Consider the following 117,761-nt stretch of genomic DNA (forward strand, 5'->3'; position numbering starts at 1 on the left):
ATTAAGTTTAGAGGGTAAACGCTACACGCTACGCACTATTATGTCGCTTGGAAAGGATTATATTGTACTGATCAAACCAATTGTCGAAACTGGCAGTGGATTGGTATTTAAAACATTGGTTTGAAATTACATGCCTAGATTCCGAATTCAGAGGTTGATTAAGGATTTCTGCATCCCACAACATAGGCTTCAACATTGATACTACGAGATCATCTTAAACTCCTGCATGTGGGATTCAACAAAGAGCCCTTGTGTGAACACCACCACAAAGAAGGCTAAAAGATTCTAAGGGTTCCTTTTTGGGTGCACAACATAATTATTGCAATGGAAAGATGATCACGATTTAGATATTACATCAGTTAATCAGCGAAATATGTTCTCATCACAATAGCCAACAATGGCCAGATTGTAGATCACAAACTTACACATCTCGGACAAACTGGTACAAGCATGGAACAACCAGAGCAGTGCATGTTTTTTTGCTGCAGTGATATTATGATCGGACGAACTCATTGCCCTCTTTGGTGGCTGTTGTACTGCATCTGGGGGATGACAACTTACCGTTCATATGGGTTTCTGAAGTTTCTTAGTAGTTCCGGGATGTCATATGCCAGCATATCGTCAACAGCCTGTATCATTTTTGGCTTCAGTTTCTCGAACTTGTCGATGCTGTAACCACCTAGGATTTCTCTGAAGTGCTCGACATTGGGGAAATCTCCAGCTGGTAAATGGTATTCCCGTTGAACCTGCTTTAAAAATACATGTGAGTCTTTAGGCATTATGAAATGGCCATAATTCAAAAAGAACAGATGGTGTAGCTATAGTCTGCAATTAAATGTTGAGAAGCTTCAAACGGAAAAGAAAAACCAAAAAAATATAGAAACTATTACTTAGAGAGGGGGAGATTTCTGAAGAACTAACTGAATAGGCAATAGAAAATTAAATGATCAATATATTCTGCGCTCTATCACATCCATAATAAGAGCAAAGGAAGCAAACAATTGCTGGCATATATCTGTGAAAATGATTAAATTGCACTTCATATTAAAGATACAGAAGTTTACCTGACAAGCATGCAGTGCATAAATGTGTATAAAATGTGCTAATAAATTGGCAGAAAGAGAGAAACTCCAGTTTCAAGGTCAATGAAATAAACAGAAGAAATAAGGTGTGAAAAACAAGAATTAATTTGTTTATATCCACCCATTAGATCCATGATTAGAAGCAACAGGTCAACAATCCAATATTTGAAAGAATTATCAAATTAAAGATCAAGTATGGTAAGTTCATCAAGCAAGATTCCCAGTTGACCCACAGTGCGTTGACATGAAGCAATAAAGATTAAGTCAAAAATTTAATACTCAAGAAAAGAAATGTGCTGGATGTGCACAGGTACAAAGGAAAGGACCCCTTACATGTTCTGTCACAGCCTCAAAAAATCAAGGTTGGCGAGATTTATTTAATGAAAAGAAGGGCTATGAACCATACTGACTCTTCATTTGACAATTTCCTATACTGAATTTGATATTATCAAATGGACATTTTTCAGTCATTTTTCCATCTCTCACTATAGCCTATGTACACATGTTGACAAAACATATATCCACACACATCTAAACATACACATGCAAAATGTATAGGTAATATTCTCAAACTTTCAACAACCCAAGGGTGAACTGAAAATATTGAAATTCAGGAGGTTAGATCATTATAATATTCATTCAACAGCATAAAAAATGAACAAGTGTTTGATTTTTTAAACATAGTTTATGTGGCATGTGCCTACTGCATGCTACTAATTCATATGCAGAATATCCAGCAGCATGTACCTAAGGCTATGGCCAATGATAATAGAAGTCTAATAACATGCATTTTTAGCTATTCCACTGTTTCCACAAGTTCTTGACTTGACAGCAACATACATTTACCTATTTATTATTTAATTACATATTTTAAGATTGTACATCCATTGTGTGGCAACTTCACTGCTTGCATACCATGGTTGCTTGAACATTGCATCACTTTGAGATGCTTGATATCATGCTTTCTACATTATAGAAAGAGAGACTGGTTAAAACAGAAATGATCCTTTCATTTCTCAAACACACCGGTGTATGCATCACTTTGAGATGCTTACTGTCATGCTATAGAAACTGACTAGTTTAAACAAGAAATGATCCTCTCATTTCTCAAACATGTATGTGTATCTGCTTGCACAAGCATCGCCAACAACTACATCACGTGTAAATGGAGCGATATTTACATATGGTCCTCATTAAACATTAAAACATTTTTATGCACTTTAAACAGAAAAAGAAACATTACCTTTGCAAACTCATCCTCCAGGTTATCAATGAGCCGTTGTTGAGCCTTTGCCTTGCCTAGCATGGCTGGCATCTCGTTTCTCAGGTGGCTAATAATGTAAGAATGAATCTTTGCCGCTCGAGCCCTCTTAACAAATTCGTTGATCTGAAACCAAATGAAGATTAGACTGAACAGATTATAGGATCCACATAAAAACAGAAAAAGGAAAGGAGTTGTCACAAGATTACCCTGCGATCACACGCCTTCTTAGGAATATCTTTCAGATCAGAAAGGAGGTCATCTTGTTCTCTTTCAAACAGTTCCTTTCCAAGTGGACCAACAGCTGCTTCATTAATTGGCTTGTCATTGAATGAACTGTAAATTATAATTAGAATAGTCTTAAACAAGAAAATTACAAAATGAACTCATTAACCCATAAGAGTTCTAATCCTAGTGATTATTGTATAGTAAGAATAAGTCAAAACTCCAGCTCATGCTCCTAGGAACATGTAATTTCTTAAGGATAAAAAATGTTTTATACGATAAGCTAGGAAAAAAATTAAACTTATGCAAGAAATCAAACTATTCAAAGTACAACCATAAGTATTGCGAACACACCCAATATAGACACGCATTACTTCAGGAGTATTCAGAACCTTCCCAAGTGACCACATCAATGCACCATAAACTCTCATTAGCTGCAAAGAAAAGGCAACTCAACCAGGTTAAAAATATGCTGCGGTTTAAAAATTGGCAAAAGCAACCTAAGCGACTGCATAAGATAATATAAGTGATGATCTCATGGCAATCCAAAGAATTTAATTTTTTAAGTGTTTCACCTGCTGCGTGTCAACTTGGTCTGACTTATTTAGAACCACACGTATTTTGTCATCATGACCACGCAGAGATCCAATAACACGCTTGAACTCATCACTGATGTCAAGCTTATGGGGATCAAATAGAAGAAGTATAAGGTCGCATTTTGCTGCAAACCATGATGTCACACCGGTAAAGTCATAACTGCGTTGAGTACGTTGTTTTTCTCCAGAAAGAACCCCAGGAGAGTCAACAAATGTGATATGTTCCAGAAGCTGCACAAATACAGAGTAGTTAGCTTCTAAATATAATATACACGCCTTCCAAAGAAGCTAAGATTAGACCATACCGGATTTGGCATTTGTGAGCACTCAAATTTTGACAAAAATGCAGTTCCAAACATTGTAAGACCACTGAAAGCCATATCCGCTTGAACAGCTATGGTATTCCCAGGAATAGTCCTTTCATCAGGTCCCGACTGAAGAAGTGAAACTAGTGAGAACATACTCTAGTGGTAATATTGGTACCATTTGTTAGCTACACAAGCTACATCTCTAGAAAAGGCACTTAAACTACATCAGATAACTTTTATCCTACTAATATTACCAAAATTTCTGCAAAATTCATGTAAGCCACAAATGAAAAATGGCAATGCATCAAAGTGCACAGTTCCATGCATGCAAGCTGGTGAAAGTCAGTCCATGCTACCATATGACCGTTCAACATCAAACAGAATGAAACATTTAACAGCATTGCACGATGACAAGGTCTTAGACATGTTTTATCTAAAAAATGTGGAACACAGCATGAGTAAGAAATCATCTCAGTACATGGCTGGCATAGATGTAGCATATGATTCTTCAGTCCTTGTTTAGTAAGTTACTACTCCTGGCAATTAACCACAACTCCAAGCCACATGAACTACTACCATGAGAATATTGTGAGATTGACATAAAGGGCACTTATTTGACAGAATCTCTTACCAAAACAGTAATCATAAGTAAATAGTGAATCAAAAATAAACTACATCAAAATTATTCAACAAAAAGTGATATTAAAGATAACAGAAACTATAATCATATAATGAATGGTTCATCAGATTGCTCAATCTTGACATCATCTAGCTTATCTGAATAGGGGCATCAATCAAGGACAAAACAATTTTTGCCCGATTCGTCTATATTACCAAAAAATCAGCCAGACTAAGCCTTGATCAGTTGAACCTACTGATATAGGCCAAAATCAAATGAATCGGACTCATCCTTGAGAAGAGAGGTAAAGGAGTAAGAAAAGCAACTATTAAAATAGCACAAGAACAGGGAAAGAAGTCGAGAGAGAAAAGCCCTAATTATATCCTAGTACACAATCAAAGGTTACTCATGGTTTGCAGCCACTCATCATTTGTGCCACTTGCTATAGGGATGGAAAGGGGGAGGGAGGGAGGAAAGAAGGGAAGAAGAGAGAGATGTTGGGTGTGTCAGAAGTTCAGACAGACCTTCTGCGATAATCTAAAGCGGCAGTTTCAAGTTTCAACAATTCAGTGGCATTCTTAGGTCTCTTCTGTAGGCATACAGCCTACAAGTCGCTTCTGTCGGGCATATTCATGAGACCTTGTTGTGAATGTCAATAATGGGTCCTCTGGATTCATCACTAGAACAAACTTGTTGAAACATAAGAACAAACTTCTTTAGATAATATCTTCTCACTCTTGCAGACTTCCAACATTTGATGCCGAGCCATAGCAAAGATCCCAAGGATATCTTGCATAACACACAATCAAATAACAATCAGTTTAGAATCAAGGCTTGTATCTAAAGGAGTTAATTAGTTTACTCAAGATAATATGAACAAAGCTAGATATGGAGTTATGAACTAATCCCTAGTGCCCTAGAATGTTTATCAAAAGCCATTGCATCAGCTATCCTTCAAAGCCACTAGACACTTCACTCTTCTGACAACCCATGTGTGTGATGTGTTTATCAAAGTCATTTTTATACTTGCACGGTTGATCATCTCTCATCATTTAAAAATTTGGCATTGGTGAGTTACATTGTAGCTTAGGTTGACAATACTATGCTTGAATAATTTTATGACTAAAAATACAAGTGATAAAAAAGGTCTCAAGTCAAATAGTCAACAACTTACATAGCAGTGATCAATTGTTAATATGACTAGCTTGCACAAAAAAGAACCAAACAAAAAAACAAACAAATACATATAAAAAAGTAGACAAAAAGCATCTCCAGGTTTTCGCATACCATAACAACAACAAATCGGTCAGTTGTAGGCTCTGGTCCAATATGAGCACCTGCATAAACGTCAAAGACAATAGCATATTACAGAATTCTTGCTTCTTTGACAAACAATAGAAATATTAGGAAACACCGATAAAAACCTGGGTAGCTAGTTTTGAGTAAATGTTTTATGAATGTCGTTTTTCCAGTAGAATATTGACCCAAGAGCATAACCATGGGCTTAGCATCAAAATCACTGTTTGTCTGCAAAAACAACCAGGATGGACAATGACATCAAATTTTAATGAGGATATCTAGGTGGTGCAAAAAATGTGTTGACATTACATTCTTAATTAACAGTCTTATACACAAAATGCAACAACTTTAAATGCAATTGCAAACAAAGAATAACTCAATACAGCCAGACACACCAGAAGGGGTGAAACAAAATCGTTGAACCGGTAAGTAACTTCCAAGGGCTTCAGCTTTTCAACGTATAATCTCTTCAAACCATCTATGATTGAAGTAACTTGGCTCAGAGGTATCTGACATCAAAAGAATAACCAAAACTATAGAAAAGAAGAAAATGCTAGCATAATGCAGAACTAAAACAATGTATAAAGGTTCTTTGTAAAATATCTCAAAGAAGTACCTTTGAGATGAAACATTAGTACGCTACTAAAAATGATATGATATAAACTGCTAAAGTGGTTAATCTAAAACAAAAGTACCAAAACCAGTATGAAAAAAAGATAAACAAGGAAATGCAAGCAGTAACTTCAGTGAGACTTTTTCTGATGACCAAATGGTTCCTTTGAACACCTACCATATCACAAGTTCAAATAACCCAGAATGCACCCTAAATACACATTTTCAGAAGCTAGCAAATGGGCCCCAAATACTGATAACAAATATTTCCTTGCATTTTAGAGTTCCCAGTCAAATTACTATATTAATACTGTTCATTGTTATCAAACATGGGTAAACCCAATTTGATCTGGGATGTGATATGCAGTTCCTGACCCTGATGTGGATGTTTTATCACCCCAGTGGTTTTGCTGGACAAACTGATCAAAAGAAAAGACAGAAGAATTGGAGAAGAATAAAAAAAAAGCTTCAAGAATTGTGGCAGTCGAATAACTAAAAGAAGTAACGACCTTGTCAACAAGTTCCACCTTCATCTAAAAGTAGAAGGTAATGGTAATGAATAAAAAAAAGAAAGAAAAGAGGATGAATTGCTTTTGCTTTAAGAAGCAATTGGAAATGGCAATGGCAATAGCCATGGTAATGGTATATCGTTCGTTATTTTCCGCTTTTGATTTCTTGTCCAGCTGCTTGACTTCGTAATTTACTTGGCTTTTGTATGTTTTCCCCTAGTTTTAAGCCAAGCCAGTCCGCAAAGCTACGCAGCCTGTGGGCTGATTTCTTTGAGGCAGCTGTGCTGTCACGGACAAATCTGTACATGGGGAATTCGATGTAATGTTTGTGTATGTCTATGTCTTTCAGTTATATTCATACTTTGCATAGCAGGCAGAGGGCTTACAGTAAGCTTGGCAGCCCCATTTTAGTTGGATTTTATGGCCGTTTTAGTCATATAACACAGGTTGTGTGCAACCATCGCACAAAGGCAAAATTGCCGAAGAACAAACCATCAAGTGGGCCATTTTTGGGATTTTCTAACTCCGTAAAGTAGTGTGAAGTGTTAGTCAATACAAAACCCTAGAGCTACTCGGGTGGCACATGGCTGGATGAGCCTTTGGGGTATATTATCTAGGACTAGTTCGCTACCTTATTCTGTAGCAATATCATGTGGGCACTTATGAGGACTTTTGCCACAGTGGACCATCTTGGACCCTTTGTCACGTGATCGTTGGGAGCTTCCAAAGTCTATGTTTATAATTTGTATTGCCTATCAAGTGTTTGCTAAAATGTTTACTTGTGGGATCCCGAGTTAAACACTTTCTCTAACCTATTTTCTCTTTTACAAGTCCTTAAGGGACCATAAAAAACTTCATGGAGGCTAACATATTGCGGACGAACACATAAGGGTATCGCATGACTTAGGAAAAACCAACTAAGTCCATAACATATGGTATCAAAGCGAAACAAGCACATTGACAAACACTTGGCATATAAACGTGGAGGACCTAGCGGGGCTACGTTGATAGCAGACAATGAGCGTGATCATTTGAGGGAAACGAGCGTAGAGACACAGGGAAAGAAGTCGCTCAAAGGAGCAGGCATCCGAGATTAGCATTCTACGGAATGGCCAATCCTTCGCGCAAGAGGCACCATGAAGACAAACAAGTTAGGAAGAACGTATAGCGCACAAAGGTTGAGATAGTTGAGTTCAAGCTACAACTCGACATTGACAACCAAACTTGACAGTGCTCAAGGCAAGCGAGAGCACTTGACAATGGATGAGACTATGCAAAGAGAGATGTGTTGTTTACTGTTTAGCGACTAAAAGAGTTGTGCAAAACTCACAGAGGTGAAGGTAATTGCTAACTCGAAGAACTCGGTACTTATGCAAGAGCTTGTATGCAGACGATGGACTATCCGTGGCCATCCCAAGGCGATCAAAACTTGACACCATAGAGCATGAAAATTTTATCTTCGACATAGGAAGGACACGTAAGTAGGAGGTTGAACTGTGCAGTAGGTTAAGCATATTGTTATGTCCTTAGGGGCACAACGGGAGCTATATTGGCGATGAGTCGCAATCTAACAAGCGTATTCACGGTGGTAGAACAGTGCGCAGTTTATTCAACAAGGCGGAGTAGTCCAAGAAGATGGTGATCTCCGAAACTTCCAAAGGGAAGGATGCGAAGAGGAAAGTTGTCCAACAGGATAAATATCCAAGAGGGATAAATTTCAATTCTTTAAAAGGAGAATCATGTGCAACGGACTGCACATGTTGAGGGAGGGTCTCTCAAGACAATAGCTCCATAAAACTTAATGGACCGAGCAAGCAACGAGAAGTCGTCGCATAATCTCAAACGAGATAATGCGTTGGTGGACGCATTATGAGATCAAGTACGAGAGCAACCCAAGACAATACCAAACGAAAGCACACTCAAAGCCAATGCAGAGAATGGACTTAACGATGGGCTGACCAGTGAAATGGGGGGCGCAAGGGCCACCATCAACTCAATGCAAATCGAGGAGCAGAGCAACTCGGGTAGAACTTGGTGAAAAGCCCAAGTCACATGAAGGAAGTTGACATAGAAGACGAGACATGGAGTGAAGGCACGAAGCTTTTCCTGGACAAAGATCAAGGACAAGAACTCTTACAGAGGCAAGAGCGAGATCATGTCATTCTATAGGTTCCTCATTCCGATGGAGCGAACTCATCTTGCATACTATTAGTCGAAGGGAGCTTCAAGGCACATGCATTTTATCTTGACGAAGCAATTAACGAAGGGACTAAAGCGACTCAACTTGTGATGGCAAAATTAAGGTTAAAAGACCTTGGCACGAGGAAAGAGAACACATAGGCGAGTACTCTTGAAGAATATATCGTAATGTTGTCATTCAAGTTACCGCAAAGGAAGCTGTGCATAGCGGAGATTATGATGGGGGCAGCCCAGGATCTAGATAATAGCACACCAATTTCAGCAAAGTCGATGTACTTCGAGAGCTGTTGGGCAACGACTATCCTAGAGTTGCGCTTCGTTTGTGTGACCCAAGGGCAGGTGGACAAAGGTTGATTGCCAAAATAAAGAACACAATCAGAGGTGTCAGAGGCCTTGTGATGTGATGGTAGAGGCTACACATGGAGAGATCACAATCCGAGTTCATCCACAAAGATTATAATGCGATAGAGATGTCACCATGAGACAAAATGGTGCAACGGATCAAGGTAGAACAGTTCAAGGCAATGCGACACACGAGAGAAGGCCCGTGAGGCACTTGATCATACAGAGGTATGATCATGAGCTACTAGGAGCTCCATTTCGGTGACAGGACAGCAAAGAAGGGTAATGGATTCAATGAGTGAATATCATGATACCACAGAGGCAAGTCTTTCATGCGTGTACCGAATTTTGGATCGGATAAAAGCCTTGGTCATTAACATATGAAGGGTTGTGTACCATCGAAGGAGATTTCGAGTGCAAGTATCAATGAGTCCCATGAGGGGACTTGATCATACAGAGGTATGATCGAAGCAACTGAAAAGTCGGACTGCTCCAGAGCTCATATTCGCTTAAGGATGTTCGACAAGTTGAAGGACAAGGTCGAGCGAGCGAACGTTGCTACCAAAGATGCAAATGAGAACAAAATCGACGCAAACCCTATAACATGATGGCGAAGGCCATGAATAGGAGTTGAAGTATATCGTTTCATCAACCAAGAGGAACTGCTCGAAGAATACGAAGGTGTTGAAATAGATAGTCGAAAGGGGTGAGGAAGCGACGACAAGTCTATAGGAACTTAGCTACCCAAAACCACACGTCGATTAGGATGGAGGTGGCCTCGAAGGAGTGCCACAGTACCGTAGAGGTTGATATACCAATCGTGAAAAAGGAAGCAGATACGAGGCGACGGATAGTAAGGCCATTAGCAAGGTAATGGAGTCATCAAACCCTTACTCTCATGGAGGGGGATGAGGAGATGGAGAATGCAGATGCAAACTCCAAATACCAAGACAAGGCCAAGGAACTTCATAAGGCTGATGTCGATAGGCTTTTCATCAAGATAACTGAAAGTAGGGGACTTAGAGTCAATGTAGGAGTGTTCAACCAAAGAACAGAGTAGGCAGTACGCGGTGCTATACCTTTTCTACTTAGAGTGGACGGTGGTAATGATGAAGATGACGGTACAATCCTAGAGGCGACCAAAACTATCAGAGGCTTGCTCCAATTGGGGTAAAATTTTACTCTTTTCAAGCAAAACTTGTTACATCCTAAAAGTTTGATGGCAATAAGAAAAAGAATTGCAGTAGCTAACTCAATGCAAAGAGTGCAAACACTTTAGGTGCTTTAGAAATGTGAGCAAAGATAAGGCAAAGGCTAGTAACCAGCTTGATGCATGAAATCCAACCTTTAAGGAGGCAGGTAAATTCAAGTAACATTTGTCTTCTCAACTATTAAGAGAACGGAAAAAATCGAGTACCCCAGTTCTCCTATTTATCAAACAAAAGAGATCTGTATATGTTCAAAAACCCTTCGAAAAGACTTAGTGAAAAATAACAGTTGTCAAATCCTTACCAATGATGATTGATTCTACCGACAGTACATTGTCCGCTTCATTTGCCAATAGAATGTCAATCGAAAATGGCAGTGATGCAAACCTACTTGAAGGCGACAACAAGTTATAGAAGAATCGATGAAAAAATTTACAGAAGAAAGACCTCAAAAACTTCAAAGTCTGCGAGGCGATGCTCGTAAAAGCTCCAACAGGCATCCACCTAGTTCAAGCGGCACAAGACGTTTGAGAGACTGACGCACAAAGTCTCGAAGAAATAAATGGGGGAGAATGTCACAAACAAATAAATGGGGGAGAATGTCACAAACAAATCTGTACACATGGTGTTCGATATAATATTTGTATATATTCGTGTTTTTTTGTTTTGTTCATATTTTACATAGCATATAGGGGGCTTACAATAAGCTTGGCAGCCCATTTTAGTTGGCTTTTGTTGCCATTTCAATCCTGTAAACGCAAGTTGTGTGCAATCATCGCGCAAAGTCAAAATTGCCCAAGAACATGCCATCAAGACAACCATTTTTGGGTTTTTCTAGCTCCGCGGAGTGTGGTAGAGTGTCAGCCAATACAGCACCCTAGAGCTACTCGAGCGGCACATGACTAGATGGGACTTTGGGGTTCCGCAGCAATATCATATGGGGACTTTTGGCCACGGCGAACCAACTTAGACCCTTTGTCACGCGACCATTCAAAACTTACGAAGTCTATATTTATAATTTGCATTGTCTATCAAGTGTTTGTTGAAATATCTGCTTGTGAGATCCCAAGTTAAACGCTTCCTCTAACCTGTTTTCTTTTTTGTAGGTACTTAAGAGACTATAAGAGGTTTCAAGGAAGTTAATCCTTTGCAGACAAACACGTAAATGTGCCACACGACTTAGGCAAAATTAGTTAAGCCCGTGACAGTGCGACATGAAATATCAATTATCTCAATCAAAGTTCGTAATTTCATATTGCACCGAAATATCGAGTTCAACTTGGTATGGTATGATACGAGTATACCGAGCGGTACGCTCTGGTGTACCGCTCGATATATATGTATATATATATACATATATATATACATATATATATATATATGTATGTATATATATATACATACATATATATGTGTGTATATATATATATAAAGTTAAAAAATAAAAAAAGGGCGACGTCGCGTCATTTCTTCTCCCAACGTGGGGAGAAGAAAACCTCGAAGCCTCGATGACGTCATCGAGGTTTCTTTGCATGAAGTTTCTTCTCCCCGCGAAGCCTCGGTGACATCACCGAGGTTTCTTTGCGGGAAGTTTCTTCTCCCCGCGAAGCCTCGATGACGTCACCGAGGTTTCTTCTCCCCACACCAAGGCTTCTTCTCCCTGTGCGGATTAGGAGAAGTCACCGACGACATCGAGGTCTCCACGCGAATACTCAGTGACGTCGCCAAGGTTTCTTCTCCCCACGCCGAGGCTTCTTCTCCCCGTACAGATTAGGAGAAGTCGCTGACAACACCAAGGCCTCGTCACCTCAAACGTGAAGGAGGCAACATCATATCATCTACGACATCCGACGAGGGAGGGCGACGACGGATCGGGATCGTCGACGGAGAGCGGCGCCGAATCTCCAGGTTCTCCCTTTCTTCTCCCTCTTCTTCCTTCTCCCTCAGCTAATACCGCTTAGTAGCGGACGACGACGACCGAAATCGATCGTCACCGACCGATTTCGAGTGGTAACGGGGTGAAAACAGCCCCAATCAACGGTACTGCCTGGTAGCGAGCGGTTCGCATACCGGTCTGCTGGCGGACCGGTACGTACCACCCGATACGGGTAGTATCATTCGAAATTAAAAACCCTAATCGGGTGGTATCATTCGAAATTAAAAACCCTAATCTCAACGCCCTTGAACATCTCAACACCCTTGAACCCCGAGTGGGTCGTATGGGGCTTTAGGTAGTGTCAATGATTGGTTTGAATGAAAACTAAGCACCCTTGAACCCTAGAGTTTGTACGTAAATCATGTGTGGGCTTGCTAAGCAATTCGATGATTGTTTGGTTAAGTGACATCATTTTAGTGTTTAAAGTCCTATTTTCTTTTGCCTTTCGAGTGTTTGTTGAATTGTTTGAGTGATACGCTTTTGTTCAAGACATCAAGACTTGATTATCCTTGCTTTCAAAATGATAAATTTTCTCTTTTATAGGTCCTTTGGAACTTGCACAAGGTTGGTCTAAGACTGACCCTTTACGAATGGCCATCATAAGGGTGCCTCATGATAGGAGAATTCAAGAGTCTATAACAAAGCGATACCTATTAGTCAACCCGGTTTATTAATCTATAATCATATGCAACATTCACTAGAGATCATAGAAAAGCGAACATATACAATATGTAGAAACTTTATTATTCAATAACTGACCAAAAAATAACATTATGATCAATAAGAAAAACACCAAAAGTAACAAAATTTCCATTTGAAGTAATGACTTGATTATAAGATAATAGCACAATGAGAGAAACATCAGCAACTTAAAATTACACCTACTAAGAAATACCAAATGTTCAAATACAAAGCTAAATCACATAAAAACCAACAAAAACAAAAGGGTTTTTACTTTTTCGTTTGTGCCATCAAATATTCCAAAATACGATATTTTTCCATTACAATATTTGAAAACACATAAATGCCATTAGAAAATCAAGATATGGTCATACCAAAAAGTTGATATTTGTTATTATGTACAATTAAAAATTAAAAGGGTCTACATTTGCAGTATTCGACTCAAATGGATGTAGTGTTACCAGATAATCTAAATTAGGTCAGCTTGGAAATGATAACATACTCAGACCAAGTATTTTACATTTGTAAAATTGATGTTTTAACTATATTTTCATACAAGTCAGAGGAAAATAAAAGTTAAAGGGTATTAAATGTAGTGTATATTCAATTAATAGCCATTGTTTGTTAAATAATATAGACAAAACCTAACAGAGTGACATATCTGAGTAAATATTAGTTTTCTAGTAGCATAATATATTTCATAGAATAAAATTGCAAATATGGTATGTTGAATTTTGAGTAGCATATTTTGTTAAAATTCCAGTAGTTTTGTTCAGTAATATTTAATTTTGGCCAACAATACTACTTATTGGTGAAGATTTTTCGGCTAGAAAAAGGGCATAGAATGACATCAACAAAAAGAAATAGCGGCAAGGAGTACCTTCTTCGCTGATTTTGAACTAAACCACTGAACGGTTGATGGAGGATTTTGTGGCTTAGAGTTCACTGCAGAAGACATAAATAATAAGATCTTGTTCAAGTAGGCAAGCAGCTATAATTTGTATGCAACATAAATCAAGTCATATACCATCTATCTCAGGATCAATTTTCTTTGTTGACGCCTTATTTCTCTAGCAAACAATTGAGAGCAAGTTAGAATAGGTAGAAAGTTTACTTGATTTTATTAATCTGGAAATTTTCATCAGACTTACAGAGAGCAGAGTATCTAAACCTTCCATCACTGGTGGATTCAATTTCTCCAAGTCTGCAGGTGTGACAATATAGATATGTTGATGCATCTTATTTCAAACTCTGTAAATAATAAGATTTTAATTCATAGTTTACCTGCATTAGCAAGTGTATCTTGGGTAATCTCATTCCCTGCTTGTGCTAGAGCCACAAGCTGCACAAATCAAAACTTAAACAATGATTAAATAGTACAATTCTACATTATTTCCAATAATAATATTTAACAAAATGAAAGGGAAAAGAGAATGTAGCATGTAGACCTGCATTGCTGTAACAAACTCTCCAAACCCAAGAAAGCCTTGTCGTTTAGAGTCTGCAATCGCCCATATCTTCATGCAAAATTTGGTAAGGAGAATCAATTAACAAATATATAATTGTGTGTTCAGAAAACAAAAGCCTAGATGTTTGCTTCACTAACAATCATCAATAATGCAGCAGATATCTAGCTAAATCTGAAGACAAGCGCACACCGAAAATGCCCGATAGTTTAACCCAATCATCAACCCAGATGATCAAAAAAGAAAGTTAGTCATCCTGGATTTTAAATTAAAAATTATTTGGTAAGTGCCAATGAATAAACATGTTCTCAAATATTAGTATTTGGAATTTAGTAGCAGTGACTTCTGTAGCAGCAAAAGCAATACAAAATTATATTCAACTCGTGTTTTAAGGGCAAACAACATTGAAATAAAGCTTAGCAGATTGAAAACAAATCAATTACCGATCTGGGCTAATTAGTTATATAATTCTTCCGAATTCAATAATAAAGTTTTCCAGAATATGTAAGTTTGGCCACCATCAACTTTTTATCCCCATTTTCGAGATCTTGCGTATAGCCCCTTGTGACGGAAAACTTAGGTTAAGTTTATCATGATATCATAATCCTAATTTTGTCTAAAATGGTCAATCTTTTGTGTTAGTTTTCTTCCTACTAAAATAAGTAGTAAGAATGCATGCCAAACCACAGCCCACAGGACTACTTATATTAACACCAAAGAAAGCACAACTGTTAATTCTTAGCATCTTTAGTTTTGGAGGCATATAAAGGTACTTCTTTCCCAATATGATTTTTCTAAGAGAAAGAAAAATTATTGAAAAAATGAAAATTGTTTCAGCAAAAGAGGAAAAGGTATCCAGCTGCAAATATTTCCTAGCACCTAACTAATATATAAGGAGTTAAAGCTACAACAAATTATGTACGTTTCCATTTAAAACAAAACAAAGTTTTTCATGTTTTGAGTCATTTTCACAACATGTTCAAGAGTAGAGGATTCAGCATGCAATTACTGGCACTGATTAAGAAACCTATTCTGATTAATAGCCACAGGCAAGGTTATCAACATAGCAAATGTTTGCCCAAACTCAAGCTCATCTATCACTTTTAATATATTATCAGTCTTTTGCACACACACAATAAGACTCCATCTGTAAGTTAAATTGTTTGACTACCAAATGAGTCAGCAACATATTCCACTCTTTTTGAGAGCCCCATACTGAACTTTTTAGAATGATCAATCCCCGTGATTCTTTACAATTAGAAGGTTGCTACCATGTTTTTACATTATACTAGCTTGTTTTCACTATTCCCGGTCCAGCCTCTCAACCATTTCATGCAGGACGAATGGATGTTCCTTCAGTTCAGAGTCGTTAGGGGTAAAATGTATCTCCTTTCAAAAAAGGAAAAAAAACCTTTAAGGTGTAACTTTGCAGGATAATTGTGGATTATCCAGAACCTTATTCATCACATAGCATCCATTCAACCATTTCTCCATGCTCTTTCTATGATATTAATTCATTCCACCAGCTGATTCTACTTTTTGTACCTTCTCTTCCTTCTATTGCAACACCACCTTTGATTAGTAGCTCGTTTTCACTATTAACCGTCCAGCCTCTCAACCACTTCATGCAGGACGAATGGATGTCCCTGTAGTTAGGGGTAAAATATGTCAAAATAGAAACTTTCACGTGTAAATTTGCAGGATCATTGTGAATTATCCAGAACCTTAACATCACATAGCATCCATTCAAACATTTTTCCATGTTCTTTCTATGATATTAATTCATTCAGCCAACTGATTCCACCTTTTGTACCTTCTCTCCCATCTATTGCAACAACACCTTTGGTAATTACATATATGCACTTCTACTCCTGCATTGCCTAAATACCTTAGTTTCTAAATTCAATTTTCATAGCTAAAACTTAGATTTTAGCCCCACACAGCCATATCAATCAATATAAAGCTATTAATGATGCACGTACCATAAACATCATCTTCAGTATGCCTGGTAAGCTTATCTGTTGGGTGTCAATGGATAAAAACTTAGAGATGATCTTTGATACTCTAACCAATAGGTACCCTATCATGCATATTTATAATTGCACCAATGTGTTTACTAAAGCTTCCTATTAGGTTAAAATCCATGGTGTTACATCTGTAGAAACTCTATCAAAATCTTTTAAGAGAAAAATCATGTGCAACAGTTCAATTATATCTCTTTTCTCTATATATCCCAAGATATTTTTACGTTTATTATCAGGACTTCATTTTCTCCATAACGACATCATCAATTACGAAAGGAAAGAAAAAGGTCCAGAATCAAAATATAATCCATCCTAATAGGTGATACTCCTACATTCGAAATCCACGGCAGCATGTCATGACACAGACAATAACTACAACAGAGATAAATGGGAACATCAAAAGAAAAGAGGACGATCTAGTCATTAGCGTATTGCAAAGTAGAAACAAAAGTGGGATATAATAGCGAGGAAACGGAAAGAATAGCAAGAATGGTTATACAAAGCATTACACTCGATAAAAGTATATCAACAACAGTGGTACCAACGAATTTAGAACAGTTTCACCTGTTTGAGATCGGGGCGAGATAGATTCGACAAGGAGAAGAACTTGATGGCATCGTTCCCCGTGATCCGGCCATCTCCATCTAATACAATCAGGAAAAAAACCTCAAAAACCTCGTGAGCATAGCCGAGACAAGAGGGATGCGGAAGCGAACCTGAATCGGCGAAAGAAAACCACTCATTGTAGATCCTCGCTTGCTCTTTACTGGTCGAATAGGAAGGGAAGTCCATAAGGCGACGATCGCGAAAGAACAACGGCGAGGGATCGGGTGGATCGCACGCCGGCGGACGAAGGAAGAGGGAGGAGTAAGCCGCGAGAGGAGCCCTCGGAATATGGAAGGGCAAATGTTAACAGTTCTCGCGCTTTGGGAAGAGGAGCGTTCGATTTGACTTGATTCTTATTTGTGTTTCGATTTGTTACTTTTGAGGCAGCGGATCCTGTCCAACTGGGATTTCTTAATGGATAGAGAGCAATCATAATGCTGAAAACGTGGCTGGCTTTCTATTGTTAGAATAGAGCAGTAGGTAGAATGATGGTTGGAGAGGATCCGAAGACCATATTGTAACGGGTCGGCGTCAGGTCTTTCTTACACGGAGGTGAGTCCAAAGAAGTGCAAGGCTTATGGCCTAATCGCGACACGTTCTCCGTTAGGCAGAGACCCCAACGGGTAGAAATTGTGTTTCTTTTAATTGAGTCAAAAACTTCTTCTGAGGGTTGAGATAGAGACAGATGCCTATTGTTAAAATCGGAAAAACACTGCTTGTGAAAGGATTCTATCTTTAGAGAAGCTAACAGTTGTAATCATTCGTTAACAAACTTTGTGAAGTATTTAGAGGTCAACCTAACCACCTAATGAAAAGTTTGAGTTATTATATAAGCTTCTTTCTTAATATATGAATTTTATTTTTCAGAAAAACAATAATATCTATATCCCTTCGAAGTTAATATTTACAATAGAAAGTTGAAAAAACCGGAATTCAAAATTGATATTAATACCTCTTCTGAAACATTAAGGAATGTAATGGGCCAAATTAATTGGTAAGAGTAATAAAGGATTTTTTTATTTTTTATTTTAAAATTTTACGATAATCATAATTGATAAATAATTCATTCAAATTTTATAGACAAATGTTAATAAAATGACAGAAAAGAGAGATTTAAATATTTGAAGGGATATATATATATATATATATATATATATATATATATATATATATATATATATATGTGTGTGTGTGTGTGTGTGTATAGTTTTTAATTTTTAAGGAATATGCATGCAAAAACAGAACTTATAGGAGCAAACATGTAATTTCAAAAAAATTTGAAATGTTGGATATGTAAAACCTCCTCCAATAAAGTTTGGCCGTATCTGCACAATATGATATTTTATACTGTCAGGGAGGGCTTGCCTTTTCATTAACGAGTCTTCCTTGGTTGAACACTTGTCGGTAAACGACTCCTGAGTAGTGGTCGGCTGCCAATAACATGATCTCATGATCTGAAGAAAAAAGCACAAATAGTCAACCATGGTCAGTGCTCCTCAACCAAACAATTATACTCAAACTTAAAGTATGCAAGAAGAGAGAGAAAGAGTCAAGTTCGTACCAGTGCACTTAGGATTGAAGACCATGAAAAACTTTCGGCCAAACAAGAAAAGAACCTGTATCAAGCACATTGCAAAAGCTTTTTCCTTCGTCTCCTTAAGTCAGATCACATCAAGACCTTTAACCCATTAGACTCGACGGAAATCACCCTTGTAGAGTCCCATTAACATACTCATAAAAGAAAATGGAGCAAAATGAACAAGTATGATTACCACATCTCGAAATATGACAACATTTTACAAGTCTATCAAGGTGCAAACCATGGACTGTAAAGTCATTCCTAAGGTTGAAGACCAAGAAAAGCCTCGAGAGAAAAGAGTAGGAAGAGTAGAGTAGTTACTGAATGAAAAAATATGGACACACCTAAGCGATAAATACACGGACAACTACCGGGCTCATCTAAAAGCTTTCCTTGCCTTTTATCGTCTTCTGCTAAGCTGCGAGTACCAGAACTTTGATAGTCCCCTGGCTGTTGGCTGCCAACATTGTAGGACTGTCACTCTTCCAGCAAACAGCGCTAATAAAATATGACCCAGCATCATCTTCTGCATCATCAAGATCTGAGGATCCGAATTTGTGCCATGCAGCTGGCTTCGAGATTGCCTGCAATTACAGTTGCTGGTTTTTGAGATCAACTAATGAAGTACAAAAGCTACAGAGTGAAAAGACAATTTTGCAGGCAGACCGAACTAACAACAGGAGGCAAATTTTGGCAATTAATCCAGCATAGTAAGTCTGGCTCACCTTATGGTACACGAAAACCTCGTTTGTCTCGCTGCCACAAGCAATGTACTCATTGTTTACTGTTAAACCCACAAAATTTTTCTCATTTGTGTGTCCCTTGAAGGTGCGCACCTGAATAAATAATCCAACATAAAAAGAAGTCATTAAGTAGGTACGGAATCCTTTTCCACTCCAAAAAGGATTTAGAGGTGCATGGGAAGTATATGGTCAAGGAAATTAAACAAAAGGTATGTATATATACATCTCAAAAGAGGTGGAAGATGTCAGAGAGATAGGTAATAGAACATGTACGAAAGATGATTTATCAATAAGATGCATGAATGGCAATCAAGAAGATATTAATGATCGTAAGGATTTTCAAGTCCTATGGTTTTCTAATCGGTTAACAAAACCATCACAGCATTCAGTTCTTAATGTATGACATGGGTGTCAAATCATCTGCTAAATCAGGCATAACTGCGATATCATACATAATGCATAATATGAGCTAAATGATTGTCAATGCTGAGTTTCAAACTTTGTATACAAAAAATAGTCATGCAGGAGTAGTAGAAAAAGGTAACAGAAAGTAAGAAAAACATCAAAACAAGTATGGTAAAAACACCAGAGTTACATGATTCAGTCAACATGGCTATTCTGGTGTGGAAGTGAGAGGTTTACTATAATTAATGAAAGAGCTTCTTGCAAAGTTAATGAGATCCACTTGACCAGTTCTGATGAGACAATTAACACCAACAGTCCAACATGAAGGAAATTCTACGACAAAATGGAAGCCATTATGAGAGACCCTTAAAAGCCAACTAAAAGCAAACAGGAACCACTTATAAGAAAGAATTCTTCTCTTCATTTTATTCACTATCCTCTCCTGACACTTTCTTCTCTCATTTTCTCCAACTTTATTCACTATTTGGCAACACAAAGGCGCAATGTTTGTGCCCTTTTTTAATAGGGAAGGCACTGCTTCTATCTTACTCCTGATGAATAAGAAAGTATTACTCTTTAAAATTCAAACTCATAACAGAGCTAACAAAGGAGTCTGGTTGAGCTCTCTTCCTCGTGGAACACGACCCGTCAAGCAACCTTATAGTGGAACATGGACAGGTCCATTTCTTTAATTGAGATCTTGTACCTTGAGCAATGTTTTCAACACAAACTACGTTGGAGCTATGCCTCAGTGAATAAAATCTGTCATACCCTCCCATTTATAAAATCATTTTAAATAAATTTTAGGAAACTAAGTCAAGCTTTCAAGATATAACTATAGGGATGAAACCTAGGTGGATCGGATTGGGCTTGGACTCAACCCATGTACAATTCCTGCCATCCCAGCCTCTAACACAAGATTCCTAGCTTGAAACCAACTCGAACACAAATTTCTGAGCTCCGCTTGGAATTTGGGTTAATCTGGCTCAGGGTTTGTTTGGATTGGGTCCTTTTGAAGAATGCATTCCTCACATAAAAAAAAACACAAAACAAAACAAAAAGATAGCAACAAAGAAACAGAGATTGAAACAAAAAAAAAAAGAATATTGTAACTCTGGAATCATTGTCTTCTGAGATATAACTATGGGGAAAAAAATTAACAAGAAATCTGATTGTAAAATATTATCCATACATGAAAGATATGCATAGTGGATACATGTATACATATCAAACCTTGAGAATCATTGAACACATTCCTCATCAAGTTGGAAAAGACAAGTACACAGGAGAGAAGTCACAGTATAATAAAAAATTTTAATGCCAATTGGTTTGATCCAATATTTACGGTCTAATGTCTAACTGATATGCAAATTGAGCAATTTGTATCCTACAATTCCATATCAAGCATATAGCTTCATATTTTTTTATCATACCAAGTGTATCATCAGTAAACATATTGGTAGCAATCTGTTATCCTGATCTAATCATGCCCTTCATCCAACTGCTTGTGATATCTGAGCCCAACAAGGTTTCCTCGATATGTACTGTCTCCTCCTCGTTCCATACAGGCAGACACAAATAGGCCTATATTCTAAATTCTGGCATAATGCCATACAGTTCCTATCTGAATTTAGGTGCCTACATATCAACAAAAAGAATGAAAATTCCAAGCTCCACCACCCACTCAAACTCCTCCCTACAGTAATCAAGCAAAAGATCTCTATACACCTTAACTTTGCACTCAAAAGAAAGCTAGCAAATAGCGCTGCATAGGAGCAAATGAGAAATTGTTACTACAGTAGGAGTATTAAACTAACAAATAGCTCTATATTGGAGAAAATTTGTTGTTGCTGGAGCAAAGCTGACTTCTGTAGCATTATAAGCTATTGCATAGGAGCAAAGCTGCTGTTGTTGCTATGAGAGTGGTACTATGGTAGCAAATAGCTCCTCCATATAGGAAAAAAAGGTTTGACATTTTTTTCAAACTAGCAAATTGCACTATATAGGAGTAATACTGTTAATGTTGTAGTAATAGTTCTAAACTAGCCAATGGCACTATATAGGAGCAACTGCTACTGCTGCAGCAGTAGTATTCAAACTTCTCTTTCTCCATTTCAGATGTTATGTTTGTGAAGGAATCAACACAGAATGACATAACTCCGGCACTGTAACAGCATCAGACTCCACTTAGATTCCTCTTCCTGCCCAACAACCCCCAAAACAAAAGGTAAAAAGAATGATTCCTAAGGGTAGTTAGGCTTGATCCTGATCAACAAAATAACCCCCATAATTTTAAACAACACAAACCTCAGCATATGCTTTCTCTAAAAGAATTCAACTCAAAGATTAACTTGCAAAAAATTAAATCTGACCAACCACAAATATAGTTTGGCTTGTTGACATTGTGCTTAGACATCTCCTTCCTATTTTAACTAATATTAAAACAACTACCGATTACATATATGACCTAGGAGTTCATGTATACAAAAGAGATCCAATAATTTTCATTGAATTTTTTGATGGCAGGAAGAGTGTAACTTTGCCCCTTGGAGGATGAAAAGTGGTTAATAAAAGGTTACAATTTTTAATAAGCTATGAGATAAAAAAATAAAGCCAGTAAAACATACTGGGCATGTGTCCTTTACATCCCACAATCGCAATGTACTGTCTGTTGATGCAGATGCAAGCTCATTTGTGGACAGGAATTTCACGTATGAAACTGCTTTCCAGTGTCCCTTAAAAATACGGAGTGGAGTACTTGTGTTTCTCAAATCAAAATAGTGAATGTGATGATCAGCAGAACCAACCTGGAAAACGATGAGTATTCATAAACTGAAATAACAACAAACTGAAAAGGTAAAAACGGAAATGATGAAAACATACTGCAACATGAACACTGGATCCAGGATTATATTTGACACAACAAATATTTGCTTTCATGTCAATATTGATAACACTGGCTTCTTGCTTTGTGCACCACACTTTGACCTACTTGTCATGAGATAAATGAAAATTGTCATCAAGAGTTCAAGACAATATAAGGCTATTTTAGTAATGCTTGCTTTAAGAATCATAAAATAACTAATGAAGTTTCAACTTCCAGTTAATACTCTTAACAATTAATCATGATAAGGAGCTTTTACATAACTTCGTATATATGACCATAAGATTCATAAACTCAGATAATCAAAATCAGGAATGCAACACAGAACATAGTTATGATGAGAAAATGTATATAATTCAACCCCACAGTTGCCCTTCATTTTTCGTCAAGCTCATGTTGAATCAATCATCTTCATTTACTTGGTAAACCCAATGACATCTTTTAAGATATCATGTAAAGTTCTATAGTTCAGATACTTGTATGTGAGAACAAAAAATAATTGTTGATACAGATCACCATTATTATCATCCTTGTTATCATTGCCATCATCATCTCATCAAGGCCTCTTGGCATCAATTTCAGCTGGCTAAAATAAAACTAATTACCTAAGAAAAGCTTCCATGGTAACTTCATGGAATCTTATGACAAGAACATCAAACTCAGGTCAAACCTCGAAGATAGAGAACAAAGTTCCAAGCCAAAGCAAATTTAAGAAATAACTGAAAATCAATACAAAAAACCAAATTAAATGGACCAAGTAACAATACAAAAAAACAAAACATGCATACAAATGAAATCAAATTCAAATATCCTCTCCAAATTTCCTATTAATTTTCTTCCATGCATTTGCAATCAATGATCACATGAATATTCATCCCAGTTACCAATCCAGCTGATATGGATCAAGATGTGCAAGGTCAACTTATTTGGACTAATTTCTTGACTTTGTTGCCAAAAAACAGCCTGATCATTTATCCAAAAATCTACCTATTCAAACGAATTTGGTGACTCACAAAGCTTATATCACCAATGAGGAAGAAAGTGGAGGCACAATAATGAAAAGAAGAGAAGAAGATCATTGAATGGATTGCAACACTTGCTGGAAATCATCATGGAGTGAGTGCTATAAAGGATGGAGGGAGGTAAGGTAGTGAGTGTAGGGGACAGAAATAAAAATAGAGAGAGGAGAGGGAAGGGAAGAAAAGGGTGAAACCTTCTACAGAGAGAGAGGAGAGGGTGTGAGAGACCACACAATCCTATTATTGCATGCCATGACATTTTTTTATACAAACTAGATAAAAAGAATAATCATAACTAATTATTTATTTCAAAAGTAATGAATTTATCCATTTTTAACTTTGAAATTTTATTTTTACTTTAAAATTACATTTTTTCTGATCCTAATAATTATTCCAAGGCGACCTTTCAAACATTGATGAACAGGAGGTAAATCCTTCTGTCAATTTTCAACCGTAAGTTCAGACACACCAAAAAACAATTGATTCATGCAACATAATGTAATGTCTGGTAGAGAATCCAAGCATCTGATAAAGCATGCAATATCATGAACATGAAGATTGCAAAAAATTTTAAGCAGATTAATGGCTTTCAACATCAGTGGACATCACAAACAGAGTCCAGTTAATACGCATTAGATCTTTATAAGTTCCAAAGTAAAGGTTAGATACATGGATCATCCCATGAAAAAGTAAATATTACCTAAAAGGTTATATTTTGTTGAGAACAAGTGCAAGCATAAAAAACAAGAGAAAAAAATAAAAGAAACTATTAACAGGTAAAAGATCCTCTGTTGGAAATTATTTTAAGGCAATTCTGTTGGAAAATTGCTCTTGCTGAATTTGATGGTACCTTGCAATCATCACTACCAGAAACTAACATTGTTGGTTCCGTCCGTGAAAAATCAACACTCCATGCTCTTTTTTCATGTTCTTCATATTCCATCATACTCTGAAAAAAGAAAGCTCTTAAGATATTTTTTCCTAGCTCCACCACAGGGTTTGGATCATCTAATATATACTGACTGCATAACAATTTACAAAACAGTTTTATGGTATAAAAAATAACTACCTGGCGAGTGGTCACATCCCAAACAGTTACTATCCCTTCATAATCACTACTCGCAATAATGTTTTTGGAGTACTTGTTCCAACTTAAGCAACTAAGTTTGGACCGTGTGGCCAATTCTACAACAGGGCAGTTTACATCTGATGGTTCATTTACAACCTGAATCGCATAAAATGGCTTATAATCAGTTCAGCATAAGAAGGGACAATGCATTTTGCAGGCTGAAGTAAATTATAACTTACTGTAGAAAATTCGAAGACTTTAATGCGCTTCGAAACACCAGCAGTGGCAAAAAACTCATCATCACGATCAAACTCTATGCTGCATGAGAGAAACATTATAAGGATGCCTTGGAATCAGATATTAATAATGAGCAAAACAATTTCAAAAATACAACATAATAAAAGGACAAGGAGAGAATGAGAGAAGTCTGGTTTCAGCAGAATTGATCAGTCAACTACATTGATGTTCACTTGGCTCTACAATTGTATACTATGTTTTAGGTATTTCTTGGGTGTTATAGCAATCTTTATTTCTTTTAATGCTGAGAGTAGAAGAGGACTCTGTGCATGTGTCATGCTGAAAGTTGCTGCTTCAGCTTTAATTGAAAAAAACAAGAGAAGGACATCAACGTCTTCTTTACAGCTAGATGGTCAACTCCCTTCTTTGCTTTTAAACAAAATTACATAAGATTCATGCATACTAACTTTACAAAGAAAAGTCACCGACTCTGCCACTTGGAAACATATGTGAGAAATTTAGCATTATGTTGCTCAAAGCAACACCAATTCATGGTGGAGCTTGTGTAGAGCACAAACTGAAATCATGTTTGGCATTGATGAAACTTCAAATAAAAAAGAAAAAAGATATCAGATTAAGAAAAATTATAAGATATGTAAATTAAATGTTCCATGTGTATGAACACAACACCAGTTTCAAATATACATTAAAACAGCTAGGGGCAGAAACTAGCCATGCCAACATGGTAACTAAAAAATTAATATTACAAGATAGTAATGTAGAAAGCAAAAAAGCAACAGAAACAACAACAAAGTCCAGCTCTTGCTTGGATGTTAGAATCTACATTAAGGAGTCCAAACATCCATGCCGCTGTGGGGGTTGGATACAGAAGCCCGGATAATAATGGTAAGTGACAAAAGACAGAAATAAAAATTATCATGTTAGGAGTAATCAAGAGAATGAGATCTGCATTCACAAATTACATACCTTGACACAATATTTGCAGAATGAAATAGATCTCCATGTCTAAGTTCCGCAATATCACGCAACCGACTGAATCAATGAAGGATTACATGAAAAAGGCAAACCAGAACCCAGTAGGCAAAATTACAATGAAAAACAGTACAGTTTGTTAATAAAATGGCCACTGCAATAAGTATTAACCAACAAAACATCAAATTACCAAAGATTGCATCGACCACCTGTATCTAGTAAATGTGGTTAGCACAGACTGAAAATCATCAAGACCCGCATGATAACCTTCTCTAACTTTGGCGTTTGCATCTTTTTCTTCCTGACGATGTGATTGGCTAGCTCCAAGACGCCGTTTTTGTAAGTAACATTCTTGAAGCTCCTTAAACTGCAAGTGTAAAACACATTTTTATATAGAATATTCATAAAGCAATTCAATAAATAGAGAAAGGCAAATTAACTATAACATATTGTTTTTTTTGTGGCATTAGCAACGAAGATAATATTATGCTGGTGTTATAACAATATGAATCTAAAATGTTAAAGAATTAAACCAAACAAAGACGAGAACTTATAACAGTGAAGTGTTCATCTAAAGGCCACATCAACCTAAAACAGTGAATCTAAAATGTTAAAGAATTAAAGCAAATACTCTTGTTCATGCTTTGTAATAATTGATAACTGATGCAGCAGCACGTGACAAATAAAATATTCGAGTAGAGTTTAAAAGCAGTTTGGCCACAACAATCTCAAACCAAATCAGATTTGGGTTCAAATGATTTTCATATTTTATCCTTATTTTTAGGGGTCATTCTGAAAGGGCAAATAAGAGGCCCAATTTGTTTCCTGTTGCTCCTTGCTTGGACAGATATTAAATTCTTAGGAATGTGGTTTTGTAGCTACACAAAACTATTTTTGATACATGCTTATGAAAGATATAACCTCATGAAACGACAACTCTAATTATATTTTCCAAAGTTCTCATAGCATATGATATGACATTTTTTGAAGCCCATACAAAGTTTAATTTCTCGTGATATTATAGTGATTGAATAATAAAAAGATCAGTTTTTCCAATATAATGGCAGGCAAGTTTCCTGTGTGTAAGCCATCCCAAGCTGTGACAATATAGAAATTAACTAGAGAGAATTTTTCCCCTAGTTCTCTATCTTGCCTCTACTTCGTAATTGTTAATTCTCAATATAGTGCATCTTTTTGTTGTAGTTATTTGATCTTAATGGCATTCTTAATTTCTGACAACAAGTGCCTTCTCTTTTGTATTTTCAGCAAGCTCTTAAGATTGAAAGTAATCTCAAATTGAGTTTACTTTGTATTTGAACTATATGGCACTATCCTGTTCTGTTCAGCCTTAACCTAGTTAATCTTTTATGGAATAACATGGTTTTAACTTTTAACTTCGCTACAACAAAGAGATTGGAGATGTGGACCCTAAATTCTTAATTAGTTTTAATACTTGCTGCAACCATTAGTCACAAAAAGCTTTAATTATCAGATTTTAAATAGTTCCATATGTTCTTGGAAATGAAAAAGGTGACTACCTTTGAAGTTGTATTACAAAGGATTCGTATCATAATTATTATTATTGACACTCGTATTTTGATTATGATTAACACAATCAATTATACAATGAATTTGTCAAGATGATGACTTAGAATGATTACCTATGGACCATAGTGAGTACAATAAAGGATCACAAAACATCGATGATCAAGTTAGACAAAAGAATCATTCAAGGCAAATAAAACCTAGGAAAAGATTAAGTAGCTAATTAAAAAAAAGAAGATGAGCCGCTTGTATTAACTAACATAGAATTAATTGTGTGATAAACTGGTATGAAACTAGATTATAGGCACTATAGGATACATCTATCAAACAGTCATGAAATATTATATATATACATATAGTATAAGTTGGTTACATGACTAATTACAGATAAATTATTCCCTGACAGTAGATTCACTGCAAGTAGTGAAGAATCCACCAGAAGAATCATCTACACCCCATTAAAGAGATAAAAACCAGCAACCTGGCCCTCCAAATTGTTAACAATTTGCAATAGAAAATATTAACTTCACTCACTGACCTGAGCTTGAATTCGTCTCTTTCTTGCTATGACTCTTCCTGATTGAATAAGGGAATTTGTTGTTTCAGATCCACTTAAAGCATCTTTTCTTTGGTAATCTTGATGGCTTAGTTGAGCTTTCACATCATTACTCTTCACCTGTAAATTTCGAGAGCATGTCCCAACAAGAGAGCTACGAGCATTCGAGACAAGTATGCTATTGTGCTGATCAGCAGTGGAAGACCAAAATTTTGTTGCAATTGGATCATCCAAAAGCATTCGCAATTTCACCGAGTATCTCTCTCTTGCCCGGTACAGTTCTGCTCTGTGTTTCTCTACAGCATTTATATCTTCTTTGATAAATTGTAAATCAGTTTGAACCTGAAAACAGTACAGACATTACTTCTATTAAGGTTTGTCAACCTGAAATCTTTTAATTGTAATGTAAACATAAAAGGCAATTCTGACGAGCACACTAGTTTTGCATGAATCAAGTTACTGTGATCTACCTCATTAAGCTCTTCCAGCTTTTTCTTCCTAAGACAGTGCAAAAAGTCGAGTAAAATTTGCATATTCATCTCAGCCTCTTGTTGCTCCATTTTCCGCTTTTTATCACTAAGAAGAGACAACAAACCATCGAGCTCCTTAACCGACATCTCACATCCCTGTCTACAAGAAAGCGAACCGTCTAAGTTCATGTATACTCTTAAATTTTGATATTAATGAAACAATTGCAATCACCACAAAGAGGTTCTTGGGAATGCTACATCGTAAAATAATGAACGGACACATTTTCATGAAAATAAGTTCAGTCACCACAAAGATGTTCTTAGGAACTATACATCTTAAAATAATGAATAAAGCATTTTTCATGAAAATAAGATTTAGAGTCTAAGAAAATGAGCATATTTACAGTATAAGTCGTCTTGTTCAGAACCTGCCCAACAAGCTGTCATGCATACCATTACTAACCACATTGTGACAAAAGATTTTGAAGTATAGTCTCAACTCTCAAGTCTCAACAGTGTGTCATGGACATGGAGGCTAATGCAATATGTCAACTAAAAAAAACCTTCTGCAAAAGTCACTTGTCAGAATAAGAAAAGTACTTGTTCTGAGATTAATTATGAAAAAGGATATCTAGACACAGTTTCTGATGCTACTAAATTGATCAGAAGATCACACATGAATCACATGTAAGAAAATTGGAATTAAATGAGTCTAGCCAATAAATTATATATATTTTTACAACTATTAATGTCATTTGTATTCAAGCTTTCACTTCCAAATATGTTGCATTGTCATGTAATAACTAGGAAGAGATTCTAACAGCTTCATGGTCAAGCAATTACTTGACTAAGAAAGAGAGATATATCATTGCAAATGTTTTATGGATGATCCAAGCTAAGAATTAATATCTCAAGTAGTGCTCCATGGGTCAATGGCCAGGACTATAAAGGTGCTTGGAAATATACCTATAAATTAAAGCATTTGTTTTGACAGAATAATATAATATGTAAAGGAAAAACACCTTTTTTATTCATAAAGCTGGCAGTCGCACACTACCTATTATGATGGTTAACTATGTACAGCAATGAAAATACCTTGTAAACATCATCGGTTCATCACCAACAACAGACATGTTACCTTGTTGATATATTCTTCAGTAATCGGTATAGCAAGCATTTATCGATCCGACAGCCTACCAGCACGGCACATAGACCAGGGTAAACTGGGCGATACATCTAGCACAGGGCATATACCACCTATAACATTTTTTTTTTAATTTTTCAGGCTCTTTTCCAAAACTCAATATGCAATAGCATCCTGACACATAGTACATTGATAAGGATTGGACCCGCACCAATCTGGGATAGGTACCCGAAATTAAGAACCTTGATGTTCTCTTTGTCATCACTATCTTTACTTTCTTGACCAGGGAAGGAAAACTAATAAACAAATGCAAACATATTTTCACTTGACCAAGTAAAGAAACCATATGTCTTGACCCAATTCATGCCAAACAGCACAAAGTAATCCAATCTATATTCCTGATCTCTTAATCAAAATAAGTGGACAGATCTACATGAAAGTGAAGACAAGCAGTTGCTCCACCGGAACTTTTTAAAAAACTCCCTTCAATGAATGGGACTTCAGTATTGAGCCCTTCCTTCTAACATTTGCCCCCTTCTTTCTATTACTTATCTCTGTTGATTTAAACTGAATCTAATTAACTTCATAATTTAGATTATGTAATGATAATACTTCTTATAAATGAACTATACACATTATCTATGATGTCCCCTCTGCATAAATATCCTAGCTCCAACACTGACCTACATTACAGAAAACAACATACCAAGTGGAAAGCTGGAGAAATGTGAGACAATTGTGCTATGCAAATGTACAACAGCTTAGACTCCAAACAAGTGAGATGCATAGATACAGGTACATGAACTAATAATGAAATGATCTATAATTGAGTAAATCAGGACAAGAAGCCAATGGAATGAAATGAACTTGTACAAACAAAGTTTTGTTCTAAGTGCTTATTCTCAATAAAAATCAGATATTTTTTCATTCCATCCTCAAAACATTTTATTTTGGTACATAATCCCATTAAGTTAAGAAAAACTGAAAAATTTTGTTAAAAGGGACCTCCAATGGAATCTTTCAGTCCTGCAAGACAAAGATCTCTTTATTGATTTCAAGTACAAATTTTCAACAAACATTCATTTTACATCAAAAAGAGAAAATATATACTGTAGATTATTCTGACGATTAATTTAAATTTTTGGGGAAAACAGAAGAAGCAAATTGGTGCTCCCTAGTGATCATCAGCTTGATAATTATATTTCCGAGAACATAATAATAAAAAAGAAAGAAAATGGAATAACACTTGAGTTGCTCGATCCCAAACTCAATATTCCATCAGAAAGCTAAACCCAACAGTTATTGCACTGAACGACAAAGCAACAGAAGTAATAATATATAGGACTTTAAAAGTGGTGATTTTTTCAGTTAGTAGAGTATCAAATTAATTATTACAATAGTGGAGAGTCAGAAACTTTGACTGGCCTAATATAAATGGTTAATGTTTACCGTAGGAGAGAATGAGGGACAATAACTCTTTAGGAAATATTGGAACTTTGCAAACTAATAAATATTCACATCATCTCAGTTCACCCGTGAACCCAGTTTGACACTTTGACAATTAAACATTCAACCAATATGAAAAAGATGAGTTGGATCATACTATATTCTGTAACAACTATATGTATGCACACATACATTGATAGAAATAAACAGCAAATGTATTAAAAGTAACTAATAAATAATCATCAAAATAAGCTAAATGACCTTCTATACAACAGGTTACAGGAAGAATTTTGGTGGGTTATATCAAGCTAAAATTGAGATTAGAAAGCAGATTCGACAAAAAAAAAAATTAGCTCAAAGGAACATGCTCATATTAGTGGTGACAACAAATTTACAACCAATACTAGTAAACAAGTCATCCTATTAGCTATTGAAAACCAAATTATGCATGGAAACATCTACATGATGGTCATCACTTATTAGGCATTGATTCAAAATACTGAAAATAGAATATTAGGCACAGAAAAAAAATTGACCTGCTGCAATGCCAAACGAAGATGCTCAACAGGTGATGCTGTTTTTTCAATTTGACGGGCACATTGCTTTTTCAAAAGCTGCATGTACAAAATAATTATTATTATAAGAATGGCATCACCTAAATCAAGCATAAATACTGAAAGAAGATGCCAAAGACCTTTATTATAGGAGAAACTTGCTTCATGCATTCATTAGTTTGTACAGGTGTGCCTAGAACACTAGTGACATTCATTATATGACAAACTAATGAGCGTGTCTTGTTGTCAATACTGGCAAGTACATGCAATGAAAGAGCATCTACTAAGTCTGGAACCCAAACAAAAAGACCCTCCCAATACCAATATTCCAAGCTTGCAGTGGCTACAGTAACCAAGAAGTACAAAAGAATCATCCAATATCATTAATCCATAGTTGTTATGGGCAACCATCAAAGCATTTGGGCTACTATATAGCTGATAATGAGCTTCAGGAGCCTAGGATATGATCATTACATGGATCATCATATGTGCCAACATAAAATTATATTTCATGTATACTAAAATGTACACTACCATGAAAAAGAAAATATTATTTATGGGTGATTTATAAAGTTACATATTGCTTTAGATATAATCATCATTTGTGTCATCGTAGAACTCCCAAATGTTTGACATGTTCATGGTCACTGTAGCATGGCATACCATTTAGGAACTCTTTGGTCATATTATGAAATTTGACAATATATTTATATCTGACTCAAAATTGTCAACACAACTTCCTGCTAATTAGATCATGATAGGAAACGCCAAACAATTATGGTCAGTCAAGTCTTCAAGTTCTAATATAACAGGCATATATGGTCTTGGTTATACAAAACAAAAGGAAAGAACCATAGTCTTTTATTTGGAGATGGCAGAAACTCAAGTATTAATAACTGTTGGATTATCTGCGGCTGCGCTCCGTATTGTGGGTGGGCTAGTGAAGCCTTTTCTTCTCTAGCTAGATGAATAAACTAGTTTCTAAAGAAAATGCATAAAATGCTTCTTCTAGCAACAGAATTTTCACCAAAGATCTAGGATTTTTCTAAATCATGTTTCATCATATATAATTGGATATATATATATATATATATAGACACCCACACACATCCATCATGTTTTGCAATTCAATCATGGTTTCTCCTGCATCTCTCACAGAATATACATATGGGCATGGATGGAGCAAATTATTATCATATGATCTGCATTATTTGGTCACTGATAACCCAAATCTTGGTTTGACTCAGTATAATATACTTAGACAAGATGTAAGTGGTCGCTTGATCATCATGTAGGAAATGAAATAGCTTTTGAGTGACAACAATAAATAGTGGACTACAGCTCCAATCTTACACACCCCGGGGACCTATTCGGCTAGCCTGTTAGTAGTTAGTACATTGGTGAAACAAAAGCAACCAAACACAAACTATGCCTTCAGGATTTCCATACTTGCTCACAAAAGAAGAGAGGCATAAACCTACAATTACAAGTTAGAACTTCGACTTGCAGCATCTACCTAACGAAATATTTTCTAGAGAAAGACTCTGATATTGGATAGGTACATACTTGTTAAATCAGTCTAACCAATGCATGTTTAGCCAACACACTGTTATATACTTTGACTAAATGATGATTGGAATAATGGGATGCATGTTTAACCTATATGTGGAGTTTGTGACAGGATAACCATCTATTCAATCACATATTTCCCCAGTAGAACATTTGGAAATTATTTAAAGCTCTTTCTCATATATCCAACAGAAATATAGTTTCAACATGATTTTTCTACAGTCTCTCTCTAAGAACAAAAAGAACTCTTATTTATCAATGTTGTCTTACTTTTGCATAACACTTTCCTCATTCCAAAGAAAATTACGAACCTAACCTCTTCAATGGGTTTATGATATGTAGAACCCCAAATCAACAAACCAAAAAGTGCAGAAACCTTAGTTTGGCTCCTTGCTGTAGCCAGGATCGGGATGATGGATATATTTCATTTTGGGATGCTTGTTGAAGTATCAAACATAATGCGGACTAGTGCTGAATGGTTAAGCCATGTAATTTTCCCACTCTAATCTAAATAAGAAGGAACAGAAAATACGTAAGAGTACTTATATGAACCTTTGAAAAAAAGCCAAGAAATTTGTCCTGGTACGCAAGGTTTTTATTTAATGCTTGTATAACCATCAGCATAAAGTGAAATCTAAAGTGGCTAGCCCCTCCGTAGCTAAATCTATATACGAATTCGATCTTATGGTAGACTTGATTGAAGGGAAAAAAGTAACAATCGATGTAACATTCAGTTGTTCCTCAAACAATGGGATATATGAAACGAATTGGCAGGTTTAGGCCGCGATCTAAACGAACTGATGAGAAGTTAGGATGGCAACGTAACCTTGTTGAGGAGGAAATTGGGGTAGAGGTGATTCTTGGTGAGGTAATTTCCGCAACAAGGACAATCGCTCTTGTTGTTGAGGTGGGTGACGATGCACATGTAGCAGAAGCTGTGGCCGCATGCCGTCAGGAAGGCGTCCTTGATGACCCCCATGCAGATGGGGCAGAGCAGATCCTTGTCGCGCTCGGCCTCCGCCTCGGCCTCCGCCTTCACCGCCGCCGCGGCCCGAGTTCCGTCGGGGACCGTGGCCCCCTCGGCCGGCGGCGGCGCCCCAGCCACGTCCGTGGTCTCCGACGACGAGACGGCAAGCGGGGCGACCGACGCCCCCATCTCCTCCGCCTTCGACACCGACGGCACCAACGCTCCCGCCGACGCACCGCCCATGGGAGGTGTGCAAGTGGAGCCAAATGAGTGGATCAAGAGGCGGTAGCGCAGGAGTGCAGACGGGCGAAGTTGAGGCGCAGAGTTGCTGTGGCGTCGTTCCAAGCGGTGTGCGCTTTAAAAGAAGAGCTAATTATAACCAAAAACATATGGCCGGTAGGCGAACACCGTTGCCGAATAATTTCAGGGATTACCTTCCGCCACTCCTGCGAGGTTGACCCGCCGGCTACCTACCTTGCAATTGGAAGGATCGATGACTTCTCACGTGGATCCGGCAGGAATTCTCCAGCTGAAATGTGGCTCTCGCTTGTCCACCCGGCTTGTCTCCTCTCCGCCTCACACGTCGCCTCGTCGCCTTTCTCTTCCATCTCCCTCCTTTCTCTCTCCTATTTGATCCATCCCTTCCTCTCCTTTTTGGTGATCTGCGGTTACAGCTACGAGCACAGAACTAATAAACACGATTTGTTCTGTGTCATATCAGTGAGGCGAAAACATAAATCAAATGTTACACAAGCTTATAATAATAATATTATTATTATTTTATATATAATATATTTTTAATAAAAATAATATAAGATAATTTTTCGAAAAAAATATCTCTATTTACAATGATCCCTGAAATATCGTATGATTACACTACACCTTATGAACCAGAATTAATAGGCATAAACTGTGCTGTGTCATGTCAGTATTATGCAAATGTTTCTGTATTGCTTAGAAAAATAATAAAAAAATACTATTTAGATAATATTTTTTTACAAAAAATAATATAAGATAATTTTTCGAAAAAAATCCTCTTCTTAAGCTTTTCCAACAGATATCTGATATTTATGATGATCCCTAAAATATCTTATGATAAGATACATTACACCCAATGGACCAAAACTAATAAGCACAAATTGTGCTATTATCTGAAAATATAAATCAAATGTTACAAATGCTTAGAGTAATAATAAGAAAAATATTATATAGATAGTATTTTTAATCAAAATAACATAGGATAATTTTTTAAAAATCCCTCTTTTTGAGTTTTTTCAAGAGGTATATCATATTTACAATGATCCCTAAAAATCCCAATAAATACAAATTATGTTGTGTCATGTCAATATTATGCAAAAACATAAATCAAATGTTACATATGCTTAGAATAATAATAAGATAATATTATATACATAATATTTCTTAATAAAAGATATAGGATAATTAAAAAAAATTCCTCTTCTTGAGCTTTTCCAAGAGATATATTATATTTACAATGATCCCTAAAATATCCCAATAAACATAAATTATGTTGTGTCATATATCAATGTTATGCGAAAACATATATCAAATGTTATGTATGCTTAGAATAATAATAAAAAATATTATATGGATAATATTTTTGATAAAAATAATATAGGATAATTTTTTAAAACAACCTCTTCTTTGAGTCTTTCCTTTTCGAGAAGTATCACATATAATCCCTATTATCCCGATAAACACAAATCATGTCGTGATGTTATGCGAAAACATAAATCAAATGTTACATATGCTTAGAATAATATAAAAAAATATTATATAGATAATATTTTTGATAAAAATAATATAGGGTAATTTTTTGAAAAAAAAATCATCTTTTTAAACTTTTGGAAGAGGTGTCCCATTTTTTCTATGATCCCTAAAATATATCATGATAATATTCAACACACTTTATCGATCAGTTTATAAAATAAAACAATTATCAATATACTATAGACTAATCCAATACTTGATATATAAAATTTATCGAGTCGGTTTTGAACAAGTTTACACTTGGTACATTCGTAAAACAATATTGTAAGTGTATTTTAACTCAAATAAATGAACTTAGAACCCAATATAAAGCAACTCATATAAAAAATATATTTTCAAACAGACCTCATTATTGGTTTAAGACACTCGACCGAGATTTATGGTGCTATGAAAAAACAATTAACTGAGAAATTGAATTGATTCATCTTATAAATGGAACCATATAGTGTAATTAGATAATGCACTTGCTTAACATAAGTAAAATGGACACCTCTTGAAATAAAGTTAAAAGAATTTGTTTAAGAATTCATCCAATAATATATGCTTACTTTCGTTAAACAATTAAAATGTAATCTCTTTTATCGAAGCTTGCAAAAATAGAGTTTCATACCCCTTTTTATTAGCTTAGCTGATATCTCAAGGATTTGATACCCCACAAACAACCTAATAATTTAAATATAAAGAATTTGTGGGAACATTACTTCTCTCGGTTAGTTAATGATTTGATTGTCTACTCTATATAGGTAACTTCATAATCTTTAAAGCGTTCTAAATTTGCATTTACTTGTTGGTCTGCTTCAAACCATAATATATCAAGTGGGTTTTTGTTTACTGTGAAAGAGGGTATTTTAAACATACTCTTGTAGCATACAATAAATTTGTTTTGCATGAACTTAAATTTGACAATAAATATTTGCCATTATGTTTGGAATAGATAAATTTAGTTCTCTTCTTATTGTTGGTTGGAGCTATCAAAATTGAGCTTAAGCAAACTCATCATATGATTTTTCCAACGTAACATATGTTGGTTGGGAGACGAGAAAAATAGAGACAAACCTAAAATCCAAAAATCAATAATAAAAAATATCCTAGAAAATCGATGAAAGATATAACTTTATTCAATAACTCTATTTATATTCACAGAAAAAAAAATCAAGTTCATTTAATATATGAGATGAATTAAGTTTCTCTCGTATAAATATGAAGAATTATTATTAACATTCTTTAGACCCACAATAACACCCAAACTGTCTTATCTCTCACTCTCACCAAAATCATGAAACTGTTGGTTATATTTATAGAAATAAATCATAGTTCTCTAGGGAGTCTTCCTACTTGAAGACCTAATATAAATTCTTAAATTTAATTATGATTAATTTCAAATAATTTGAATCTCCTTTATCAAAGATTATCATAATAGTTCATAAGGAATATATTCGATGTAGTCTCAATATATTTGTTCTCGATATATATTTCTTTTTTTTTATTCATGCCTCAAGCATCATGTAAGGGATTTACAATAATATTAACAACCCCATTTTGAATAGGTTTCGTAGTCATTTTAGGTTTATACACATATCACGTGTATGATCACATAGATAAAAAAGCCTAAAAACAAGATCTTCAAATAGTCGTTTTGTGTGTTTAATGTAAATAGAGCAACTTGACATGTTAACTATCTTAATACTTTGGAGCTACATATGGTTGGACGAACTTTTTGATATAGTATCTTAAGTTGGTTTGTTGTTTTGTTTTACAACGATATCATATAGGCACTTGTGTGCGAAGACTTTTAAATATAACATACTAGGATCATTTGTTACGTGATTGCTCATAATTTTATGAAGTCTATTTTTTTATATATTTTTAATATTTATTAAGTGTTTATTAAAATATCTACTTGTAAGATATAAGTGTAATACTTCTATTAACCCGTCTTTTATTGTGCCGGTCATACAAACCAAGTATAGATCTAATCGATAGTTTTTTTAAAATTTTAATTTTTTTAAAATAAAAAATTGAAATTCTATACAAATACTCTATGCAATGGTTCAAAACTACTTGGAATCCTGATCGATACGTTATCAATATAGGAAGTTGCAAACTTTGGTCCATATAACACATTTTTATGGAGAGTAGCAGAAGAAGATAATCGAAACAAAAAAAATATTTTTTGGATATAATAAAGTATCATGGGAGGTGAATAAAAAAAAAAATCCTCATTTGGCTGCAAAATCTTAGGAGAGAATATACATAAATAAATAACCTTGCCATGTGTATCACATGAACTGGTGAAACTGAAAACTTTGCAAGGAGATTTATGTAAAAATACGCCTTTTTAAAGTAAATTCAAGTGGCCAAAGAGAGGTGGGATAGAGTTAGGGTTAGGGTTTGGGTTTGGGTTGGGGTTGCGGGGAGGAGGAAGCGGCAACAATGGCGAACCGGACGGACCCAGCGGCGAAGAGCATCCATGGAACGAACCCTCAGAATCTCGTGGAGAAGATCCTGCGCTCCAAGATTTACCAGAACACATACTGGAAGGAGCAGTGCTTCGGCCTCACGGCGGAGACTCTCGTCGACAAGGCGATGGAGCTCGACCACCTCGGGGGCACGTACGGTGGCAGCCGCAAGCCCACCCCCTTCATGTGCCTCATATTGAAGATGCTCCAGATCCAGCCCGACAAGGAGATAGTCGTTGAGTTCATTAAGAACGACGAGTACAAGTAATTGGATACGCTGTTTCCGCCTTGTCATTTCGGTTGTTTCCAGTGACCCTCCTTGCGGCCGCTCGAAAAATTCGATTTTGATGTGGATTATTTGGTAGGTACGTTCGGGTTCTTGGGGCGTTCTACATGCGGCTCACGGGGTCGGTGACGGATGTGTATCGATATTTGGAGCCACTCTATAACGACTATCGGAAACTTAGGCTGAAGTTATCTGAAGGAAGTAAGATCTGTAGTTATGATTATTGGCCTCTTTTTTTTCTGGTGGTACGTGTAGCTAATTGTTTCATTAAAACAATTAACTTCACTTATTAAATTTGTAATTGTTGATGGTTCATTACAGAGTTTTGCCTGACTCATGTGGACGAAGTCATCGATGAGCTCCTTACAAAGGATTATTCATGTGACATTGCACTACCTCGTGTCCAAAAACGGTACTTATGATGCAACTACGAAGTTTTACTTATTGTTGTATAATTTTTTTGGTGATAAATATTTGATGAGAAAATGCCATTAATTTGCTTTAACGGGAGAAGCTTCTATTTTACTGATATTGAGATTGTGAAGCTGTGCAACCACTGAATTGAGTTGATGAGGCGTTTGCACAGATGGTCCTATTCTTACTCGGAATTAAGTTGAGGGAGTCATAAAAATTATCAGATGGAAGGTTTCCTTTAAAGTTTGGCTGGGAACTAGATTCTTCTAACACTAACCACCTTGATGTTTCCAGATCTTTTTGTTTACCTTGAGATTTGGCATATGTCTTTGTAGGTTCTGAGAGATTTCTACCATCTACTTCTGGACTAAAAAATGTTTCCTTGTTGGAAGGAATTCCAGTCCTGTATGACATTATTTTCTTTGTTATCTTTCTTTAAGAGATCATTGATCAGTACTTATTCTATTTGAAAATATTGAATCATTTTCAATTTTTTGTCTACAAAATTAAAATTGTAATCCAAGTGTCCTGCTGCATATCATATTAGGATAGTTTCTTTTGAATGACAATCGCTGATTTTTTGTATACAATTGAGCTGATAAGCTGCTGTTGTTCCACTTCTGGTTTCAAGGCCCTTTTTAATTGTTCAAATCACATTCCATAAGAGCTGCATTTAGTAAATTCAGAATATTTGATTAATTTTTTCCTATTACCATGATCAGAACCAAGTTCCACAATATTTCTTAATCTCAAAATATTTAATTATTCTTTTTTCTATTGGCACGATCAGAACCTGGAAGGGTTCTTGGGCATTAAACATGGTTATCAAAATTTTTTCATCATTAAAATGTCATTATTATTTGAATAAGGATGCAATAGGAGCTTGGTACATGCTTCCATCCACAAACTGTTCTTGTCCAACAGAGTGGTATAATGTTTCATGGCAAGGTGATATACTTTTTTTGTGAGTTTGGACATGTCCATTCTTTTCATGAATTGTTGTACTGTGGATATATTACTGTTACTATACATATTAGTTTGCAATTTAAGAAATATTTGATCTTTATCTAAAGCTCTAAACTATTTGATTTCAGTTCTTGTTCTTCAGAGTTCAGACTGACTGAGCAGTGGACAAATTTTAATCAATATATATGGCAGTCTCTTTCATGTATTCTTTCACATGTTTATTTATAGAATTTATCTCAAAAGGAATAAACTTGGTATATGGCATTCAGATGGACCCTTGAAGCTTGTGGGTTGCTAGAACCAAGAAGAAGTGCTTTAGAAGATGATTTCGAAGAGGAGGAAGAGAAAGAAGAGGAGGAGCAAGCTATGGACTCTGTAGAGGATGATACTCATGAAAAGGCAAGTATTCCATTCATATTCTTGTGTTATGTGGTTGATTTTTATGGTTGACACTTTTGCCTAATTATTCACCATGACTTGTATCAGAATTATTATCGTGGACGGAGTCCTATAAGGGAAAGGGACAGGGATAGAAGACGGGACAGGCAGTATAGGTACAGTATACTGCATAAAACTGTCTTACTCGTGATTATTTACATCATCACCTCAGTTTTAATTATTTTTTCAAACAGAGAAATTTTTAAAATTTTGGTGTTATTATTATTCTCTGATAATTATGATACCTTGATGCATTTAATGAATGCATGGCTTATCCATTTTTTTTTGCAAGAGCATGTTTTGATATAGCATTCAAGAGTACCAACCAGAGAAATCCAAATAAGGGAAAGTAACAACTTTGGTATCTGACTTTTTATGCCTGGATTTTTCGCATGTTATGAGCTGAAGTAGTATAACAGCTTATGCTGCAATTCTTATCATTGATTTTGTTTCTAAGGGATCTCAGGTTGTTTTGTTTGGAACTTCATTATTCTTTTGATATGCACAACTTTCCTAGTTTTTACCGAGTTTTTCCATCTTAATCTTCAAGGTTTTGTATGGTTGGGAAGGACTTGTACGGATTAAATTGGTGGGACCATTGAAATTGTATACTGTTGATTAGCCCATAGCGATTTGGTTGCTTTGCCAGTAATACCAATCCACATTCTAAGAAAGTTTCTAGAAAAATACAGGAGACACTGTTCTGGATAAATACATTTAGGCCTATAATACGTATATCATTTCAGAGAGAACAAATTTTGAGGATGTTGGTTGCTTTTGGATACCATAAAGTTTTATGTTTCTAGTTGTCTAAAGTAATTAAAAATTTTAGAAAAAAACAAAATCCTGAAAAGGTTATAGTTAACTAGAGATTGCATACGTCTATCGAATTCTTTGAAGAATGTACCAGTTATGTGCATTCAGGGAAATGTCTGGTCATGCATTGTTACATACACATGACCATTTTTTTAATGCATTATGCATTGTTACATTATAGTTTTCCTGTTATTTTTTGTTAACAGCTTGATTTTACTCTCTTTTTCCTATGAAAACTTGGTATGACGTCTGTTATTTGCACACATTCTCTCTTGTTATATGGTGAAGATTACTTGTTCAGTCTTCTGCTTTATGATAGAAGTTCTGATTATTTCTTCTCGAAAATGTTTGTGCATAAAGATTCTTGGTGATGTAGTTCATGAATTACAGGAGATAAGCATCATGACATTTTGGATGAGCTAACTCTTTCCATCAGAGCCTATGATTTAGCTTTAACATTTATAACCAGTACAATAAAATTTGTTATATTTTGTAAATTTTTACTGTTCAATATGCACCTTTGATCGATTGTGTGTTTGGCTTCCATTTGCTGTTATATGTTGGATTTATTTTGAGAGTTCAAGCATTAGTTAGTATTCTGATAGAATTAGATGATGTTTAGGGGAGTTCCACTGGGGCTGGCTTACTGATATGTTTTATATATATTTAATTTTGATCTAGTGAAGGTAGTGGAAGCTTCTATTTTTGTACTTTTCCGATCTGCAACATCGACTTGTTATCATGGCACTAGAACTCAAAGCCATGGGTAGATCAAACAGCTTCCTAAAGTGATCAGCGATGACCCTGCCAGGTTTCTCTGTACTGATAGTGTGCAGTGAGAAGTATGATGGGTCGAACAAGTACAATCTAAAAACCATAAACCTTATGCTACTGAAGATGGATTCTTTTACCTTTCTGTCGTTGAATTGTAGCATCTCAAATTTCTATGTCTAATTGATGCATGTTGTACTCTAGGTAAAGGATTCTTATGACAAGGCTAATTGTAGCCTGAAGTTCTTATAACCCATCAAGTCTTGACCAATTCTTGTTGAATAACACACAGAGCTCTTTCAAAAGCTTCATCAAAATTTTCAAGAAAATAATAATGAGAAATATGCTAATTATCACACACTGCTTTTTATCAAGGACACAATAGAGTGGTGCGGTGGCTAGGTAAAAATTTTCCTGTGCAACTGCCAAATGGGACCATGTTGTGTGGTCATTCATTCATCACAATGTATTCTTGTTTTCCCTCCCTAACACTTTGTTCCTTAATTTTTCGGCAACTACATCTACAATTGGGCTCTGAAATAATCTTCTGATGTCTGATTTACAGCAACAAGACATTGTTAAGCTGATTGAAATCTTCTTTTCCACAACTTGACTGTCCATTAAAATATACAAAAAATAAATATCATGCATTATCATTTGCAGCATAATATTGATTTACAGATGAAACCATAGTCATGTTTGTAGTGATTTAATATTGTAGAAGTATACTTGAAGAAGACCAAAAATCATGACTGGAAAAATTGTTGCTGGATTGTCTTCTGGTTAAACCGTTTGGATTGTTGCATATTTAGGTTTTTCTTTGATTGCTGGTTACTTCCACAGTTGCACTGAAATGCCCCCTGATGGGATCCTGTCTGTATCCTACCTACCGTGTGACACACCTGCTTGCTGGTTCGCTCAACATCTGAGTTTAGAATATAACAAAAGGATTCTCTCTTATATCCTTCAAGTCAGTATTTGTGATTGTACCAATTAGCACATTCTAGTAATCCTGCTTGTTCTGTGCGGCTTATCTTACTGATTTTGTGCTGGTTGCCAATAATTTGTTGAATAATATATGATGTCTTGATCAACTCTTTCCTCTGATAGGGATAGGGACTATGAACGGGACTATGGTAGAGGACGTGAAAGAGATCGAGATAGAGATCGTGACAGAGATAGAGAAAGGGACAGGGACAAGGATAGGGATAGGGATAGGGATAGGGAGAGAGACCGACATCGGCTTAGAGATGACAGGGACTATGGTCGTGAAAGGGAGAGAGAAAGGGACAGGGAAGGACGAGAGCGGGAAAGAAGAGACAGGGAACGAGGAAGGCGAAGGAGCCGTTCAAGGAGCAGGAGCAGGGACCGCCGAGACAGGGATCATGAAGATGGAGATCATCGCAAGAGGCGAACTCGTGGCAGTGTTAGCCCACGGAGGCGGCCAGAGGATGATGGCAGCACCAGAGATGAGCCCAAGAAGAAAAAGGAAAAGAAAGAGAAGAAGAGCGACGGTACTGATCACCCAGATCCTGAAATCGCTGAGGCCAATAGGTTACGAGCTTCCCTTGGGCTGAAACCGTTGAAATGATTCCTCCTTTTACAACTTCATATGATGTTTGAGATATCGACTCTCTTCTCTTTTGGTAAAATGAAGAACATAACAAGATAGCTGGTGTGTAGCTTTATGGGGGCAACCTAGTGATTTGTTCTGCATGTATTTCCTTGAGCATTGAAAATATGTTGTACTAAAATCCTTCCTTTTGCTCTTTATTCTGTTATTTGTTGTAAATATCTGATCATGGACTTCTCCTAATCTAGATCATAGATTTTCGTTAATAATGCTGGTGGATTTGCTTTTGGCTTGCATGGGTAGGGAGCCCCATTTTTATTTGTCAAAGGTATTACGCAAAGCATACTTCATAATCCAAGAGAATTCGATATACTAACTTGACATCAGATTGCCGAATTTATTTGACAGGTCGTGGTTTGATGTTGTTTTTATATGTTGCAAGTATGTTTGCAACATTATTGGGAAAAAAAAAGGTTTCTTTTGGATGTGATTATATGTCAATAAAAAATGTCTTAAATGGAAGATAGAAATGCAAAAACATCACATTAAAACTTTCTTTCTTCTCTACCAGGATATTCCCAATTATTCATTTATAAAAAGAGCTAGTTGAAGGCACAAACCAACATAAATGTCCAACCATTAACTAGCCTTTTACTCTGCAATCCTAGTTTTCTGCTTGACATCTACAGACGCTATGGTTGGATGTGTTTGCATCCATAGTTTGTTCCTCTAAAGACTCTTTTAAACATATGTAATTCTTATAACAATAAGGAAGCTATTACAACCAACAGGGAGCAAGTTAACATACTCAAAATCTAGTAAACCCTGAAAAGAACTGTGAAAGATTTTCACTTTGATGAACAGAAGAATAGTTCAATGATTCCATCTTTTAACAAGAAAAGAAGTTTACATGAAATGCAACATTCAATTGCATTTTTTTTAGGATAACTGAGATTGTTAACAAGTTCAATCAACACAAAAAACGTATAGTCCCATGAGAGAGAGAGAGAGAGAGAAAGAGAGAGAGTGGCGATGGGAGAAAGCACACGTTCGCGGAACACAGTTGCATCTTGGTCAGGCTTTCAACACCACCACCAGGTGGCCTCCTCTTTATCAGATTAGGGCGAAAGCCACAGCTTCCCAACCGTGTGGCCGTAATGTCCAACATGAAATCTCATTTGGTGCTTGCTTATATTTGACCAAGTGGTGACTCATGGCTATGATCATCCACCAACCAAAGTCCATAATCTTTGAAACGCTTTATTTTCTTGTCGAAACCAGTAATGTAGTTGTTATGAATAATCACATTCATCCCTTTGGTTTCCTTGACCCAGCTCTCATTCTTGAAATACAAACCCCCTGATGGAAATGCAGCTTGAGGTAGCAAATACAGATCCACCTGCAGTTGTATATCTCAGAAATTAACATCATAGACTTGATAAAAGCTACTCGGCGAAAAAGAAATAGGAAATATAGAGGTGCCAAAAGATTTTCTTAGTCACAGATCACAACTACTAACATATTTAAGAATCGAGGTATATGATAGGGTTAAAGAAAGGCCAAGAGGACTTGTAAAGATAAAGATCAGAGTAAACAATAAGAAATATAAGGTACAGTGAACTCAAGGATATAACAATCACTAATCATAGTACATATCCGAGTAGGAGAAACCTACAACAGAAAAAAGGACTACAGAGAAATTTTCAGTTGATCCAATCACCATATGCATATAGGGAACAGAAAATCAAAACGACTAACTTTTTTATTCATCGGATGCAATCAACAGGAGAAAACAGCACACAGGCACAAGATATAGTTTGCCAATGCATGTTGAACAGGAATCCACATTAATAATAATAGTTTCCAAATTTTAAAATGTTGAACTGGAAATAAATGGTTCAAAGAAAATTTTCTTTTACCTACTACATTCAGCAGAGAAGAAATGAATGGCATGGTTTGATTTGACTTGTAGTACCGAGTACACTGTGAACAACCAATTTATCGGAATTCGTTTTGAACTCTGATGTGAAGTGGAAGTTTGTGACTCAAGGTGTGGGACCATAGAAGATAGAGTTAAGAGTTCTAAAGCATAATCAAATTCCTTCGTGCAAGGCCTTCGACTTAACCATTATCTAAACCTGAATCAAGAGGAAAATTACCAAAGAATCTGAACCTAAACCAAATCATTCTACTTATCATTGATCAGTCGTCATCCATTCTCCTTTCTTTCTCAATTCCATATAATGGGCTTCCAGTCATGTTTCTCCACTTTTCCTTCCAATTTCATATCCACACAAGATCAAGGCTCACTTACCTTCACAAGAAAAGAAGAAGCATAATTTCCCTCACACATACATCACTTCTGGCATAAGATCACATGCAGATAAAATTTCAGTTTTAAGTTACTAGATTTATGTACAGGCATTCAATTAAAGGCAGCTATTTTAATATTTTCCCATCATTTACTCCAAAACTTGCATGTTTCATCAATACAAGCATCATCGTATTTTCTAATGCTATCGGCCATATCCCATGGGATATCTAACATGGAGTTGTTCATCATTTTTAAATTATTAAATGGCCTCCTTTAAACTTGTCTAAAACTTATGGTTATCCTTCATCAAATCTTCAAGTGGCACCGTATGAGATTCCAACAATGTAACATGTTAAAAGAACACTAAAATTATATCGTGTATATAAGTAAACCTGTAACAATGGAATCTTGTTAACACGCTCCCAAATTTCTAATCATCGATAGTTTTAACAACAGAATCTCCTTGTGAACTCAAGTGAATACATGTCATCTTACTTCAACACACTTATATGATTTATGTTCTATCTTATTAAATCATTACTCAGAACCACATTGCTTCTTTTTTAACAGATCTTTACATTCTATACTTGGCACTAATTTTTACAGGCAACTAAAAAAATATAGTATGCATATGAGCTTCATGCATCCCTTGTTTACTCATTTATGAATTAATTCATGTCAAGGCTAATTCAGTTAAACAAAAAAAATGAAAATACTGTAAGTTCGGTGTGCCGTTTCCACAGAAGTACCATAAAAAGTCAGGTTGCAAAATTTAATCTATAAGCCAAATATAGTAGTGGCTACTGTATGGAAAACAAATAAGATACTTGAAATTTTAGTTCCTGATCAACAAAAGATATGGAATCAGATAAATCACCTGCCCAGCAGTTTTGTTGAGAGCCCAGTTGAAGGCAGGCTGGTCGTTCGATTTCCTTTTCACAGACCATGGTTGATTCTGAAGTTCTTCGATCCAGCTTCTCATCACCTCCTTTGCTCCTCTCGTAGGACGGAGAAAAATCATGCAGCTGCATATATAAGTGCGCCCCTTCTTCCCTGGAGGCGGCAAATCATGAGGGTGATTTAGAGGCTTCACCTGTTTGCACAGAAGGATCAACAATTCCGAAGAACATCAAATAACACATTACTATTCCACCCTAAGTGATCTGATCTGCAACAAAAATCCAAACTTTTCCTCTTTTTCCTCTGACTGCTAACATAGCACAACACTTACAGCAGCCATATCATCGGTGAAGTAGACGTCGTGTTTCCCCTTCAGATAAGGGAAGGGATCCGACAACCACAACATATCCACATCATTGTACATCACACTGTATCCCAACTCCAGAATGTGTAGCAAATGGCGAGGCCTGCGGGATGTAAAATTGAAGAACCCCTGTCGAGCAACTCAATCCTCAGTAACATTGCAGCAACATCAGCAGTGGAGAATTGGAGACACGATCTGTGGAAGCAACAATGAGACATCCAGACGAGCACCTGAGATCCAAACTTATGGGCGGTCTGGGAGTCGGGAGCGGGCGGGACAAGGACGGCGTGTCCAGGCCACCTCCGGTTGACCTCGTACAGCGTGGCGTAGTCCTCTGCGATGACGATCACCTGGTCCTGGCGTTTCTGCCGGGCGACGCTGATGAGCCAGTTGTTCAAGAAGGGTAGGTAGGGCCGGCTGACGGCGCAGACGACGACGGTGCCGTTCCGGGCGGCGAAGGCCGCGGCCTGAGCCAAAGTGTAGTCTTTCCACCGGGAGAGGGATCCGTGGGAGGCGCCGAGGTGGGAGGAGGAGGAGGAGGAGAAGAGGGCGGCCATGGGGCCGGACCAGGGGAGGAAGACGCCGAGGAGGACGAGGAGGGAGAGGACGGCGAGGAGGCCGGCGCGGCCAAGGAGGAAGGACGACATGGGGCGGTGCGGCATGCCGTAGACAGCAGCGCGGGGCGAGAGCGGGTAGTTATCGACCGAAGGCGGCGGTGGCGGCTGCGGCTGCTGCTGCTGCCTCAGGTGCAGAGACATCACCAGGAAGCAATTGCTCGTTGTGTTCAGGGAAGAGGAAGAGATCTGCTCCACCGACTGAGATTTCGGTGATGACACCGGAGGAGTAGTAGAACCCAACCAATGGTGGGACCTTTTTCTTGTCGATTTGTCATAAAAGCCCCTGTAGTAGTAAAATTACTAAAATGGACTCCTTTCTCAAACTATCAGTAACAGCTCTCTTTTTGTTCAAATCCATACTTAGCTCCAATCAATGTTTTGTCAGTATTAATTCCAATATATTATATATGTATCCTTTAAATATTAAGTTGTCTCAGTAATTGACTTCCAACCAAAAAATACAGATTATTCAATTTAATTATGATTACATTGGTTTTATCTAAATTAAAGAAGTCATACAAATACTAAATACATAGAATATCTCTACTTTTTGGTATAATTTGTATTAGAGTTTCATCTAACAGTTAACTTATAATAATAGCTAATGGACTACAAAGGCAAATATGTAAATTTGTAGATTTAAAGGGATATATATGTTAAATCACTTGCTTACCCAACCCGACCCAAACCAACGTGTTCATGACGAAAACCGGCTCGAGTTGAACCGGTCGAGCGAGTTTGCATCAACCAAAACCCTCGTTTCGATCGGCGGCTTTCGATGTGTGAGTTGTGTTCTAATCTGTTCTCCGCCTGTGCTTGTTGTCGTTGGTGGTGGAGATAGGGAGAGATGGGCCGAAGGATTCTGAACGATGCGCTCCGCACGATAGTGAACGCGGAGAGGAGGGGGAAGGCCACCGCCACCCTCCAGCCCATTTCCTCCGTCATCGTCTCCTTCCTGAGGATCATGAAAGATCGAGGTCGCTCCTCTCTCTTCTCTTGCTCTCTCGCTCTTGGGTGTTTTTCCCATTCATGCTTCATCCTCGTTGGATTTCTTGGGTTCGCAATTTTTTGTTTTTTTCTTGGAAATGCTTCAAAGTTGGCTTCTTTTTTGCTCCCTTAAATAAAAATGTATTTTTTTTCCTTTTATAATCAGAGTTTGCTTATTCTGCGTTTGTTATCGAGTGTGAATGGATTATTCGACGAGTCAAGGCTATTCATTTAGAATTTTAAACTATTTCAGTAGGTGCTGGAGGAGATAAAAGGAAAGTAAGAGGCTCAAGTGAAAGACAAAATAAGTCTCTTTTTTTCCATTCAGGTTTATAGCAGAGAAAATAAAGAAGTAAAAAAAAGATTTACCTTCTTTCTTGTGTATCTAGATCTTTTGACTTATGGATGATAATGAAATATGAATTGTGAGAAAAATTTAGTTGATGTTGCAAATTGTTGAAATCATTCTTCTTGAGCCATGTTAGATATCTGACGTGAGATATCATTTGGTAGCATTTGTATTATTTCACTTGCATTCTTTGTATTACATAAGCTAGTTTTTTTGCCTTTAGAAAAGGGAATTGTTCTTATCAAAATATAATATCTATTTAGGAGGCCGATAAAATATTTTGCAGGATATATTAAAGACTTTCAGGTTTTTGATCCACATAGAGTGGGAAGGATCACTGTGGAACTGCAAGGAAGGATAAATGATTGCAAAGCCCTTACATACAGACAGGACCTCAAGTCTAGAAACATAGAAGACTACAGATTGCGCATGCTTCCGACACGCCAGGTCTGTTTTTCCTCACATATCTGCCCTGTAAATAGTAAATATAGTTCATAACTTATTATGCAGGTCCTTTCATATGATAATATTTAAAACTTAAGGTGTTTAGTTTCTTATCATGTAATCTAATCTGCAAAACTTTTCTATCTGGCACTTGAATCATTTCAGTGAATTTTATGCTTGGCCTGTAATGAAGAATTAGATCTACAAAGAAACACATAACAGAACAAATAGCAGAGAACTGCAGGAGGCCTATGATTTCTAGCAAAGTGCTACTACTCTTTGTTCTCTTATTTATTCTCTATATCCTTTCCTCTTTTTTGAAAGTGACAGCAAACAATTAATATAGCAACAATTAGGGCAAATAGTATATGATGGCTGAACAAAAAAACACAATAGTAGCGATGTCTTCTTTGTTTCATGTTCATAATCACAAGTTTCTTCGTTTTTCCTTTCTTCATAATGGATTTCTTTCAGATCCCCCTTATTGCATCTCTTCTTCTTTTTCTTCCTCTGGCATTGACAAATTGTCTAGCATTGGCCAAATCTAGCCAACTCCTCTTTTTTTTCCCAGAAGGAATCAAATCACTCCATTCCACAGCTAGGGAATCAAAAACAATATAAGAGTTTGTACAAAAAATCTGTTGGGAAGTCAGATTCCCAACTCAAGTAAGAAGGCCTAGACCTACCAAAGTTAGCCAAAAATTGAGCAGCATCATTGAGCCTCCTAGGGAAGTAACTCCAGTTAATATAGGAAAAGGAGTTAGACAAAAATAACACGCCTTGGAGTATGGAGTGAATGGACCAAGAAATATGTGTTTATCTCTTGATCCATGAAATCACATGCTGAGAATCATAACACATCTTGGAGGATGGTGCGGATGGACCAAGGAAACTGTGTTGATTTCTTGATCCATCAAAAGGCTTGCTGAGAATCAGATCAGACTAGTAGAGCTGAACTCCTTCCTGTTAGCCAACTCCAGTCATCTTAATCAAATCTAGCTGATTTTGATCAAATTCTACCTATAAAACCAAGAGACCAATCAAAATTAGGCCGGCCTAAGATAGCAATATAAGTTGAGTGCATTGTGTTGAAATCTGACAAACTGTGAACTATACTTTGGATTTCCATTTGTTAGGTATCTAATGTTTTCTAAATGTGTTCATCCGTTCTCTTACAATGTTGCGCATATGTTTCTTTTCCCAGCAAGTTCTAATTTACTATAGAAAAATTGTTATGCTTTGTACTTAACCATACTATAGCTTTTCGAGTCATTGGGATTATTTTGGCACAGTTATATAATGAAAATACAAGATGCTTGCTTGTTCATTTGCTTTAGACAGCCTGAAATTTTGAGTTGATGTTACTGCTTTCGAAGAACTCTAGTCTAAGGTGCAACCTTTTCTCCTCCATAGTATAATGAATACATTGAGATGCAAAAAAATGTTGTTGGATTCAACCTACAAATTCTGGTAGCCCAAATCTATGGTTAGTAAGACATATCTTTCTCCGGAAGAGTAATATGATATAGATCAGAACTAAAACTCCACAAAATTCAAATATCATATACCAAAATTTCCTTATTGATATGTACTGTTTTTCCTTTTTAGCTATAAAGGATGATCAGCGATGTTGACTTATTTTATTCATTTGCAGTGGGGATATGTTGTAATCACAACACCTAATGGTGTCTTGGATCATGAGGAAGCTATCAGGCAGAATGTTGGCGGTCAGGTTCTTGGTTATTTTCATTGACATATTGTAGACGTCACATTTCTGAGCTATTAATCACCTCAAATATGTTGGTTCTCCAGTTATTTGTTTTTTTCTTCAGCATCTGACAGAGGGACTGAGCTTGTAGTGTTTTAAGATTTCAACTTTCCTCGGTCATGTACAATAATTTTCTCTCTACTGAATGAGACTTTCTTTTCCTTGTTGTGACAAATGAAAGCTGGACTATTGTGGGGCAACCATTAGGTTTTGTTTTTCCCTGTTGATGGGATGACCCACAGAGCATGTAAATTATAGTAAAGCTGTTTCAACCAGATTCTTATAGGTATCTATCTATTGGTTATGATAAAAAAACTTTTAGAGTAGATTAGGATACATAATGACATGTAGGAACCTACGTCCATGAAGAGAAGCACTACTGTTCATATCTAGCCGCAGCTGCACCTCACATTCACCCTGAAATAGCTATCAAAATGTAATAGTTTGAGAAAATATTAATATTGCCTTTAGTATTTAGCCAAATGCACCAAACACTATAGAGTAAACATTTCTTTATTAAACATCCAGTGTTTTCAATAGATGCTCTGGTGAGGCGAGGTCCAAGCGCTTTGCATAGCTTTCGAGTGACGTGCTTCACTGATGTGCTGGCTGGGTGTTCACTTGAACTAACTAAACCTTCACACTAATCACCCCCTCGTCGCGTCATACTCAACCTAGTGAAATCCTAAACCTTACCTCATCACCCAACCCACCTGTGGTCCGTCACTTAGTGTGCCTTCGTGCACAATTCCCTCTGTCATCGACGCCATCGTCCAAAGTTTTCATTGTCGACGTCGCCTTCGTCCGAAGCTTCCTCTGTCATCGTTGTCTTCGTCGAAAGCTTCCTCCATCATCGCCCTCTCCTATCTCACCTTCTTCCATAGGTTGATTATTTCCATCATCGCCCTCTCCTTTCTCACCTTCTTCCATAGGTTGATTATTTTTCTTCTTGTCTCTTTAAAATTGTTTAGCGTCGATCACTCTTTAGAACTGTTCTCAGTCCCTCATTAAACTATAAAGCTATTTAGCATTAGTTAATATGTTTACATTGGTTAATCTCCTCTTTGAAATTATTTAGCTTTGATTATTATTAAAATATATTATTTATATTTTAATATTTTGAAGCATCTCGCTTTGCACGAGCGGGCGCCTAACGTCTTGAGCGTTTTGGGACATCAACGTCTAGCACTTTTTAAAACACTAAAAACATATTATGAATATCTTATGCATGGAAATAATTTCTTTGCTTGTACATTTATCATTTTCCGGGCTAAAATTTGTACACTTATCTAAGCTTTAGATACCCAAAAATCTATCAGAGATCCCATCCATAAATTGATTATGACCTTGGATACCCAAAAATCTATCAGAATTGAGATCCCATCCATAAACTGATTGTGACCATTTGTGAACTTGATGGAATAACCATGGGCATTTATAAACATCATATGGTAATTTTAAGTTATCAAGATAATGTTATATTGTTTTATCTTGTCTATCTCTCCCTTTCACATATCTAATCTAATCTGCCTCCTACAACTATGTTACTTGAATATCTTCATGACAAGTCTCTAAAACATACAAAACCTCTCATGTATGTCTGAGTACCCCAAAAGCTTGAAGGCTTGTTAATGATGGAAACTTTTCTGTTCATGGTGTTGTTAAGTGGTTTATCTGCCTCAACATTCATGTCTGAAATCCTGTAGCAGGTCATTTCTTTGATTGAGAGTGGAATTTCTTAGGCACCTGTGATCATAGTTATAAAATGCAAATCGGATGGTGGTCATATCTAGAAAAATCGAGAACAGGACCTTCTATCGGTTTGGTTTATTAATTAATCCAACTGAATTTTACTAACTATGATTGAGATATAAGCCTAGATATCTTGCAAGTGGAAGTTTGGTTTCACAGCTTGCCTTGATTGATGCAGTTACTGAATGGAACAAGGATTGAGCTTTTGGAAACCATTGTTACATCCCTACTGCTGAGGTATGCAGTAAAGTATCAATTAGTGCAACTTGCATTGGTGCCTCCCATGTGTTTCTGGACTCATGGAATGAGATCCTTTCTGCTCGACTTTGATCCATAACCTGGGTGAGAAAAAAGATGAATTGCTTTCTTTCTAATAATTTGGATATCATATGTTTTAGGAAATCAAATGGCTCATAGATTATGTTTTCGTTTTCGATCCAAATGATTTGGTTCCATCTTTTTTCCATCTAATGTAGAACTCAGATGATTACAGCCTAAATAGTTGGGATATTACAGGTTGTTGTTGTTGTTGTTGTTGTTACTAAATCCAAATGGTTTTGCTCCCAAATCATAAAGTCAGGGATTTACTTTGTCCTGCCGTTAAATTCATTCATTATAATGTTATGAGTTTGTATGAAAGTTGGTGAAGAATTAAAGGAGAGGGGAGTTTTGAAGATTAAAAGATCAAATCAAATCAATAAGTGAAGATTGAGAGAGACGACCTGTGGGTCCCGCGTTCAAGGGTGTAAGAGAGCACGTGGCAGGGAAAACAATATACTTTTTTCTTATAATAAATAAATAAATAAATAATATATTTCGTTTTCCATCTAGAATTCGAAATATATTTCGGTCAACAATTTTGACCACGGCTTTGGTGTCGTGATATAAGTCTCGTGATTCGCCACCTGATAATCCGGCCCTTAAAAATACATCAAGAATCGTGACAAGTCTTTTGATTATTTTCTTAATGAGAGGCCGCGGCGCAAAGGGAGTATCAGCCACCTAATAAAATCTGGCCCTAAAAATACATCAAGATTCGTGACAAGTCTTTCGATTGAGAGGCCGAGTCGCAGAGGAAATGATATGGGTTGGTACGCATAAGAAGGTTTCCTTTCTCGTGGGCAACCCTTTAGGCATTCCCATTGTTTCTACGACCGATAAATAGGGTCGTGCTTCTCGCCGCGGATATTTAGGGTTTAGGGTTCTCGAGGTGTCGAGAGGCAAGTGCTTGGAGACCCACCGATCCATTCCCCTATTCACGTCGCAATGAGCCGATCGGGTCAACCCCCAGATCTCAAGAAGTGAGTCGTCTCTCTAACTTTCTGTCGGCAAATATCTATATTTTCGCAGGTTTCCACTTTGCTTTTGCCGATCCGCTTCTGATTATTGTTTTCTTTCGATGCCTTGTTGTCGCTTCAGGTACATGGACAAGAAGCTACAAAGTAAGTGCCTTTCAGCCTTTACCGTCTGATTTCGCTTTTAGTTTTGCCCTTATGTTGGTAAAAATCGTGCCTTTGGCTTTGATCTTCTCGCGCTCGATGCAGACTAAAAAAATCCCGGTTCATGGTTTTATATCATGAAATTATCAGGCTTTACGAAGTACAACTAGCATAGGGTCATATGTATATTACTGAACTGACATTAGAAATAAAGCTAAGCTGAAACCATTTGGATATGAATATGTTACTTGTGGGGTACGTTATTGTGAAATTTGTGACTTCTGCCTTGACGTTCTCATTGGTTGAATGACTAATGAGGGAAAGGGTAAACGAGGAGATCGAAGAAAGCTATTATTGATATTGTTGGTAGTTTCACAAGCTTCATGGGAAAGTAATTGGTGGTTAAATTTTCTTGGAGTCGTTTAAGGTTATTTTATCTTATATGATCATTTTTCTCTTGTTAAAAGTTTTTTGAGAGCATCAACACGGTTCTGTTTTACTAAAATGCAATTTGTTGTATTTGTAGTAGACTTACACTGAGCAACTATAATGTACTGCACAATATAAAAAATCAGATTCAATCAAGTGTACAAAAGATCCTGGATTAAAAAATATATAACAATACATTTTTAAGATCCTGGATTAAAAAAATGCAGTATCCATCCGGTGTAGGTGGTACTCTCATGTCATGGAATCCTTACACACTTGGGTAGACACAAATGTCTAGGCCCATTGAAGTGACAAAAAACCTATATAATTGTGAAATTCTACATACACATCTTAAATTTAATATGTATCTTTTCGTAGTATTCTCAGTATGTAGCCTCTCAATGTATGTCCTACCTACAAACTTATTTTTCCATTGTTTAATTGCCTTCCAGCTTTGTAGACTAACTTGCTTGGCCTTTTTCAACTGAAAATGTCAATGTGCACTTCTGTTTCATCTCCCATTCATTTCTAATCTTTATGATTGATTGCACATATCTGCCCATGTTTTTTCAGATGTTTCATGTCTGTCATCATCATTGATATTCAATATTTTTTTCCGAAATTGTCCATTATTTTTTTGGTTCCCGGTGGATCTACTTTGCTCAGCCAGTTTATGTATTTCAATTATAACTTGGGGATACTTGTTACACGAAGACCTCCATCTGAATATGTTAATGTGTTTAAGCTTTCGTATTATGACTAGCAAATTTTGCTATTTTGTAGGAAAGATCAGATAAATTAGGAGTTGGGTTGATGACAATTGCAAAAAAAAAAAAAGATTAGATGTAAAAGAGAGAGTATGAGGTGAAAGGAGACAAATTTATGTAGAAAGAAATTGCTCACTACTTTTCTCTTTACTTCTTTGTGTAAGAATGTTGCACATAAGATATGTTATAGCTGATAAAACAGAACATTTAAACTACCAGCTAATTCCTTTGAGTTGGCCACATTTCCAATAGTAAGTTTATCTTAATAGTTGAGTTTTTACTGACGAATGAAGAGCATACTTTGACACTTTGAGTTGCACAAAAAAATCATGTAGAACATAGATGAATACATAACATATATATGAAATTAAAGATTAGATGTAAAAGTGAGAGTCTGAGGTGAAAGAAGACAAATTTATGTAGAAAGAAATGGCTCACTACTTTTCTCTTACTTATTTGTGTAAGAAAATTGCACATAAAATATGTTATAGCTGCTAAAACAAAAGCATTTAAACAACCAACTAATTCGTTTGAGTTGGACACTTTTCCAATATAAAGTATATCTTAATAGTTTTTACTGACGAATAAAGAACATAAAAATAATCTTGTGAAAAGGACCTAATAAAGGAAATGTTGTCAAGATAACTAGGTTGTCATTTCAGCCTCAAACACTGGAATATATTCTTGACTCAGATCTAATATTTATCTGAACACCATGAAGGGTTTCCTCTAGACAGAATTGTGTTTGTTTCTTGGATTCTGTGCCGTAGCCTTCATGAAGTACTGAATTTATGAAACTCTTTTTGTAAAAGTATTTTGAAACTGGATTGGCTGTTTCACAAAGATCTGCTCAATTATTGTCACTGTAATCATAATGTCCTCCGATTGTTAGTACTTTGTAGCAAATTGTTCCAAGGTTGAAATATTTCCTGTGCAATGGAGGACCACTTGTCTTATCAAGTTCATCATCTATCTTAGCAGGAGTGCCTTTCATCTTTTGATGCATAAACTTATTATAAGTCATCAATTTCTGCTTCATCTTTGACATCGATGCTTAATTCTTATTGAGTTTTTTTAGTGCATAATTGGTCTTATGGCACATACATTTAGCTGTCCTAACATGATAGAGCCATCTATCCATGTATGGGGGTTTTGCCCATTGTTTCTCCAGCTATGGTGGATAGTGATCCATTCTGATTATGTGGATATTTGTCACGACACATCAGTTTTTAAGAGAGCAATAATTTGTGTGCCCTCTATAGATAATAACCATGGGTACTTCTGTTACTATAGGAAATTCCAATTCTGATATTTAGTTGGGATAATAACCATGAGTAGTTCTGTTACTAAGTTGCATCAGCAAGTTGAATAAATACCAATTCCGAAATTTGATTGGGAAAATCTTGTTCCCAGAAAATTGTAGGCCACAACCATTGCAGAAGGTTTTCGAGATGTGGGTGTCACTTTTTGCGAATCTTGTCGAACATATATTTTCAATGTATTTGTTAAAGGTTTCCTGCTTTCTGGAAAAAAAAATCCCACTAGCCAAATATCCACTGTTGATAAATTTAAGTATCAAGAGGACAACTGCTTGGCGACTGGAGTTTCTGATAACTATAAGACCAAGAGGTTGGCCTTCTTTGTAGATTATTGTGCACAGGTTACTGGGAGGTGACTCTTAATCAGAAGCAATATTGTAATTAGTAAGTCCTGGAGCAGATGGAACATTTGCATTATTAGTTTAACAATAATGGAATTCCTTTAGCAAATTTGTAGACAATGAAGATGTTCTAGAAATGAGCTTGGTATTAGTGTTAGTTCAGTTGGGTATTTTTAAGAAACTGAGCAATGGGTCAGGATCTGGTTGTAAGACTGTTGTGTAACTTAACCAAAGCTGCCAACTGGTCAAGTCCCATGTGCTTTAAATTATACATTCCATTAATAAATTATATTTAACTCATTACGCTCGTTTTCTCTTGGTATGATGGGTTCATAATCCTACTTTTCATCATTACTTATATAAATTCTGATTGTGATTTGAACCAACCAATATTTGTGATGCATGAATCTTATCTCTGTAGTCCCACTCTATGGTTTGCCTATGAAGAATATACTGATATAAATTACCTCTTATATTTGCAGTAAAATTGAATGGTAACCGAGTTGTGGTTGGCACTCTCCGTGGGTTTGATCAATTTATGAACCTTGTTGTTGACAATACAGTGGAGGTGAATAGCAATGAGAAGAACGATATTGGCATGGTGGTGAGTTCATCTTACAATATTAGTCTTTACTTTACTCTCAGGGTTAAGAATATACACATTGATCATTTTCACACTTTGCTCAAGTGGAAAGCTTCTATCATATTTGTTATTTTTTAACTTAAGTTGTTTTCTTTTCCTAGTCTTTCTTAAAGATTTTGATAACATTTTTCTCTTTAGGTCATTCGAGGAAATAGCGTGGTCATGATTGAAGCTCTCGAGCCAGTCGCCAGAACTTAGTATCACTTCTTTTCTTCTGTCCGTTGACAGTTGTACCAGATATGTTCTTGTTGAATGCTTATGGGATTGTTAAATCTGTCAGAAGTCAGTTAAATATTATGTACGCTTAATGCAAAACCAGGTTACTACAATGTAGCATGATATTATCCTAATGATCTTTTTTATGTATCTTTGTCACCTGTCATTAAGATCTTTATCCTATCAGCATCATCCTAATTCTATCTGATTTTGATGAATAGCTGAAAGGGGAAGAAAAACACCATATTATTACAATGATACTCGGTTCATGGACTATTTTTTGAGGTGATACTCGGTTCATCATATTACAGCTGAAAGGGGAAAAAAAACACCATCAAAGGGGGAAAAAAAACACCATCATATCTGCAAATTTGCATTGGCCATCTTTGAATGCTGTCTTATTGAACTAGTTGGGTTAGAGTTGCAATTTGCTTCTGGCATGCATGTAATAGGCTCAGTGCTTAATTTTGATAATATTGTATGTGATATGGTTTTTAACTATATTAATTCAAATTTGATATAATCTTGAAAGAATTTTGCTTGCTTATCAGACAAGTATGAGATGGTGATGGAAACAACCCTGTCATCAAAATTATGATATTAATCGTTCTTAGTGGACATCCCAACGCCAAATTGGGTGGTCTAAATATTGGGTGGTGTAAATATGTATGATAAAAAACATAACAAATTATTTTTAGTATTTTGATATATATATATATTTTAAAAATATATTAAGATTTTTATATTTATAAAAATAAAATATTTAATCTCATTTTTATCTCACATTATCAATTCAATTGATAAAAATATCTTATGTGCTTAATAATAAATCCTACGGTATTTTCAAATATGAGAAAAAATAATATTTTTTTTTTATATTTATAAATATAAAAATCTTAATATATTTTTAAAAATATAAGGATCTAAATATTAGAGAATACTAATTAGTTCGATATTTTATAGTGAGAGTACATAAAAATAATAAACAATATGAGATATCTAAAACAATAATATTTGGTTCTTAAAGAGATCTTAAAACTGTACTTATGATATATATTTAAAGAATCTAGAAATTAGAATATTTGTTAAAGGATGATATGTTATGTTTATTGGGACAACCTATTTTACCTCATCCAAACTTCTCGCAATGGGATGTATGTAAATTATCATAACAAAGTTTTTACATTCAAATGATGTCTTTGAGTATTTGAACTTTCAATTCTTTGACGATGGCGTATTTTAATTAATAATATTTTTTTTATGTATATATATTTATATTAAAATAGTGAAAAATAGAATCATGGTTTATATCGTATATGTTTGTGATTGAGGTAAGTGGGACAAACTTTATGATGTATTACTCATGAATGAAATATGTCATAATTAGCCTAAAAGCATACCAAATGCAACTTAAAAACTTAAAAAATAATCTAAACTAGAAAAAAAATGTATCATATTTGTTTGTTGTGTTGAAAGATTGATGCAAGAAAGATTAACTTTATGATGTTTATACACGTAAATGAATTACCCATCTTAAATTTTAATCATCGAAGGAAAATATGATATAAATAATTATTTTATTATTAGTTTTGCTGATTTTATAATATTTAATAATAACCAAATGGGTTTAATGCTAGAATTTACTTGTTTCTTGCAGAAAACCTACTGCTTTAATTAATCTACGGCTACGATCATCTCAAAAAAACCATTAGTCCATCTAAACCCTCCATTCCACCATAAACCTTCTTTAGCCGTCCGATCCTCCCGCTTACCACTATGAAAGGGCACCACATGGATCCCTCGTCTTTCTAGGGTTTTTAGTGATCCACCGCCATTACCCCACAGGAGGCGCGGCGGCGAACTCTCTCCTGTCGAATCCTCTGCGCGAGATGGCGACACAGATGAGCAAGAAGCGTAAGGTGGTCCCTCTGCCGATCTAAATCTTTTCTTCTCTCTCGCGCTCCTAAGTCGCTGAATCTCCTTGATTTCTGCCACTTTTCTTCACAGTTTGTGGCGGATGGGGTGTTCTTTGCGGAGTTGAACGAGGTGCTGACGAGAGAGCTTGCGGAGGATGGCTATTCGGGCGTGGAGGTCAGGGTTACGCCCATGCGGACGGAGATCATCATTCGGGCGACGCGCACTCAGAACGTTCTTGGTGATTTCTCTGCCCTTGGCTTGTTGGGGTTTGTTCTCGAGGCTTTTGAGAAGTGGTGAGTAGTGTTTGATGTTTTTGTTATGTTGGTTTAGGTGAGAAGGGCAGGAGGATCAGGGAATTAACGTCGGTGGTGCAGAAAAGGTTCAACTTTCCTGAGAATGGTGTTGAGCTCTACGCCGAGAAGGTGAACAATAGGGGGCTGTGTGCCATTGCTCAGGCCGAATCACTCCGTTACAAGCTTCTCGGAGGTCTTGCTGTGAGGAGGTGGGATCTATATTACATATTATTAATGATGCCTTCTTCTGTTAATTTCTTTTGTACTGTGTACTCTTGCTTGTAGTTGTTATTTTCATTTCGTACTGAATTAAGTTATGACTTTGATATAATTGTTATCAGAAGCAGGTTCCTGCTTTAGTGAGGTTTGCTTTAAAAAAGACTTGCATATCTGTGTGGAAAATTACTGTAGACGTTCTTTTAATTCTGATTTTGCTTGGTTTTGTGATGAACTTGACTCATCTTCGTTCTGTTCCTTGGTTGTTTAGGCCACTCTATATGCAATTTTGTGTTATGTGGCCTACTGATTATTATTTTGTGCGCATTATGTGGCCATGGGAAATTGCATGTTTATTTCCTGGTTTGCATATTGTCAGTTTTGTGCCCATGGTTAGTTTCTGTGATGTCTTTCATCTAATAGGATTCTAAGTTGTAACCTTGTTGGAATGTGATGAATTCTGAATTGCCTTTATGTAGCTAGGGCCTTGGTACTTCTTGAGATGACAGAATTTTCTGGTAATAAGTTTGTTCATACATTTCTCATCAGTTCTCAGGCTCTGTTTTGTTGGCCTGTTTCAGTAAATTGTTGGCTGATTTTCAAAGTCAAACTATTGTTGGGTATTTCTATTTCCTCTCCAAATTGTTTTTTTTCTGCAAATATTTCATTATGGTTTTTCTAACTAGAAAACGGTTGTATACATTTGCAATATTTCATTATGGTTTTTCTATCTGCTATAGGGCAGTTGTTTTATGTTGCTTTGTATAATTAGATTGTTTCTGCAAAATCAGCATTGTGGTTGTCTCTTTGTTTTTTCCCTCTCAAAGTCTGATTGTGAATTTCTCTTTTTGATTTTTTTTTTTTGTGCTTTTGCAATCTTTTTGTTATCAATATTAACTATTTCAAAGGGAGGCCTAGTCATCGATGTATATAGACTATCGTTGCAAGCGCAGAGATTGTTTTGGTGGCTCAAACCTTGGTCCTTTATGTTGCAAAGGAGCAACTTTGATGTGGGCCAAGGCATCATCTCTCTTCCTTGCAAGGTACGCAATACCATACTGTATCGGTGTTTCGAGGTTGGCTCGATACGGTATGGTATCGACGTATCGAGCGGTACACTAGGGCGTACCAAACGATTTTAAATATTTCTCTCTTACTGTAGTACTGTAGCACATTTATAGTGTAATACTGTAGCATTGTAGCACGTTCCGTCCGGTAGCGGGCAGTCCGCGTATTGTATGCTGTCGGACTGGTATGTGTACCGGGCGGTACCATTCGAACTTGCATGCCATGCTTATGAGCATTCATTATTCTTTGTTATGTCTTATTGGTGCTGATTGATGATTTCCCTTTGATATATATGGAACTGATAGCTTTGTGTTGTTGAGCATGCTACCATCTATTGCATTTTTGTGGAGTTAACATGATTAGTTATATTCTCTGGTAATAGCCGTCTTTCAGTTTTTCCTTCCTGATTCATCTTTATGCTATAGTGCTCTCTTGTCTGTGAATATTTGGAGTTCTTCATGCGCAAGCTTATGCATAATATGTTGATCCTTCATTGAGTCTTAATTCCATGGTTAGTTAAACTCACATCATCCTTTTTGTATGTTAAACTGAATATGTATGACCAGAGTAGTTTTGTTGTTTTCTCGGGGAATTTGTTGCTTTCTATAAGTTGCTTATGATGTATGTGCATCTTTACTTCTCTGTAGCATGTTATCTGTTTTGTTTATTTGTCCTTGGTTGCTTGTGGTGAACTAAGCATCTGACTAGTGTTCATTCCTGTGAACTTCACAGCTTATGATATAAATGTGTTTTTGATATACATATTCCATAAGTGAGCTTTGGAATCAAATTGGTGTCTGATTTGCACATGCTTGTTGCCAGGGCCTGCTATGGTGTCCTGAGGTTTGTCATGGAGAGTGGTGCAAAAGGATGTGAGGTATGTTTTGGTCCTACATATGCATTAAGGTTTTTTTATTAAGTTTTAAAACTTATTCTGTAATTTGTTTTAGGTGATTGTAAGTGGAAAACTTAGGGCTCAGCGTGCTAAATCAATGAAGTTCAAGGATGGATACATGATTTCTTCTGGTCAGCCAGTCAATGAATATATTGACTCTGCTGTGAGGCATGTTCTCCTTAGACAGGTTAGCTCAAGAAATCGACTTTTTTTTGCATCGCATAAACTTATACTTTGTTGGCCACTATTTTATATTTGAAATTGATACTTTGCAGAAGAAACTAGTAGAATCTTGACATTTTAGAATGTAGTCTTTAGATGATTTAATACCTATCATTTCCATTGTTTGATGCTATGCTTCCAAGAATGTTTCACCGTGCTGCATTTTTGTGTTGGTTTTTCTGTTTTCCCTTCTAAAAATTACTGAAATGACCTAAACTATGTGCCGTCTTGTTTAGGGTGTTCTTGGAATCAAGGTCAAGATTATGTTGGACTGGGATCCAAAGGGAAAGCAAGGACCTACCACTCCTCTTCCAGATCTGGTCACCATTCATCCCCCAAAGGACGAAGAAGAATACATCAAGCCATCACCGGTGGTGGCTCCAGAGATAGCGATAGCATGATATCTTACACTTGGTTTCTTCAGTCTTGGATCATCTTCTAGGGAGATAAAGGCTCTAAGAAGAGTTAGCTTGTTATGCTTTCTTAAAATGACTTATTGAGTTTGTTCTATGACAGTACCTTTTAAGAGTAACCTTATTCTGCGCGTGCTAAGAATAATTTGCTGCTTTATAATCATATTCTTAAGCAGTTGCTTTGGTTGAGTATGAAAATAAACACTTCTTGAGGGATAGGGATGGGTACGCTCACCCTTTCCAGATTGACTCTGGAATTCGTATGCATTGTTTTTATGTTTTATACTCTTGGTATATCATAGAAAAATAATATGGCGGATATCTACCATTTAGACCTTTTAAGTATACAGATCATTTTTGAGGAATATAAGAACAAAATATTATGCGAGCAATTTCGTCTTTTCCATTTTTACCCCCTCTTATGTTGTCAAGCGACAATCATTTCGATTTTTGGATATCCTTTGCGAACCAAAAAAAACACACACACACAAAAGAAAAAAATTAATTACACCTATTCACCGAAGTGTATAAAAAGAGTTGCTTTAATCGTAGCCATGTCCTGAGCGCCTTTGTAGCCGGCCACCGCGGCATCCGATTGCGCCAGGGACCTTGAGATAACGCCTGTGGGACTTTTGTGGGACCGGTGGTTACACCAATCACAAGGTAAGTATTAAGGTGGGCGACCGGCCAATCACAAGATAATGCGTGTTGGGCACCAACATGCATTATATTGGTCGATATATATATATATATATATATATATATATACCAGCAAATATGACTGCCTGTGAGAACAGAAATAACAACAGCATATATATATATATATACCAGCAAATATGGCTGCCTGCGAGAACAGAAATAACAACAGCATTCCTTAATACCGAAATCACTACTTGTCACACTTGAATTGGGTCCCACAGGGGGGGCAACTGCAAACCCAATAATAGTAGGAGTAAGCAATTGCGTTATTTGTAAACGGGTAGCAGAAACATAAATATAAATACCCCGTCCTAGGGCAACCTCTCCCCTCGTCTTTCCCCCTTTCTCTCTTCAAAACCTGCCTCTTCTCTCCGATCGCCATTCACCCTCCCTCCATTTCTCTCTCACTCTCCTCCACCGCCGCCTTCGCCACTTCTTCTTCTCATCACTAGCTTAGCCGCTTCACTGCTTCACTTCGCTTCCGATCACGACCGGTATGGTGCTGGTCTCCAATATCGACGGCGGAAGTCAGGTAGTCTCGCTTCGGGTTCGGAAGACCATCCAGTCCATCAGGGAAGTCGTCGGGAACCACTCCAATGCCGCTATCTACGCCGTGCTGAAGGAGACCAACATGGAGCCCAACGAGACCGTGCAGAAACTGCTCAACCAAGGTCATCCCTGCCATCTTGTTCTAGCATTGTTTTTGGTGTCTTAGAACTGCTTAGGCATTGACTATTGTTCATGGCAGGATGCATTCGTTTCTTGTATTGGTTAGCGTTTTATTCGTGTTTTAGATGGGACTGATGGCAGTTGATGATTACAACTAATGGCTGTCGGATATGAGGCATTAGTGGATACTCAGTACCAAAAGATTTAGATGTAGCATTTTTGTGGGGTATCCAGCATTGGAAGCACATGTGACCTAAGCCTTTTTTTTTCACAAAATAGTATTGGCTAAGGCATTTCTTCGATAAACAGTATATGATTTAAACAGTACAACTTACATTTGCTAGCATGTACTCTAGACAATGGAATGAATCTTTTTGTTCGAACAAATGAGGTACGGTGAAACAAACTACATTTTAGAATTGTGGTTGGTTGGTGAAAAATGTTGCCTTTGAATTTGATACAGGAACTTCAAAATGTATAGGAGTCTGTTTTAAATCTCTTCTTTCTTCGTTTGCAGCTTATGTTGTCTTAGCTTCTGTTGTATGAATGTTGAACTTTATTAGATTTAGCACCAAATATTTGGGTGGTTTAATATGGTTTCGTATCAACTGACACAGTTTCATATTATCATTTTATTCCCTTAAATCAACTAGGGCAACTTGAGCTGTTATCTTTTGAACCCTAGAGCCCTCCTTTATGGATATAGAAGTAGGAAGAAGAGGAGTGAGCGGAATTTTCTATTTCTTGTTTAATTACAATATTTAAAGGAGTTCTTAAAATATTTAGCTTCTAAATCTTTTTGCTTTTGCCCGTAATTCCACTCATTCTTGTTATTTACATGAAAGCCCTTTGATACTCTATTAACAGTGCAGCTGAACCCTAAGTGAGTGAGAGATTACTGGGGTTTTATTTTGTTCAGGTAAGGAGATAAATCGATCCCCAGGATGAGCTAACATGTACTAGGATTGGGGTCGGGACTTCCATGGATCTATGTGACTTTCCCCAAGAAATGGGTACATAGATGAAAGATTGGATCATGGAAATAGATCTTATACCAATAATGACTACCTATTGCAATTGTTGTGCTTTCTAAAATTCCATACCATGTTCAAATTTTGATCTTGCCCTACTGCTTTCTTTGTCCTCTTCCCTTCTGTTATGCACTTCTGCTTCTCTACTTATGCATCTATTGTATTTGGAGGAGCTTGCTTCATGGTTTGATTACTAGCCATAAAGGATTTCTTTGTTAATTGCAGTTGAGTATGACACCTTCTGGTTTCTCTCAGCTGTATGCTTGGGGCACCAGCTGATGGCCTCCTGTCAAATTTCATAACAACAATGGTCCTTGGTTGAAGTTGATGTCATAAATCAAATCAATCTGTTAGGATTGGACCGGCACTAAGAGGGGGGGGGGGTGAATTAGTGCAGCGGATTAAAACTTATAAGTTTGAAAATGAATTCATAAATGTGAGGAGATTTTGATTCGACGGTAACTTGAGTAAAGTGAGAAGATGAAAACGAAAGCTTGCTGCAATGTAAATAACAATTTCAGAAAGGTAAGTACTCACACATTCAAGGAACACACCAATTTAAAGTGGTTCGGTCAAATGACCTACATCCACTTGCGAAGCTTTCTTCGATGAGTCTCCCAACTTCCACTAGCAAATCACTTTGAAGGGGAAGGACAAATACCCCTCTTACAACCTTTTACAGGTGGTTCACACTCTTACAAATTTTCAACGAAAAGGAAGGAGGTGAACACTCAAGCAATTGAAAACAAGGCTTGCTAAAGACTTTGCTAAGGCTTTTATCTCAATCTATTGCTTCTCAAAAAGTTGTATTATCTGTTGAGAATTAAGGGGTATTTATAGGCCCCAAGAGGATTTAAATTTGGGCTCCAAATTTGAATTACCTTTGGGTTTCCCGATGCTGGCGGTGCCACCGCCTGTCAGTGTCTGACAGACAGTGTACTAGCGGTGCTACCGTCGGACCTCTCAGGTCCTGGGCGGTGCCACCACCCAGCCCAGCGGTGCCACCGTCAGACCTCTCGGGTTCTGGGCGGTGCCACCTCTCAGTCCGGCGGTACCCCGACCTTTTGGGTTACTGGTTGGGCTTCAAATCTGGCCCAAACCAGGTCATATTCGGGCCTAGTTGGCCCATAACCAGGATATAGGATTATCCCTTAATCCTAACCCTAATTACATGCAAACTACGCAACTGAAAACATAGTCCTAAGCAAGTTTTTAACCGGCAAACGTCGAGTCTCCTTCCGACGAGCTTTCCGGCGATCTTCCGGCGGACTTCTGATGCACCCTCGGATTTCTTCCGGCGGACTCCCAGCAGGCTCCCGATCATGTGGCGAGTTTAGCGAGTAGCCGAGCCTTTTCGGTGATCTCCGCAAACCTCAGACGATCTCTTCGGCGGACTTCCGAAAACTACAAGTCCCCGATTTCTTCTCGGTTGGTTCCGGCAGCATCTCCAACGAATCTTCGGACTCTCGAACACCCATCGAACTTGACTCCGGTAGACTTGCTTTATGTTTTCAGGCTATCGTAGTTAATTCTACACACTTGATGAAATCAATTGATGGGTTAGTTGATGATGACAATCTCTCTCTTTTTGATAAAATCAAAATCCGAGATTCAACAATCTCCCCCTTTTTTATGATGACAATCAATTGATGACGGAGTTAAATATAACCCTCCCCCCCCCCCCATCTATATGCCATATTATGAGAAGATAAAAACACTTGAATTCAATCTCTTTGAATTCAGGCCTAAGCCGATAAGTTTTATCCGTTGAACGTATCGTTATTCTCAATAAGCATTTGCAAATACGAAACTTCGTATTGCTCATAATTTCAAGTTATGAAGATTATTTTCAAGTTGAATGATAAAAAACAAATATCATTTCAACAAGAGATATGGACTTTCAATATGAATCTCATGATATAAATGTAAGGCATGATCAAGCAATTTAAAAACTTGCAATATTCTCAAGGAGTTTTGTTATGTATTTAGGACATTTATATGGGCTCTTGCAATTTAGACAAGTCATGCTATCGATGCATATAATTCATATAAGACCTTTGCAATACACAAGCTTTTGCAATTTATATAAGTCATGCTTTCACATTACATACAATTCATCAATCTTTTACTCATTCTTCTTGCATTAATACAGGCTCTTGCAATTGATATAAGTCATGCTATCGATGCATACATGACATTTGCATTAACACAAGCTTTTGTAAGTCATATAAGTCATGCTATCACATTGGCATATAATTCATCAATCTTTTACTCATTCTTCTCCCCCTTTGTCATCAACAAAAAGGAGATGAGACTTTTAAGTATATAATTTGTGATTGAAAATTCACCAGGAAGATTGATCATTCGACATTCATAATATTATACAAAATTCAGCTTATTAAATAGAATCTAAAATTCATCTTAGTAGAAAGAAATCGACATTTATTCAAAATTCATCATATTTGAAAAATTCAACATTCATTTAAAACAGCATGACATTCATACAAAAGAAAGAAGATGGCAAAACTTTAACTTGGCATTAAGAGTAATCATACAAGGATCGCATGTCAAGGTAACAGAATAAGCAGGCATATCGATTAATCCTTAGGAGGAAATCCATAGTTCTTATACATGACATCTATTTTTTGATTCATTTGTCGTAGTTCCTTCAAAATTTTAATTTGCTGAATTTGAATTTGCTCTTGCTATGATTTGAGTTGTTCTTGTTGTGATTTGATCTGATATAATTTTGCTATAAAGAGTTCTTTAGAAGATGAAGCAGGAGTTGAAGGTGCTGCACCAAAGGGACTAGGAGGAGGAGATTCATTTCCCCTAAAAATTGGTGTTTCGGGATGTTTTACTAGTGGTGGAATTGGATCAGTCCTTCTAGGTTGCCTTACCCATATACCATTGTTAAATGTGCACCTAAGTCTTTTTAGTAGATTTCTATTGATGGTGTTAAATCGATCAACTTGAATTGTTTCTTCATCAGGCGAGACACAAATATCATGGACAAGTATCAATCGAGTAATTAATCCCTTATATGGTAACATAGTATCTTTAGCTATTATATCCTGCATGTGTTGCCGGATTAAGTATCCAAAGCAATTATGTTGTCCGGTTATAATACAGTACATGGTGCTTAGCTCTATTTGACTCATTTCATCAAGATGAAATTGCTTGGGAAGTAATATGCTAGTCATGATGTGATGAAGAATTTTAGAGTTAAAAGGTAGTCATGCTTGGGTTTGGATTTTCAAAGATGGTGGTTTCTAAGGCTTCGGAGTAAGTTGCTTCGATTATATTTACATTACATTTATTTCTAAAATAACAACCTTTATTATTTTCAGAAATTCCAATTAGTTCACAAATAGTACTATCAAAAATTCTAATTTGTGTTCCTAAAAGGTAAGTACTTAGGCTTTCGTTGTCCACACATAAGTTTGTATAAAATAACCTAACTAACCTAGGATAAATTGGTTCATTGATTTGTAGGAGAGGTAAGACATCTAGATGTGCAAACCACCTAATGAGTTTTATGTTTCCTAGTTCATATAGATCAACATGTTTACCCTTATGTATAGTTCTTGTTTCGAAATTTGGAAACCTAAGAGCTACTTCTTTGGATCTAAAAAGATTTTGGTCATATAAATCTCCTTCAACCATTTTCCCTTTTGATCTTGTTGATCTTTTAGGAGCCATTATCTAGACAAGATGATGGATCAAGAATATGAAAGTGTGAAGAGTAGGCAAAATAATAAGAAGAGGAAGGAAATATTTTAGATTTTACCTTATGGAAAATTCTGAAGGTGACGTACCCTTCTTCTTTGCTAGTGAGCATAGAGAAATGAGATGGATCGCCAGTCATGTGTCTTGGGCATCCACTATCAAGATGTCATCTCTTGCTCTAGCTTGTGGGTTTGTCTACAAAAGAGGATAGATTTTAGGTACCCATTTGATTTTAGGTGCCTCAAAAATTGATCTACCAATTTTGTTATTCATCATTGAAGTATTTATAGTTCCTTTAGGAACCCATATCAACTTATGTGGACTAATTTTCCTAAATGGATATTTGTAAGTAACATGTCCGGATTTACAATTGTTGCTCATTCTTCCTTTGTAAGGAAGGAAAGATTTCAGATTTTACCTTATGGAAAATTCCTTGAAGGATGGAGAGCTTGAACCAACAAGAATCCCTTGGGACGATTGCAACGAATGACGTGTTGATCCATCATCTTGTCTAGATAATGGCTCCTAAGAGATCAACAAGATCAAAATGGAAAAGTGTTGAAGGAGATTCATATGACCAAAATCTTTTTAGATCCAAAGAAGTAGCTCTTAGGTTTCCAAATTTCGAAACAAGAATTATACATTAGGGTAAACATGTTGATCTAGATGAACTAGGAAACATAGAACCCATTAGGTAGTTTGCACATCTAGATGCCTTACCTCTACTACAAATCAATGAACCAATTTATCCTATGTTAGTTAGGTTATTTTATGCAAACTTATGTTTGGACAACGAAAGCCTAAGTACTTACCTTTTAGGAACACAAATTAGAATCTTTGATAGTACTATTTGTGAACTAATTGAAATTACTGAAAAGGATAGGGGTTGTTACTTTAGAAATAAATGGGATGTTAATGTAATCGGAACAACTTACTCCGAAGCCTTAGAAACTATTTTTGAAAATCCGAACCTAGGCATGATACCCAAAAGTTGCGAGCACTTACTACTCTTTAACTCTAAAATTCCACATCATGACTAGCATACTACTTCCCAAGCAATTTCATCTTGATGAAATGAGTCAAATAAAGCTAAGCACCATCTTCAAAACTTCTCTAACCCTCATTCCAACCTTTAGAAGCCTACGAGAGGGATTATTGTTGGTTCAAGCTCTCCATCCTTCAAAGAATTTTTCACAAGGTAAAATCTGAAATCTTTCCTTCTTCTTCTCATTATTTTGCCTACTCTTCACAGTTTCATATTCTTAATCCATCATCTTGTTTAGATAATGGCTCCTAAGAGATCAACAAGATCAAAAGGGAAAAGGGTTGAAGGTGATTCATATGACCAAAATCTTTTTAGATCCAAAGAAATAGCTCTTAAGTTTTCAAATTTTGAAACAAAAACTATATATAAGGGTAAACATGTTAATTTAGATTAACTAGGAAGCATAGAACACATTAGGTGGTTTGCACATCTAGATGTCTTACCTCTCCTACAAATCAATAAACCAATTTATCTTTAGTTAGTTAGGCTATTTTATGCAAACTTATGTGTGGACAACGAAAGCCTAAGTACTTACCTTTTAGGAACACAAATTAGAATCTTTGATAGTACTATTTGTGAATAAATGTGATGTAAATATAATCGGAGCAACTTACTCCGAAGATTTAGAAACCATCTTTGAAAAGACAAATCCAGGCATGATACCCAAAAGTTGCGAGCACTTACTACCCTTTAACTCTAAAATTCTTCATCACATCATGACTAGCATATTACTTCCCAAGCAATTTCATCTTGATGAAATGAGTCAAATAGAGCTAAACACCATGTACTGGATTATAACCGAACAACATAATTGTTTTGGATACTTAATTCGACAACACATACATGATATAATAGCTAAAGATACTATGTTACCATATGGAGGGTTAATTACTCGATTAATACTTGCCCATGATATTTGTGTCTCGCTTGATGAAGAAACAATTAAAGTTGATCGATTTAACACCATCAATAGCAATTGTATATGGGTTAGGCAACCTAGAAGGACTGATCCAATTCCCCCATTAGTAGAACATCCCGAAACACCAATTTTTAGGGGAAATGAATCTCCTCTTAGTCCCTTTGGTGCAGCACCTTCAGCCCCTACTTCATCTTCTGAAGAACTCATTATGGTAGAATTGCATCAGATTAAATCACAACAAAACCAACTCAAATCACAGCAAGAGCAAATTTAAATTCAGCATATTGAAATTTTGAAGGAACTGCAATAAATAGATCAAAAAATAGATGTGATGTATAAGAACTATGGATTTCCTCCTAAGGATTAATTGATATGCCTTCTTATTCTGTTACCTTAACATGCGATCCTTGTATGATTACTCTTAATGCTAAGTTAAAGTTTTATCATCTTCTTTCTTTTGGATGAATGCTAAATTTTGTATGATCAATCTTAATGTTGGATTCCTTTTCTAATGATTTTATGATCACAAATTGTACGCTTAAAGTCTCATCTCCTTTTTGTTGATGACAAAGGGGGAGAAGAATGAGCAAAACATGACTTGTGATGACTTGTGCCAATTCGATAGCATGACTTAATGAAAATGTCTTATACGCATCGCAAACCTCTTTTAGAATATCGCAAGTTCTTAGATCATATGAAATCATGCCTTACATTTATGAAATTCATGTTGAAAAATCTTATCTCTTGTCGAAGTGATAATTGTCTTTTATCATTCGACTTGAAAATGATTTTTATAACTGGAAATTGTAAGAAATACGAGGTTTCGTATTTGCTCACGCTTATAGAGAATAACGATAAGTTCAACGGATAGAACTTATCGGTTTAGACTTGAATTCAAGTGTTTTTATCTTCTCATTGATGGGTTAATTGATCTAATCCATATTATTGAGTTAAGTATGCAGGATTAACTACGATAGCCTGAAAACATAAAGCAAGGATACCAGAGTCAAGTTCGATAGTTGTTTAAGAGTCCGAAGATTCGTCGGAGATGCTGTCGGAACCAACTGAGAAGAAATCGGGGACTTGTCGGAGTTTTCGGAAGTCCGCCAAAGAGATCGTCAGAGATTCGCGGAGTTCACCAAGAAGGTTTGGCTACTCGCAGAACTCGCCACAAGATCGGGAGTCTGCTGGGAGTCCGTCGGAAGAAATCCGAGAGTGTAACGGAAGTCCGCCGGAAGATCGCCGGAAGGAGACTCGACGTTTGCCGATTGAAAGCTTGCTTAGGACTATGTTTTCAGTTGTGTAGTTTGCATGTAATTAGGGTTAGGATTAAGGGATAATCCTATATCCTTGTTAGGGGCCAACTGGGCCCGAATATGACTTGGTTTGGGCTTGATTTGAAGCCCAACCAATGACCGGTAAAGGTCGGGCGGTGGAATCGCTGGACTGGGCAGTGGCACCGCCCAGAACCCGAGGATCGGGCAGTGGTACCGCTGGACTAGGCAGTAGCACCGCCCAGCACCCGAGAGGTCGGGCGGTGGCACCGCCAGTACACTGTCAGTGTCTGACACTGACAGGCGGTGGCACCGCCAGCATCGGGAATCCAAGAGAATTCAAAATTTGGTGCCCAAATTTGAATCCTCATGGGGCCTATAAATATCCCTCAATTCTCATCAGAGAATACAACCTTTGAGAAGCAATAGATTAGATAAAAGCCTTAGCAAAGTCTTTAGCAAGTTTTGTTTTCAATTGCTTGAGTGTTCACCTCCTTTTTTCTCGTTGAAAATTTGTAAGAGTGTGAACCACTGTAAAAGGTTGTAAGAGGGGTATTTGTCCTTCCCCTTCAAAGTTATTTGCTAGTGGAAGTTGGGAGCCTCTTCGAAGAAGGCTTCGCAAGTGGATGTAGGTCATTTTGACCGAACCACTTTAAATTTGTGTGTTCCTTGAATGTGTGAGTTCTTATTTTCCTGAATCGAAAATAAGGTGTTTGGTTCAAGATAGGTGTTTGGATGTAGGTCATTTTGACCAAACCACTTTAAATTTGTGTGTTCCTTGAGTGGATGTAGGTCATTTTGACCGAACCCTTTTTGTTTTTCAGAGGTGTTTGGTTCAAGATAGGATAGGATCTTGGATTGCGCTTTAAGATGTCATTTGGAATCGAAAGAGAAGGAAGAAATCAAATCCACGAAAAAACGAAAAGAGGATGAAAATCTCTTCGGAAAATACATTCAATCAAGCTTATTCTTAGGGACAATTTAACATGCCTAGTTCCCTTCTAATGAAGTCAAATTGGTCTTCATCTAAGGCTTTTGTAAAAATATCTGTTATTTGATGCTTTGTGTCAAAAAACTCTAGAATGACATTATTGTTAAAGACATGATCGCGTATGAAATGATGCCTAACGTCGATACGCTTAGTTCTAGAGTGTTGAATTGGATTTTTGGTCAGACAAATGACACTTGTATTATCACATTTTATGGGTATGTTTTTCAAGTAAATTCCATAGTCTTCCAATGTATTCTTCATCCAAACAACTTTTGCATAGCTTGTACTTGTAGCAATGTATTCGGCTTCCGTCGTAAATAGTGCAACTGAATTTTGTTTCTTGGAAGTCCAAGAAACAAGTCCATGTCCTAAAAATTGGCATGTTCCGGATGTGTTTTTTCTATCTATACTGCATCTGTCAAAATCGGCATTTGCATTAGCTATTAGATTGAATTTGTCGGATTTCGGATACCACAATCATAAATTGGGAGTTCTTTTAAGATATCTAAAAATTCTTTTAACACTTTTAAGATGAGATAATTTCGGATTGGATTGAAACCTAGTGCAAAGTCCTACACTAAACATGATATCCGGTCTAGTCGCGGTGAGGTAAAGTAGACTACCTATCATTCCCCTATACGTTTTTTGATTAAAGTTTTCATCATTTTCATCCATATCTAATTTAGTGGAGGTACTCATAGGAGTATTTATCATTTTTGAACCATCAATGTTAAAACGTTTTAGCAATTCTAATTTATATTTAGATTGATTAAGGAATATACCATCACTAAGTTGTTTAATTTGCAATCCTAAAAAGAAGGTTAATTCACCCATTAGACTCATTTCAAATTCATAACTCATACATTTGGCAAATGATTCACATAGTGATTCATCCGAAGAGCCAAAAATGATATCGTCAATATAAATTTGAACAATAAGAAAATTATTTTCAAAATGTTTGATAAACAATGTAGTATCAACCTTGCTTTTTATAATTATTCAAAATTATTTTCATACCAAGCTCTAGGAGCTTGTTTTAAGCCATAGAGAGCCTTAGTCAATTTAAATACATGATTAGGTAGAAAAGAATTTTCAAGTCCGGGAGGTTGTTCAACATACACTTCTTTGGAAATAAAACCATTCAAGAAAGCACTTTTGACATCCATTTGAAATAGTTTAAAATCATTACTACGAGCATAGGCAAGGAGCATCCTAATGGCTTCTAATCTTGCCACAGGAGCGAAGGTCTCTTCGTAGTCGATACCTTCTTCTTGGTTGAAACCTTTGGCCACTAGTCTAGTCTTGTTTCTAACCACGATACCGCATTCGTCTTGCTTGTTTCTAAAGACCCATTTAGTACCAATGACTAAATGGTCACTAGGTCTAGGAACAAGCTTCAATACTTCATTCCTCTCAAATTGGTTCAATTCCTCTTGCATTGCAATAACCCATGAATCATCTTTCAATGTTTCGTCAATGTATTTAGGTTCAATTTGAGAAAGGAAGACGGTGTTAGCATAAAAATTCTTGAAGAAAGAACGAGTTTGAACCCCTTTTGATGTATCTCCTAGAATAAGCTCCTTTGGATGAGTATCCACATACTTCCATTCCTTATGTAAGGTAGAAGATGCATCCAAGTTGCTATTTTGAGGAGGGGGTTCATTTAAATTCAAATTTTCAAAACCAAGATCATCATCAAAATCATTTTTATTTAACTCGGAAATTTCATTGAAAACTACATGAATAGACTCTTCTATAACTAAGGTTCTTTTGTTAAAAACACGAAAAGCCTTAGAAACGGAAGAGTAACCAAGAAAGGTGCTTTCATCGGATTTGACATCAAATTTTCCTAAAGCATCATTTTCATTCAAAATAAAGCATTTGCAATCGAAAACTTTAAAATAAGAAAATTTGGTTTTTGTTATTCTATAATTCATAGGGAGCTTTTGATAGAGACGGTCTTGTTAGAACCCTATTCATGATGTAGCAAGCCGTATTAACGGCTTCGGCCCAAAAATACTTTGGTAGACTATGTTCATTCAACATAGTTCTTGTCATTTCTTGTAGGTTTCTATTTTTTCTTTCAACTACTCCATTTTATTGAGGATTTCTTGTAGGTTACTTATGTTCCCTTGCCAATGATTTTGCCTTTGTTGTTGTCTTCGAAGGCGACGTACCCTTCTTCTTTGCTAGTGAGTATAGAGAAATGAGATAGATCTCCAGTCATGTATCTTGAGCATCCACTATCGAGATACCATCTTTTACTCCTAGCTTGTGGGTTTGTCTATAAAAGAGGATGGTTTTTAGGTACCCATTTGATTTTGGGTGCCTCAAGAATTGATCTACCAATTTGGTTATTCATTATTGAACTATTTATAGTTCCTTTAGGAACCCATATTAATTTATGTGGACTAATTTTCCTAAATGGGCATTTGTAAGCAATATGTCCGGATTTACAACAAAAATTGAATTTCAAACAAGGTGAAACATATAATGTGGGTCCTTTAATGAAAGTGGTAGGATTTTGGTGAGTTCCTCTCACAAAACCAATTCTACTTCTATTTGCGACGTGACCCTTATTTGCAAGGATCATGTCCAATCCCTTGCTACTGACCTTAAACTTGTTTAAGGTCTCTTTAAGCAGTAAATTTTTATTTTTTATTGCTTTTAAATGTTCACACTTAGAGTATGGAGGAGTTTGAAGACTATCAAGCTTATTTTGTAATAAGACATGCTCTTTATTTAAGATATTAAACTTCTTACTAATAGTTCTACACTCACTAAATAATTCGTGAAAAGCGATAGAAAGTTCATCGAAAGATAAATATTCATTAATTAAATCACATACCTCTTCTCCTACAGCCATTAGCGTGAAGTTTGCCTTCTCTTTATTGTTAGCTTCACTTTCGGAATCACTTGAATCGTCCCAAGTCGCTTTTAGAGCTTTCTTCTTCTTTGGTTGCTTCTTCTCGGCTTGGGGGCATTCATTTTTTAAGTGCCCCGGCTTCTTGCATTCGTAGCATATCATTTGGTCCTTTTTATGTTCAAGTCTGTTTTTAGCAAGGTTCGTCGTACCGTACCGTACCGGCGTTTCGACCCAGGCTCGGTACCGGTACGGTACGATATACCGCTCGGTACACCCAGGTGTACCGAGCACTGTACATTGCTACAGTGTTACTGTACACTGCTACAGTGTCGGTACGGTACGGAGCGGTCCGCGTACCGCTGGCCTGTCGGACCGGTACGACAAACCTTGGTTTTTAGTGTTATTTTTAAATTTGTTCTTTCTTATAAATTTTTAAAATTTTTGAGTTAAAGTGCAATGTCATTGTCACTGTCCTCATCACTTGATGTTCCTTTCAAGTGGTCTTCTTGTGATGTGAGCGTCATATCCTTCCTGTTCTTTGGAAGGGGGTTCTCGAGCTCCTCATGAGCATGACACGTCATTTTATAGGTCACTAGAAACCCAATAAGTTCTTCAAGAGGAAATGTTTTAAGGTCCATGATCTCTTAAATGGTCGTAACTTTTGGATCCCAACTTTCAGGAAGGGATCTTAAGATTTTAGTTACAAGTTTAAAGATAGAAAAATCTTTACCAAGAGCTTTGAGTCCATTGATGACATCCGTGAAACGGGTGTACATGTCTCCAATGGACTCACTTGGTTTCATTCGGAAAAATTCATAAGAGTGCACAAGAATGTTGATTTTGGATTCTTTCACTCGGCTAGTGCCTTCATGAGTGACCTCAAGAGTTCTCGAAATATCAAAAGCAGAATCACAAATTGAAACGCAATTGAATTCATTTTTGTCTAATGCACAAAACAGGGCATTCATAGCCTTTGCGTTTAAAGCAAAAACCTTCTTCTCCAATTCATCCCATTCGCCCATCGGAAGAGAAGATTTTTGAAATCCATGGAAATGAGGAAGATCCTTATACGAGTTTTTCAATACGTGTAATCCGACCCATTAAACATAGGTGGACGTGTAATAGAATGACCCTCATGCATGCCGGAGTAAGCCATCTCTCTTGGGTATTAAACCAAATATGAGAGTGAGCCTAGCTCTGATACCATTTGTTAGGATCGGAGCGGCACTAAGAGGGGGGCGGGGTGAATTAGTGCAGCGGATTAAAACTTGTAAGTTTGAAAATGAATTCATAAATGCGAGGAGATTTCGATTCGACGGTAACTTGAGTAAAGTGAAAAGATGAAAACGAAAGCTTGCTGTAGTGTAAATAACAATTTCAAAAAGGTAAGTACTCACACATTCAAGGAACACACCAAATTAAAGTGGTTCGGTCAAATGACCTACATCAACTTGCGAAGCCTTCTTCGATGAGGCTCCCAACTTCCACTAGCAAATCACTTTGAAGGGGAAGGACAAATACCCCTCTTACAACCTTTTACAAGTGGTTCACACTCTTACAAATTTTCAACGAAAAGGAAGAAGGTGAACACTTAAGCAATTGAAAACAAGGCTTGCTAAAGACTTTGCTAAGGCTTTTATCTCAATCTATTGCTTCTCAAAGAGTTGTATTCTCTGCTGAGAATTGAGGGGTATTTATAAGCTCCAAGAGGATTCAAATTTGGGCTCCAAATTTGAATTACCTTTGGGTTTCCCAATGCTGGCGGTGCCACTGCCTGTCAATGGCGGTGCCACCGTCTGTCAGTGTCGGACAGACAGTGTACTATCGGTGCCACCGCCCAGTCCGACGGTACTATCGCCCGACCTTTTGGGTTATTGGTTGGGCTTCAAATCTGGCCTAAACCAGGTCATATTCGGGCCCAATTGGCCCCTAACCAGGATATAGGATTATCCCTTGATCCTAATCGTAATTACATGCAAACTACGTAACTGAAAACATAGTCTTAAGCAAGCTTTTAATTGGCAAACGTCGAGTCTCCTTCCGGCGAGCTTTCCGGCGGACTCCTAGCAGGCTCCCGATCTTATGGCGAGTTCAGCGAGTAGCCGAGCCTTCTCGGTGATCTCCGCGAACCTCCGACGATCTCTTCGGCGGACTTCCGAAAACTACGACAAGTCCCCGATTTCTTCTCGGTTGGTTTCGGCAGTATCTCCGACGAATCTTCGGACTTTCGAACACCCATCGAACTTGACTCCGGTAGATTTGCTTTATGTTTTCAGGCTATCGTAGTTAATCCTGCACACTTAACTCAATAATATGGATTAGATCAACTAACCAATCAATTAATTTCATCATCAAAATCCGAGATTCAACACAATCAACTATGAACATTTTGTTTGTTTTAGGTTGCATGTACTTGGGACAATTTTGGGATGCAAATCTTTGTGATGGATTTAGTCGAAAGAGTACTCGATGTGGTAGTACACATCAGGTCATCAATCACATTTCCACAATTTTATATTTTACTTCATGTTTTTAATAGATGTTGTGTTTGGGTTGGAAGCTGCAACCACTTTTGTCATGCATTTTGCACTTTTTATTGATCAACAGAATGACCAGGTCTTGTTCTTCCTTTGTTGAATGAAGTACAGCTTTACGGTATAATGTTTTGGTTTGTTGATCACTTGCGTCTAGATAAATTTTATCAGCTAATAACAATGAACTTTGTCCAAAAGCCTTTGCTGGTTAATGCTATGATCAAGTCACTTAATTTTTTAGTTATTTATGTATAAAATGGCTCATTTGTACCTTGCAGATCCATTTCATGAGGTGAAGAGAAGGGACAGGAAGAAAGAGGTATGTGTGGGCCATATTTTTTCTTGACCCTTAGTTTCTACTGTATATCAGGGTTTAGACATTTTTGTTTTTCTTCTTTAAACTATGTTATACTTTTTATTAGTTATTATCCATTGCATTTCTACAAAAATATGTTAAATTTGCATTCATGTAGTTATGTCACTTGTTTCTGAATTTATGTTCTTTTCTTTCTTTTGGGTCATGCTTTTGGTTGCTGCCCATAATTTCTCGTATGCGAACCCTTCCTTTGAAGATTTATGATGGTCCCTTATCATTTTGTCATGATGTCCATGTTTTGATTTCTATTGCATTTATATAAATTAGGCTTAAAGAGACAGGAGATCCTGTATGGTAGAATGCTGGAAATACAACTGGCCGGAGTAGTGAATGGTGGAAAAATGACACAAACTCTAGCTATGGCTGGCCATTTGTCGTTGAACACTCTGATTTTAAATGTCAAACTGTTTATGAATTTTTTATTCTGGCAACTTTATGTCGTATGCATTGGATGCTTTTGCGATGAATTTTGTTTCAGTTCTTTTAAATAGCTTGCATTCCATATTTCTATGACTTTGCCTTCATATCTTGATATTATCTGTTACAGCAATCATATGCCTTAATAATCTGTTGAAATTACATTAATTGATTCAAGCATATTATGTATAATATTTTATTTACATCACAAGTGATCTTGCTTTAAATATTTTTTTGGTACTCATTAAAGCATCCTCCATAGGCTCAGCACACAGGTTACAGAGGTTTTGCTGATACTAGAAAGCAAGTGGAGCAGAACATACCATCGGGAAAACTATATAGATTGTGGAATCAAAATTCTCATAGAGGAGGGTTTACTCGGAATTTGGTTCCTGGTAAATGCATAGTGATCTCAGGTTTTCTTATCGATTTTTTGCTATAAAGAAAGTAAGAATATTGTTGTAGGTACTCCGAGAAAGATCAATACCAACAAAATCAAGTAGATGGTATATGAGTTCCCTCTTGTTTCTTGATTGATTTAGTCATAACAGGTAGTTGTTTCTGTTGGTCACCAATTGTTTGCTGTTTGGTTCTCTTTCAATTTTATGATCTTCATAAAAATTGAAATGTGACAATTAATGATCATTTTTTCATTACAGTTTATACTTTTTCTCTTTTGACATTTAAAGCAAAATTGTGCTATGCTACTTTGTGCTGTAAACACAAGTATCAGTTTAAAGGACTTAAACTACATTTTAGTTAGGTTTTTTTAAAGTGTAATATTCTTTATAGGATTCTATTTGAGTTCTGTGCTCTTCCATGTGTAATCCTGTTGCTTTGCTATCTCATGTCCACTAAATAGGACTCACATTTTATGAAGGCATTCTCGATCTTCTTCATACATTGTTGTGGTAGGTCTGTATTCTAGGGGTTATTTTACTTTTCCCCAGGCCATTTATCATGAGGTGCTTCCTTAATGAAAAAAATAGAAGATGGGTTAATGTCTTTTGGCTTAGGCTTTAGAGCAGCACCTTTTCCACGAGTCCTTTTCCAGTATTAGCAAAAAGAAAGATACTTGTACTTGATTTTTCTCCCGTTCCAATTGGTTGGTATACTTCTGTATGTGGGAGTGTGTGAATATAACCTTTGGCAATATTGATTCTATTTGTACTTCTGATATGTTGTTTCTTGTCTTTTATTTGAAATATAATTAAGGATATTAACCAAAACAAAAATATATTATTTAGAGTATTTGATCATTTATTTGCAACTGTAGTTCACCATCATATTTTGCATCATGTCATAATTTGAGAGCTTTGAAACTTTTACTATTATATTTATTTATTCAAATCCTATATAGTGTACTGGACATCAAAAGAGAATCTCTGACGACAATTTTTTACTAGATGCAGGAATCAGTCGCGAATTCCGCATCGTAAGGGACAACAGAGTGAGCCAAAATGTTAATAAGGATGCTTTGCAAGAAGAAAATAAGCAATTAGTTCCTGGCAATGAGCAAACTATGCCAGATGTTCCAGAGAAGAGGTATAATTATCTCATCTTTGCATTTTCTTATTTAATTCATTTTTTGCTTTGGTATCTTGGCTTGGTAATATGTTTTGCTGTCTAACAAAACAAGATATATTAGATCACTCTGGGGGTTCTCATTAATAATTTCTCCCTATAGCTCTACCAGAGTTCCCTCTGATCAAAAGCACTCTGTTTCTGCAAATTCAGACGAGTGTCTTATATCAGCATATTTTGATGAGTCCAGTCATGTACCTGATTATGTCCAAGATGAAAAGTCAAGTGGTACAAAAAGTCCATCACAACAGGACAAGTGTGAAGCAATAGCATCCGTTGTACAGAATGAAACACAGACTTCAGGGTTACCAAATAGCTTTATTGGGATGTCCTCTTCATCTTCAGATCCAGTTCATGTTCCATCTCTTGATTCTGCATCAGCTGGTAAAGTGGGGGCTATTCAGCGCGAAGTTGGAGTAGTTGGCTTTCGAAGACAGACTTCTGATCATCCTGAAAATCGTTCATCTGTTTCAAATAGCTTCCTCTCAAGTTCTTTATCAGGAAAGAATATTTGTTTCTCAGTGGAATCAACTGGACAACAGGCTTACACATCTAAGAGTCATTCACTAAACCAAATTTCTCCATCAGCCGCCGATCTGTATAGCACGTCCTTAAGCATACAATCACAGGGTTTCTACCACAATAGCAGATTACACCAACAGTCTCTGAGTCAGCAGAAAGGTATTATTTCTTACCTTGTGCGCTAAAACTTAGCTGAGGTACATGTGGTTTTTGGGTGTCATATGTCTCCACTGATGTCATATGTCTCCACTGATTGCCTATGTCCTGCCATTACCATTGAGCTGTTATGTAATATATATTTTATGCACAAAAGTCTATAATAGTTTCTTATAGTGTATGCATTCTATTAATAATAGCAAAGAGTTACCATGTATGATAATTTGCATAATCTGTTTGCAGTTCATGCACATTACATGCACAATTTCACTTGTTTAAGCAGAATCGTGATGTACTCTTACAATGAATTTGCTGTTTCAGTTAGTAAATTCTGTTATATTTAATATTTGCAAGATTGGTGAAATTGGCTTGGGATGATTTATATTGAGTCGGTAAGATTGGTCGGATCAGAATGACAAGATAAGAAATGGTCAAGACAATAATTAAAAACTTTATACTATATAGAACAGCAAAATATTTATTAAAAACAACTTTGGTAAAAATATGAGATAAACAAAATTATGGCAGACCTTTTGCACCAGTCATTCTAGTCAGGGGACTAAGACACGTTCTAGTATAATTTACCACAGCCAAGCTTCTGGGATTTTAATGAAACAATGAAGGTGGGTTCTGGTGCAGAATTTGGGCTTAATTTTGAATTTTTAGTATTCTCTGGTAAATACAATTTCTAACCAACTGAAAATTGAATTTTTTTTGTTATGCTGGTGTTGCTGTGTCCTGATGTGATTTGCTCTGTAAAGCTGTTCAGCCCATCATGAAGTGGAAGCCTAAAACTAGACCAAAACCCAATATTGTCAACAATGGTGTGCCTGGAATTACTTCAGCTTCTCCATCTTGTGCTGTTAGTTCTTGTGTCTCACGACCAGTGGGAAAAACCAGATCTGAGAAATTGTCACAAGATTGTAGTTTGGATAGTCAACATGTGATCATACCACAGCATCTTCTAGTGCCACAGTCAGAGTGCATGCAGCTGATATTTGGAAGTTTTGGTACTGGGTTTGACACATCCAAGGGGTTTGCCTCTGTTCCTCATCAATCAGGAAGTGCAGAGCAGTTGGATGACGAACCTTCTGACAGGTGTTTACACCTTCTCTTTAGTTTTTTGTTGTGGTTTTAGTGAGTTATTGCTGCTGGGTTTTAACTTTTAATTTAATAAGAAATGGAATATATCATACTATTTTCAGTATTTTTATAATGTAGATTCCACCAAGATCGTTAAAGAACTGGTAGAAAACTTAAGACACTGATCTCCTTGATGCTACTGAAATTCTTGGTTTGGTTTAATGTCTTGCAGCTTGCTTTCATTTATATTACAAATAGCATACTTATAAGAATTTTAAAGTTTGCTGGCAGTATGTTTGCACCAGTTCCAGTGGAAAATGTAATTTCTGCAGTTTGCAGGGACAGTCTGCATGACCAGTCTAGTACTTCGCCATGTGGCTCTTCTGTGTCAGCTGCAGAATCACAGGAGCCACCACCTGAAAATAATGGTTGTGTAAGTCCTCAAACTATTCAGACTTATGATGATATTAGATTGGTGGAGAGCAACAGCCCTCCTTTCAATACACAGGAAGAGCAGCAGCTACAAAATCCTCATAGCTTGCCAAGTTTCTCAGTGAGTCAATCATCACTTAAACTAATTTTAGGAGGATGAACTTTTTCTTGGTGTACTGCCTTAGATAAGTAACCCATGATTTTTTTAACATAGCCTTAAAGGTGAGAAGCAAGTGCTTCAGGACAAATACATTAGAAAATGGATAGTTATCTTCTGGTTGATTTACTGTTGTATAACTACATCTTTCTTCCTAAAAATCAAATGGAATATCTGAAGTTAGCAATCTCTTTCAATGTGAAACAGGCATATGACAACCAAAGTAGTTATGATGTCCCATTTTTCAAAACAGTAATGCAAGATAATGTACATGCTCAAGGTTCAACTTCATCATCAGAGGTACTTGTTGACCTGATTTTGTGACTGCCCTTTGCTGTATTTTGTTTTCCAAATACATATGCTGGCCATTTTATTTTATTTAGGAGAGACATCATTATATTTCTTGTACAAGTACTTTCAATATAGCAAAAAAAAGGAAAGCATATTATTCTTTTTTATTCACCATTTATGGTCACAATATCTGTATGCACTTCATTATTTTTATGGAATAAGCCTCATTACTTCATTTGTCCTTCCAGTAGTAATTTATTTTCATAGATTCTGTCCTATTAGCATTTTCAGACTTCAATCATGCTTTGCATTTTCTCCAGCAGGTCTTGAGTTTTCATGCCGCCTGTAGCAGTTTTTCTAGTTTGGCCATGGCACAGCAGCAACAACTTGTTCAGCAGCAGCAGCCGATTGTGCAGCTGTACCCACAAATTCATATGCCCCATTTTCCAAACTTTGTGCCTTATCGTCACATTATTTCTCCAGTTTATGTTCCACAAATGGCCATGCCAAACTATGCCAGCAACCCTGGGTATCCTCATCCCTCCACTGTGAATAGTTATGTTCTGATGCCTGGAGGAAGCCCACACATACTGGCAAGCAAGTGTGCAACCACACAGTATAAACCAATTGCTGCTGGCAACCCAACCGGGTGTGGAACCTACACCAATCCTGCTAGTTTTGCCATCAGTTTCCCTGGTGCTGTCAGTAGCACAACAAGCCAAGAAGACTTGAACAGTGTCAAATACAAAGACAACAATGTCTTTGTTCCAAACCCACAGGTATAGTTTGAACTGCAGTTTGGTTATCTCTATTTACAATCTCAATTAAATTTGTATTATGTGCTTAAGAGCACTTATCTAGCATGAAGTGAAACCACCTAGTTTTGTTTAAAAGTCTATGCTTTACCATTATGCTTGTACATACTTTTGCTAGCGATCATTTCTTGACTGACTTTGGTTGATGCTAGTTTCCTTCGTGTAAATGCTTTCTGCTATTATGGAACTGGCATTTGAGGATTTATTCCATTTTGTTGGTTACTAAGAATTTCTTTTAGTTTTTGGTTCTTCTCTGAACATAGGATCCTCAACGTGTTCTCTTTCTTGTTGAAACTGGTTTAAGTCAATTGCAGCCGGAGACTTTGTTCTTGCAATTGTAATAGTTTTATACATACATTTACTTGATTCGAGATACACTATAACAGTGTCTGGTGTCTTTCTGCAGTTGGACACATCTGATAACTGGATTCTGACGTCACGAGAGCTTCCAAACTTACAGTCAGCACCATATTATAGCCTATCAGGGCAAGCACCACAATCAGCATTCTTGCCTGCCCATGCTGATCATGCTGCTTTTAATGCCACACGAAATACTTCTCATGTGCAGTACCCAGGCTTGTACCCTCAACCTCAGCCAACCTCCATGGTGAATTCACATCACTTGCTGCAGCAGCAGGTCCCACCAGCCATAGGTGGGAGTCTTGGACTCGGCATCGCATCTCCTGGGCCACAGGTTGGTAACCGTCAGCAGACCCAGCTTGGACACCTCAACTGGGCAGCCAAATTTTGAAGGAAGAAATCAGTTTGTTGTTAGGGCTGAAGTAGGTTTATATATGCATAAATGCATAAGTCTTGTTTGTAATGGAAAACAAGCTTTTCACATTTTAATAACTGGACAGTTTTTCTGAATCAGTAGAGCTTTACTTCTTGTTTTCTTTTCATTCTTGTATGGTCTAACTGGCAGCCAGATCACAAGACCTAATCAATTTGTACAGGCCATGGTGAACAAGCTTTGGTAATTAGACGACGAGACTTACCCTATCATACTTTGTGAAGCAAAGATGGTAAAGAATGCTAAAGATAGCATTCTTTAACCTGGCATATTCTTTTATAATTGCTATCTATTCTTTCTGATCCACAGGAAAAAGTTTGCATGTGCATCAGAATCAATAGTTTTTGAGTGTGGGTTTCAGGTCAGTTCTCTCTAGGCAGCCATTATAATGTTGGACATTTTGATATTATCTTGCCACGGCATTCTTGACATTCTTGCATCATGTCCGTATATGCTTTGCTAAAGAGACTGGAAGCTTGTAAATTTTCATGATTCATAAGTGGTTGATTATACTTTGCAAGCGAAATTTTCATGATTTTATTGTAGATCATATCCCATTTTCTTCCACATGGTCCTTTTGAATGGATTCTATGGCATTCTCTATTATTGGGTGTCTTATTTCTGAACATTACACAAGAACACGTACGTTTTTTTATAAGTGCAAAGAATGAAAACTATATGGATAGGCTGCATCGGTGGATCTCAATGGAAGGAAGAAACAATTTTAGCTATTCAGGTAGTGTTTTTAGATTTTAGAGTAGTACTTTAAAACCATATTGAAGAAGAGAGGACTAAGTAATATGCAAGAGGTCTACAAAACACTATAATTTTAGAGTACAATTATATATACAGTTGCAAGTTTTCTAAATGGATAAGGATGTTATTACAAAAGGATAAATCCTCAAATAAAGGCTAACAGAGTCAATAGATTGAGTTAATTATTGGAAAATTTAATTATTATCTGCTAGTTGATATGATTTGTTTCATTTGTCATTGTGATGCATCAATTTTGCTGTGACATATGATCTATTTCATTTGTTATTATAGAGAATGAGTTCTCTCCTATGACTTATTGTGGATAACACGTTTCATTCAACATGTTAAATTCACAATGGAAGATGTACCATCTATCGAAATTATATTATGAATCTAACAAAAGAAGTCCTAAAATTTTTAATTTTTAAGTATTACTCGTCCAATTGAATAGGGATCAAATTCAAACTAGTACATGAACATATCAATTTGCTTCTAGTTTTTTTAGTTAATGTTCTCTAATAATATGAAATCTGCTACTCTTTCGAAACACTTGACTGATGCTTTAGTATCAGAAATGATTTGATTTAAATTTGCAGCTAAATATTCATTTCTTGACCATTGTTAAGGATATCATATATGATGTATGATACACAATTTTTCTTTTTTGGATACATGATACACAATTGAATAAGATGAATCTTATTCTTAAATTTTCATGGCTAATATAATATTGTTGAAAATGGATCATCTTGATGATTTTTATTGGACTATTTTAGTTTGAGAAAATTGGTGACCATTGAAACCGATCAGAGCTAGGTTTAAAACTGACAGAGTTGCCTGCCTCATCTTAGGATCTATCTGAGGGCTGTGAGCAAGTTGATTATCGAGGTTAGTACTAAATAATCATATTAATTAGTGAGTTGTGACCCTTAAAATCCAAACTTGGGAATGTTCGCCAATAAAAAATAGACAATTATGAACTGACTTTGAGTTAATCCATCAAGATGTTCATAGATAGCTTGGTTTCTTTGCAACCCTAGTTGGTACTTTCTTAGGCCTGGAATAAGGTTTTTAATTTATGGTACAAAGTTTGATCTTATCGACTTGGGAATATCATGAATAGCAATTTATTACAATTATGAAAACAACAAGATTAAGGAAAGGAGGAGATGTAAAGTGAATAGATACATAAACCTCTTCTCACTGTAAGACTAAAGGAGAAAAAAAAAAGGGAAAGAATGATCATGAAAACATTTACACCATCAACGAGTCAATGCTAAACTTACCTTTTTACTGTGGGTTTTTTAAGGTGAAATTTGAGAGGTAAAATGGCAGGGACATCTAGTACTTGGTCTAGGTGGAAAAAGTGAGGAGACTTGTAGTACAGGAGCAGATAGTAGCAGCATAAGCTTTCTTGTGGACTCCAATAATTGTTTCATGACAAGAAAGTCTTGAAAAATTCTTAAGAGGATGGTTTTATTTTTCTTCTTTCCAGGTGTTGTATGTTTTAATTGTTATACACTGGGGATTTTCCTACACCAGAAAGTTCTGTTTTCTATCAAATAATATAAATGTATATGAACAAGTTATGGTTATGTAGGACAGAAGAATGATGCAGATGGAGGACACAAATAAAGAGGACAGTGACAGACTTAATTAGTCTGTCCAACTAATTACTGCTGCAAAAAAAAACATATTATTTGCAAGGAGACACTGTGAGGGACAAAACATAATATGTTTGGTCCATCAAACACTTGTCAGAACTCTTCTGTGTAGTATCTGACATCAGTACATTGATGAAATTGTAATGACTGTTTGAGCTTTTTAGAGGGACAGAGATTCCTTCAAATGTGTTACCGGTGGTTTCCTTACCTTGTGAGATGACAAGGAATCGATTCAGGTGGATCCACAGTGTCAAAAAGTTTGGTGACTTCAATTTTGACCTATTTTTTGCACATTTCAAGTTTGTCTTGTCCTGCAGAAGAAATTTTTTCTCCCGGGCTCTGCCAATTTCTGGATCTACTGTGACAAAAAAGAAACCACCTTAGAGTTATGATGTGATCCGACTATTCTTCTTCTTCTCCTCTCAATGAGGGTTCTCCAGGATAGCCAAAGTGAGGCTACTCCATGAACAATCTTTTTTGGGGCACAATTTGTACTCTTAATCCTTCAAGAACATTGTCTGATTTCATTTGATGTACAAACTGCATAACCTTTGCCAAACACCAATCAGAATTCTTCAATGCAGGCACAATTTGTACCCATCCACCAGGTTAGTTCTTAGTCCTCTCATCAAATGAAGCTTACACACTTTTGTTCCATAATAATAATATGTATGATTTTTAATTTCAACCTTCAAAATATTCAGATTGGAAATCACACCAGCAGCTTCACTATCTTGATCAAATTTCTTCTGCAAACATCCGCTTATAAAAAAAGCATCAGTATGATGATCTGTAGCGCCGCAGCACAAAGATGCAATTTGATTCAGCTCATATTGTTCCATGGGAAGCCTTCGTTTCAAGACCTACTGCTTCAAAAGTAGGGGTGATGACATGGACTTTCGGCACCTCATTACTTTCCAAGTAATCAATCCTCACCCGAAGCTTTTCTTAGATTCCCCACCGGCACCATGGTCGGTCGTACGTGTCACTTCTGGATTGGTCACTCCCTCTATTCCAGCAGCCCTGGGCCATGCAACACTTTGGACCTATCTTTCCGGCCTCTGAATTGTTGGAATTCCCACACCCCCAAGTAAAGTCTCTCTCTCTCTCTCTCTCTCTCTCTCACTCTCTCTCTCTTATCCTCCCTCTCTATAGTTGCTTACTTGAGGCTTTAACCTCTATAAAAGGCCACATACTGACCCTGTCTCTCCCGTGTAGAAAGATATAGAGGAGAGAGCAATGGCTAATGGTTACTACTACCAAAGCGGTCCTTACTACTACAATCCTTCTTACGCCCAATCTCCTCCCCTGCCACTCCACCTCTGCTTCTTCCTCCTCACGCTCTTCATGTTTATAGGCCTCTCATGGTACATGACCTACGAGTCGGTGTTCGAGAGCTTGTTCAACCAGATCAAGCTGCTGCTCATGGTGTCGCCGCTGCTGCTGCTTCTGGTCGTCCATTGGCTGTCGAACGACCCTCGGCGAAGGGTGTCCTTCTTTGCCCCCTTGGCGGAGAGGGACACCTTCCACCGGGACGGCGGATCCCCGTGGGGCGTCGCGCTTGCTTTGGTGCTCCTCATGTTCATGATCTCCTACCAGTCCTACTTCCACGACCGGTGGTTCCCCCTGCTAAGTCGATAATGTCGTCGTATCATCCATGGCGTGGTTGCAAGAAGAAGATGAAGAAGAAGCGGCTAGTTTTTGGAATGGTCTTTAGATACTTAGTTATGTATGTCGTTCGACTAGTAAGATGATGCTGTCTATTCTGCGTATGAATTAAGGCATAGTTCTTTGCCATCTTTACGACTTGTATCTACATGAATGCTGGAATTTGAGGAAGAGTGCATCTACTCGAATCATCGAAACAAGCTCCTACTGTTCACGGATCACTACCTTTAAGATAGTATGGTAATACGGCATGATCCGAGAAACAAAGCAATATATAGCTTCATACTAAGCAGATGATCTGGTAGAGACGACAGGAGGATTTTTGGCTTGGCTGCCTACATTAAAAGCTGTAGGGTTTCAGACAAGTATGGCAGGACTCGCACCTCGGTAACTTTTACTGGGCCATGAGGTGTGTGTTTCCATGTTGCTGACGCTTGCTGTTCTTTTGGAACACACGCACACAAGGATACAAGTCTTGAGCATGTTGATGCATCTCAGGTTCCAGGACAGCATCATGTGAGTTGGTCAGAAACAAGATGGAACTGCTATTTGTTTAGGTACGAAGCACGAAGGCTAGCTGACCTCACGGTTCATCCATGAACTGAGTTCATTAGTGATGGCCAAATGACAGCAGTGTGCTTAAGATTCATCTCATGCCTAACAAAGTACTAGGCATCTTTTCTTTGCACGGCAAATGCCCAATGAGAGTATGCCTATAGAGTCATCAGGTCACCTGTCACATTCTTATTTACAAGCATTCTATATGTGTGTCTGTGAGAGAGAGAAAGAGATGTCCCATAACTAAAGTGCTGCAGATCGATGTAAATAAGCTTAAGCAGAACAGAAATATACTTGGAAAACTCAGGTCATGGTTTCAAATGTAAAATAAGTTGGCTCACTTCTCATACATGTATGTGTGTGTGTGTGTATATATATATATATATATATATATATTTATATTTATATATCCAAGCCACTAACAGTTATATGTATGTGTATAAACATAAATATATCCAAGCCACTAACGTATTTTTTATTTTATTTAGATGTTTAATATATCTATCCTTCCAAAGTTTGAAAATAGCATATTTGCCTCTTTAAATTTTAATATAGAATATATATATATATATACATATATATATGAATTTTACTATTTTCATATCGATATATATGCTATATTTTTGAAGAGTGTTAATGTTTTTTTTGTGCTCTAGCTTAAATATTTAAATAATAGTAGATTAGAAATGAAAGTAAAGTCCCTTTTCGCATTCGTTCGCTATGGCATTGACAAAAGAATAAAACATATATGATTCTAAAATCAAAAAATAAAAATGTATGTTTGAAATAAACATTTATATGTAACCGAAAAGAATATCAATTTATTCCCATTGAAGTAAATAGAAGATTCATTAAATATATTTTCGACATGGTTTCTGATCTGATGAATTTATAGATTAACTACACTGACACATCTATAAATTTCAAACTTTGCAAGCATAATTATGCCAAACTTAATATTCTAATCAATTAAATTGGCAAGCTTACAGTGCCTTATTAAAATATATATTTTTAATATTTTTTCTTGATTTTAGAATCATATATTGTTTGATACACTGTTAAGAAACCTGTCTTAAAGATTTATAGAGTGGTTTTCTTTAAAGAAATACTTGATAATTTTAATCAACAGCATAATCTAGAACTGAAATTTGAAACTTAATCTCATTATTTTTATTGCATAGAACTGCAATGGTTAAAAGATTATTTGCGAATAATGGAAAGTAAGACATTCATTCATCAATTAGGAAGGTTTACGCATATATTTTGCTGGGAAATTTCTGTACATGGTCGATTCTCGGTGCCTCTTTCGGCACATGATGCCAAGGAGACATAAAGATGTGGATGATTGCAGCAAAAGAAAGGGGAAAAGAGCTGCCAGTGAATCCATCTACCTCAGGAGGATGTTGTACATTTATATATAGAGTGGAATGTAGATAATGAAAAGAAAGAAATGGCATCTGCTTCTCTTTTCCTTTAGGCTTGGATGGTGACCAAAGCAGGTGAGTCCTCCACTGTGCTTCCCCCACATGCCTAATCTTCATTAGCTTTATAGTGATCTGTTCTTTCATCATTATGATAAGTGAATTGGGTTCATGTCATTGGTGCTAAAGGCACCTCCTTACCTTTGATTGCGCCTAAACATAACCCCATAAAATAATAATCTTGTCATTAGAAATCATAAATAAATTTAGACCTGATTGGATTCGGGTTTGTAAATTCTGAAAACTCGATCCGCATTAGCAGTCGCATACTATGAGTTAGAACCAAAATCGAATCAGTCAATAAACGATTTATCATTTGATAAATAAATAAAATAAATTAGTGTTATGCAACAATCAGAGTGGCGCAGCGGAAGCGTGGTGGGCCCATAACCCACAGGTCCCAGGATCGAAACCTGTCTCTGATATTTTTTGAATTGATTTGACCGAGTCCCATGGCCGGACGGTGGAATGGGCTCTCGAGCCGTCCGTGTGCACCGCGGCAAGGCCATGGCGGAGTAGGTGGTGCCGGACGACGCCTACGAGCGGGCAGAGGCCCGTTTCTGGGCCAAGTCTGCCGACGACGACGTGAGCTGCCTCACCGCTTCTGCTCTCGATCGTTTGGACGTTTACTGCTGCGTTTGATTCTTCTTCTGCCGATTTAATATGCGTTGATCACTGTACTGTTCTCCGCCGTCGGGGAGGTGCAGCAGAAGGCCGTACGAGAGGTTCAAGGCTCTCGAGGGGAAGCAAGCAGTTGTTCGGCGGCGACGCCATAGGGTCCCGTGTTGGTTGCGCTCGATCGAGGAGATCGCCGGCGACCAGTCTCTGATGGCTGCCTGGTTCGATCGGCTTCTGCAAGCGGACGCGGTGAAGGAGCACACGGTGCATGTAAGATTGCGTCCATCGGGCTGCAGAAGGCTTATGTAGGAAGTCTATTGATTCGGCTGCATGCGAAATCCCACATTGGACGGCCATCCCCTATTGGTGGACGGTGTGAGCCCCACCTCTCCGACTGGTCGTCAGCGGCACGTACGGTCGGACCAATGGCGGAAGTCCACCTGGTGGAACGTCGCACGTTACCCTTCTTGTTATTATTGTTGCTGTAAATATTACTGCTATTATGGCTGTTGTTATCTTTTGTCTTCGCTGCACTTCCTTTCATCCATCCCATGAATTACCTGAGAAGATTAAGCAAAGTGGCAGACAGAACCACACAAACATAAGCTCCTCTTTATTGCTTAGTCTCTTGAAAGGGAAGGGGGAGAGAGAGAGAGAGAGAGAGAGAGAGGGGGTGGGAAGGGGTTTTGCTGCAGCCTTCTGAATCCACACCTTCTCTCTTTATCTTCCTTTCTCTCTCCTCATCCATCTAATCTCTCCTTCTCTCCCCATCCCTTTACTATGAGGATCCGGAAGAGACCCTCTCTCACCTCCCTTCCTGTCTACCCAGATCCAACCCTCCGAGTCCACCCACCAAATGGGAGACATGCATATGGATCCAGGGATGACACCGGGGAAGGATCTTTGGGAGTTCTGGAAGGGTTGCACCCGATTGGGGATCTGCCGGTGGATTCCCATGAGCCGGGGTGGGATCCTTATAGAAGCCCTGATCAGGCTCCTGCCTCTTCGGATTCATCTTTGGATTCGAGGATCAGCGGCAGCAGAGCGGCTTCTCGTCTCCTGACCACTCTTGAGCGTGCGCAGGTGCCTGCTTACCTCGACCTTCGCTTGCTTCTGTATGTCTCTGCTTGTTGGGTGCAATGTGGTGATTTATTGCAGGTGCTGAAGGAGGTGGAGGAAGAGGAGCCGACGGTGGAATCCAACAAAGGATGGAATGGCCAGGCCAATAGCAGAAAGAGGTAGGTGACTTGCCCCCTTTCCCCCTTTTAAGAATACCTCCCTTTTTGCATCACCACCGCTTGCGAGTAAAAGACATCAAAAAGGAAAAGCTTCCCATATATTTGCTGCCACTATATACCGTGCATGCACGCCAGCCTGACCAATCATGACAACCCATCCCCCATTCCAATCTAGTAATCCAAAACTCGCACACCTCTCCTCTTCCTTTTTGGTTCTGTCTACCACTTACTAGCTAGCTCGTTGCATAAGCGGGTGAGTCAAGATTCATATGTTTGATGCTCTGTGGTGCAACAATAGTTTCATGGATGAGATCTGCGCTCTGGTGTTCACTGTTCTTGTCTTCCACTTGGAGATCTCCTTGCCTCCCCAGGATCGGTGGCAGCTCGGGTGCGGTAGCATCGGGAGCAGCGTTGCTGGGGGAAATGATATCGACACAGAAGAAAACGAGAGGAGGGCGAGATGATGGACATGGGGATGGAAGACCAGAAGAGAAGATAACGGAGCAAGGGAGAAAGGCCAAGGCGAGGGCGAGAGCAAAGACTGGTCCTGCTCCAGCGAACAATAATTGCACCAGTCCTAACGATGGCGATAAAGAGCGACGCGATGGTGGGGTAGCAGTTGCGAGAGCGGGGAATGGCTCAAGTATCAAGGGGAAGAGACGGAGGAGCCCGGCGGTGCTGGTGGAGGGTTCGCGATGCAGCCGCGTCAACGGAAGAGGGTGGCGGTGCTGCCAGCAGACCCTCGTCGGCTACTCTCTCTGCGAGCACCATCTTGGGAAGGGACGGCTCAGGAGCGTGAGCAGCGTCAGAGGCCAACTGGGCACGAGTCAGCCCAAATGGAGCGTTGATGGAAAGAACGGTGTTTTATCATCGACCTCGCCACGAGAGGATGAGGAGGAAGAGGAGGAGAGGAAGACGACAGGCATGGTGAAGGCTCGATCGATCAGCAGTCTGCTCGACGACACCAACCATTCGCTGCCGTCGTCGTTGCTATCACCGCCGGCGGCGGAAGTTGAACCGATGCCATCACCATCCCCACCCCATGGCAACGAGGCCGGCGGTGAGAGTCAAAGCAATGGACAATGCAGAAGAAAGAAGGAGAACAGGACCAGTGTGTGTAGTTAGTAGATCTTGGGAATCATGATGTGATGGGTGTTCCACGCATGCAGCTCCGATTGCACTCACATCTCGTCTCCCCTGTGGTAACTATTATTCTCCATGGCAATGCTAATGACTGCTACCGGTTAATTTCTATGGTTGTGATGGGTACATTTCTTTTATGTTCCTCATGGGTATATGTGGGGTAAGTTGGCATCTCATGACCTCTGACGCCTAGACACAATTTAACCGATAGAAATGAATCGCCAGGACATGGTCGTTCAACATCGTAGTCGATGGAGTCTTTGGTCGTCCTAATGGATCGTGGTTTGGGTGGTCACAAACAAACATTTGGGGCCCATCAAATCGTCCACTTGCGGAGAATGTTTGGCTCCACCACATATAACTGCGTGAGCTCACGTCCGTTTGTTTTCTTGTTGGCTATTTGGGGCTTTGGGAAACGAGTCAAAGAGTCACATAGATTATGTTAGAGTTGATGGGACCCATAGCAAAATAAAGCCCGCCTAATTTGGTTCTGAGAAACTAAGAATTGGATGTTTCATCAGACAAAATGTGAGCTTTAACAAATGGTCAGAATCCAACAAAATCAAAAGTAAATAATAAAATATATCAGAGCCAGGTTTCGATCCTGGGACCTGTGGGTTATGGGCCCACCACGCTTCCGCTGCGCCACTCTGATTGATATGCACAATGCTGTTCAGTATTCTATATAATATATTATATCAGCGCTTAATATATAGGGTATCTTTCATTACAGCCTAAATGAAGATTGATTATTAAATAAATATATTTAATTTAAGACATCGTTCTCATTCAATCCGATGGCTAATCTTTCGTCCCATGTGCATTTTTGCTCCTCTCCGAAGACGGAACAAATGAATAAATCATTGTTTTTTTTTGTTACTACCTTGATGCTATCAACCGAATATCGATACAGTTGTTTAGAATATGTAAAGTTATTTATGTGACTATCGTGGTTGTCAAGCGAGTCGATTACTATAGGGAATGAGGTGGCCAAGATAGATACGATGTGATCTTCGTGCATCCAATATGGATTCTAATTTTCTTGAAGATCCTATATAAAGGTCGATGTTAAAGGGGGATTTCTCAACCTGATCCCTCAAACGGTAAAGTTAGCTTTTCATAAAGTAATAAAAATGAGATGGTTCAGGATTTTCCTATGCAGGCGCCAGGGATCAGTTCTTATATTTAAGAAGCTGGGGAGCCGCGGTTGATAGATAATCGATCGATATGCTCTTTTTCTGTCATTCATTATATGGAAGGTTGGTACTGATCTGTTCATTTGTTCGAGGATTATTGCCCTCGATAACTCCTAAGGTCGGTCTGTACCGTTAATCGTGGACTATTGTTCGTGACGACTAACAAATCGTCGCCCTACCATTGAGTAAGGGGGGGTGGGGTGATGACAAGGTCTTTGTCCTTTCCGTTAGCTCACTTGTAGCGTCCATCAAGCACACTTGACATTAGAATATACTCTACCATTTATTTTTATAGAAAATAATTTAAAACATGTTAAGAAGTCAACTAACATTTCATAAGAGTCGTCACTCATATAATTAAGATGTATTTTTATGCGCTCTTACTACCAATAGATTATAGACAGTTAAGATGTGATTGGATGTTCGAGGCAACCGTGAGAATGGATGAGAGAGTAAGACATGAGTTACTGTTGTACGACATGAAGAACTCACTTATATAGTTTAAACTTATTTGATAGAGACAAAAGTGGTGACTTTTTATGATGTACGAAGACGAATCACAGGAGTCACGGATATTATTGGATTTGCCCATCTACCCATGACTATGTCAACAGTGATAGCTGAGCGAGACTCGAGATCGTCGAATTTTAATTGGATTTTAGAGAATGGTCAAATAATAATTTAGCAACAAAAAAAAGAATTAATATCTCTTTTCGAACGAGAAGAAACAAGATTTTTTTTTATCATAGAGGAATAGAAAAAAATCTAATAATTAAAATATAATAGAAAATAAATGGATTATAGACATGAATATTTATCGATGGTAAGATCATACCATTGAAACCAACTCGCACTACCAAGAAAAATTATAATGTTTTAGTCTCTTTTTTAGCTATAAATAAAAAAAATAAAAAAAATAATTGCATCAAATCAAATATATAATATATTCTTACTTTTGAAAAAGATAATATTTTGATTTCTTTCATTTTTTTCAAATGTTATATCTTTTTCTATTCCTTGAATAAAATAGGAAAGTAGATTAAAATTATTTTAAATATTACCTTCGATAGAAGATAAGATTTTTCCAACTATACGGGGAAATCTACGAGGAAAATCTTTCCTCCTAATCTGTATAAATAGGAAATGAAGCTTTTTTTTTCGATAAAACTTATGTTCTTATCTTCTATTATTTTCATTAACCCATATAATATAATTTTAAACTAATTAAATTTATTTAAATAAGAGATAAATTAGATTGATCTCACATCATCTTTCATCTTAAAAAAATATCAAAAACATTTTTATAATAAAAAGCCATCAATGAATTAATTACTTATAACTAAGGGATAAATAGTGGTACAACAATAAGAACTATAGTGGGTTATCAACATCCAATGCTAAAGAAGGCTGGTCCGACCTTATCATGATGTTGGACACAGACAAATCCGACTTAATTTGGATCAAGATATTATTAATCGAGTTTGATATGAATACAAATGAAGGATTACTAAATGCATTTTTTTTTTTTTTTAGGACCAAAAAAGAAATTGTGATTTGAATCATTCTGCAACTTCTAGATATGATGCTAACACTGAGTTGCCTCAAGTCACTGCGGGACAAGGACAGCAGCTGGGACTCGGTCCTCAGCCAATCCGACGGCCGATATTTGTCGAGATGTAGATCCGTACTGTCGACCCTTCGGTCGGACGGTCGATCCTCACGACAACTACCTTGTCGTCCCAACCGCGTACCGCGTCTCGCACACAACCGAAGGCTGTGGTAGCATGTGGACTAAGTCGTTCTCTTGTTCCCCCACCTTCCTTTATAAAAGCGCTACCGCCACTGTCCCCAACAACAGGCGGCACCATCGGACCGTCGCTCCCCTCGCGTCCTAGAAGCTAATGGCATTTCCCGACGCCACCGCCACCATGCGCCGCAGGGCACCGAAGAAGGGAGAGGTATTGAAAGCCATTCTGAGAGAACTATTGTGTTCCCTGCTCAGTTTCTGCTGGTCGACAACCGGTGATGCCCCGCATGAAGCTTGCGTCGCCGCCGAATAGCTTCTCCCCTTGCTTCGGAGAGAAGAAATGCTTGTAGTGCCCGCCGAAGGCCTGTCAGCTTCACTTGCCTGCTTTTTGTATAAACAGATCGATGCATGAATGGTGATGCATTTTGAGATATATAATAAATTTATGAGCTGTCACTTTCCTTTTACTAATCAAACACGAGTCATGAAATCAAATTTGTGGAAGGCTTCGTGAAGAAGTTCATCTTATCGTGAAACACATTAAAGGTTTATAAGATAATAAATCAAATTAACTATTGATTATTAAAAAAAATTATATTAAATATAGTGAATTTAATATATCGATGGGGATTATATAAACCGCATGGATATAAAGTTTTTTGAGGTCCTAGTGAGTTTATTATCCATACTCTTCCTTGTGTGATAACTTCATCTTTTTTTTCTATCTATTTTGATATTTGGTACTAGAGTCACGTTAAGCCATGGCCTCCTACTTAAACACCTTCCAACTCTAATTTTTTAAATTGATAAAAAAATTATGATATATATATATAGTACATCCAAAGGTTTTTCTAAACTCTCAAGATATATGAGAGTTTATAAAAGATGGATTCGTTAAACCAAGTCCAACATAAAAACGAGTAACAATGGATAGAGAAGCAAGAAAATAATTCAAAAATCAATGAAAGATAGAGAAACAAGTTTTATTCATTATTTACTAAGGGTTTGATAATATAATGTTTAAGATCATCGCTCCAATAAAGACTTCAAAAGAGGCTTAAGAAATATTTTAAAAAATATTCGGTAGTATGGACAAGAAAAAAAAAGCTTCATCTACAAATTCTAGAGTTTGAAATATTACAGCATGATACTTATGAATATATTTTTTATTACTTCTCAAAAATTATTTTTGGTATTCATTAAATGAGAAGAAATGATGAGCAAATAAGTGATCAAAGAGTAATAAAAAAAATATTAAGATTTCTAGATCTAAAGTTTGATTTTATTACTATAGCAATTGAAGAGCTTATAATTTGAAACAAATATCTTTAGAATAACTAATGAGTTTTCTTCATGTTATTATAATCCTAACAATCAAGATGATAAAATAAATTTTATTTGATAAAGATGAGAATGAACGAAAATCCTGTTTTGCTAATGACTTATGATAATTTAAAAATAATAATAATATATGGCATGATATCAAAATATAAAAGCTTCAAATTACATGTGTAGCATCAATTTTTTTTTTTGAAATAGATATAAGTTATTCTATTCACGTTACATTTAGTGTTCTATCTCAAATACCAATATTTTCTTAAACTTAATAATAGTAAAAAATATATATTTTAGATGATTATTATATTATTTATATAAAAATAATAATATTCTAAACTTGGAGGAATTGTTTGAAAAAGGTTATTATATTAAAATAAAAGATATTTTTTTATTTATGACAAGAATAAAACATCAATCTTATAAATGAAAATGATGAAGAATAGAATGTTTCCACTATATTTATATATATATTCGATTTATTAAATAATTTTAAAATTGATATTGAGGATAATTCTATATTATGATATATTAGATATGCTCGCTTAAATTTAAGGCCTTAAAACTTATAGAAAAGTATAATATAGTAATAAGACTATCAAGAATTGATTGCTCGTCAAAATTATGTAAAGTATGTATGAAAAAGAGAAAAAAAGTCTTTCAAATTAAGAAGAATAAAAAGTACATGATATCGACTTAATTTGGTGCACTTAGATATTTATGGTTCTACTAGTTCAGTATCACTTAGAAAGTATTTTCTTACTTTTACTAATGATCATTATGATAAAACTTGAGTTACTTATTAAAGGAAAAGAAATTTTTTTAAATAAGTTTAAATAATTTAAGAGTTTAGTTGTAAGATTAAATATTTAAAGACAAATAGGGATGATTAATATATATCAAATGAATTAAAAAAATTTTGTAGAAATAATAGAATTTTATATTAATTCACCATGTTACACACATCTCAACAAAATGATATCTTGGAAAGAAAAAAAATAGGACTATACTTAATATGATTTGATGCATGTGAAAGGAACGAAGAATTTTTAAAAAAAATTAAGATAGATGTTATTGCTTATGTAATTTATTTACTTAATATATTTTCAATATAGTGAACCGGTAATGTTACACTAGAAGTAGTATAGAAATTATAAAAAAATTTAAGAGTCGATTAATTATGAATTTTTGAAAGCATTGTATTTGTGAAGATATTAGAAGAAAAAAAATAAAACTTGAGGATAAAGTTTAGAAATGTATCTTGTTAGGTTATGTTGAGAATTCTAATAGTTACAAACTCAACAATTCTATCATAAACAAAATAATGATATCAAGAAATATTGAGTTTGATAAATAATAAATTTGGAGTTAGAAAAATGATGAGCAATAGAAGAAAGCTATAGCTTTAGAAGAAAATGATGTAATACAAGTATCGAAGAGTCTGTGGTTGAATCATCACCTAGATCGGCTAGATCATATGATTCAAAAAGTCTAATTATAAGAAAAATAAGAATGCTCGGGAGCTAAATGATGTAACTTGAAGGATTAATATTTACAATAATAAGCTTTTTTTATTTTATATTTTTGTAGGATATGATTTATTAATTTTTGAAGAAGTTTATAGAGAAGAAATATGATGGCAAACTATGAATGAGAAAATTTGTACTATTAATAAAAATGATGCATAGGAGCTTACTATACTTTCAAAAGACCATTAAGTGATCGGTGTTAAGCATATCTTTAAAATAAAAAGAAATGCATGAGAGGATACAGTGAAATACAATAATCAATTGATCGTAAATAGATATGAACAATAATATAGGATTGACTATGAAGAATTATTTGCACCAATAGCTTGACTAGAGATAACACGATAAATTATCTCCCTAGTAGCTCAAATGAAATAATTTTTTTTATAAATAAATATTAAATAAATATTTTTTAATGAATTTCTTAAAGAAGATATATACGTTTAACAACCCTCTGATTTTATTATTCATAAATATGAAAATAAGGCATACGTGTTAAAAGAGGGCTCTTTTGGGCTTAAACAAGCCTCACTAGCATGAAATTATCGGATAGATACTTATTTTTATTTAAAATATTTTTTAAAATATTCACATAAATATATTCTTTATATATTTTTATAAACAATAGTATCTCCATGATAAAATATTTTAAATAAAAGTTAAGGAATTTGAGATGATTGACTTGTGCCTGATGACTAATTAAAATGATATCGACCAAAAGATTTTTTATTTAATAAGAAAATTATGTAAATAGGATACTAAAGAAAATTTTCATGGAAGATTGTCACTTTGATATACTTACTGAATATGACACTAAGTTGACTAAGGAATATAAAGATAAACCAATTAATTTAATTTATTATAAATGTCTAGTTGGATGTTTAAGATATTTAACATGCACTAACTCAATATACTATTTGAAATTGATTTAATAAGTAGATATACATGGAAGCTCATATGATATCTTATTTAAAAGTCGTTAAAAAACTTAATATGTTAGATGGAATAAGTTTAATAGGGGAGAATGTTAAAATTAAACTTGTCAAAATACTATGAAGAAATTTATTTTATCAAGAGGTGAAACACAAGCTAGAAGAATAAATCAAATTGATTATTCATACTTTAAGAGACTCTATTGGAGAAAAAATATTCATATTAAATATAATAAATATAATGTATCCATGGATAATATAAACCATGAAGGATATAAAGTTTTTTGAAGTTAGAGTAAATTTCTTTTGAGTGAAATAAAGAATACTTTTTTCTTATCCGTGATTAGCTCCATCTTTTCTCATAGAGTGATATGATGATTTACAAGATATTATTACGTTAAACATCTGATACCATTACTATATGAACAAAAGTTAACATTACCATCAACTAATGAGTGTCAGAATATTTAATCGAAAAACCATAAATTACAATTTTACAATTATTTTTATTATTATTTTAAATTTAAAATTACGATTTTATCCTATTTTTACTATTCTTTAAAAATTATGAAAATACAATTTTACCTTCGGAATAGTGCTCGTACGATACCCTCACCCACGCACACGTGAATAGTGGGTGTTTCAGTCATTGCAATCCTTAATTGATCGGTCAGAATACCTATAAATAAATAGTATTATTTTCATAATTTTTTAAATTACTTAAATTTATTACTTTTTAATCTTTTTAAAAGCAAATATTTTATTCTTATATTTATTTATTATTTATTCATGCTGTTGATAGAATTTATATCTCGATTATATTTCGAATAACTTTTTCGACAAATGTAGTACAAGATGTGATTATCTAACTTTTATTTTATTTTATAATATTTATCTATATTTATTCTAATCAAAGTTAAGAAATTATTATTCTTGTTCTGATAATGAGACTTCACGATATATGTGATCGTAATAGTAAAGATACAGATTAATATGGTTGAGTTGTGGTGTCAGAAACCTAAGACTAGCTCAAAGATGAAGTTATAATGAACATTCTCCAACTAAGCCTAGCCCATGTCGAGAAGATTTCAATCCAAAGTTTAAGCTGGGCTTCGTTTTGATTGGCCGAAGTTGCAAGGCTTGAGAGGCACTAATCGAATTGAAAGATGATACGAGATTTAAGGATGGTTAATACACGCAATCTTACATTAAAAAAATCGGATCTTTAACTTGAAAATATGATATGATATAAAAAATTCTGTTGCTACTGCAGAATGAACTCATATGCCAAACTTGGATGTCAGGTGTTCATGCAGTAGAATAGTGCCACTTTGAAGCATGCCATCTGATCTATTTTAAGTCTGTATTGGCTATTTCATTTGATGGTCTTAGATAGGTTCTCTCTCTCTCTCTCTAATCATTGAGACTTTTATCAATGGTGCAGTCTCCAACCAGTTTGGTCCCCTTCAGATGAACTATCAGCTCTTGTGATACTCCAAATGAGAAAGGGAACAGCAAAAGTTTTGAGGACTGAAAAGACTTGTCCACATCATGAAACATCAATCTGCAAATAAGCATGGATTTTCTTATAATCTCATTACTCCATGTTTCTCATGGCCAACAATCTGCCTCCATTCCATAAGAGGAAACCATGGCAATTCCTATGACTGTCTTCTGCAACAACATGAAGATGCATGATACAGTTTGTTTGTTTGGTCCCTACTCACAGGAAGAACTCATCCAAAGATTCCACTGGTTTGAGAGCTGTACATTTCATGGGGTGAGACCTCACATGGCTTGTTTCTGTGCTCCTGTTGTTGTCTCACAGTGCCTTTCAGGAAAAAGAGAGCTCTTACCAAAAGCTTGGTCACAGATGGAAGAACACATGAGCCCTGCAGGCATTAGCTTTGCTGAAAAGAGAACTACTAGATTGTCATGGAGAACTAGTTGAAACCCCCCCCCTCCCCCCATATGTCTCAGTGAAGCTCCTTTTCGACCAAGAGCACCTTCAGTTGTCTCTGTCAGGGTCAGACAGCTTTTGTGCTGTAAGACTCTTCTTCTCCAACTATTTCACTGTGACATGCTACCTCTCTCTCTCTCTCTCTCTCTCTCTCTCTAACCCCCTCTTTCCTTTTTGTTTCAGTTTCTGTCTTTCATGTGAAATGATTCACCAACAGTGCTAGTGCTGATGGGGGCACATGGGTTGGTGGCTCATATATCCCAAGAGGGACTCGTCAACTAAAGGATGAGAGAGAGAGAGAGAGAGAGAGAGAGAGAGAGAGAGAGAGAGGAGAAGAAGCAAAGGCATAGGCATCAGAGAGATCAATTCTTCAATCCATTAATTATGTCTCACCAACTATCATCTTCATTGTCATCATCATATCTTTCTAATTCTTCAATGAATTTGCATGATGAGTCTTTAGGATCGGACATGATCTTTGATGGTCATTAGCATCAAACTCTTCATACCATGTTGAAATGATAGTTACTGCTCTAAAATAAGAGTCGAAAGATAAAAAAATTTTGCTTTCATACTGAATGATAGTAGACTAAAATAATCAACAGGGAAAAAAAATAGTTTCCTATATTATTGCTCTACCAGTTAAGACTTTTTATATTTAGGGTCAAAGGTTTGTCATGAAGTGGTGAAAGATTCTCTCAGCTATTACTGTTACTGAGAGAAAGGGAATGAATGATAGATGCATTATCCATACATGACCCTCATCTATAGAAGAAGAAAGCAACCTATGAACAAGCCCAAGAGGACTTGCAATGTGGGGTTTGGGGACAAAAAGGGACATGCCATTGGAATCTCCCATTACTTTACAGCAAACAATGATGTTTAGCATTTCTAGAATACATGAACTAGAATATCTGCTTCTTGCATGGGCCACTCATGGAAGAAGAAGACATGCACCCAAATAATATAGCGCTCGATAGTCTCCTACTTCCCTTCTAAATCTATTGCTTCACAATTGCTCTACATGGTTCAGCAGTACCACTCCCTAACCATCCCTAATCTATGAAGCCACTGTCACTCAAATTGATACCCTGAGTCAGACACGTACACCTTCGAACACCATGGCATTATTGGCCCGACATAGGTGTCTTGTCAATTTTATACATTATCCTAATGATCATATCCTTAATTCACGATATTAAGTCCAATATATGACGACTCGTATGACCTAATGCCTCGTGATTTTATGAAACTATATCAATGAAATAATTAGTCGCTAAATGCTAATTGTTCCACCTCTAACTAGTATTTTTTATTATAAGCATCGAAGAAATATTTATCTAGTAGAGACGATCTGACATGAATCTTACAACTAAATCGACTTCCAACTAGAAACTCGAGTTGAACCGTCGTAATGTTATTTCACTAAAAGATAATTCGGAATTCATACAAAATTTTCAATTGGGTCTAACTGATCCTACATCTATGCCATCATATCTTTTTCGAACCCTAATCGCATGCCTATTAATCGATCGCAAATATAAAAATATATGTGAGAAATAATAGTAGATGAAAAGAGAAATCGAGTATTTGCTGGTGATGTGCGTGCACTTGCTAAGGCTATCAACTGTACTTGTAATCTTAAATTGCCTATGCTATGAACTGTTCATGTTTTCCTTTCTCTTTTCTTCATTGCGATTCATTCAATAATCAAACAAATTGCATGCACTGGCATGAGCGAGACCGCAAGTCCACTCGGAAGAGCGACCCACCACTAGTGTTTGCCGCCCGTGGTGAGCTCTGTCGCTTGTGTCTCAACCTCAAGCGAAGTGAGTTCCCGTGAAAGTGAAAGCAAGAAAAGAAGGCAAAAGGTTAGAAGGTTGTGTATGTATTAAGTAATGATATCTGAAGGGGGTCACACATAATTATAGAGACAATTAATGCTAAAATTAAAAGATTTTAGATTTGAATGGTTTAATGTCCAACAAGTAAATTATTACTTTAATAATATCAAAAGAAGAATTGAAGGTAGAGTTAGGATATTGGTTTAGATAGTGCTAAGACTTGACAAATTTCTTACATTCTATATTTTGTAGCAAAATGACAATTTTTTTTCTTTTTTTGGTCACACAATTTTGAATGGTATCCATGATTGTTTAGCTAATATTATAAGGTAAATATTCATGAAATCTTATTATAAAATCATGATCACACATGTGAAATTAGATCGAAATTTCTTCATTTCATATTTTGTAGCAAAAAATGAGCAAATTTTGTTCTTTTTTCGATCGCACAATTTTGAATGATATCTATGATTGTTTAGCTAATATTATAAGGTAAATTTTCATGAAATCTTATTATAGAATCATGATCACACATATGAAATTAGATCGAAATTTCTTACTTTTCATATTTTGTAGCAAAAATGAGCAAAATTTGTTCTTTTTTTTATCGCACAATTTTGAATGATATCTATGATTGTTTAGATAATATTATAAGGTAAAATTTCATGAAATCTTATTATAAAATCATGATCACACACATGAAATTAGACCAAAATTTCTTCTATTTCATATTTTGTAGCAAAAATGAGCAAATTTTGTTCTTTTTTCGATCGCACAATTTTGAATGATATCTATGATTGTTTAGCTAATATTATAAGGTAAATTGTCAAGAAATCTTATTATAGAATCATGATCACACACATGAAATTAGACCAAAATTTCTTCTATTTCATATTTTGTAGCAAAATGAGCAAATTTTGTTCTTTTTTTTGTCACACAATTTTGAATGATATTTATGATTGTTTAGCTAATATGATATGGTAAATTTTCATGAAATTTTATTGTAGAATCATGATCACACACATGAAATCAGACAATCAATGTCCAAAATCAATATTGCATGCACCAATTTGTACCATTAATGTGATGGATGCTTTTGGCATTTCTCTTCTTGCATTTATTGCATGTGCATCTGTTAAACTATGTTTATAGATCTAAAGAATCCTTTGTCAAATTTTTTGGACAATAATTGTTTGTACTTCTGTGGTGGCTCAAAATCATTCTTACATTAAGTAAAAAATACAAAAATAAAAGTGTTTACTAGCACTGACCATAGTATAAATTCATAAAGATCATTTCATTAAATTTCAAATACCATTTGCTTGGAAGCTTGAACAGATTGACTTTCTTGACCTATGTTATTTTCTTATCATGATGCATTAACTTGAATAGCTTTTAATTACATAATCCGAAGAGTTTCACTTGAATTAATAGTAATTGATTAATTAATAATACATGCAAAACTAAAAGTTTTAACACAATCTACTAAGACTTATTGTCTTCGTCAAAGCTAAGGACAAATAAATGGTAAAGGAGAGATTTGTGTGAATGATCTTGCGATGAATTATTAAAGTCTTTATCAGTTAAACTAGCTAACATCTTAATATAATATAATGTAAGTATCAAAAAAAATTTTAGTGATGGTTCACTTAAGCTCCTTATGATACTCAATGCTTTGTAAGCTCTGATACTAATTATCATCAATCTACTTGATAGAAAAATGATTCATTAATTTATTAAGTGTGAAACTAACTCAATTCTTCTCTCATTTTCATTAAATTGGAATGTCATATTTCTTACCTCCTTAAACTATACATATTATCCCATGTAAACTTCCTTTCCAAGATCACCATTCAAAAGGAGTGCTTCTCCTGCCCGAGTTAATTATTTTTGTGCCATATATATATATATGCTGATTCTTAATAGAGACAGTGGAATCACATTATTTGCAATCGAAGACTGCAACTAAATTATATGGAGGAATAGTTATGCGAGCATTGAGTGCACCAACTTCTCATGGATCTGACCAACAAATTTGTGACCACAAGAAACAGTGTTTCTGCTTGCCTTTGTTTCTTCTCAAACGATGTCGATAATGTACTCTCAGAAAGATCTGAAGCAAACAAAGATCGTTCTTGTCGGTCTGTTCTCGGCTTTTCTCTTCACCCACCATGTTCAGTTGTGATGCCAAGATGCTGCCACAATAAGATAAAGAAACAAAAGGAAGGAAGAGACCAAGAAATGGTCAAGCATGCCATGAGAGAACATGAATTGTGCTATCTCAGGACATGCTTAGTCTAAGAAGACATGATTAGATTCATCCAAGGATGCATGTGTTGCGATCCTCCTCCCATCATCTCATCCCATTTCGTCAACTGACAGAAAAGCCATAAAAGAGATGCATACACGCAGAAAGGCCAGCTTTTGATGGATTGTTTACTCAAAATAAATGAGTGCAGCTTCTTTAGATCTCATTCTTTTGATTGAACAAGATGGTGGTTCTTCTTCTACTTTCACATGTTTGATATAATTCCAGAGCTTGCATGTGCTTAATCCACAAACATACTGAGTTCCTAAGTTCCACATCAACCCAAATGCATATGTTTCTTCAAGCAAGATTTAGGGCTTAAGTTATATTCCTTGTAATCAAGCAACAAGTACAGTGGCCGCAAAATATAGGGAGCAAAGTGGAAGGTAGTTCATCATCCCTGCAGCCGAAGGTCAGTCCATCGATCTTCTTTTAGCTAGAGATTGTAAAGGCTAGTGGAGCTCATGAATGAGGCTTACACATGGATTGGAAAGCTTGGCGTGTTCATTTCCCCTAAACAGCCATAGCAGGTAGTGCAAAACTATCATCATGTACATACAGCATGGCACAGCATGTCATGTCTAATGCAGCAAAAAAGTTGGCTGCTTTGGGCTTAAGCTAATCCAGTGAGTGAGAGTGGCATGAAGCGGAAGAATAATGCCATGAGCTGCCTGTGGGTCCTCAGCCTTCTTTTCCTCACCCAGCAGCCACCTTACAAGACACACAGTGATCCTATCTCTTTCTCAATAGGAATCCCCTTTTTAATCAGTTGGAAGGTGGGACACTCGAGTCATACACTACTCGATATAGATCTTCTTGACATTGCTCAGCTTCTCATCTTGCAAAAAAGATCCAATATTCTCTCTGTTGAAACATTTGTATGACCACAAAATCTTTGTCCTCGAGAAAGCATATGCAGAAAAGTATCTTGCACAAGTCAAACATTACATTGATTATACACATTTAATACATCATTACTGTTTTTTTTTTTTGCTTCATATTAATTTACACCTTTTTACCATTGAGGTCTGCTGGTCGATATGTAAGAGCTCCTTACAAAATGTTCAGATTAATTATTGCAGCATTGAATTTGCTTTTCAGTGTTGTTTGAGTAATAGTTAATGCATTTACTGCACATGTTAAAGTTTGCTTGCTACCCAATAATTTGCTACTTATATTACAAAAAATTCATTAGATTGTGCAACCCAAACATCATGTCCATCTAAATGATGTATCAATAACCCAAATTGCTAAATTTAGCTTTTGCAAACAATAATTAAATGTTATGTTTAAAAATGTCTGTAGTAAAGTAGTTTTATTTTGATAGGTTACTGAAGGAAAATTTTAGTGTGCATCTCAAATAAAAAGGACAGTTGATGTTTATCCATTGAAGCATCCAAATGAGTTGGGTCAAAATTGCAGCTGTCTTGATTGCAACATCACTGAGAATTTGAACCAAGTCTAGCATACTGTAGATATTTCCAGCTTTGGCATTGAACATTTTCCACCATGTCGTCCTTGCCAACCATCATTGATGAATATATTGTTAGTTTAGACTCAACAAAATCAATAGATTATTATAGTATTGACATTGGTGATTTTAATTTGATGAGCAATCTTATCATTTTGAGAAATTGAGTTCAAAGATGAGTATAGGAGAGCTTTGATTCCTTTGGAGGGCTGAGAACGTTTTTATGAAGGATACGGACAATGTTACTAAAGGGCAAGAAAGAATTTGGTATTAGAGGAGAGCAATGTTGGCATCAACAAAATACTCCTTTACATACAGCCAGCCGTACGTATTGTTCATATTATTAGAGACAGCAGTAGCAGTGGCAGTGCAGTCTTCTCGTACATCTTACAATATTGTGTGTGTGTGTGAGAGTGAGAGTGAGAGAGAGAGAGAGAGAGAAGGGGGGGGGTGGTCACGTGTATTTGGAGACAGGACAGCATTAATGCATGCAATTTATACTGAAGGAAGTAGTGATGGAATTATGAGCGCTTTTGTTTCTTTGTGGGGATGTCTGTTCTGTGTCCCAATTGGCCTTCTTGTGGTGGCCTTAAAGCTTCTGCAACTTAGCTTCTCTCTCTCTCTCTCTCTCTCTATTCTGAAAACGTTTATTTAGTAGAAGTATTGATAGAATCCTCACATTACAAGACAATTCCAACACCAATCACAGGAACACCCCCTTCGCAGTAGCTCACCCATGAAACCTCAAGAAAAGCTGAGAAAGCTATAGCTGTGACAAGGCTGTCTTCTTATGTCGTTCCAGTGAACTCCAAGCAGACACAACAAAAGAGTTTTGAGATATATAGACCTTTTCTTCTTCTTCCTCGAGGAGTGCTATATATGTGACACTGTGTATGAGGTCTTGTTTTCCTGAAGGAGAACCATTTGGTACAATTCAAGTCACAGTGTAAACGAGGAGATCATATTTATAGGCTTCAAGTCCCAACTGAGAGATTGAAAGATGTTAGGCTCTCCATCATCTGCTGCTGCTGCTGCCCCTCCTGCTGCTGATGCTGCTGCTGGCGGTGGCACCACCATTCCAGCGGCCACTACGCAACCATTCACTTCGCCGAGCAATGCCACTAGCACCAAGAGGAAGCGAAGGCCGGCAGGCACTCCAGGTATAACTCGATTCGAAGCCATGTCTTCTCGATTGTGTTGCTGATTCCGGTGGTGATCACTAGACCCGGACGCGGAGGTGGTGTCGCTGTCGCCGAGGACGCTACTGGAGTCGGACCGGTACGTGTGCGAGATCTGCAACCAGGGGTTCCAGAGGGACCAGAATCTGCAGATGCACCGGCGGCGGCACAAGGTGCCGTGGAAACTGCTGCGGCGGGAGGTGGCGGAGGTGCGGAAGCGGGTGTTCGTGTGCCCGGAGCCGACGTGCCTGCACCACGACCCGTGCCACGCCCTCGGCGACCTGGTCGGGATCAAGAAGCACTTCCGTCGCAAGCACAGCAGCCACCGGCAGTGGGTGTGCGCCAGGTGCTCCAAAGCCTACGCGGTGCAGTCCGACTACAAGGCCCATCTCAAGACCTGCGGCACCCGCGGCCACTCCTGCGACTGCGGCCGCGTCTTCTCCAGGTACGCCCATAACTTTGCTTCCTCATATTCATCAGCATCATAATAATTCGATCGATCACTCGTATCCTTACGGGATTTCTGAATTAGATCGAACGCAGCACGCAATTCCCATCGCCGCTCCACATTCGTTGCTTTCCTTCTGGTCTCTGTTTTCGGAGACTTTTAGATCCTCCACCATCTTCTTGTGTTCTTGGCGTTCTTCTTTACATGCTTCTCAGATCCATGATTCGAGGCTCGAAATGTGAATTTCTACATCCGTTGTAACGTACAGCTTTTCTCTGTCCCTCTCTTTCTCTGCTTCGATGGGCACAGGGTGGAGAGCTTCATCGAGCATCAAGATACGTGCACCGCCGGCCGAGCTCCGGCAGAGATCCAGACACGGCAGCCGACGGCATGCCTGTCTACGACGGCCTCAAGTTCAAGTCCGTCGAGCAACACCAACACCGGCCCCACAATGTGGCCCGGCTTAAGAACGCCGACTCCAGCTGCCGTCTTCATTCGCCGGCCGGATCAACCTCCATCGTCGAAACCTGATCGATATCGCACTCAAGGCGTAGAGCTGCAGCTACTACCTCCATCCAGTGATCCGCAGACCACCCTCCCCTCCCCTGCGATGCATCCCATCGCCGAAGAGGTCAAGATCACGAAACTGCAGCTCTCGATCGGGCCTGCTGCCGATCACCCACCTTCCAATGATCCACAACGCGCTGCCGCTCGTCTCAAAGACGAGACGATGGAGCAGATAAAGCTGGCCATGGCCGAGAAGGCGCTGGCGGACGAGGCGAGACGGCAAGCGAGGAGACAGCACGAACTAGCCGAGCAAGAGTTCGAGAACGCCAAACGGATCAGGCGACAAGCACAACTGGAGCTGGATCGAGCTCATGCCATCAGGGAGCGCGCCGTGCAGCAGGTGGACTCAACGACAGCGCTGCAGATTACTTGCTACGCTTGCAAGCAGCAGCTCCGGGCGAACCCCGCAATGGCGTCCGAGGACAACTCGTTTGTCGTGAGCTACATGTCGTCGGTGGTGACCGAGGGAGAAGAGGAGCACGATGACCGTAAGCATCGAGACAAGATCTCAAAATCGTAGCTTCATAGTTCTATCCGGATTCCAATGATCCTTTTTCCTTCCGTGTTCAATGTGCATGTCAAGAGTCGCACTGTACAACATGCAAGTGTGCTATGGTTATGATGTATTTCTTGTGATGATTAAGCTGAGAGGGATATATATAATCGTCTCATGCCAACTCTCAAACATATACTGCCATAAAACAAACGTTAAGTACGTTTAAGTCGTCATGTTTGCTCGAGGTTTGAGATTAAGGTAAGGAGTTTGATGGAAGACATGTGCTCCCCTTCTGCTTTCTCTCTCTCTCTCTCTCCACCTCCTCCTCACACTGGATTGGCAACAGCAGCTTCTTAAGATGAACGGTGAAACGCTGCAGACGGAGTGCGAGAACAAATAAAAGATAGAAGACAGTGGAGGTCGATAAAAGTGGAGAGCCAAAAGATGCACACTGCAAGTTTCAGCGATGGCACTTCTCAGACGCTATAGTCCAAAGGGAGACGAGTGGTGAGTGAGTTGCTGTGAAGGGTCAGAGGCTAAGTAGCTGCGGTACATGTCATCGTTGTCTCCGTCCCTCCTGCATTTCAAGCGGACAACCTCACCCTGTGGCATCCAAGCACAGTATCAAACACGGACATCAGTCGCGATTAAAAACTCAATGCCATGGTATTCAGTGCCATACTCTGCTCTCTCTCTCTTCTTCCTGCGGTCATGCATGCAGATCTCTGCAAAAAGTGGACTCAACAACAGCGTAGAGAGAGAGAGAGAGAGAGGAAAGCATCTTTTCCCCCCGAGACTTTAAGTGAAGCTAATTGTGCTGCAGGAACAAGAACAGGCAAAACCTACAGCGAGAGGCTCCTTTTTCCTCGGGAAATGTGCTCTACTCTGCAGCATTAAAACCTCACTCACTCACTCACTCACTCTCGCTTTCAATGAACTGTGCATCTTGCTTTCGCTCCTTTCACACCTTTTTATTCCCCACCTGACTCTCACTGTGGGTGACGGCCTCGTGTGAGTTCGAGCTTGGCAGTGTTGTGTACATTTGGGTACGTGCAGCGATGCTTAGCCTGGCGGGCCTTTTGCTTTGTTTTGCTCCATCTTTCTTTGTCTCATCAGCCTTTTGGTACAGTGGATGGCATCGACAAGGACTTTGACTCTTCTTGAATCAGGACAGAAGAACTGCTGCCTTGGGAACTACCCAGTCAAAACTGGTTGAGGAATGCAGCCAATAAAATTTCAAGTGCCAATTCGATGGCTTTGGAAGATGTAATCACAGCCATTACCGAAGAGTGGATTGGCGATAGGCTGCGTTTAGGTCGGGCTAAATATCTAAGAACTCGAGAACAGCTTAGTCTTGCTAGTTTCAAGATTTTGGCAACGTGTGGGTGCAACTGTGACAAAACTTACTATAGTTTTAGTAGAACAAATTACTGGGAAGTCAGTGAGAGAGAGAGAGAGAGAGAGAGAAGAATTTACAGAATGGTGAGTTAACTAGGATGAAGCATAATTATCAGAAATCACATTGGACTGAATGGTTGAACCGAAAAATCATCATCAATCGATTCATTTATTTGATCATTTATATAAAAAGAAATACAGAATGAATTGATCGGGCCGATTAGATTTGAATTATTGTTATATATTTCGAATTTTTTTTTGAATTAAATATGTAGTATGACGAGTTGATCCATCGATCTGATCAGTGTGAGCTTGCTTTTCGATTTGCTACTGATGATAACTATGATTTTAAGTACATCCAATTTACTATATAATGCAACCGATTTCCAAATGATTAAGATATAAAATACAGTGTTGTTGTCTAGTAAATATTAAAGAATAATTATATCCATAAAGGGTGTGGTAAACACCAAAGCAAATGTTTTGATTAATTCCACTCTAAGAGACAATGTTGGATCGGATTAGAACATAAGAACAAATCGATTTAAATGATTCTCATTCATATGATCTAAAACATGTTGAGTTTCGAGTAAAATGATCGAAACACATTATGTTTGGATAGTGATGTAGAATCATTTTTCTATCGACATGTATAGGTCATGAAATAATATGTTATGATGAGATTGAAACACTCCTTGATGACATTCTCTTAAAGTTGGTGTATTCCTTTTGATTTAGACGATTATAAACGATTTGAGACTCGAAAAAAAGAAATAAGAAAGGGACATTTTATTGAGCTTGATCGAGATTTTCTTAACCAAGGAAATCTGGCAAGCATCATGAAGCTGAGGCCAACTCATCCTTGAAGAGACAAACTATAGATACTTGCGTGCATGATCTAATTAAGAAAGCAAATCTAGACTAATTGTGACGAGCAAATGCACTAAATATATGAGTACATTGATTATTATTACAGAGCTATCTGAGCGAGGGAATAATATCATAGATATATGAGATAGAGAATCGATCATTATTATTATAATGCATGCCAAGTTGATTTGGAATCCGTAATCAAGAAGTAGTAGTAGTAGGGATGCGATATCTTCTATGAACAACTTTATAATGACAATGTATCATTGTGCACGAAAGCCACATATTAACAAGTTTAAAATTAGTATATTTATCCTTAAAAATTTTAGTATATATACATATATATTTCAAATAGTAAGATCTTTGGCATATACCCCTTTCATTAACATCCAATAGTAATTGATGCTAACTAATGAAAGAGCTAAATTTAATTATTCTTAATAATTTTTATTATTAATATCATTTAAAGTCCTAACTATATACCAAATTAAGTACGAAATCTCGTATATTTTTTATAATTAAAAAATTAAAAATTTAAGATCTCATCCGACATATTTTGAACACTTTCAAAGCATGCATGATTGCATCACCAAAACAAATAAAATAAAAATACATATCCATCTATTTGAATGTCTCAAAATAACATATCTCTTTTTGTATACTATTTAATATAATAGAAATCATTTTTAAGAAATAAAAATATATTCTATTTAATGGAAAGAACGTAAGAACTCATATTTGAAAGGCATGCATGGCTTACTTGGAAACGAGACTTACGTCAAATCAACCTGCAATCGCGGCAGGAATTCCGGCAGTTTGTGGAGTTCGACCAAATTAAGTACACAGAAATTGAAGCATTCTTATTTCTTTAGCCATTAATCCAGCCAATATCACATCCAATTTGGCCTCTCCATAGGTTGGCCATTCTTTCTCCACCTTTTCCTTCCGCTCTTTTCTCCTTTAAATCTATTCTTTCCTGCCACGCACATTGCTTCTCTTCCCTCCTCTTCCTACGTCCCAAATATGCTGACCAAAATGGGGAGGAAGAAGTCGATGCCAACCCATTAGTTCTTCTCTCCCACGTCGGGAGAGGTGCCACCTATTGTGTAGCGCGACCCACCCCATGGCGTCGCCGAGGCAGTGGTGGCGCCGCGCCACGGCGACCGCCAAGGACAGGTGGAGCATCTACGTGACCAGGATGGGGGGCGCACGCCACCGCCACCACCTGCACCGGCGCAGCCCCGAGGTGGAAGCGGCGGTGATCCGGGCGACCAGCCATGACGACCGGTCGGTGGATTACAAGAGCGCAGGGCGCGTCTTCACGTGGGCTCGCGGCGCCCCCTCGTCGCTCCTGCCGCCGCTCATGTGGTCCGTGGCCAGTCGCGCGTCCCGCACCCGCTCGTGGATCGTCGCCCTCAAGTGCCTCCTCCTCGCACACGGCCTACTCCTCTGCTCCGACGACGCGCCGCCCTCTGCCCACGTCGGTCGCCTACCCTTCGACCTCTCCGACTTCCGCGGCCGCTCCTCCACCTCCCCCGGCTTCTCCGCGTTTGTCCGCGCCTACTACCGCTTCGTCGACCGCCGCTCCTTCTTCTCCGCCCTCACCGGCTCTGCCTCCCCCTCCCCCTCCCCCTCCCAGGCCGCTTCAGGCGCAGGCGACCAAGACGACGACCTCGAGCAGCTGGAGCGCCTCCAGGTCCTCCTAGACCTCTTGATGCAGATCCGGCCCTACGCTGACGGCATGGAGGTGAGCCTCGTCCTCGAGGCCATGGATTGCGTCGTCATCGAAATCTTCGAGATCTACAGCAGCATCTGCAGCGGCATCGCCCAATTCCTGGTCGGCATTCTAGGCCCCGATCAATACGGAGCGGCGACGGAAGCGAGGAGACGGCGGGGGCGGGTGGGGATGCGTATCCTGAAGCGGGCAGCGGCACAGAACTCCCAGCTGTCGTCCTACTTCGATCTCTGCCGCGCCCTGCGCGTTCTCAACGCAGCGGAGCTCCCTCCCGTGGAGGGTATCCCGGAGAAGGACATGGACGACCTCGAGCGGCTGGTGCTCGGCGGCAATACCGGAGGCGACGAGGAGGCAGCGGCGGTGGCAGTGGCGGGGAACGGAGGAGGAAGGCCAGAGCGGGAAGTGCAGGGGAAGAAGTCGGAGGGGCATTTCGGGACAGTGATCACGATGGAGTGGGTGGTGTTCGAAGATGAGGCGCATTGTGGGAAGGAAGGGCGGGGCCATTTCGGGCACTCCACTTCCCGCTCTCCGGATAACATCTGGCCGTCCACGTTATGGGCCCAGCGGGATTGGCAATCTCATCCGTCTGATCTGTCCTCGTCTATTTTAATCTAATTACATGTATTACAATCTTTGGTTTTCTTAATCTTTCTTCCTCTAGTTGTTTATTAAGCCCCTAATCAATTAATCCATGTATATTACCGAGAGGGGAGTCTCCTAATGCCGTCACAGCCTCTTGTTTTCCCCTCGTCTTGAGGTGCTTCTTAATCTCTAATCAAATTAATATCTATTTATTCACTATTAAGGAGTACACCTCTCCATGCTAATTGGGTTAGGGTGATAACATTTATAAATACGAAATGAGATATTATAAATTTTAGATAGATAAAAAAAATAAAAAAATAAATTTTATTGAATAAGTTAATTATTTAATGATGAATAATATGAGAGTTCTCTGATAAGATTATGTAACATTGATTCCATTAAACTGTCAAGTTAATTGCTTCAAAATATCATATATACTATAATTTATATACCAAATTATTTTAAAGGAATATACATGTAGATTTGCCCTAATTGAGGTTTTTATATATGGATCCTTTCAAATATTAAGATCATTTGACATGCATTATTTTTCACCAATTAATCATATTGTATTCATATTAACTAGTTTGAATTAGAAACATTATAAGCACCAAAAGAATACCCCTAATATTCTTATAATTATAATAAAATTTAAAGGGATACCAATGTTATGTTATTTAGAGTTTCTAACACTATTGTAACCAATTAAGACTAATCACGGTGACATTCAAGGATGCATATGTTAAATAAAAATATGGAGAGATAAATATATAAATCACTTATATAATATAATATATATATTTTTTATTTTAAAGTTATTGAGAGATCTTATACTACAGTAACAAAACAATAATAAACTCATAAGTTTCAATTATTTATATTTGATTGCATCCATATACTTGATTTTATGTTTATATAACATAAAATATGTAGTTGTTGTATCAGTGGAAATCTATTTGGCTCTATTTTTATATATACATGATGAAAATTTAATTATAAATTACTTCCTGTAATTAGTTACATTTAGTTGATTTCTGTATTTAACATTTGATTTCTGTATTTTTAAAAATTATATTGAGATTTATATACTTGCGAAAGTAAAATACTCGTTACTTCAATAATTTTTTTAATTTTTAATTTTATAAAATTATCATTTTAATCTTGCATCGCTTTCGTAAATATATGAATCATAATATAACTTTTGAAAGTGTAAGAATCGGAATGCTAAAAATAGTTAATTATAAGAGTAATATGTAATTAGCCTTAGAGAAATAATCAAATCCAAATGGAAAAATAGAAGCAATTTATATTTC

The 117,761-nt window shown here is 37.0% G+C and overlaps 12 protein-coding genes across 31 annotated transcripts; 9 read left to right on the forward strand and 3 right to left on the reverse strand.

Moving 5' to 3' along the window:
• Nucleotides 1-271: 271 nt before the first annotated feature.
• Nucleotides 272-17,305, reverse strand: LOC135607938 (EH domain-containing protein 1-like). Its single transcript, XM_065100197.1, has 16 exons — nt 17,084-17,305; nt 16,932-17,011; nt 14,326-14,394; nt 14,162-14,219; nt 14,029-14,081; nt 13,905-13,947; nt 13,758-13,822; nt 5,786-5,899; nt 5,516-5,618; nt 5,379-5,428; nt 3,470-3,598; nt 3,144-3,395; nt 2,923-3,002; nt 2,553-2,679; nt 2,326-2,469; nt 272-746 (listed from the first exon to the last, which is right to left on the reverse strand). Exons 1-16 carry the CDS (start codon nt 17,157-17,159, stop codon nt 558-560), a joined length of 1,632 nt encoding a protein of 543 aa, XP_064956269.1. The 5' UTR covers nt 17,160-17,305; the 3' UTR covers nt 272-557.
• Nucleotides 17,306-18,718: 1,413 nt separating this feature from the next.
• Nucleotides 18,719-34,783, reverse strand: LOC103979318 (E3 ubiquitin-protein ligase COP1). Its single transcript, XM_009395415.3, has 14 exons — nt 34,588-34,783; nt 34,013-34,508; nt 31,600-31,677; nt 28,474-28,629; nt 27,986-28,345; nt 26,112-26,269; nt 25,897-25,962; nt 24,912-24,990; nt 24,673-24,828; nt 24,454-24,552; nt 22,584-22,688; nt 22,328-22,507; nt 19,278-19,388; nt 18,719-19,136 (listed from the first exon to the last, which is right to left on the reverse strand). The coding sequence occupies exons 2-14, from the start codon at nt 34,394-34,396 to the stop codon at nt 18,966-18,968; spliced, it is 2,103 nt and encodes a 700-aa protein (XP_009393690.2). The 5' UTR covers nt 34,397-34,508; nt 34,588-34,783; the 3' UTR covers nt 18,719-18,965.
• Nucleotides 34,784-38,324: 3,541 nt separating this feature from the next.
• Nucleotides 38,325-43,867, forward strand: LOC135607939 (pre-mRNA-splicing factor 38-like). Its single transcript, XM_065100198.1, has 6 exons — nt 38,325-38,667; nt 38,769-38,890; nt 39,011-39,101; nt 40,339-40,468; nt 40,556-40,623; nt 43,205-43,867. The coding sequence occupies exons 1-6, from the start codon at nt 38,378-38,380 to the stop codon at nt 43,683-43,685; spliced, it is 1,182 nt and encodes a 393-aa protein (XP_064956270.1). The 5' UTR covers nt 38,325-38,377; the 3' UTR covers nt 43,686-43,867.
• An 802-nt stretch (nt 43,868-44,669) lies between these two features.
• On the reverse strand, nt 44,670-48,071 carry LOC103979316 (UDP-D-xylose:L-fucose alpha-1,3-D-xylosyltransferase MGP4). Its single transcript, XM_009395413.3, has 4 exons — nt 47,476-48,071; nt 47,213-47,374; nt 46,859-47,074; nt 44,670-45,066 (listed from the first exon to the last, which is right to left on the reverse strand). Exons 1-4 carry the CDS (start codon nt 48,001-48,003, stop codon nt 44,857-44,859), a joined length of 1,116 nt encoding a protein of 371 aa, XP_009393688.2. The 5' UTR covers nt 48,004-48,071; the 3' UTR covers nt 44,670-44,856.
• A 537-nt stretch (nt 48,072-48,608) lies between these two features.
• On the forward strand, nt 48,609-51,571 carry LOC135584512 (small ribosomal subunit protein uS8my-like). 2 transcript variants are annotated; one of them, XM_065100200.1, is made up of 3 exons: nt 48,609-48,839; nt 49,497-49,645; nt 51,297-51,571. In XM_065100200.1, the coding sequence occupies exons 1-3, from the start codon at nt 48,710-48,712 to the stop codon at nt 51,393-51,395; spliced, it is 378 nt and encodes a 125-aa protein (XP_064956272.1). In that variant the 5' UTR covers nt 48,609-48,709; the 3' UTR covers nt 51,396-51,571. The 2 variants fall into 2 exon arrangements, with proteins under 2 accessions (XP_064956272.1, XP_064956271.1); XM_065100199.1 differs by having other exon boundaries at nt 48,625-48,839; nt 49,485-49,645.
• A 2,726-nt stretch (nt 51,572-54,297) lies between these two features.
• Nucleotides 54,298-58,466, forward strand: LOC103979314 (probable small nuclear ribonucleoprotein G). The gene is made up of 4 exons (XM_009395410.3): nt 54,298-54,463; nt 54,582-54,604; nt 57,940-58,061; nt 58,239-58,466. Exons 1-4 carry the CDS (start codon nt 54,429-54,431, stop codon nt 58,296-58,298), a joined length of 240 nt encoding a protein of 79 aa, XP_009393685.1. The 5' UTR covers nt 54,298-54,428; the 3' UTR covers nt 58,299-58,466.
• Nucleotides 58,467-60,083: 1,617 nt separating this feature from the next.
• Nucleotides 60,084-63,503, forward strand: LOC103979313 (small ribosomal subunit protein uS3x). Its single transcript, XM_009395408.3, has 6 exons — nt 60,084-60,235; nt 60,324-60,471; nt 60,564-60,735; nt 62,633-62,687; nt 62,761-62,892; nt 63,164-63,503. Exons 1-6 carry the CDS (start codon nt 60,206-60,208, stop codon nt 63,326-63,328), a joined length of 702 nt encoding a protein of 233 aa, XP_009393683.1. The 5' UTR covers nt 60,084-60,205; the 3' UTR covers nt 63,329-63,503.
• An 856-nt stretch (nt 63,504-64,359) lies between these two features.
• On the forward strand, nt 64,360-85,832 carry LOC135584520 (uncharacterized). 14 transcript variants are annotated; one of them, XM_065100201.1, is made up of 10 exons: nt 64,360-64,710; nt 79,376-79,416; nt 80,153-80,285; nt 81,297-81,435; nt 81,578-82,155; nt 82,914-83,250; nt 83,527-83,788; nt 84,032-84,124; nt 84,436-84,894; nt 85,337-85,832. In XM_065100201.1, exons 1-10 carry the CDS (start codon nt 64,536-64,538, stop codon nt 85,679-85,681), a joined length of 2,562 nt encoding a protein of 853 aa, XP_064956273.1. In that variant the 5' UTR covers nt 64,360-64,535; the 3' UTR covers nt 85,682-85,832. The 14 variants fall into 14 exon arrangements, with proteins under 14 accessions (XP_064956273.1, XP_064956274.1, XP_064956279.1 ...); XM_065100202.1 differs by having other exon boundaries at nt 84,439-84,894; XM_065100207.1 differs by having other exon boundaries at nt 83,575-83,788.
• Nucleotides 85,833-89,382: 3,550 nt separating this feature from the next.
• On the forward strand, nt 89,383-89,784 carry LOC103979311 (uncharacterized). The gene has a single exon (XM_009395406.3). The coding sequence runs from the start codon at nt 89,383-89,385 to the stop codon at nt 89,782-89,784; it is 402 nt and encodes a 133-aa protein (XP_009393681.1).
• A 3,342-nt stretch (nt 89,785-93,126) lies between these two features.
• LOC103979309 (uncharacterized) lies at nt 93,127-94,958 on the forward strand. Of its 6 annotated transcripts, none has more exons than XM_065100217.1 (3): nt 93,127-93,551; nt 93,627-93,706; nt 94,078-94,958. In XM_065100217.1, exons 1-3 carry the CDS (start codon nt 93,249-93,251, stop codon nt 94,829-94,831), a joined length of 1,137 nt encoding a protein of 378 aa, XP_064956289.1. In that variant the 5' UTR covers nt 93,127-93,248; the 3' UTR covers nt 94,832-94,958. The 6 variants fall into 6 exon arrangements, with proteins under 6 accessions (XP_064956289.1, XP_009393680.2, XP_064956290.1 ...); XM_009395405.3 differs by having other exon boundaries at nt 93,636-93,706; nt 94,060-94,958; XM_065100218.1 differs by having other exon boundaries at nt 93,636-93,706.
• A 14,805-nt stretch (nt 94,959-109,763) lies between these two features.
• LOC135607941 (zinc finger protein SHOOT GRAVITROPISM 5-like) lies at nt 109,764-112,051 on the forward strand. The gene is made up of 3 exons (XM_065100219.1): nt 109,764-110,331; nt 110,395-110,794; nt 111,107-112,051. The coding sequence occupies exons 1-3, from the start codon at nt 110,172-110,174 to the stop codon at nt 111,882-111,884; spliced, it is 1,338 nt and encodes a 445-aa protein (XP_064956291.1). The 5' UTR covers nt 109,764-110,171; the 3' UTR covers nt 111,885-112,051.
• A 3,001-nt stretch (nt 112,052-115,052) lies between these two features.
• LOC135606542 (putative clathrin assembly protein At1g25240) lies at nt 115,053-116,568 on the forward strand. Its single transcript, XM_065097573.1, has one exon. It carries the CDS (start codon nt 115,252-115,254, stop codon nt 116,476-116,478), a length of 1,227 nt encoding a protein of 408 aa, XP_064953645.1. The 5' UTR covers nt 115,053-115,251; the 3' UTR covers nt 116,479-116,568.
• The last annotated feature ends 1,193 nt before the right edge of the window (nt 116,569-117,761 follow it).

The sequence above is a fragment of the Musa acuminata genome, chromosome BXJ2-3 (genome assembly GCF_036884655.1).
Source record: "Musa acuminata AAA Group cultivar baxijiao chromosome BXJ2-3, Cavendish_Baxijiao_AAA, whole genome shotgun sequence".
In the NCBI taxonomy this organism is placed as follows: Eukaryota; Viridiplantae; Streptophyta; class Magnoliopsida; order Zingiberales; family Musaceae; genus Musa; species Musa acuminata.

Coding starts and splice junctions, on each gene's coding strand:
- LOC103979318 (XM_009395415.3), bottom strand. CDS start 34,396: ATGGGCGGTGCGTCGGCGGGAGCGTTGGTGCCGTCGGTGTCGAAGGCG. Junction 28,630..31,599: donor TTCGTTTGGCATTGCAGCAG/GTCAATTTTTTT, acceptor TCTTGTAGACAG/GGATGTGAGATGTCGGTTAA. Junction 19,389..22,327: donor ATGTAAAGGACACATGCCCA/GTATGTTTTACT, acceptor TTATTTATTCAG/GTGCGCACCTTCAAGGGACA.
- LOC135584520 (XM_065100201.1), top strand. CDS start 64,536: ATGGTGCTGGTCTCCAATATCGACGGCGGAAGTCAGGTAGTCTCGCTT. Junction 80,286..81,296: donor TACTCGGAATTTGGTTCCTG/GTAAATGCATAG, acceptor ATTTTTTACTAG/ATGCAGGAATCAGTCGCGAA. Junction 83,789..84,031: donor ATAGCTTGCCAAGTTTCTCA/GTGAGTCAATCA, acceptor AATGTGAAACAG/GCATATGACAACCAAAGTAG.
- LOC103979309 (XM_009395402.3), top strand. CDS start 93,249: ATGAGGATCCGGAAGAGACCCTCTCTCACCTCCCTTCCTGTCTACCCA. Junction 93,707..94,059: donor CAGGCCAATAGCAGAAAGAG/GTAGGTGACTTG, acceptor TTCCACTTGGAG/ATCTCCTTGCCTCCCCAGGA.
- LOC135606542 (XM_065097573.1), top strand. CDS start 115,252: ATGGCGTCGCCGAGGCAGTGGTGGCGCCGCGCCACGGCGACCGCCAAG.
- LOC103979313 (XM_009395408.3), top strand. CDS start 60,206: ATGGCGACACAGATGAGCAAGAAGCGTAAG. Junction 60,236..60,323: donor AGATGAGCAAGAAGCGTAAG/GTGGTCCCTCTG, acceptor TTTTCTTCACAG/TTTGTGGCGGATGGGGTGTT. Junction 60,472..60,563: donor GCGCACTCAGAACGTTCTTG/GTGATTTCTCTG, acceptor ATGTTGGTTTAG/GTGAGAAGGGCAGGAGGATC.
- LOC135607938 (XM_065100197.1), bottom strand. CDS start 17,159: ATGGACTTCCCTTCCTATTCGACCAGTAAAGAGCAAGCGAGGATCTAC. Junction 14,220..14,325: donor AGTTTGTTACAGCAATGCAG/GTCTACATGCTA, acceptor TGATTTGTGCAG/CTTGTGGCTCTAGCACAAGC. Junction 2,470..2,552: donor AGAAGGCGTGTGATCGCAGG/GTAATCTTGTGA, acceptor ATTTGGTTTCAG/ATCAACGAATTTGTTAAGAG.
- LOC103979316 (XM_009395413.3), bottom strand. CDS start 48,003: ATGTCTCTGCACCTGAGGCAGCAGCAGCAGCCGCAGCCGCCACCGCCG. Junction 47,375..47,475: donor CCCATAAGTTTGGATCTCAG/GTGCTCGTCTGG, acceptor GTTGCTCGACAG/GGGTTCTTCAATTTTACATC. Junction 47,075..47,212: donor TCACCGATGATATGGCTGCT/GTAAGTGTTGTG, acceptor CTGTGCAAACAG/GTGAAGCCTCTAAATCACCC.
- LOC103979314 (XM_009395410.3), top strand. CDS start 54,429: ATGAGCCGATCGGGTCAACCCCCAGATCTCAAGAA. Junction 54,605..57,939: donor CATGGACAAGAAGCTACAAA/GTAAGTGCCTTT, acceptor TTATATTTGCAG/TAAAATTGAATGGTAACCGA. Junction 58,062..58,238: donor AGAACGATATTGGCATGGTG/GTGAGTTCATCT, acceptor TTTTCTCTTTAG/GTCATTCGAGGAAATAGCGT.
- LOC135607941 (XM_065100219.1), top strand. CDS start 110,172: ATGTTAGGCTCTCCATCATCTGCTGCTGCTGCTGCCCCTCCTGCTGCT. Junction 110,332..110,394: donor AAGGCCGGCAGGCACTCCAG/GTATAACTCGAT, acceptor GGTGATCACTAG/ACCCGGACGCGGAGGTGGTG. Junction 110,795..111,106: donor TGCGGCCGCGTCTTCTCCAG/GTACGCCCATAA, acceptor CGATGGGCACAG/GGTGGAGAGCTTCATCGAGC.
- LOC135584512 (XM_065100199.1), top strand. CDS start 48,710: ATGGGCCGAAGGATTCTGAACGATGCGCTCCGCACGATAGTGAACGCG. Junction 48,840..49,484: donor GAGGATCATGAAAGATCGAG/GTCGCTCCTCTC, acceptor AATATTTTGCAG/GATATATTAAAGACTTTCAG. Junction 49,646..51,296: donor GCATGCTTCCGACACGCCAG/GTCTGTTTTTCC, acceptor ATTCATTTGCAG/TGGGGATATGTTGTAATCAC.
- LOC103979311 (XM_009395406.3), top strand. CDS start 89,383: ATGGCTAATGGTTACTACTACCAAAGCGGTCCTTACTACTACAATCCT.
- LOC135607939 (XM_065100198.1), top strand. CDS start 38,378: ATGGCGAACCGGACGGACCCAGCGGCGAAGAGCATCCATGGAACGAAC. Junction 38,668..38,768: donor ATTAAGAACGACGAGTACAA/GTAATTGGATAC, acceptor ATTATTTGGTAG/GTACGTTCGGGTTCTTGGGG. Junction 38,891..39,010: donor GCTGAAGTTATCTGAAGGAA/GTAAGATCTGTA, acceptor GGTTCATTACAG/AGTTTTGCCTGACTCATGTG.